Source organism: Phaseolus vulgaris, chromosome 6 (assembly GCF_051622355.1).
Source record: "Phaseolus vulgaris cultivar YP4 chromosome 6, ASM5162235v1, whole genome shotgun sequence".
Taxonomy (NCBI): Eukaryota; Viridiplantae; Streptophyta; class Magnoliopsida; order Fabales; family Fabaceae; genus Phaseolus; species Phaseolus vulgaris.
This window is the reverse complement of record NC_143503.1, coordinates 37,835,643-37,978,966: the sequence shown is the minus strand read 5'-3', so window position 1 is coordinate 37,978,966 and position 143,324 is coordinate 37,835,643.

The following is a 143,324-nucleotide window of genomic DNA, read 5'->3' as shown; positions in this document are numbered from 1 at the left end:
GTGGGTGATTTTATCGTGGGTGAGGATATCGTGGGTGATTTTATCGTGGGTGAGGTAATCGTGGGTGACTTTATCATGGGTGACTTTAAAGTGGGTCAGGTTATCGTGGGTGAGCTTATCGTGGGTGATTTTATCGTGGGTGAGTTTATCATTGGTAAGGTTATCGTGGGTGAGGTTATCGTTGGTGAGGTTATCGTGGGTGTATTGTTGGTGATTTTATCGTGGGTGAGGTTATCGTGGATGACTTTATCGTGGGTGAGGTTATCGTGGGTAAGTTTATCGTGGGTGAGGTTATCGTGGGTGAGTTTATCGTGGGTGAGGTTTTCGTGGATGATTTTGTCGTGGGTTAGGTAATCGTGGGTGAGGTTATCGTGGGTGATTTTATCGTGGGTGAGGTAATCGTGGGTGAGGTTATCGTGGGTGATTTTATCGTAGGTGAGGTTATCGTGGGTGACTTTATCGTGGGTGGGGTTATCGTCGGTGATTTTATCGTGGGTGAGGTAATCGCGGGTGACTTTATCGTGGGTGAGGTTATCGTGGGTGATTTTATCGTGGGTGAGGTTATCATGGCTGAGGTTATCGTCGGTGATTTTATCGTGGGTGAGGTTATCGTGGGTGATTTTATCGTGGGTGATTTTAGTGTGGGTAACTTTATCGTGGGTGAGGTTATCGTGGGTGACTTTATCGTGGGTGAGGTTATCGTGGGTGATTTTATCGTGGGTGAGGTTATCGTGGGTGAGGTAATCGTGGTTGACTTTATCGTAGGTGACTTTATCATGGGTGAGTTTATCGTGGGTGAGGGTATCGTGGGTGAGGTTATCGTGGGTGATTTTATCGTAGGTGAGGTTATCGTGGGTGACTTTATCGTGGGTGGGGTTATCGTAGGTGATTTTATCGTGGGTGAGGTAATCGCGGGTGACTTTATCGTGGGTGAGGTTATCGTGGGTGATTTTATCGTGGGTGAGGTTATCATGGCTGAGGTTATCGTCGGTGATTTTATCGTGGGTGAGGTTATCGTGGGTGATTTTCTCGTGGGTGAGGTAATCGTGGGTGACTTTATCGTGGGTGACTGTATCGTGGGTGAGGTTATCGTGGGTGAGGTAATCTTGGGTGACTTTATCGTGGGTGAGGTTATCGTGGGTGAGGTTATCGTGGGTAAGGTTATCGTGGGTGAGGATATCGTGGGTGATTTTATCGTGGGTGAGGTAATCGTGGGTGACTTTATCATGGGTGACTTTAAAGTGGGTCAGGTTATCGTGGGTGAGCTTATCGTGGGTGATTTTATCGTGGGTGAGTTTATCGTTGGTAAGGTTATCGTGGGTGAGGTTATCGTTGGTGGGTCAGGTTATCGTGGGTGAGGTAATCTTGGGTGACTTTATCGTGGGTGACTTTATCATGGGTGAGGTTATCGTGGGTGAGGTTATCGTGGGTGATTTTATCGTGGGTGAGGATATCGTGGGTGATTTTATCGTGGGTGAGGTAATCGTGGGTGACTTTATCATGGGTGACTTTAAAGTGGGTCAGGTTATCGTGGGTGAGCTTATCGTGGGTGATTTTATCGTGGGTGAGTTTATCGTTGGTAAGGTTATCGTGGGTGAGGTTATCGTTGGTGAGGTTATCGTGGGTGTATTGTTGGTGATTTTATCGTGGGTGAGGTTATCGTGGATGACTTTATCGTGGGTGAGGTTATCGTGGGTAAGTTTATCGTGGGTGAGGTTATCGTGGGTGAGTTTATCGTGGGTGAGGTTTTCGTGGATGATTTTGTCGTGGGTTAGGTAATCGTGGGTGAGGTTATCGTGGGTGATTTTATCGTGGGTGAGGTAATCGTGGGTGACTTTATCGTGGGTGAGGTTATCGTGGGTGATTTTATCGTAGGTGAGGTTATCGTCGGTGATTTTATCGTGGGTGAGGTAATCGCGGGTGACTTTATCGTGGGTGAGGTTATCGTGGGTGATTTTATCGTGGGTGAGGTTATCATGGCTGAGGTTATCGTCGGTGATTTTATCGTGGGTGAGGTTATCGTGGGTGATTTTATCGTGGGTGATTTTAGTGTGGGTAACTTTATCGTGGGTGAGGTTATCGTGGGTGACTTTATCGTGGGTGAGGTTATCGTGGGTGATTTTATCGTGGGTGAGGTTATCGTGGGTGAGGTAATCGTGGTTGACTTTATCGTGGGTGACTTTATCATGGGTGAGTTTATCGTGGGTGAGGGTATCGTGGGTGAGGTTATCGTGGGTGATTTTATCGTAGGTGAGGTTATCGTGGGTGACTTTATCGTGGGTGGGGTTATCGTAGGTGATTTTATCGTGGGTGAGGTAATCGCGGGTGACTTTATCGTGGGTGAGGTTATCGTGGGTGATTTTATCGTGGGTGAGGTTATCATGGCTGAGGTTATCGTCGGTGATTTTATCGTGGGTGAGGTTATCGTGGGTGATTTTCTCGTGGGTGAGGTAATCGTGGGTGACTTTATCGTGGGTGACTGTATCGTGGGTGAGGTTATCGTGGGTGAGGTAATCTTGGGTGACTTTATCGTGGGTGAGGTTATCGTGGGTGAGGTTATCGTGGGTAAGGTTATCGTGGGTGAGGATATCGTGGGTGATTTTATCGTGGGTGAGGTAATCGTGGGTGACTTTATCATGGGTGACTTTAAAGTGGGTCAGGTTATCGTGGGTGAGCTTATCGTGGGTGATTTTATCGTGGGTGAGTTTATCGTTGGTAAGGTTATCGTGGGTGAGGTTATCGTTGGTGGGTGAGGTTATCGTGGGTGAGGTAATCTTGGGTGACTTTATTGTGGGTGAGGTTATCGTGGGTGAGGTTATCGTGGGTGAGGTTATCGTGGGTGATTTTATCGTGGGTGAGGATATCGTGGGTGACTTTATCATGGGTGACTTTAAAGTGGGTCAGGTTATCGTGGGTGAGCTTATCGTGGGTGATTTTATCGTGGGTGAGTTTATCGTTGGTAAGGTTATCGTGGGTGGGATATCGTTGGTGAGGTTATCGTGGGTGTATTGTTGGTGATTTTATCGTGGGTGAGGTTATCGTGGATGACTTTATCGTGGGTGAGGTTATCGTGGGTAAGGTTATCGTGGGTGAGGTTATCGTGGGTAAGGTTTTCGTGGATGATTTTGTCGTGGGTTAGGTAATCGTGGGTGAGGTTATCGTGGGTGATTTTATCGTGGGTGAGGTAATCGTGGGTGACTTTATCGTGGGTGAGGTTATCGTGGGTGAGGTTATCGTGGGTGACGTTATCGTAGGTGATATTATCGTGGGTGAGTTTATCGTTGGTGAGGTTATCGTGGGTGAGTTTACCGTTGGTGAGGTTATCGTGGGTGAGGTTATCGTGGGTGAGGTTATCGTGGGTGATTTTATCGTGTGTGAGGTTATCGTGGGTGATTTTATCGTGGGTGAGGTAATCGTGGATGACTTTATCGTGGGTGAGTTATCGTGGGTGACGTTATCGTGGATGAGGTTATCGTGGGTGAGGTTATCGTGGGTGATTTTATCGTGGGTGAGGTAATCATGGGTGACTGTATCGTGGGTGAGGTTATCGTGGGTGTATTGTGGGTGATCTTATCGTGGGTGAGGTTATCGTGGGTGACTTTATCGTGGCTGAGGTTATCGTGGCTGAGGTTATCGTCGGTGATTTTATCGTGGGTGAGGTTATCGTGGGTGATTTTATCGTGGGTGATTTTATCGTGGGTGAGGTAATCGTGGGTGACTTTATCGTGGGTGACTGTATCGTGGGTGAGGTTATCGTGGGTGAGGTAATCTTGGGTGACTTTATCGTGGGTAAGGTTATCGTGGGTGAGGTTATCGTGGGTGAGGTTATCGTGGGTGACGTTATCGTAGGTGATTTTATCGTGGGTGAGTTTATCGTTGGTGAGGTTATCGTGGGTGAGTTTACCGTTGGTGAGGTTATCGTGGGTGAGGTTATCGTGGGTGAATTTATCGTGTGTGAGGTTATCGTGGGTGATTTTATCGTGGGTGAGGTAATCGTGGATGACTTTATCGTGGGTGAGGTTATCGTGGGTGAGCTTATCGTGGGTGATTTTATCGTGGGTGAGTTTATCGTTGGTAAGGTTATCGTGGGTGAGGTTATCGTTGGTGGGTGAGGTTATCGTGGGTGAGGTAATCTTGGGTGACTTTATTGTGGGTGAGGTTATCGTGGGTGAGGTTATCGTGGGTGAGGTTATCGTGGGTGATTTTATCGTGGGTGAGGATATCGTGGGTGACTTTATCATGGGTGACTTTAAAGTGGGTCAGGTTATCGTGGGTGAGCTTATCGTGGGTGATTTTATCGTGGGTGAGTTTATCGTTGGTAAGGTTATCGTGGGTGGGATATCGTTGGTGAGGTTATCGTGGGTGTATTGTTGGTGATTTTATCGTGGGTGAGGTTATCGTGGATGACTTTATCGTGGGTGAGGTTATCGTGGGTAAGGTTATCGTGGGTGAGGTTATCGTGGGTGAGTTTATCGTGGGAGAGGTTTTCGTGGATGATTTTGTCGTGGGTTAGGTAATCGTGGGTGAGGTTATCGTGGGTGATTTTATCGTGGGTGAGGTAATCGTGGGTGACTTTATCGTGGGTGAGGTTATCGTGGGTGAGGTTATCGTGGGTGACGTTATCGTAGGTGATATTATCGTGGGTGAGTTTATCGTTGGTGAGGTTATCGTGGGTGAGTTTACCGTTGGTGAGGTTATCGTGGGTGAGGTTATCGTGGGTGAGGTTATCGTGGGTGATTTTATCGTGTGTGAGGTTATCGTGGGTGATTTTATCGTGGGTGAGGTAATCGTGGATGACTTTATCGTGGGTGAGTTATCGTGGGTGACGTTATCGTGGATGAGGTTATCGTGGGTGAGGTTATCGTGGGTGATTTTATCGTGGGTGAGGTTATCGTGGGTGACTTTATTGTGGGTGACTTTATAGTGGGTGAGGTTATCGTGGGTGATTTTATCGTGGGTGAGGTTATCGTGGGTGATTTTATCGTGGGTGATTTTATTGTGGGTGAGGTAATCGTGGGTGACTTTATCGTGGGTGACTTTATCATGGGTGAGGTTATCGTGGGTGAGGTTATCGTGGGTGATTTTATCGTGGGTGAGGTTATCGTGGCTGACTTTATCGTGGGTGAGGTTATCGTGGGCGATTTTATCGTGGGTGAGGTTATCGTGGGTGACTTTATCGTGGGTGAGCTTATCGTGGGTGATTTTATTGTGGGTGAGGTAATCGTGGGTGACTTTATCGTGGGTGACTTTATCATGGGTGAGGTTATCGTGGGTGAGGTTATCGTGGGTAAGCTTATCGTGGGTGATTTTATCGTGGGTGATTTTATTGTGGGTGAGGTAATCGTGGGTGACTTTATCGTGGGCGACTTTATCATGGGTGAGGTTGTCGTGGGTGAGGTTATCGTGGGTGAGGTTATCGTGGGTGATTTTATCGTGGGTGAGGTTATCGTGGGTGACTTTATCGTGGGTGAGGTTATCGTGGGTGATTTTATCGTGGGTGAGGTTATAGTGGGTGACGTTATCGTGGGTGATTTTATCGTGGGTGAGGTAATCATGGGTGACTGTATCGTGGGTGAGGTTATCGTGGGTGAGGTTATCGTGGGTGTATTGTGGGTGATCTTATCGTTGGTGAGGTTATCGTGGGTGAGGTTATCGTGGGTGACTTTATTGTCGCTGAGGTTATCGTGGGAGAGGTTATCGTGGGTGAGGTTATCGTGGGTGATTTTAGTGTGGGTGACTTTCTCGTGGCTGAGGTTATCGTGGGTGACTTTATCGTGGGTGAGGTTATCGTGGGTGATTTTATCGTGGATGAGGTTATCGTGGGTGACGTTATCGTGGGTGACGTTATCGTGGGTGATTTTATCGTGGGTGAGGTAATCGTGGGTCACTTTATCGTGGGTGACTGTATTGTGGGTGAGGTTATCGTGGGTGTATTGTGGGTGATCTTATCGTGGGTGAGGTTATCGTGGGTGACTTTATCGTGGCTGAGGTTATCGTCGGTGATTTTATCGTGGGTGAGGTTATCGTGGGTGATTTTATCGTGGGTGATTTTATCGTGGGTGAGGTAATCGTGGGTGACTTTATCGTGGGTGACTGTATCGTGGGTGAGGTTATCGTGTGTGAGGTAATCTTGGGTGACTTTATCGTGGGTGAGGTTATCGTGGGCGAGGTTATCGTGGGTGAGGTTATCGTGGGTGAGGTTATCGTGGGTGATTTTATCGTGGGTGAGGTAATCGTGGGTGACTTTATCGTGGGTGAGGTTATCGTGGGTGAGGTTATCGTGGGTGACGTTATCGTAGGTGATATTATCGTGGGTGCGTTTATCGTTGGTGAGGTTATCGTGGGTGAGTTTACCGTTGGTGAGGTTATCGTGGGTGAGGTTATCGTGGGTGAGGTTATCGTGGGTGATTTTATCGTGTGTGAGGTTATCGTGGGTGAGGTAATATTGGATGACTTTATCGTGGGTGAGTTATCGTGGGTGACGTTATCGTGGATGAGGTTATCGTGGGTGAGGTTATCGTGGGTGATTTTATCGTGGGTGAGGTTATCGTGGGTGACTTTATCGTGGGTGACTTTATAGTGGGTGAGGTTATCGTGGGTGAGGTTATCGTGGGTGATTTTATCGTGGGTGAGGTTATCGTGGGTGATTTTATCGTGGGTGAGGTAATCGTGGGTGACTTTATCGTGGGTGACTTTATCCTGGGTGAGGTTATCGTGGGTGAGGTTATCGTGGGTGATTTTATCGTGGGTGAGGTTATCGTGGCTGACTTTATCGTGGGTGAGGTTATCGTGGGTGATTTTATCGTGGGTGAGGTTATCGTGGGTGACTTTATCGTGGGTGACTGTATCGTGGGTGAGCTTATCGTGGGTGATTTTATCGTGGGTGATTTTATTGTGGGTGAGGTAATCGTGGGTGACTTTATCGTGGGTGACTTTATCATGGGTGAGGTTATCGTGGGTGAGGTTATCGTGGGTGAGCTTATCGTGGGTGATTTTATCGTGGGTGATTTTATTGTGGGTGAGGTAATCGTGGGTGACTTTATCGTGGGTGACTTTATCATGGGTGAGGTTGTCGTGGGTGAGGTTATCGTGGGTGAGCTTATCGTGGGTGATTTTATCGTGGGTGAGGTTATCGTGGGTGACTTTATCGTGGGTGAGGTTATCGTGGGTGATTTTATCGTGGGTGAGGTTATAATGGGTGACGTTATCGTGGGTGATTTTATCGAGGGTGAGGTAATCATGGGTGACTGTATCGTAGGTGAGGTTATCGTGGGTGAGGTTATATTGGGTGTATTGTGGGTGATCTTATCGTTGGTGAGGTTATCGTGGGTGACTTTATCGTCGCTGAGGTTATCGTGGGAGAGGTTATCGTGGGTGAGGTTATCGTGGGTGATTTTAGTGTGGGTGACTTTCTCGTCGGTGAGGTTATCGTGGGTGACTTTATCGTGGGTGAGGTTATCGTGGGTGATTTTATCGTGGGTGAGGTTATCGTGGGTGACGTTATCGTGGGTGACGTTATCGTGGGTGATTTTATCGTGGGTGAGGTAATCGTGGGTGACTTTATCGTGGGTGACTGTATTGTGGGTGAGGTTATCGTGGGTGTATTGTGGGTGATCTTATCGTGGGTGAGGTTATCGTGGGTGACTTTATCGTGGCTGAGGTTATCGTGGCTGAGGTTATCGTCGGTGATTTTATCGTGGGTGAGGTTATCGTGGGTGATTTTATCGTGGGTGAGGTAATCCTGGGTGACTTTATCGTGGGTGACTGTATCGTGGGTGAGGTTATCGTGGGTGAGGTAATCTTGGGTGACTTTATCGTGGGTTAGGTTATCGTGGGTGAGGTTATCGTGGGTGAGGTTATCGTGGGTGACGTTATCGTAGGTGATTTTATCGTGGGTGAGTTTATCGTTGGTGAGGTTATCGTGGGTGAGTTTACCGTTGGTGAGGTTATCGTGGGTGAGGTTATCGTGGGTGATTTTATCGTGTGTGAGGTTATCGTGGGCGATTTTATCGTGGGTGAGGTAATCGTGGATGACTTTATCGTGGGTGAGGTTATCGTGGGTGAGGTTATTGTGGGTGACGTTATCGTAGGTGATATTATCGTGGGTGAGTTTATCGTTGGTGAGGTTATCGTGGGTGAGTTTACCGTTGGTGAGGTTATCGTGGGTGAGGTTATCGTGGGTGAGGTTATCGTGGGTGATTTTATCGTGTGTGAGGTTATCGTGGGTGATTTTATCGTGGGTGAGGTAATCGTGGATGACTTTATCGTGGGTGAGTTATCGTGGGTGACGTTATCGTGGATGAGGTTATCGTGGGTGAGGTTATCGTGGGTGATTTTATCGTGGGTGAGGTTATCGTGGGTGACTTTATAGTGGGTGAGGTTATCGTGGGTGATTTTATCGTGGGTAAGTTTATCGTGGGTGAGGTTATCGTGGGTGAGTTTATCGTGGGTGAGGTTTTCGTGGATGATTTTGTCGTGGGTTAGGTAATCGTGGGTGAGGTTATCGTGGGTGAGGTTATCGTGGGTGAGGTAATCATGGGTGACTGTATCGTGGGTGAGGTTATCGTGGGTGAGGTTATCGTGGGTGTATTGTGGGTGATCTTATCGTTGGTGAGGTTATCGTGGGTGAGGTTATCGTGGGTGACTTTATTGTCGCTGAGGTTATCGTGGGAGAGGTTATCGTGGGTGAGGTTATCGTGGGTGATTTTAGTGTGGGTGACTTTCTCGTGGCTGAGGTTATCGTGGGTGACTTTATCGTGGGTGAGGTTATCGTGGGTGATTTTATCGTGGATGAGGTTATCGTGGGTGACGTTATCGTGGGTGACGTTATCGTGGGTGATTTTATCGTGGGTGAGGTAATCGTGGGTCACTTTATCGTGGGTGACTGTATTGTGGGTGAGGTTATCGTGGGTGTATTGTGGGTGATCTTATCGTGGGTGAGGTTATCGTGGGTGACTTTATCGTGGCTGAGGTTATCGTCGGTGATTTTATCGTGGGTGAGGTTATCGTGGGTGATTTTATCGTGGGTGATTTTATCGTGGGTGAGGTAATCGTGGGTGACTTTATCGTGGGTGACTGTATCGTGGGTGAGGTTATCGTGGGTGAGGTAATCTTGGGTGACTTTATCGTGGGTGAGGTTATCGTGGGCGAGGTTATCGTGGGTGAGGTTATCGTGGGTGAGGTTATCGTGGGTGATTTTATCGTGGGTGAGGTAATCGTGGGTGACTTTATCGTGGGTGAGGTTATCGTGGGTGAGGTTATCGTGGGTGACGTTATCGTAGGTGATATTATCGTGGGTGCGTTTATCGTTGGTGAGGTTATCGTGGGTGAGTTTACCGTTGGTGAGGTTATCGTGGGTGAGGTTATCGTGGGTGATTTTATCGTGGGTGAGGTAATATTGGATGACTTTATCGTGGGTGAGTTATCGTGGGTGACGTTATCGTGGATGAGGTTATCGTGGGTGAGGTTATCGTGGGTGATTTTATCGTGGGTGAGGTTATCGTGGGTGACTTTATCGTGGGTGACTTTATAGTGGGTGAGGTTATCGTGGGTGAGGTTATCGTGGGTGATTTTATCGTGGGTGAGGTTATCGTGGGTGATTTTATCGTGGGTGAGGTAATCGTGGGTGACTTTATCGTGGGTGACTTTATCCTGGGTGAGGTTATCGTGGGTGAGGTTATCGTGGGTGATTTTATCGTGGGTGAGGTTATCGTGGCTGACTTTATCGTGGGTGAGGTTATCGTGGGTGATTTTATCGTGGGTGAGGTTATCGTGGGTGACTTTATCGTGGGTGACTGTATCGTGGGTGAGCTTATCGTGGGTGATTTTATCGTGGGTGATTTTATTGTGGGTGAGGTAATCGTGGGTGACTTTATCGTGGGTGACTTTATCATGGGTGAGGTTATCGTGGGTGAGGTTATCGTGGGTGAGCTTATCGTGGGTGATTTTATCGTGGGTGATTTTATTGTGGGTGAGGTAATCGTGGGTGACTTTATCGTGGGTGACTTTATCATGGGTGAGGTTGTCGTGGGTGAGGTTATCGTGGGTGAGCTTATCGTGGGTGATTTTATCGTGGGTGAGGTTATCGTGGGTGACTTTATCGTGGGTGAGGTTATCGTGGGTGATTTTATCGTGGGTGAGGTTATAATGGGTGACGTTATCGTGGGTGATTTTATCGTGGGTGAGGTAATCATGGGTGACTGTATCGTAGGTGAGGTTATCGTGGGTGAGGTTATATTGGGTGTATTGTGGGTGATCTTATCGTTGGTGAGGTTATCGTGGGTGACTTTATCGTCGCTGAGGTTATCGTGGGAGAGGTTATCGTGGGTGAGGTTATCGTCGGTGATTTTAGTGTGGGTGACTTTTTCGTCGGTGAGGTTATCGTGGGTGACTTTATCGTGGGTGAGGTTATCGTGGGTGATTTTATCGTGGGTGAGGTTATCGTGGGTGACGTTATCGTGGGTGACGTTATCGTGGGTGATTTTATCGTGGGTGAGGTAATCGTGGGTGACTTTATCGTGGGTGACTGTATTGTGGGTGAGGTTATCGTGGGTGTATTGTGGGTGATCTTATCGTGGGTGAGGTTATCGTGGGTGACTTTATCGTGGCTGAGGTTATCGTGGCTGAGGTTATCGTCGGTGATTTTATCGTGGGTGAGGTTATCGTGGGTGATTTTATCGTGGGTGAGGTAATCCTGGGTGACTTTATCGTGGGTGACTGTATCGTGGGTGAGGTTATCGTGGGTGAGGTAATCTTGGGTGACTTTATCGTGGGTTAGGTTATCGTGGGTGAGGTTATCGTGGGTGAGGTTATCGTGGGTGACGTTATCGTAGGTGATTTTATCGTGGGTGAGTTTATCGTTGGTGAGGTTATCGTGGGTGAGTTTACCGTTGGTGAGGTTATCGTGGGTGAGGTTATCGTGGGTGATTTTATCGTGTGTGAGGTTATCGTGGGCGATTTTATCGTGGGTGAGGTAATCGTGGATGACTTTATCGTGGGTGAGGTTATCGTGGGTGAGGTTATTGTGGGTGACGTTATCGTAGGTGATATTATCGTGGGTGAGTTTATCGTTGGTGAGGTTATCGTGGGTGAGTTTACCGTTGGTGAGGTTATCGTGGGTGAGGTTATCGTGGGTGAGGTTATCGTGGGTGATTTTATCGTGTGTGAGGTTATCGTGGGTGATTTTATCGTGGGTGAGGTAATCGTGGATGACTTTATCGTGGGTGAGTTATCGTGGGTGACGTTATCGTGGATGAGGTTATCGTGGGTGAGGTTATCGTGGGTGATTTTATCGTGGGTGAGGTTATCGTGGGTGACTTTATAGTGGGTGAGGTTATCGTGGGTGAGGTTATCGTGGGTGATTTTATCGTGGGTGAGGTTATCGTGGGTGATTTTATCGTGGGTGATTTTATTGTGGGTGAGGTAATCGTGGGTCACTTTATCGTGGGTGACTTTATCTTGGGTGAGGTTATCGTGGGTGAGGTTATCGTGGGTGATTTTATCGTTGGTGAGGTTATCGTGGCTGACTTTATCGTGGGTTAGGTTATCGTGGGTGATTTTATCGTGGGTGAGGTTATCGTGATTGACTTTATCGTGGGTGACTGTATCGTGGGTGAGCTTATCGTGGGTGATTTTATCGTGGGTGATTTTATTGTGGGTGAGGTAATCGTGGGTGACTTTATCGTGGGTGACTTTATCATGGGTGAGGTTATCGTGGGTGATGTTATCGTGGGTGAGCTTATCGTGGGTGATTTTATCGTGGGTGATTTTATTGTGGGTGAGGTAATCGTGGGTGACTTTATCGTGGGTGACTTTATCATGGGTGAGGTTGTCGTGGGTGAGGTTATCGTGGGTGAGCTTATCGTGGGTGATTTTATCGTGGGTGAGGTTATCGTGGGTGACTTTATCGTGGGTGAGGTTATCGTGGGTGATTTTATCGTGGGTGAGGTTATAGTGGGTGACGTTATCGTGGGTGATTTTATCGTGGGTGAGGTAATCATGGGTGACTGTATCGTGGGTGAGGTTATCGTGGGTGAGGTTATCGTGGGTGTATTGTGGGTGATCTTATCGTTGGTGAGGTTATCGTGGGTGAGGTTATCGTGGGTGACTTTATCGTCGCTGAGGTTATCGTGGGAGAGGTTATCGTGGGTGAGGTTATCGTGGGTGATTTTAGTGTGGGTGACTTTCTCGTGGGTGAGGTTATCGTGGGTGACTTTATCGTGGGTGAGGTTATCGTGGGTGATTTTATCGTGGATGAGGTTATCGTGGGTGACGTTATCGTGGGTGACGTTATCGTGGGTGATTTTATCGTGGGTGAGGTAATCGTGGGTGACTTTATCGTGGGTGACTGTATTGTGGGTGAGGTTATCGTGGGTGTATTGTGGGTGATCTTATCGTGGGTGAGGTTATCGTGGGTGACTTTATCGTGGCTGAGGTTATCGTCGGTGATTTTATCGTGGGTGAGGTTATCGTGGGTGATTTTATCGTGGGTGATTTTATCGTGGGTGAGGTAATCGTGGGTGACTTTATCGTGGGTGACTGTATCGTGGGTGAGGTTATCGTGGGTAGGTTATCGTGGGTGATTTTATCGTGGGTGATTTTATTGTGGGTGAGGTAATCGTGGGTGACTTTATCGTGGGTGACTTTATCCTGGGTGAGGTTATCGTGGGTGAGGTTATCGTGGGTGAGGTTATCGTGGGTGATTTTATCGTGGGTGAGGTTATCGTGGCTGACTTTATCGTGGGTGAGGTTATCGTGGGTGATTTTATCGTGGGTGAGGTTATCGTTGGTGACTTTATCGTGGGTGACTGTATCGTGGGTGAGCTTATCGTGGGTGATTTTATCGTGGGTGATTTTATTGTGGGTGAGGTAATCGTGGGTGACTTTATCGTGGGTGACTTTATCATGGGTGAGGTTATCGTGGGTGAGGTTATCGTGGGTGAGCTTATCGTGGGTGATTTTATCGTGGGTGTTTTTATTTTGGGTGAGGTAATCGTGGGTGACTTTATCGTGGGTGACTTTATCATGGGTGAGGTTGTCGTGGGTGAGGTTATCGTGGGTGAGCTTATCGTGGGTGATTTTATCGTGGGTGAGGTTATCGTGGGTGACTTTATCGTGGGTGAGGTTATCGTCGGTGATTTTATCGTGGGTGAGGTTATAGTGGGTGACGTTATCGTGGGTGATTTTATCGTGGGTGAGGTAATCATGGGTGACTGTATCGTGGGTGAGGTTATCGTGGGTGTATTGTGGGTGATCTTATCGTGGGTGAGGTTATCGTGGGTGACTTTATCGTGGCTGAGGTTATCGTGGCTGAGGTTATCGTCGGTGATTTTATCGTGGGTGAGGTTATCGTGGGTGATTTTATCGTGGGTGATTTTATCGTGGGTGAGGTAATCGTGGGTGACTTTATCGTGGGTGACTGTATCGTGGGTGAGGTTATCGTGGGTGAGGTAATCTTGGGTGACTTTATCGTGGGTAAGGTTATCGTGGGTGAGGTTATCGTGGGTGAGGTTATCGTGGGTGACGTTATCGTAGGTGATTTTATCGTGGGTGTGTTTATCGTTGGTGAGGTTATCGTGGGTGAGTTTACCGTTGGTGAGGTTATCGTGGGTGAGGTTATCGTGGGTGAATTTATCGTGTGTGAGGTTATCGTGGGTGATTTTATCGTGGGTGAGGTATTCGTGGATGACTTTATCGTGGGTGAGGTTATCGGGGGTGAGGTTATCGTGGATGAGGTTATCGTGGGTGAGGTTATCGTGGGTGATTTTATCGTGGGTGAGGTTATCGTGGGTGACTTTATCCAGGGTGACTTTATAGAGGGTGAGGTTATCGTGGGTGAGTTTATCGTGGGTGATTTTATCGTGGGTGAGGTTATCGTGTGTGATTTTATCGTGGGTGAGGTAATCGCGGGTGACTTTATCGTGGGTGACTTTATCGTGGGTGAGGTTATCGTGGGTGAGGTTATCGTGGGTGATTTTAGTGTGGGTGACTTTATCGTGGGTGAGGATATCGTGGGTGAGGTTATCGTGGGTGACTTTATCGTGGGTGAGGTTATCGTGGGTGAGGTTTTCGTGGGTGAGGTTATCGCGGCTGATTTTATCGTGGGTGACTTTATCGTGGGTGAGGTTATCGTGGGTGAGGTTATCGTGGGTGATTTTATCGTGGGTGACTTTATCGTGGGTGATTTTAGTGTGGGTAACTTTATCGTGGGTGAGGTTATCGTGGGTGACTTTATCGTGGGTGAGGTTATCGTGGGTGATTTTATCGTGGGTGAGGTTATCGTGGGTGAGGTAATCGTGGGTGACTTTATCGTGGGTGACTTTATCATGGGTGAGTTTATCGTGGGTGAGGTTATCGTGGGTGAGGTTATCGTGGGTGATTTTATCGTAGGTGAGGTTATCGTGGGTGACTTTATCGTGGGTGGGGTTATCGTAGGTGATTTTATCGTGGGTGAGGTAATCGCGGGTGACTTTATCGTGGGTGAGGTTATCGTGGGTGATTTTATCGTGGGTGAGGTTATCATGGCTGAGGTTATCGTCGGTGATTTTATCGTGGGTGAGGTTATCGTGGGTGATTTTATCGTGGGTGATTTTATCGTGGGTGAGGTAATCGTGGGTGACTTTATCGTGGGTGACTGTATCGTGGGTGAGGTTATCGTGGGTGAGGTAATCTTGGGTGACTTTATCGTGGGTGAGGTTATCGTGGGTGAGGTTATCGTGGGTGATTTTATCGTGGGTGAGGATATCGTGGGTGATTTTATCGTGGGTGAGGTAATCGTGGGTGACTTTATCCTGGGTGACTTTAAAGTGGGCAGGTTATCGTGGGTGAGCTTATCGTGGGTGATTTTATCGTGGGTGAGTTTATCGTTTGTAAGGTTATCGTGGGTGAGGTTATCGTTGGTGAGGTTATCGTGGGTGTATTGTTGGTGATTTTATTGTGGGTGAGGTTATCGTGGGTGACTTTATCGTGGGTGACTTTATCGTGGGTGAGGGTATCGTGGGTGAGGTTATCGTGGGTGATTTTAGTGTGGGTGACTTTATCGTGGGTGAGGATATCGTGGGTGAGGTTATCGTGGGTGACTTTATCGTGGGTGAGGTTATCGTGGGTGAGGTTTTCGTGGGTGAGGTTATCGCGGCTGATTTTATCGTGGGTGACTTTATCGTGGGTGAGGTTATCGTGGGTGAGGTTATCGTGGGTGATTTTATCGTGGGTGACTTTATCGTGGGTGATTTTAGTGTGGGTAACTTTATCGTGGGTGAGGTTATCGTGGGTGACTTTATCGTGGGTGAGGTTATCGTGGGTGATTTTATCGTGGGTGAGGTTATCGTGGGTGAGGTAATCGTGGGTGACTTTATCGTGGGTGACTTTATCATGGGTGAGTTTATCGTGGGTGAGGTTATCGTGGGTGAGGTTATCGTGGGTGATTTTATCGTAGGTGAGGTTATCGTGGGTGACTTTATCGTGGGTGGGGTTATCGTAGGTGATTTTATCGTGGGTGAGGTAATCGCGGGTGACTTTATCGTGGGTGAGGTTATCGTGGGTGATTTTATCGTGGGTGAGGTTATCATGGCTGAGGTTATCGTCGGTGATTTTATCGTGGGTGAGGTTATCGTGGGTGATTTTATCGTGGGTGATTTTATCGTGGGTGAGGTAATCGTGGGTGACTTTATCGTGGGTGACTGTATCGTGGGTGAGGTTATCGTGGGTGAGGTAATCTTGGGTGACTTTATCGTGGGTGAGGTTATCGTGGGTGAGGTTATCGTGGGTGATTTTATCGTGGGTGAGGATATCGTGGGTGATTTTATCGTGGGTGAGGTAATCGTGGGTGACTTTATCCTGGGTGACTTTAAAGTGGGCAGGTTATCGTGGGTGAGCTTATCGTGGGTGATTTTATCGTGGGTGAGTTTATCGTTTGTAAGGTTATCGTGGGTGAGGTTATCGTTGGTGAGGTTATCGTGGGTGTATTGTTGGTGATTTTATTGTGGGTGAGGTTATCGTGGGTGACTTTATCGTGGGTGAGGGTATCGTGGGTGAGGTTATCGTGGGTGATTTTAGTGTGGGTGACTTTATCGTGGGTGAGGATATCGTGGGTGAGGTTATCGTGGGTGACTTTATCGTGGGTGAGGTTATCGTGGGTGAGGTTTTCGTGGGTGAGGTTATCGCGGCTGATTTTATCGTGGGTGACTTTATCGTGGGTGAGGTTATCGTGGGTGAGGTTATCGTGGGTGATTTTATCGTGGGTGACTTTATCGTGGGTGATTTTAGTGTGGGTAACTTTATCGTGGGTGAGGTTATCGTGGGTGACTTTATCGTGGGTGAGGTTATCGTGGGTGATTTTATCGTGGGTGAGGTTATCGTGGGTGAGGTAATCGTGGGTGACTTTATCGTGGGTGACTTTATCATGGGTGAGTTTATCGTGGGTGAGGTTATCGTGGGTGAGGTTATCGTGGGTGATTTTATCGTAGGTGAGGTTATCGTGGGTGACTTTATCGTGGGTGGGGTTATCGTAGGTGATTTTATCGTGGGTGAGGTAATCGCGGGTGACTTTATCGTGGGTGAGGTTATCGTGGGTGATTTTATCGTGGGTGAGGTTATCATGGCTGAGGTTATCGTCGGTGATTTTATCGTGGGTGAGGTTATCGTGGGTGATTTTATCGTGGGTGATTTTATCGTGGGTGAGGTAATCGTGGGTGACTTTATCGTGGGTGACTGTATCGTGGGTGAGGTTATCGTGGGTGAGGTAATCTTGGGTGACTTTATCGTGGGTGAGGTTATCGTGGGTGAGGTTATCGTGCGTGATTTTATCGTGGGTGAGGATATCGTGGGTGATTTTATCGTGGGTGAGGTAATCGTGGGTGACTTTATCCTGGGTGACTTTAAAGTGGGCAGGTTATCGTGGGTGAGCTTATCGTGGGTGATTTTATCGTGGGTGAGTTTATCGTTTGTAAGGTTATCGTGGGTGAGGTTATCGTTGGTGAGGTTATCGTGGGTGTATTGTTGGTGATTTTATTGTGGGTGAGGTTATCGTGGATGACTTTATCGTGGGTGAGGTTATCGTGGGTAAGGTTATCGTGGGTGAGGTTATCGTGGGTGAGTTTATCGTGGGTGAGGTTTTCGTGGATGATTTTGTCGTGGGTGAGGTAATCGTGGGTGAGGTTATCATGGGTGATTTTATCGTGGGTGAGGTAATCGTGGGTGACTTTATCGTGGGTGAGGTTATCGTGGGTGACGTTATCGTAGGTGATATTATCGTGGGTGAGTTTATCGTTGGTGAGGTTATCGTGGGTGAGTTTACCGTTGGCGAGGTTATCGTGGGTGAGGTTATCGTGGGTGAGGTTATCGTGTTTGAGGTTATCGTGGGTGATTTTATCGTGGGTGAGGTAATCGTGGATGACTTTATCGTGGGTGAGTTATCGTGGGTGACGTTATCGTGGATGGGGTTATCGTGGGTGAGGTTATCGTGGGTGAGGTTATCGTGGGTGATTTTATCGTGGGTGAGGTTATCGTGGGTGACTTTATAGTGGGTGACTTTATAGTAGGTGACTTTATAGTGGGTGACTTTATAGTGGGTGACTTTATCGTTGGTGACTTTATAGTGGGTGAGGTTATCGTGGGTGAGGTTATCGTGGGTGATTTTATCGTGGGTGAGGTTATCGTGGGTGATTTTATCGTGGGTGATTTTATTGTGGGTGAGGTAATCGTGGGTGAGGTTATCGTGGGTGTATTGTGGGTGATCTTATCGTTGGTGAGGTTATCGTGGGTGAGGTTATCGTGGGTGACTTTATCGTCGCTGAGGTTATCGTGGGAGAGGTTATTGTCGGTGAGGTTATCGTGGGTGATTTTAGTGTGGGTGACTTTCTCGTGGGTGAGGTTATCGTGGGTGACTTTATCGTGGGTGAGGTTATCGTGGGTGAGGTTATCGTGGGTGACGTTATCGTGGGTGACGTTATCGTGGGTGAGGTTATCGTGGGTGACGTTATCGTAGGTGATATTATCGTGGGTGACTCTATTGTGGGTGAGGTTATCGTGGGTGTCTTGTGGGTGATCTTATCGTGGGTGAGGTTATCGTGGGTGACTTTATCGTGGCTGAGGTTATCGTGGCTGAGGTTATCGTCGGTGATTTTATCGTAGGTGAGGTTATCGTGGGTGATTTTATCGTGGGTGATTTTATCGTGGGTGAGGTAATCGTGGGTGACTTTATCGTGGGTGAGGTTATCGTGGGTGAGGTAATCTTGGGTGACTTTATCGTGGGTGAGGTTATCGTGGGTGAGGTTATCGTGGGTGACGTTATCGTAGGTGATTTTATCGTGGGTGAGTTTATCGTTGGTGAGGTTATCGTGGGTGAGTTTACCGTTGGTGAGGTTATCGTGGGTGAGGTTATCGTGGGTGATTTTATCGTGTGTAAGGTTATCGTGGGTGATTTTATCGTGGGTGAGGTAATCGTGGATGACTTTATCGTGGGTGAGGTTATCGTGGATGAGTTATCGTGGGTGAGGTTATCGTGGGTGATTTTATCGTGGGTGAGGTTATAGTGGGTGACTTTATCGTGGGTGACTTTATAGTGGGTGAGGTTATCGTGGGTGAGGTTATCGTGGGTGATTTTATCGTGGGTGAGGTTATCGTGAGTGATTTTATCGTGGGTGATTTTATTGTGGGTGAGGTAATCGTGGGTGACTTTATCGTGGGTGACTTTATCATGGGTGAGGTTATCGTGGGTGAGGTTATCGTGGGTGATTTTATCGTGGGTGAGGTTATCGTGGCTGACTTTATCGTGGGTGAGGTTATCGTGGGTGATTTTATCGTGGGTGAGGTTATCGTGGGTGAGGTTATCGTGGGTGAGGTTATCGTGGGTGACTGTATCGTGGGTGAGCTTATCGTGGGTGAGGTTATCGTGGGTGACTTTATCGTGGGTGAGGTTATCGTGGGTGATTTTATCGTGGGTGAGGTAATCAGGGGTGACTTTCTCGTGGGTGAGGTTATCGTGGGTGATTTTATCGTGGGTGAGGTAATCGCGGGTGACTTTATCGTGGGTGACTTTATCGTGGGTGAGGTTATCGTGGGTGATTTTAGTGTGGGTGACTTTATCGTGGGTGAGGTTATCGTGGGTGAGGTTATCGTGGGTGACTTTATCGTGGGTGAGGTTATCGTGGGTGAGGTTATCGTGGGTGATTTTATCGTGGGTGAGGTAATCGTGGGTGACTTTATCGTGGGTGACTGTATCGTGGGTGAGCTTATCGTGGGTGAGGTTATCGTGGGTGACTTTATCGTGGGTGAGGTTATCGTGGGTGATTTTATCGTGGGTGAGGTAATCGTGGGTGACTTTCTCGTGGGTGAGGTTATCGTGGGTGATTTTATCGTGGGTGAGGTAATCGCGGGTGACTTTATCGTGGGTGACTTTATCGTGGGTGAGGTTATTGTGGGTGATTTTAGTGTGGGTGACTTTATCGTGGGTGAGGATATCGTGGGTGAGGTTATCGTGGGTGACTTTATCGTGGGTAAGGTTATCGTGGGTGAGGTTTTCGTGGGTGAGGTTATCGCGGGTGATTTTATCGTGGGTGACTTTATCGTGGGTGAGGTTATCGTGGGTGAGGTTATCGTGGGTGATTTTATCGTGGGTGATTTAATTGTGGGTGAGGTAATCGTGGGTGACTTTATCGTGGGTGACTTTATCATGGGTGAGGTTATCGTGGGTGAGGTTATCGTGGGTGAGCTTATCGTGGGTGATTTTATCGTGGGTGATTTTATTTTGGGTGAGGTAATCGTGGGTGACTTTATCGTGGGTGACTTTATCATGGGTGAGGTTGTCGTGGGTGAGGTTATCGTGGGTGAGCTTATCGTGGGTGATTTTATCGTGGGTGAGGTTATCGTGGGTGACTTTATCGTGGGTGAGGTTATCGTGGGTGATTTTATCGTGGGTGAGGTTATAGTGGGTGACGTTATCGTGGGTGATTTTATCGTGGGTGAGGTAATCATGGGTGACTGTATCGTGGGTGAGGTTATCGTGGGTGTATTGTGGGTGATCTTATCGTGGGTGAGGTTATCGTGGGTGACTTTATCGTGGCTGAGGTTATCGTGGCTGAGGTTATCGTCGGTGATTTTATCGTGGGTGAGGTTATCGTGGGTGATTTTATCGTGGGTGATTTTATCGTGGGTGAGGTAATCGTGGGTGACTTTATCGTGGGTGACTGTATCGTGGGTGAGGTTATCGTGGGTGAGGTAATCTTGGGTGACTTTATCGTGGGTAAGGTTATCGTGGGTGAGGTTATCGTGGGTGAGGTTATCGTGGGTGACGTTATCGTAGGTGATTTTATCGTGGGTGAGTTTATCGTTGGTGAGGTTATCGTGGGTGAGTTTACCGTTGGTGAGGTTATCGTGGGTGAGGTTATCGTGGGTGAATTTATCGTGTGTGAGGTTATCGTGGGTGATTTTATCGTGGGTGAGGTAATCGTGGATGACTTTATCGTGGGTGAGGTTATCGGGGGTGAGGTTATCGTGGATGAGGTTATCGTGGGTGAGGTTATCGTGGGTGATTTTATCGTGGGTGAGGTTATCGTGGGTGACTTTATCCAGGGTGACTTTATAGTGGGTGAGGTTATCGTGGGTGAGTTTATCGTGGGTGATTTTATCGTGGGTGAGGTTATCGTGTGTGATTTTATCGTGGGTGAGGTAATCGCGGGTGACTTTATCGTGGGTGACTTTATCGTGGGTGAGGTTATCGTGGGTGAGGTTATCGTGGGTGATTTTAGTGTGGGTGACTTTATCGTGGGTGAAGATATCGTGGGTGAGGTTATCGTGGGTGACTTTATCGTGGGTGAGGTTATCGTGGGTGAGGTTTTCGTGGGTGAGGTTATCGCAGCTGATTTTATCGTGGGTGACTTTATCGTGGGTGAGGTTATCGTGGGTGAGGTTATCGTGGGTGATTTTATCGTGGGTGACTTTATCGTGGGTGATTTTAGTGTGGGTAACTTTATCGTGGGTGAGGTTATCGTGGGTGACTTTATCGTGGGTGAGGTTATCGTGGGTGATTTTATCGTGGGTGAGGTTATCGTGGGTGAGGTAATCGTGGGTGACTTTATCGTGGGTGACTTTATCATGGGTGAGTTTATCGTGGGTGAGGTTATCGTGGGTGAGGTTATCGTGGGTGATTTTATCGTAGGTGAGGTTATCGTGGGTGACTTTATCGTGGGTGGGGTTATCGTAGGTGATTTTATTGTGGGTGAGGTAATCGCGGGTGACTTTATCGTGGGTGAGGTTATCGTGGGTGATTTTATCGTGGGTGAGGTTATCATGGCTGAGGTTATCGTCGGTGATTTTATCGTGGGTGAGGTTATCGTGGGTGATTTTATCGTGGGTGATTTTATCGTGGGTGAGGTAATCGTGGGTGACTTTATCGTGGGTGACTGTATCGTGGGTGAGGTTATCGTGGGTGAGGTAATCTTGGGTGACTTTATCGTGGGTGAGGTTATCGTGGGTGAGGTTATCGTGGGTGATTTTATCGTGGGTGAGGATATCGTGGGTGATTTTATCGTGGGTGAGGTAATCGTGGGTGACTTTATCCTGGGTGACTTTAAAGTGGGTCAGGTTATCGTGGGTGAGCTTATCGTGGGTGATTTTATCGTGGGTGAGTTTATCGTTTGTAAGGTTATCGTGGGTGAGGTTATCGTTGGTGAGGTTATCGTGGGTGTATTGTTGGTGATTTTATTGTGGGTGAGGTTATCGTGGATGACTTTATCGTGGGTGAGGTTATCGTGGGTAAGGTTATCGTGGGTGAGGTTATCGTGGGTGAGTTTATCGTGGGTGAGGTTTTCGTGGATGATTTTGTCGTGGGTGAGGTAATCGTGGGTGACTTTATCGTGGGTGAGGTTATCGTGGGTGACGTTATCGTAGGTGATATTATCGTGGGTGAGTTTATCGTTGGTGAGGTTATCGTGGGTGAGTTTACCGTTGGCGAGGTTATCGTGGGTGAGGTTATCGTGGGTGAGGTTATCGTGGGTGATTTTATCGTGGGTGAGGTTATCGTGGGTGAGGTAATCGTGGGTGACTTTATCGTGGGTGACTTTATCATGGGTGAGTTTATCGTGGGTGAGGTTATCGTGGGTGAGGTTATCGTGGGTGATTTTATCGTAGGTGAGGTTATCGTGGGTGACTTTATCGTGGGTGGGGTTATCGTAGGTGATTTTATTGTGGGTGAGGTAATCGCGGGTGACTTTATCGTGGGTGAGGTTATCGTGGGTGATTTTATCGTGGGTGAGGTTATCATGGCTGAGGTTATCGTCGGTGATTTTATCGTGGGTGAGGTTATCGTGGGTGATTTTATCGTGGGTGATTTTATCGTGGGTGAGGTAATCGTGGGTGACTTTATCGTGGGTGACTGTATCGTGGGTGAGGTTATCGTGGGTGAGGTAATCTTGGGTGACTTTATCGTGGGTGAGGTTATCGTGGGTGAGGTTATCGTGGGTGATTTTATCGTGGGTGAGGATATCGTGGGTGATTTTATCGTGGGTGAGGTAATCGTGGGTGACTTTATCCTGGGTGACTTTAAAGTGGGTCAGGTTATCGTGGGTGAGCTTATCGTGGGTGATTTTATCGTGGGTGAGTTTATCGTTTGTAAGGTTATCGTGGGTGAGGTTATCGTTGGTGAGGTTATCGTGGGTGTATTGTTGGTGATTTTATTGTGGGTGAGGTTATCGTGGATGACTTTATCGTGGGTGAGGTTATCGTGGGTAAGGTTATCGTGGGTGAGGTTATCGTGGGTGAGTTTATCGTGGGTGAGGTTTTCGTGGATGATTTTGTCGTGGGTGAGGTAATCGTGGGTGACTTTATCGTGGGTGAGGTTATCGTGGGTGACGTTATCGTAGGTGATATTATCGTGGGTGAGTTTATCGTTGGTGAGGTTATCGTGGGTGAGTTTACCGTTGGCGAGGTTATCGTGGGTGAGGTTATCGTGGGTGAGGTTATCGTGGGTGATTTTATCGTGGGTGAGGTTATCGTGGGTGAGGTAATCGTGGGTGACTTTATCGTGGGTGACTTTATCATGGGTGAGTTTATCGTGGGTGAGGTTATCGTGGGTGAGGTTATCGTGGGTGATTTTATCGTAGGTGAGGTTATCGTGGGTGACTTTATCGTGGGTGGGGTTATCGTAGGTGATTTTATCGTGGGTGAGGTAATCGCGGGTGACTTTATCGTGGGTGAGGTTATCGTGGGTGATTTTATCGTGGGTGAGGTTATCATGGCTGAGGTTATCGTCGGTGATTTTATCGTGGGTGAGGTTATCGTGGGTGATTTTATCGTGGGTGATTTTATCGTGGGTGAGGTAATCGTGGGTGACTTTATCGTGGGTGACTGTATCGTGGGTGAGGTTATCGTGGGTGAGGTAATCTTGGGTGACTTTATCGTGGGTGAGGTTATCGTGGGTGAGGTTATCGTGGGTGATTTTATCGTGGGTGAGGATATCGTGGGTGATTTTATCGTGGGTGAGGTAATCGTGGGTGACTTTATCCTGGGTGACTTTAAAGTGGGTCAGGTTATCGTGGGTGAGCTTATCGTGGGTGATTTTATCGTGGGTGAGTTTATCGTTTGTAAGGTTATCGTGGGTGAGGTTATCGTTGGTGAGGTTATCGTGGGTGTATTGTTGGTGATTTTATTGTGGGTGAGGTTATCGTGGATGACTTTATCGTGGGTGAGGTTATCGTGGGTAAGGTTATCGTGGGTGAGGTTATCGTGGGTGAGTTTATCGTGGGTGAGGTTTTCGTGGATGATTTTGTCGTGGGTGAGGTAATCGTGGGTGAGGTTATCATGGGTGATTTTATCGTGGGTGAGGTAATCGTGGGTGACTTTATCGTGGGTGAGGTTATCGTGGGTGACGTTATCGTAGGTGATATTATCGTGGGTGAGTTTATCGTTGGTGAGGTTATCGTGGGTGAGTTTACCGTTGGCGAGGTTATCGTGGGTGAGGTTATCGTGGGTGAGGTTATCGTGGGTGAGGTTATCGTGTTTGAGGTTATCGTGGGTGATTTTATCGTGGGTGAGGTAATCGTGGATGACTTTATCGTGGGTGAGTTATCGCGGGTGACGTTATCGTGGATGGGGTTATCGTGGGTGAGGTTATCGTGGGTGAGGTTATCGTGGGTGATTTTATCGTGGGTGAGGTTATCGTGGGTGACTTTATAGTGGGTGACTTTATAGTAGGTGACTTTATAGTGGGTGACTTTATAGTGGGTGACTTTATCGTTGGTGACTTTATAGTGGGTGAGGTTATCGTGGGTGAGGTTATCGTGGGTGATTTTATCGTGGGTGAGGTTATCGTGGGTGATTTTATCGTGGGTGATTTTATTGTGGGTGAGGTAATCGTGGGTGAGGTTATCGTGGGTGTATTGTGGGTGATCTTATCGTTGGTGAGGTTATCGTGGGTGAGGTTATCGTGGGTGACTTTATCGTCGCTGAGGTTATCGTGGGAGAGGTTATTGTCGGTGAGGTTATCGTGGGTGATTTTAGTGTGGGTGACTTTCTCGTGGGTGAGGTTATCGTGGGTGACTTTATCGTGGGTGAGGTTATCGTGGGTGAGGTTATCGTGGGTGACGTTATCGTGGGTGACGTTATCGTGGGTGAGGTTATCGTGGGTGACGTTATCGTAGGTGATATTATCGTGGGTGACTGTATTGTGGGTGAGGTTATCGTGGGTGTATTGTGGGTGATCTTATCGTGGGTGAGGTTATCGTGGGTGACTTTATCGTGGCTGAGGTTATCGTGGCTGAGGTTATCGTCGGTGATTTTATCGTAGGTGAGGTTATCGTGGGTGATTTTATCGTGGGTGATTTTATCGTGGGTGAGGTAATCGTGGGTGACTTTATCGTGGGTGAGGTTATCGTGGGTGAGGTAATCTTGGGTGACTTTATCGTGGGTGAGGTTATCGTGGGTGAGGTTATCGTGGGTGACGTTATCGTAGGTGATTTTATCGTGGGTGAGTTTATCGTTGGTGAGGTTATCGTGGGTGAGTTTACCGTTGGTGAGGTTATCGTGGGTGAGGTTATCGTGGGTGATTTTATCGTGTGTAAGGTTATCGTGGGTGATTTTATCGTGGGTGAGGTAATCGTGGATGACTTTATCGTGGGTGAGGTTATCGTGGATGAGGTTATCGTGGGTGAGGTTATCGTGGGTGATTTTATCGTGGGTGAGGTTATAGTGGGTGACTTTATCGTGGGTGACTTTATAGTGGGTGAGGTTATCGTGGGTGAGGTTATCGTGGGTGATTTTATCGTGGGTGAGGTTATCGTGAGTGATTTTATCGTGGGTGATTTTATTGTGGGTGAGGTAATCGTGGGTGACTTTATCGTGGGTGACTTTATCATGGGTGAGGTTATCGTGGGTGAGGTTATCGTGGGTGATTTTATCGTGGGTGAGGTTATCGTGGCTGACTTTATCGTGGGTGAGGTTATCGTGGGTGATTTTATCGTGGGTGAGGTTATCGTGGGTGAGGTTATCGTGGGTGAGGTTATCGTGGGTGACTGTATCGTGGGTGAGCTTATCGTGGGTGAGGTTATCGTGGGTGACTTTATCGTGGGTGAGGTTATCGTGGGTGATTTTATCGTGGGTGAGGTAATCAGGGGTGACTTTCTCGTGGGTGAGGTTATCGTGGGTGATTTTATCGTGGGTGAGGTAATCGCGGGTGACTTTATCGTGGGTGACTTTATCGTGGGTGAGGTTATCGTGGGTGATTTTAGTGTGGGTGACTTTATCGTGGGTGAGGTTATCGTGGGTGAGGTTATCGTGGGTGACTTTATCGTGGGTGAGGTTATCGTGGGTGAGGTTATCGTGGGTGATTTTATCGTGGGTGAGGTAATCGTGGGTGACTTTATCGTGGGTGACTGTATCGTGGGTGAGCTTATCGTGGGTGAGGTTATCGTGGGTGACTTTATCGTGGGTGAGGTTATCGTGGGTGATTTTATCGTGGGTGAGGTAATCGTGGGTGACTTTCTCGTGGGTGAGGTTATCGTGGGTGATTTTATCGTGGGTGAGGTAATCGCGGGTGACTTTATCGTGGGTGACTTTATCGTGGGTGAGGTTATTGTGGGTGATTTTAGTGTGGGTGACTTTATCGTGGGTGAGGATATCGTGGGTGAGGTTATCGTGGGTGACTTTATCGTGGGTAAGGTTATCGTGGGTGAGGTTTTCGTGGGTGAGGTTATCGCGGGTGATTTTATCGTGGGTGACTTTATCGTGGGTGAGGTTATCGTGGGTGAGGTTATCGTGGGTGATTTTATCGTGGGTGATTTTATTGTGGGTGAGGTAATCGTGGGTGACTTTATCGTGGGTGACTTTATCATGGGTGAGGTTATCGTGGGTGAGGTTATCGTGGGTGAGCTTATCGTGGGTGATTTTATCGTGGGTGATTTTATTTTGGGTGAGGTAATCGTGGGTGACTTTATCGTGGGTGACTTTATCATGGGTGAGGTTGTCGTGGGTGAGGTTATCGTGGGTGAGCTTATCGTGGGTGATTTTATCGTGGGTGAGGTTATCGTGGGTGACTTTATCGTGGGTGAGGTTATCGTGGGTGATTTTATCGTGGGTGAGGTTATAGTGGGTGACGTTATCGTGGGTGATTTTATCGTGGGTGAGGTAATCATGGGTGACTGTATCGTGGGTGAGGTTATCGTGGGTGTATTGTGGGTGATCTTATCGTGGGTGAGGTTATCGTGGGTGACTTTATCGTGGCTGAGGTTATCGTGGCTGAGGTTATCGTCGGTGATTTTATCGTGGGTGAGGTTATCGTGGGTGATTTTATCGTGGGTGATTTTATCGTGGGTGAGGTAATCGTGGGTGACTTTATCGTGGGTGACTGTATCGTGGGTGAGGTTATCGTGGGTGAGGTAATCTTGGGTGACTTTATCGTGGGTAAGGTTATCGTGGGTGAGGTTATCGTGGGTGAGGTTATCGTGGGTGACGTTATCGTAGGTGATTTTATCGTGGGTGAGTTTATCGTTGGTGAGGTTATCGTGGGTGAGTTTACCGTTGGTGAGGTTATCGTGGGTGAGGTTATCGTGGGTGAATTTATCGTGTGTGAGGTTATCGTGGGTGATTTTATCGTGGGTGAGGTAATCGTGGATGACTTTATCGTGGGTGAGGTTATCGGGGGTGAGGTTATCGTGGATGAGGTTATCGTGGGTGAGGTTATCGTGGGTGATTTTATCGTGGGTGAGGTTATCGTGGGTGACTTTATCCAGGGTGACTTTATAGTGGGTGAGGTTATCGTGGGTGAGTTTATCGTGGGTGATTTTATCGTGGGTGAGGTTATCGTGTGTGATTTTATCGTGGGTGAGGTAATCGCGGGTGACTTTATCGTGGGTGACTTTATCGTGGGTGAGGTTATCGTGGGTGAGGTTATCGTGGGTGATTTTAGTGTGGGTGACTTTATCGTGGGTGAGGATATCGTGGGTGAGGTTATCGTGGGTGACTTTATCGTGGGTGAGGTTATCGTGGGTGAGGTTTTCGTGGGTGAGGTTATCGCGGCTGATTTTATCGTGGGTGACTTTATCGTGGGTGAGGTTATCGTGGGTGAGGTTATCGTGGGTGATTTTATCGTGGGTGACTTTATCGTGGGTGATTTTAGTGTGGGTAACTTTATCGTGGGTGAGGTTATCGTGGGTGACTTTATCGTGGGTGAGGTTATCGTGGGTGATTTTATCGTGGGTGAGGTTATCGTGGGTGAGGTAATCGTGGGTGACTTTATCGTGGGTGACTTTATCATGGGTGAGTTTATCGTGGGTGAGGTTATCGTGGGTGAGGTTATCGTGGGTGATTTTATCGTAGGTGAGGTTATCGTGGGTGACTTTATCGTGGGTGGGGTTATCGTAGGTGATTTTATCGTGGGTGAGGTAATCGCGGGTGACTTTATCGTGGGTGAGGTTATCGTGGGTGATTTTATCGTGGGTGAGGTTATCATGGCTGAGGTTATCGTCGGTGATTTTATCGTGGGTGAGGTTATCGTGGGTGATTTTATCGTGGGTGATTTTATCGTGGGTGAGGTAATCGTGGGTGACTTTATCGTGGGTGACTGTATCGTGGGTGAGGTTATCGTGGGTGAGGTAATCTTGGGTGACTTTATCGTGGGTGAGGTTATCGTGGGTGAGGTTATCGTGGGTGATTTTATCGTGGGTGAGGATATCGTGGGTGATTTTATCGTGGGTGAGGTAATCGTGGGTGACTTTATCCTGGGTGACTTTAAAGTGGGTCAGGTTATCGTGGGTGAGCTTATCGTGGGTGATTTTATCGTGGGTGAGTTTATCGTTTGTAAGGTTATCGTGGGTGAGGTTATCGTTGGTGAGGTTATCGTGGGTGTATTGTTGGTGATTTTATTGTGGGTGAGGTTATCGTGGATGACTTTATCGTGGGTGAGGTTATCGTGGGTAAGGTTATCGTGGGTGAGGTTATCGTGGGTGAGTTTATCGTGGGTGAGGTTTTCGTGGATGATTTTGTCGTGGGTGAGGTAATCGTGGGTGAGGTTATCATGGGTGATTTTATCGTGGGTGAGGTAATCGTGGGTGACTTTATCGTGGGTGAGGTTATCGTGGGTGACGTTATCGTAGGTGATATTATCGTGGGTGAGTTTATCGTTGGTGAGGTTATCGTGGGTGAGTTTACCGTTGGCGAGGTTATCGTGGGTGAGGTTATCGTGGGTGAGGTTATCGTGTTTGAGGTTATCGTGGGTGATTTTATCGTGGGTGAGGTAATCGTGGATGACTTTATCGTGGGTGAGTTATCGTGGGTGACGTTATCGTGGATGGGGTTATCGTGGGTGAGGTTATCGTGGGTGAGGTTATCGTGGGTGATTTTATCGTGGGTGAGGTTATCGTGGGTGACTTTATAGTGGGTGACTTTATAGTAGGTGACTTTATAGTGGGTGACTTTATAGTGGGTGACTTTATCGTTGGTGACTTTATAGTGGGTGAGGTTATCGTGGGTGAGGTTATCGTGGGTGATTTTATCGTGGGTGAGGTTATCGTGGGTGATTTTATCGTGGGTGATTTTATTGTGGGTGAGGTAATCGTGGGTGAGGTTATCGTGGGTGTATTGTGGGTGATCTTATCGTTGGTGAGGTTATCGTGGGTGAGGTTATCGTGGTTGACTTTATCGTCGCTGAGGTTATCGTGGGAGAGGTTATTGTCGGTGAGGTTATCGTGGGTGATTTTAGTGTGGGTGACTTTCTCGTGGGTGAGGTTATCGTGGGTGACTTTATCGTGGGTGAGGTTATCGTGGGTGAGGTTATCGTGGGTGACGTTATCGTGGGTGACGTTATCGTGGGTGAGGTTATCGTGGGTGACGTTATCGTAGGTGATATTATCGTGGGTGACTGTATTGTGGGTGAGGTTATCGTGGGTGTATTGTGGGTGATCTTATCGTGGGTGAGGTTATCGTGGGTGACTTTATCGTGGAGAGGTTATCGTGGGTGAGGTAATCTTGGGTGACTTTATCGTGGGTGAGGTTATCGTGGGTGAGGTTATCGTGGGTGACGTTATCGTAGGTGATTTTATCGTGGGTGATTTTATTGTGGGTGATTTTATCGTGGGTGATTTTATTGTGGGTGAGGTAATCGTGGGTGAGGTTATCGTGGGTGTATTGTGGGTGATCTTATCGTTGGTGAGGTTATCGTGGGTGAGGTTATCGTGGGTGACTTTATCGTCGCTGAGGTTATCGTGGGAGAGGTTATTGTCGGTGAGGTTATCGTGGGTGATTTTAGTGTGGGTGACTTTCTCGTGGGTGAGGTTATCGTGGGTGACTTTATCGTGGGTGAGGTTATCGTGGGTGAGGTTATCGTGGGTGACGTTATCGTGGGTGACGTTATCGTGGGTGACGTTATCGTGGGTGAGGTTATCGTGGGTGACGTTATCGTAGGTGATATTATCGTGGGTGACTGTATTGTGGGTGAGGTTATCGTGGGTGTATTGTGGGTGATCTTATCGTGGGTGAGGTTATCGTGGGTGACTTTATCGTGGCTGAGGTTATCGTGGCTGAGGTTATCGTCGGTGATTTTATCGTAGGTGAGGTTATCGTGGGTGATTTTATCGTGGGTGATTTTATCGTGGGTGAGGTAATCGTGGGTGACTTTATCGTGGGTGAGGTTATCGTGGGTGAGGTAATCTTGGGTGACTTTATCGTGGGTGAGGTTATCGTGGGTGAGGTTATCGTGGGTGACGTTATCGTAGGTGATTTTATCGTGGGTGAGTTTATCGTTGGTGAGGTTATCGTGGGTGAGTTTACCGTTGGTGAGGTTATCGTGGGTGAGGTTATCGTGGGTGATTTTATCGTGTGTAAGGTTATCGTGGGTGATTTTATCGTGGGTGAGGTAATCGTGGATGACTTTATCGTGGGTGAGGTTATCGTGGATGAGGTTATCGTGGGTGAGGTTATCGTGGGTGATTTTATCGTGGGTGAGGTTATAGTGGGTGACTTTATCGTGGGTGACTTTATAGTGGGTGAGGTTATCGTGGGTGAGGTTATCGTGGGTGATTTTATCGTGGGTGAGGTTATCGTGAGTGATTTTATCGTGGGTGATTTTATTGTGGGTGAGGTAATCGTGGGTGACTTTATCATGGGTGAGGTTATCGTGGGTGAGGTTATCGTGGGTGATTTTATCGTGGGTGAGGTTATCGTGGCTGACTTTATCGTGGGTGAGGTTATCGTGGGTGATTTTATCGTGGGTGAGGTTATCGTGGGTGAGGTTATCGTGGGTGACTGTATCGTGGGTGAGCTTATCGTGGGTGAGGTTATCGTGGGTGACTTTATCGTGGGTGAGGTTATCGTGGGTGATTTTATCGTGGGTGAGGTAATCAGGGGTGACTTTCTCGTGGGTGAGGTTATCGTGGGTGATTTTATCGTGGGTGAGGTAATCGCGGGTGACTTTATCGTGGGTGACTTTATCGTGGGTGAGGTTATCGTGGGTGATTTTAGTGTGGGTGAGGTAATCTTGGGTGACTTTATCGTGGGTGAGGTTATCGTGGGTGAGGTTATCGTGGGTGACGTTATCGTAGGTGATTTTATCGTGGGTGATTTTATTGTGGGTGATTTTATCGTGGGTGATTTTATTGTGGGTGAGGTAATCGTGGGTGAGGTTATCGTGGGTGTATTGTGGGTGATCTTATCGTTGGTGAGGTTATCGTGGGTGAGGTTATCGTGGGTGACTTTATCGTCGCTGAGGTTATCGTGGGAGAGGTTATTGTCGGTGAGGTTATCGTGGGTGATTTTAGTGTGGGTGACTTTCTCGTGGGTGAGGTTATCGTGGGTGACTTTATCGTGGGTGAGGTTATCGTGGGTGAGGTTATCGTGGGTGACGTTATCGTGGGTGACGTTATCGTGGGTGACGTTATCGTGGGTGAGGTTATCGTGGGTGACGTTATCGTAGGTGATATTATCGTGGGTGACTGTATTGTGGGTGAGGTTATCGTGGGTGTATTGTGGGTGATCTTATCGTGGGTGAGGTTATCGTGGGTGACTTTATCGTGGCTGAGGTTATCGTGGCTGAGGTTATCGTCGGTGATTTTATCGTAGGTGAGGTTATCGTGGGTGATTTTATCGTGGGTGATTTTATCGTGGGTGAGGTAATCGTGGGTGACTTTATCGTGGGTGAGGTTATCGTGGGTGAGGTAATCTTGGGTGACTTTATCGTGGGTGAGGTTATCGTGGGTGAGGTTATCGTGGGTGACGTTATCGTAGGTGATTTTATCGTGGGTGAGTTTATCGTTGGTGAGGTTATCGTGGGTGAGTTTACCGTTGGTGAGGTTATCGTGGGTGAGGTTATCGTGGGTGATTTTATCGTGTGTAAGGTTATCGTGGGTGATTTTATCGTGGGTGAGGTAATCGTGGATGACTTTATCGTGGGTGAGGTTATCGTGGATGAGGTTATCGTGGGTGAGGTTATCGTGGGTGATTTTATCGTGGGTGAGGTTATAGTGGGTGACTTTATCGTGGGTGACTTTATAGTGGGTGAGGTTATCGTGGGTGAGGTTATCGTGGGTGATTTTATCGTGGGTGAGGTTATCGTGAGTGATTTTATCGTGGGTGATTTTATTGTGGGTGAGGTAATCGTGGGTGACTTTATCGTGGGTGACTTTATCATGGGTGAGGTTATCGTGGGTGAGGTTATCGTGGGTGATTTTATCGTGGGTGAGGTTATCGTGGCTGACTTTATCGTGGGTGAGGTTATCGTGGGTGATTTTATCGTGGGTGAGGTTATCGTGGGTGAGGTTATCGTGGGTGACTGTATCGTGGGTGAGCTTATCGTGGGTGAGGTTATCGTGGGTGACTTTATCGTGGGTGAGGTTATCGTGGGTGATTTTATCGTGGGTGAGGTAATCAGGGGTGACTTTCTCGTGGGTGAGGTTATCGTGGGTGATTTTATCGTGGGTGAGGTAATCGCGGGTGACTTTATCGTGGGTGACTTTATCGTGGGTGAGGTTATCGTGGGTGATTTTAGTGTGGGTGAGGTAATCTTGGGTGACTTTATCGTGGGTGAGGTTATCGTGGGTGAGGTTATCGTGGGTGACGTTATCGTAGGTGATTTTATCGTGGGTGATTTTATTGTGGGTGATTTTATCGTGGGTGATTTTATTGTGGGTGAGGTAATCGTGGGTGAGGTTATCGTGGGTGTATTGTGGGTGATCTTATCGTTGGTGAGGTTATCGTGGGTGAGGTTATCGTGGGTGACTTTATCGTCGCTGAGGTTATCGTGGGAGAGGTTATTGTCGGTGAGGTTATCGTGGGTGATTTTAGTGTGGGTGACTTTCTCGTGGGTGAGGTTATCGTGGGTGACTTTATCGTGGGTGAGGTTATCGTGGGTGAGGTTATCGTGGGTGACGTTATCGTGGGTGACGTTATCGTGGGTGACGTTATCGTGGGTGAGGTTATCGTGGGTGACGTTATCGTAGGTGATATTATCGTGGGTGACTGTATTGTGGGTGAGGTTATCGTGGGTGTATTGTGGGTGATCTTATCGTGGGTGAGGTTATCGTGGGTGACTTTATCGTGGCTGAGGTTATCGTGGCTGAGGTTATCGTCGGTGATTTTATCGTAGGTGAGGTTATCGTGGGTGATTTTATCGTGGGTGATTTTATCGTGGGTGAGGTAATCGTGGGTGACTTTATCGTGGGTGAGGTTATCGTGGGTGAGGTAATCTTGGGTGACTTTATCGTGGGTGAGGTTATCGTGGGTGAGGTTATCGTGGGTGACGTTATCGTAGGTGATTTTATCGTGGGTGAGTTTATCGTTGGTGAGGTTATCGTGGGTGAGTTTACCGTTGGTGAGGTTATCGTGGGTGAGGTTATCGTGGGTGATTTTATCGTGTGTAAGGTTATCGTGGGTGATTTTATCGTGGGTGAGGTAATCGTGGATGACTTTATCGTGGGTGAGGTTATCGTGGATGAGGTTATCGTGGGTGAGGTTATCGTGGGTGATTTTATCGTGGGTGAGGTTATAGTGGGTGACTTTATCGTGGGTGACTTTATAGTGGGTGAGGTTATCGTGGGTGAGGTTATCGTGGGTGATTTTATCGTGGGTGAGGTTATCGTGAGTGATTTTATCGTGGGTGATTTTATTGTGGGTGAGGTAATCGTGGGTGACTTTATCGTGGGTGACTTTATCATGGGTGAGGTTATCGTGGGTGAGGTTATCGTGGGTGATTTTATCGTGGGTGAGGTTATCGTGGCTGACTTTATCGTGGGTGAGGTTATCGTGGGTGATTTTATCGTGGGTGAGGTTATCGTGGGTGAGGTTATCGTGGGTGACTGTATCGTGGGTGAGCTTATCGTGGGTGAGGTTATCGTGGGTGACTTTATCGTGGGTGAGGTTATCGTGGGTGATTTTATCGTGGGTGAGGTAATCAGGGGTGACTTTCTCGTGGGTGAGGTTATCGTGGGTGATTTTATCGTGGGTGAGGTAATCGCGGGTGACTTTATCGTGGGTGACTTTATCGTGGGTGAGGTTATCGTGGGTGATTTTAGTGTGGGTGACTTTATCGTGGGTGAGGTTATCGTGGGTGAGGTTATCGTGGGTGACTTTATCGTGGGTGAGGTTATCGTGGGTGAGGTTATCGTGGGTGATTTTATCGTGGGTGAGGTAATCGTGGGTGACTTTATCGTGGGTGACTGTATCGTGGGTGAGCTTATCGTGGGTGAGGTTATCGTGGGTGACTTTATCGTGGGTGAGGTTATCGTGGGTGATTTTATCGTGGGTGAGGTAATCGTGGGTGACTTTCTCGTGGGTGAGGTTATCGCGGGTGATTTTATCGTGGGTGAGGTAATCGCGGGTGACTTTATCGTGGGTGACTTTATCGTGGGTGAGGTTATTGTGGGTGATTTTAGTGTGGGTGACTTTATCGTGGGTGAGGATATCGTGGGTGAGGTTATCGTGGGTGACTTTATCGTGGGTAAGGTTATCGTGGGTGAGGTTTTCGTGGGTGAGGTTATCGCGGGTGATTTTATCGTGGGTGACTTTATCGTGGGTGAGGTTATCGTGGGTGAGGTTATCTTGGGTGACTTTATCGTCGGTGAGGTTATCGTGGGTGAGGTTATCGTGGGTGAGGTTATCGTGGGTGATTTTATCGTGGGTGAGGATATCGTGGGTGATTTTATCGTGGGTGAGGTAATCGTGGGTGACTTTATCGTGGGTGATTTTAGTGTGGGTAACTTTATCGTGGGTGAGGTTATCGTGGGTGAATTTATCGTGGGTGAGGTTATCGTGGGTGATTTTATCGTGGGTGAGGTTATCGTGGGTGAGGTAATCGTGGGTGACTTTATGGTGGGTGACTTTATCATGGGTGAGTTTATCGTGGGTGAGGTTATCGTGGGTGATTTTATCGTGGGTGAGGTTATCGTGGGTGATTTTATCGTGGGTGATTTTAATGTGGGTGAGGTAATCGTGGGTGACTTTATCGTGGGTGACTTTATCCTGGGTGAGGTTATCGTGGGTGAGGTTATCGTGGGTGATTTTATCGTGGGTGAGGTTATCGTGGCTGACTTTATCGTGGGTGAGGTTATCGTGGGTGATTTTATCGTGGGTGAGGTTATCGTGGGTGACTTTATCGTGGGTGACTGTATTGTGGGTGAGGTTATCGTGGGTGTATCGTGGGTGATCTTATCGTGGGTAAGGTTATCGTGGGTGACTCTATCGTGGCTGAGGTTATCGTGGCTGAGGTTATCGTCGGTGATTTTATCGTGGGTGAGGTTATCGTGGGTGATTTTATCGTGGGTGATTTTATCGTGGGTGAGGTAATCGTGGGTGACTTTATCGTGGGTGACTTTATCATGGGTGAGGTTGTCGTGGGTGAGGTTATCGTGGGTGAGCTTATCGTGGGTGATTTTATCGTGGGTGAGGTTATCGTGGGTGACTTTATCGTGGGTGAGGTTATCGTGGGTGATTTTATCGTGGGTGAGGTTATAGTGGGTGACGTTATCGTGGGTAATTTTATCGTGGGTGAGGTTATCGTGGGTGAGGTTATCGTGGGTGATCTTATCGTTGGTGAGGTTATCGTGGGTGACTTTATCGTCGCTGAGGATAGTGTGGGTGAGGTTATCGTGGGTGAGGTTATCGTGGGTGAGCTTATCCTGGGTGATTTTATCGTGGGTGATTTTATTGTGGGTGAGGTAATCGTGGGTGACTTTATCGTGGGTGACTTTATCATGGGTGAGGTTGTCGTGGGTGAGGTTATCGTGGGTGAGGTTATCGTGGGTGATTTTATCGTGGGTGAGGTTATCGTGGGTGACTTTATCGTGGGTGAGGTTATCGTGGGTGATTTTATCGTGGGTGAGGTTATAGTGGGTGACGTTATCGTGGGTGATTTTATCGTGGGTGAGGTAATCATGGGTGACTGTATCGTGGGTGAGGTTATCGTGGGTGAGGTTATCGTGGGTGTATTGTGGGTGATCTTATCGTTGGTGAGGTTATCGTGGGTGACTTTATCGTCGCTGAGGTTATCGTGGGAGAGGTTATCGTGGGTGAGGTTATCGTGGGTGATTTTAGTGTGGTTGACTTTCTCGTCGGTGAGGTTATCGTGGGTGACTTTATCGTGGGTGAGGTTATCGTGGGTGATTTTATCGTGGGTGAGGTTATCGTGGGTGACGTTATCGTGGGTGACGTTATCTTGGGTGATTTTATCGTGGGTGAGGTAATCGTGGGTGACTTTATCGTGGGTGACTGTATTGTGGGTGAGGTTATCGTGGGTGTATTGTGGGTGATCTTATCGTGGGTGAGGTTATCGTGGGTGACTTTATCGTGGCTGAGGTTATCGTGGCTGAGGTTATCGTCGGTGATTTTATCGTGGGTGAGGTTATCGTGGGTGATTTTATCGTGGGTGATTTTATCGTGGGTGAGGTAATCGTGGGTGACTTTATCGTGGGTGACTGTATCGTGGGTGAGGTTATCGTGGGTGAGGTAATCTTGGGTGACTTTATCGTGGGTAAGGTTATCGTGGGTGAGGTTATCGTGGGTGAGGTTATCGTGGGTGACGTTATCGTAGGTGATTTTATCGTGGGTGAGTTTACCGTTGGTGAGGTTATCGTGGGTGAGTTTACCGTTGGTGAGGTTATCGTGGGTGAGGTTATCGTGGGTGATTTTATCGTGTGTGAGGTTATCGTGGGTGATTTTATTGTGGGTGAGGTAATCGTGGATGACTTTATCGTGGGTGAGGTTATCGGGGGTGAGGTTATCGTGGATGAGGTTATCGTGGGTGAGGTTATCGTGGGTGATTTTATCGTGGGTGAGGTTATCGTGGGTGACTTTATCCAGGGTGACTTTATAGTGGGTGAGGTTATCGTGGGTGATTTTAATGTGGCTGAGGTTATCGTGTGTGATTTTATCGTGGGTGAGGTAATCGCGGGTGACTTTATCGTGGGTGACTTTATCGTGGGTGAGGTTATCGTGGGTGAGGTTATCGTGGGTGATTTTAGTGTGGGTGACTTTATCGTGGGTGAGGATATCGTGGGTGAGGTTATCGTGGGTGACTTTATCGTGGGTGAGGTTATCGTGGGTGAGGTTTTCGTGGGTGAGGTTATCGCGGGTGATTTTATCGTGGGTGACTTTATCGTGGGTGAGGTTATCGTGGGTGAGGTTATCGTGGGTGATTTTATCGTGGGTGACTTTATCGTGGGTGATTTTAGTGTGGGTAACTTTATCGTGGGTGAGGTTATCGTGGGTGACTTTATCGTGGGTGAGGTTATCGTGGGTGATTTTATCGTGGGTGAGGTTATCGTGGGTGAGGTAATCGTGGGTGACTTTATCGTGGGTGACTTTATCATGGGTGAGTTTATCGTGGGTGAGGTTATCGTGGGTGAGGTTATCGTGGGTGATTTTAGTGTGGGTGACTTTATCGTGGGTGAGGATATCGTGGGTGAGGTTATCGTGGGTGACTTTATCGTGGGTGAGGTTATCGTGGGTAAGGTTTTCGTGGGTGAGGTTATCGCGGGTGATTTTATCGTGGGTGACTTTATCGTGGGTGAGGTTATCGTGGGTGAGGTTATCGTGGGTGATTTTATCGTGGGTGACTTTATCGTGGGTGATTTTAGTGTGGGTAACTTTATCGTGGGTGAGGTTATCGTGGGTGACTTTATCGTGGGTGAGGTTATCGTGGGTGATTTTATCGTGGGTGAGGTTATCGTGTGTGAGGTAATCGTGGGTGATTTTATCGTGGGTGAGGTTATCGTGGGTGATTTTATCGTGGGTGACTTTATATTGGGTGAGGTTATCGTGGGTGAGGTTATCGTGGGTGATTTTATCGTGGGTGAGGTTATCGTGGGTGATTTTATCGTGGGTGATTTTATTGTGGGTGAGGTAATCGTGGGTGACTTTATCGTGGGTGACTTTATCCTGGGTGAGGTTATCGTGGGTGAGGTTATCGTGGGTGATTTTATCGTGGGTGAGGTTATCGTGGCTGACTTTATCGTGGGTGAGGTTATCGTGGGTGATTTTATCGTGGGTGAGGTTATCGTTGGTGACTTTATCGTGGGTGACTGTATCGTGGGTGAGCTTATCGTGGGTGATTTTATCGTGGGTGATTTTATTGTGGGTGAGGTAATTCTGGGTGACTTTATCGTGGGTGACTTTATCATGGGTGAGGTTATCGTGGGTGAGGTTATCGTGGGTGAGCTTATCGTGGGTGATTTTATCGTGGGTGATTTTATTGTGGGTGAGGTAATCGTGGGTGACTTTATCGTGGGTGACTTTATCATGGGTGAGGTTGTCGTGGGTGAGGTTATCGTGGGTGAGCTTATCGTGGGTGATTTTATCGTGGGTGAGGTTATCGTGGGTGACTTTATCGTGGGTGAGGTTATCGTGGGTGATTTTATCGTGGGTGAGGTTATAGTGGGTGACGTTATCGTGGGTGATTTTATCGTGGGTGAGGTAATCATGGGTGACTGTATCGTGGGTGAGGTTATCGTGGGTGAGGTTATCGTGGGTGTATTGTGGGTGATCTTATCGTTGGTGAGGTTATCGTGGGTGACTTTATCGTCGCTGAGGTTATCGTGGGAGAGGTTATCGTGGGTGATTTTAGTGTGGTTGACTTTCTCGTCGGTGAGGTTATCGTGGGTGACTTTATCGTGGGTGAGGTTATCGTGGGTGATTTTATCGTGGGTGAGGTTATCGGGGGTGACGTTATCGTGGGTGACGTTATCGTGGGTGATTTTATCGTGGGTGAGGTAATCGTGGGTGACTTTATCGTGGGTGACTGTATTGTGGGTGAGGTTATCGTGGGTGTATTGTGGGTGATCTTATCGTGGGTGAGGTTATCGTGGGTGACTTTATCGTGGCTGAGGTTATCGTGGCTGAGGTTATCGTCTGTGATTTTATCGTGGGTGAGGTTATCGTGGGTGATTTTATCGTGGGTGATTTTATCGTGGGTGAGGTAATCGTGGGTGACTGTATCGTGGGTGAGGTTATCGTGGGTGAGGTAATCTTGGGTGACTTTATCGTGGGTAAGGTTATCGTGGGTGAGGTTATCGTGGGTGACGTTATCGTAGGTGATTTTATCGTGGGTGAGTTTACCGTTGGTGAGGTTATCGTGGGTGAGTTTACCGTTGGTGAGGTTATCGTGGGTGAGGTTATCGTGGGTGATTTTATCGTGTGTGAGGTTATCGTGGGTGATTTTATCGTGGGTGAGGTAATCGTGGATGACTTTATCGTGGGTGAGGTTATCGGGGGTGAGGTTATCGTGGATGAGGTTATCGTGGGTGAGGTTATCGTGGGTGATTTTATCGTGGGTGAGGTTATCGTGGGTGACTTTATCCAGGGTGACTTTATAGTGGGTGAGGTTATCGTGGGTGATTTTATCGTGGGTGAGGTTATCGTGTGTGATTTTATCGTGGGTGAGGTAATCGCGGGTGACTTTATCGTGGGTGACTTTATCGTGGGTGAGGTTATCGTGGGTGAGGTTATCGTGGCTGATTTTAGTGTGGGTGACTTTATCGTGGGTGAGGATATCGTGGGTGAGGTTATCGTGGGTGACTTTATCGTGGGTGAGGTTATCGTGGGTGAGGTTTTCGTGGGTGAGGTTATCGCGGGTGATTTTATCGTGGGTGACTTTATCGTGGGTGAGGTTATCGTGGGTGAGGTTATCGTGGGTGATTTTATCGTGGGTGACTTTATCGTGGGTGATTTTAGTGTGGGTAACTTTATCGTGGGTGAGGTTATCGTGGGTGACTTTATCGTGGGTGAGGTTATCGTGGGTGATTTTATCGTGGGTGAGGTTATCGTGGGTGAGGTAATCGTGGGTGACTTTATCGTGGGTGACTTTATCATGGGTGAGTTTATCGTGGGTGAGGTTATCGTGGGTGAGGTTATCGTGGGTGATTTTATCGTAGGTGAGGTTATCGTGGGTGACTTTATCGTGGGTGGGGTTATCGTAGGTGATTTTATCGTGGGTGAGGTAATCGCGGGTGACTTTATCGTGGGTGAGGTTATCGTGGGTGATTTTATCGTGGGTGAGGTTATCCTGGCTGAGGTTATCGTCGGTGATTTTATCGTGGGTGAGGTTATCGTGGGTGATTTTATCTTGGGTGATTTTATCGTGGGTGAGGTAATCGTGGGTGACTTTATCGTGGGTGACTGTATCGTGGGTGAGGTTATCGTGGGTGAGGTAATCTTGGGTGACTTTATCGTGGGTGATTTTATCGTGGGTGAGGTAATCGTGGGTGACTTTATCCTGGGTGACTTTAAAGTGGGTCAGGTTATCGTGGGTGAGCTTATCGTGGGTGATTTTATCGTGGGTGAGTTTATCGTTTGTAAGGTTATCGTGGGTGAGGTTATCGTTGGTGAGGTTATCGTGGGTGTATTGTTGGTGATTTTATTGTGGGTGAGGTTATCGTGGATGACTTTATCGTGGGTGAGGTTATCGTGGGTAAGGTTATCGTGGGTGAGGTTATCGTGGGTGAGTTTATCGTGGGTGAGGTTTTCGTGGATGATTTTGTCGTGGGTGAGGTAATCGTGGGTGAGGTTATCGTGGGTGATTTTATCGTGGGTGAGGTAATCGTGGGTGACTTTATCGTGGGTGAGGTTATCGTGGGTGACGTTATCGTAGGTGATATTATCGTGGGTGAGTTTATCGTTGGTGAGGTTATCGTGGGTGAGTTTACCGTTGGTGAGGTTATCGTGGGTGAGGTTATCGTGGGTGAGGTTATCGTGTGTGAGGTTATCGTGGGTGATTTTATCGTGGGTGAGGTAATCGTGGATGACTTTATCGTGGGTGAGTTATCGTGGGTGACGTTATCGTGGATGGGGTTATCGTGGGTGAGGTTATCGTGGGTGAGGTTATCGTGGGTGATTTTATCGTGGGTGAGGTTATCGTGGGTGACTTTATAGTGGGTGACTTTATAGTGGGTGACTTTATAGTGGGTGACTTTATAGTGGGTGACTTTATCGTTGGTGACTTTATAGTGGGTGATGTTATCGTGGGTGAGGTTATCGTGGGTGATTTTATCGTGGGTGAGGTTATCGTGGGTGATTTTATCGTGGGTGATTTTATTGTGGGTGAGGTAATCGTGGGTGACTTTATCGTGGCTGACTTTATCATGGGTGAGGTTATCGTGGGTGAGGTTATCGTGGGTGAGGTTATCGTGGGTGATTTTATCGTAGGTGAGGTTATCGTGGGTGACTTTATCGTGGGTGGGGTTATCGTAGGTGATTTTATCGTGGGTGAGGTAATCGCGGGTGACTTTATCGTGGGTGAGGTTATCGTGGGTGATTTTATCGTGGGTGATTTTATTGTGGGTGAGGTAATCGTGGCTGACTTTATCGTGGCTGACTTTATCATGGGTGAGGTTATCGTGGGTGAGGTTATCGTGGGTGATTTTATCGTGGGTGAGGTTATCGTGGCTGAATTTATCATGGGTGAGGTTATCGTGGGTGATTTTATCGTGGGTGAGGTTATCGTGGGTGACGTTATCGTGGGTGACTGTATCGTGGGTGAGCTTATCGTGGGTGATTTTATCGTGGGTGATTTTATTGTGGGTGACGTAATCGTGGGTGACTTTATCGTGGGTGACTTTATCGTGGGTGTCTTTATCATGGGTGAGGTTATCGTGGGTGAGGTTATCGTGGGTGAGGTTATCGTGGGTGATTTTATCGTGGGTGAGGTAATCGTGGGTGACTTTATCGTGGGTGACTGTATCGTGGGTGAGGTTATCGTGGGTGAGGTTATCGTGGGTGATTTTATCTTGGGTGAGGTTATCGTGGGTGATTTTATAGTGGGTGACTTTATCGTGGGTGAGGTTATCGTGGGTGATTTTAGTGTGGGTGACTTTATTGTGGGTGAGGTTATCGTGGGTGACTTTATTGTGGGTGAGTTTATCGTGGGTGAGGTTATCGTGGGTGAGGTTATCGTGGGTGATTTTATCGTAGGTGAGGTTATCGTGGGTGACTTTATCGTGGGTGGGGTTATCGTAGGTGATTTTATCGTGGGTGAGGTAATCGCGGGTGACTTTATCGTGGGTGAGGTTATCGTGGGTGATTTTATCGTGGGTGAGGTTATCCTGGCTGAGGTTATCGTCGGTGATTTTATCGTGGGTGAGGTTATCGTGGGTGATTTTATCTTGGGTGATTTTATCGTGGGTGAGGTAATCGTGGGTGACTTTATCGTGGGTGACTGTATCGTGGGTGAGGTTATCGTGGGTGAGGTAATCTTGGGTGACTTTATCGTGGGTGATTTTATCGTGGGTGAGGTAATCGTGGGTGACTTTATCCTGGGTGACTTTAAAGTGGGTCAGGTTATCGTGGGTGAGCTTATCGTGGGTGATTTTATCGTGGGTGAGGTTATCGTGGGTGAGGTTATCGTGGGTGATTTTATCGTGGGTGACTTTATCGTGGGTGAGGTTATCGTGGGTAATTTTAGTGTGGGTGACTTTATCGTGGGTGAGGTTATAGTGGGTGACGTTATCGTGGGTGATTTTATCGTGGGTGAGGTAATCGTGGGTGACTGTATCGTGGGTGAGGTTATCGTGGGTGTATTGTGGGTGATCTTATCGTTGGTGAGGTTATCGTGGGTGATTTTATTGTGGGTGAGGTAATCGTGGGTGACTTTATCGTGGGTGACTTTATCATGGGTGAGGTTATCGTGGGTGAGGTTATCGTGGGTGAGCTTATCGTGGGTGATTTTATCGTGGGTGATTTTATTGTGGGTGAGGTAATCGTGGGTGACTTTATCGTGGGTGACTTTATCATGGGTGAGGTTGTCGTGGGTGAGGTTATCGTGGGTGAGCTTATCGTGGGTGATTTTATCGTGGGTGAGGTTATCGTGGGTGACTTTATTGTCGCTGAGGTTATCGTGGGTGAGGTTATCGTGGGTGATTTTAGTGTGGGTGACTTTCTCGTGGGTGGCGTTATCGTGGGTGACTTTATCGTGGGTGAGGTTATCGTGGGTGATTTTATCGTGGGTGAGGTTATCGTGGGTGACGTTATCGTGGGTGACGTTATCGTGGGTGATTTTATCGTGGGTGAGGTAATCGTGGGTGACTTTATCGTGGGTGACTGTATTGTGGGTGAGGTTATCGTGGGTGTATTGTGGGTGATCTTATCGTGGGTGAGGTTATCGTGGGTGACTTTATCGTGGCTGAGGTTATCATGGCTGAGGTTATCGTGGGTGATTATCATGGGTGAGGTTATCGTGGGTGATTTTATCGTGGGTGAGGTTATCGTGGGTGAGGTAATCGTGGGTGACTTTATCGTGGGTGACTTTATCATGGGTGAGTTTATCGTGGGTGAGGTTATCGTGGGTGAGGTTATCGTGGGTGATTTTATCGTAGGTGAGGTTATCGTGGGTGACTTTATCGTGGGTGGGGTTATCGTAGGTGATTTTATCGTGGGTGAGGTAATCGCGGGTGACTTTATCGTGGGTGAGGTTATCGTGGGTGATTTTATCGTGGGTGAGGTTATCATGGCTGAGGTTATCGTCGGTGATTTTATCGTGGGTGAGGTTATCGTGGGTGATTTTATCGTGGGTGAGGTAATCGTGGGTGACTTTATCGTGGGTGACTGTATCGTGGGTGAGGTTATCGTGGGTGAGGTAATCTTGGGTGACTTTATCGTGGGTGAGGTTATCGTGGGTGAGGTTATCGTGGGTGATTTTATCGTGGGTGAGGATATCGTGGGTGATTTTATCGTGGGTGAGGTAATCGTGGGTGAATTTATCATGGGTGAGTTTATCGTGGGTGATTTTATCGTGGGTGAGTTTATCGTTTGTAAGGTTATCGTGGGTGAGGTTATCGTTGGTGAGGTTATCGTGGGTGTATTGTTGGTGATTTTATCGTGGGTGAGGTTATCGTGGATGACTTTATCGTGGGTGAGGTTATCGTGGGTAAGGGTATCGTGGGTGAGGTTATCGTGGGTGAGTTTATCGTGGGTAAGGTTTTCGTGGATGATTTTGTCGTGGGTAAGGTTTTCGTGGATGATTTTATCGTGGGTAAGGTTATCGTGGGTGATTTTATCGTGGGTGATTTTATTGTGGGTGAGGTAATCGTGGGTGACTTTATCGTGGGTGACTTTAGCATGGGTGAGGTTATCGTGGGTGAGGTTATCGTGGGTGATTTTATCGTGGGTGAGGTTATCATGGGTGACTGTATCGTGGGTGAGGTTATCGTGGGTGTATTGTGGGTGATCTTATCGTTGGTGAGGTTATCGTGGGTGAGGTTATCGTGGGTGACTTTATCGTCGCTGAGGTTATCGTGGGTGAGGTTATCCTGGGTGATTTTAGTGTGGGTGACTTTCTCGTGGGTGAGGTTATCGTGGGTGAGGTTATCGTGGGTGACGTTATCGTAGGTGATTTTATCGTGGGTGAGTTTATCGTTGGTGAGGTTATCGTGGGTGAGGTTATCGTGGGTGAGGTTATCGTGGGTGAGGTTATCGTGGGTGACGTTATCGTCGGTGATTTTATCGTGGGTGAGGTTATCGTGGGTGAGGTTATCGTGGGTGATTTTATCGTGTGTGAGGTTATCGTGGGTGATTTTATCGTGGGTGAGGTAATCGTGGATGACTTTATCGTGGGTGAGGTTATCGTGGGTGAGGTTATCGTGGATGAGGTTATCGTGGGTGAGGTTATCGTGGGTGATTTTATCGTGGGTGAGGTTATCGTGGGTGACTTTATCAAGGGTGACTTTATAGTGGGTGAGGTTATCGTGGGTGAGGTTATCGTGGGTGAGGTTATCGTGTGTGATTTTATCGTGGGTGAGGTAATCGCGGGTGACTTTATCGTGGGTGACTTTATCGTGGGTGAGGTTATCGTGGGTGAGGTTATCGTGGGTGAGGTTATCGTGGGTGATTTTAGTGTGGATGACTTTATCGTGGGTGAGGATATCGTGGGTGAGGTTATCGTGGGTGACTTTATCGTGGGTGAGGTTTTCGTGGGTGAGGTTATCGCGGGTGATTTTATCGTGGGTGACTTTATCGTGGGTGAGGTTATCGTGGGTGAGGTTATCGTGGGTGATTTTATCGTGGGTGACTTTATCGTGGGTGATTTTAGTGTGGGTAACTTTATCGCGGGTGAGGTTATCGTGGGTGACTTTATCATGGGTGAGGTTATCGTGGGTGATTTTATCGTGGGTGAGGTTATCGTGGGTGAGGTAATCGTGGGTGACTTTATCGTGGGTGACTTTATCATGGGTGAGTTTATCGTGGGTGAGGTTATCGTGGGTGAGGTTATCGTGGGTGATTTTATCGTAGGTGAGGTTATCGTGGGTGACTTTATCGTGGGTGGGGTTATCGTAGGTGATTTTATCGTGGGTGAGGTAATCGCGGGTGACTTTATCGTGGCTGAGGTTATCGTGGGTGTTTTTATCGTGGGTGAGGTTATCATGGCTGAGGTTATCGTCGGTGATTTTATCGTGGGTGAGGTTATCGTGGGTGATTTTATCGTGGGTGATTTTATCGTGGGTGAGGTAATCGTGGGTGACTTTATCGTGCCTGAGGTTATCGTGGCTGAGGTTATCGTCGGTGATTTTATCGTGGGTGAGGTTATCGTGGGTGATTTTATCGTGGGTGATTTTATCGTGGGTGAGGTAATCGTGGGTGACTTTATCGTGGGTGACTGTATCGTGGGTGAGGTAATCTTGGGTGACTTTATCGTGGGTGAGGTTATCGTGGGTGAGGTTATCGTGGGTGACGTTATCGTAGGTGATTTTATCGTGGGTGAGTTTATCGTTGGTGAGGTTATCGTGGGTGAGGTTATCGTGGGTGAGGTTATCGTGGGTGAGGTTATCGTGGGTGACGTTATCGTCGGTGATTTTATCGTGGGTGAGGTTATCGTGGGTGAGGTTATCGTGGGTGATTTTATCGTGTGTGAGGTTATCGTGGGTGATTTTATCGTGGGTGAGGTAATCGTGGATGACTTTATCGTGGGTGAGGTTATCGTGGGTGAGGTTATCGTGGATGAGGTTATCGTGGGTGAGGTTATCGTGGGTGATTTTATCGTGGGTGAGGTTATCGTGGGTGACTTTATCAAGGGTGACTTTATAGTGGGTGAGGTTATCGTGGGTGAGGTTATCGTGGGTGAGGTTATCGTGTGTGATTTTATCGTGGGTGAGGTAATCGCGGGTGACTTTATCGTGGGTGACTTTATCGTGGGTGAGGTTATCGTGGGTGAGGTTATCGTGGGTGATTTTAGTGTGGGTGACTTTATCGTGGGTGAGGATATCGTGGGTGAGGTTATCGTGGGTGACTTTATCGTGGGTGAGGTTTTCGTGGGCGAGGTTATCGCGGGTGATTTTATCGTGGGTGACTTTATCGTGGGTGAGGTTATCGTGGGTGAGGTTATCGTGGGTGATTTTATCGTGGGTGACTTTATCGTGGGTGATTTTAGTGTGGGTAACTTTATCGCGGGTGAGGTTATCGTGGGTGACTTTATCATGGGTGAGGTTATCGTGGGTGATTTTATCGTGGGTGAGGTTATCGTGGGTGAGGTAATCGTGGGTGACTTTATCGTGGGTGACTTTATCATGGGTGAGTTTATCGTGGGTGAGGTTATCGTGGGTGAGGTTATCGTGGGTGATTTTATCGTAGGTGAGGTTATCGTGGGTGACTTTATCGTGGGTGGGGTTATCGTAGGTGATTTTATCGTGGGTGAGGTAATCGCGGGTGACTTTATCGTGGGTGAGGTTATCGTGGGTGATTTTATCGTGGGTGAGGTTATCATGGCTGAGGTTATCGTCGGTGATTTTATCGTGGGTGAGGTTATCGTGGGTGATTTTATCGTGGGTGAGGTAATCGTGGGTGACTTTATCGTGGGTGACTGTATCGTGGGTGAGGTTATCGTGGGTGAGGTAATCTTGGGTGACTTTATCGTGGGTGAGGTTATCGTGGGTGAGGTTATCGTGGGTGATTTTATCGTGGGTGAGGATATCGTGGGTGATTTTATCGTGGGTGAGGTAATCGTGGGTGAATTTATCATGGGTGAGTTTATCGTGGGTGATTTTATCGTGGGTGAGTTTATCGTTTGTAAGGTTATCGTGGGTGAGGTTATCGTTGGTGAGGTTATCGTGGGTGTATTGTTGGTGATTTTATCGTGGGTGAGGTTATCGTGGATGACTTTATCGTGGGTGAGGTTATCGTGGGTAAGGGTATCGTGGGTGAGGTTATCGTGGGTGAGTTTATCGTGGGTAAGGTTTTCGTGGATGATTTTGTCGTGGGTAAGGTTTTCGTGGATGATTTTATCGTGGGTAAGGTTATCGTGGGTGATTTTATCGTGGGTGATTTTATTGTGGGTGAGGTAATCGTGGGTGACTTTATCGTGGGTGACTTTAGCATGGGTGAGGTTATCGTGGGTGAGGTTATCGTGGGTGATTTTATCGTGGGTGAGGTTATCATGGGTGACTGTATCGTGGGTGAGGTTATCGTGGGTGTATTGTGGGTGATCTTATCGTTGGTGAGGTTATCGTGGGTGAGGTTATCGTGGGTGACTTTATCGTCGCTGAGGTTATCGTGGGTGAGGTTATCCTGGGTGATTTTAGTGTGGGTGACTTTCTCGTGGGTGAGGTTATCGTGGGTGAGGTTATCGTGGGTGACGTTATCGTAGGTGATTTTATCGTGGGTGAGTTTATCGTTGGTGAGGTTATCGTGGGTGAGGTTATCGTGGGTGAGGTTATCGTGGGTGAGGTTATCGTGGGTGACGTTATCGTCGGTGATTTTATCGTGGGTGAGGTTATCGTGGGTGAGGTTATCGTGGGTGATTTTATCGTGTGTGAGGTTATCGTGGGTGATTTTATCGTGGGTGAGGTAATCGTGGATGACTTTATCGTGGGTGAGGTTATCGTGGGTGAGGTTATCGTGGATGAGGTTATCGTGGGTGAGGTTATCGTGGGTGATTTTATCGTGGGTGAGGTTATCGTGGGTGACTTTATCAAGGGTGACTTTATAGTGGGTGAGGTTATCGTGGGTGAGGTTATCGTGGGTGAGGTTATCGTGTGTGATTTTATCGTGGGTGAGGTAATCGCGGGTGACTTTATCGTGGGTGACTTTATCGTGGGTGAGGTTATCGTGGGTGAGGTTATCGTGGGTGATTTTAGTGTGGGTGACTTTATCGTGGGTGAGGATATCGTGGGTGACTTTATCGTGGGTGAGGTTTTCGTGGGTGAGGTTATCGCGGGTGATTTTATCGTGGGTGACTTTATCGTGGGTGAGGTTATCGTGGGTGAGGTTATCGTGGGTGATTTTATCGTGGGTGACTTTATCGTGGGTGATTTTAGTGTGGGTAACTTTATCGCGGGTGAGGTTATCGTGGGTGACTTTATCATGGGTGAGGTTATCGTGGGTGATTTTATCGTGGGTGAGGTTATCGTGGGTGAGGTAATCGTGGGTGACTTTATCGTGGGTGACTTTATCATGGGTGAGTTTATCGTGGGTGAGGTTATCGTGGGTGAGGTTATCGTGGGTGATTTTATCGTAGGTGAGGTTATCGTGGGTGACTTTATCGTGGGTGGGGTTATCGTAGGTGATTTTATCGTGGGTGAGGTAATCGCGGGTGACTTTATCGTGGGTGAGGTTATCGTGGGTGATTTTATCGTGGGTGAGGTTATCATGGCTGAGGTTATCGTCGGTGATTTTATCGTGGGTGAGGTTATCGTGGGTGATTTTATCGTGGGTGAGGTAATCGTGGGTGACTTTATCGTGGGTGACTGTATCGTGGGTGAGGTTATCGTGGGTGAGGTAATCTTGGGTGACTTTATCGTGGGTGAGGTTATCGTGGGTGAGGTTATCGTGGGTGATTTTATCGTGGGTGAGGTAATCGTGGGTGACTTTATCGTGGGCGAGGTTATCGTGGGTGACGTTATCGTGGGTGATTTTATCGTGGGTGAGGTTATCGTGGGTGATTTTATCGTGGGTGATTTTATTGTGGGTGAGGTAATCGTGGGTGACTTTATCGTGGGTGACTTTAGCATGGGTGAGGTTATCGTGGGTGAGGTTATCGTGGGTGATTTTATCGTGGGTGAGGTTATCATGGGTGACTGTATCGTGGGTGAGGTTATCGTGGGTGATTTTATCGTGGGTGAGGTTATCATGGGTGACTGTATCGTGGGTGAGGTTATCGTGGGTGTATTGTTGGTGATTTTATCGTGGGTGAGGTTATCGTGGATGACTTTATCGTGGGTGAGGTTTTCGTGGATGATTTTGTCGTGGGTGAGGTTATCGTGGGTGATTTTATCGTGGGTGAGGTAATCGTGGGTGACTTTATCGTGGGCGAGGTTATCGTGGGTGACGTTATCGTGGGTGATTTTATCGTGGGTGAGGTTATCGTGGGTGATTTTATCGTGGGTGATTTTATTGTGGGTGAGGTAATCGTGGGTGACTTTATCGTGGGTGACTTTAGCATGGGTGAGGTTATCGTGGGTGAGGTTATCGTGGGTGATTTTATCGTGGGTGAGGTTATCATGGGTGACTGTATCGTGGGTGAGGTTATCGTGGGTGAGGTTATCGTGGGTGTATTGTGGGTGATCTTATCGTTGGTGAGGTTATCGTGGGTGAGGTTATCGTGGGTGACTTTATCGTCGCTGAGGTTATCGTGGGAGAGGTTATCGTGGGTGAGGTTATCCTGGGTGATTTTAGTGTGGGTGACTTTCTCGTGGGTGAGGTTATCGTGGGTGATTTTATCGTGGGTGAGGATATCGTGGGTGATTTTATCGTGGGTGAGGTTATCGTGGGTGACGTTATCGTGGGTGACGTTATCGTGGGTGATTTTATCGTGGGTGAGGTAATCGTGGGTGACTTTATCGTGGGTGACTGTATTGTGGGTGAGGTTATCGTGGGTGTATTGTGGGTGATCTTATCGTGGGTGAGGTTATCGTGGCTGAGGTTATCGTGGCTGAGGTTATCGTCGGTGATTTTATCGTGGGTGAGGTTATCGTGGGTGATTTTATCGTGGGTGATTTTATCGTGGGTGAGGTAATCGTGGGTGACTTTATCGTGGGTGACTGTATCGTGGGTGAGGTAATCTTGGGTGACTTTATCGTGGGTGAGGTTATCGTGGGTGAGGTTATCGTGGGTGAGGTTATCGTGGGTGAGGTTATCGTGGGTGACGTTATCGTAGGTGATTTTATCGTGGGTGAGTTTATCGTTGGTGAGGTTATCGTGGGTGAGGTTATCGTGGGTGAGGTTATCGTGGGTGAGGTTATCGTGGGTGACGTTATCGTCGGTGATTTTATCGTGGGTGAGGTTATCGTGGGTGAGGTTATCGTGGGTGATTTTATCGTGTGTGAGGTTATCGTGGGTGATTTTATCGTGGGTGAGGTAATCGTGGATGACTTTATCGTGGGTGAGGTTATCGTGGGTGAGGTTATCGTGGATGAGGTTATCGTGGGTGAGGTTATCGTGGGTGATTTTATCGTGGGTGAGGTTATCGTGGGTGACTTTATCAAGGGTGACTTTATAGTGGGTGAGGTTATCGTGGGTGAGGTTATCGTGTGTGATTTTATCGTGGGTGAGGTAATCGCGGGTGACTTTATCGTGGGTGACTTTATCGTGGGTGAGGTTATCGTGGGTGAGGTTATCGTGGGTGAGGTTATCGTGGGTGATTTTAGTGTGGATGACTTTATCGTGGGTGAGGATATCGTGGGTGAGGTTATCGTGGGTGACTTTATCGTGGGTGAGGTTTTCGTGGGTGAGGTTATCGCGGGTGATTTTATCGTGGGTGACTTTATCGTGGGTGAGGTTATCGTGGGTGAGGTTATCGTGGGTGATTTTATCGTGGGTGACTTTATCGTGGGTGATTTTAGTGTGGGTAACTTTATCGCGGGTGAGGTTATCGTGGGTGACTTTATCATGGGTGAGGTTATCGTGGGTGATTTTATCGTGGGTGAGGTTATCGTGGGTGAGGTAATCGTGGGTGACTTTATCATGGGTGAGTTTATCGTGGGTGAGGTTATCGTGGGTGAGGTTATCGTGGGTGATTTTATCGTAGGTGAGGTTATCGTGGGTGACTTTATCGTGGGTGGGGTTATCGTAGGTGATTTTATCGTGGGTGAGGTAATCGCGGGTGACTTTATCGTGGGTGAGGTTATCGTGGGTGTTTTTATCGTGGGTGAGGTTATCATGGCTGAGGTTATCGTCGGTGATTTTATCGTGGGTGAGGTTATCGTGGGTGATTTTATCGTGGGTGATTTTATCGTGGGTGAGGTAATCGTGGGTGACTTTATCGTGGCTGAGGTTATCGTGGCTGAGGTTATCGTCGGTGATTTTATCGTGGGTGAGGTTATCGTGGGTGATTTTATCGTGGGTGATTTTATCGTGGGTGAGGTAATCGTGGGTGACTTTATCGTGGGTGACTGTATCGTGGGTGAGGTAATCTTGGGTGACTTTATCGTGGGTGAGGTTATCGTGGGTGAGGTTATCGTGGGTGAGGTTATCGTGGGTGACGTTATCGTAGGTGATTTTATCGTGGGTGAGTTTATCGTTGGTGAGGTTATCGTGGGTGAGGTTATCGTGGGTGAGGTTATCGTGGGTGAGGTTATCGTGGGTGACGTTATCGTCGGTGATTTTATCGTGGGTGAGGTTATCGTGGGTGAGGTTATCGTGGGTGATTTTATCGTGTGTGAGGTTATCGTGGGTGATTTTATCGTGGGTGAGGTAATCGTGGATGACTTTATCGTGGGTGAGGTTATCGTGGGTGAGGTTATCGTGGATGAGGTTATCGTGGGTGAGGTTATCGTGGGTGATTTTATCGTGGGTGAGGTTATCGTGGGTGACTTTATCAAGGGTGACTTTATAGTGGGTGAGGTTATCGTGGGTGAGGTTATCGTGGGTGACTTTATCGTGGGTGACTTTAGCATGGGTGAGGTTATCGTGGGTGAGGTTATCGTGGGTGATTTTATCGTGGGTGAGGTTATCATGGGTGACTGTATCGTGGGTGAGGTTATCGTGGGTGTATTGTGGGTGATCTTATCGTTGGTGAGGTTATCGTGGGTGAGGTTATCGTGGGTGACTTTATCGTCGCTGAGGTTATCGTGGGTGAGGTTATCCTGGGTGATTTTAGTGTGGGTGACTTTCTCGTGGGTGAGGTTATCGTGGGTGAGGTTATCGTGGGTGACGTTATCGTAGGTGATTTTATCGTGGGTGAGTTTATCGTTGGTGAGGTTATCGTGGGTGAGGTTATCGTGGGTGAGGTTATCGTGGGTGAGGTTATCGTGGGTGACGTTATCGTCGGTGATTTTATCGTGGGTGAGGTTATCGTGGGTGAGGTTATCGTGGGTGATTTTATCGTGTGTGAGGTTATCGTGGGTGATTTTATCGTGGGTGAGGTAATCGTGGATGACTTTATCGTGGGTGAGGTTATCGTGGGTGAGGTTATCGTGGATGAGGTTATCGTGGGTGAGGTTATCGTGGGTGATTTTATCGTGGGTGAGGTTATCGTGGGTGACTTTATCAAGGGTGACTTTATAGTGGGTGAGGTTATCGTGGGTGAGGTTATCGTGGGTGAGGTTATCGTGTGTGATTTTATCGTGGGTGAGGTAATCGCGGGTGACTTTATCGTGGGTGACTTTATCGTGGGTGAGGTTATCGTGGGTGAGGTTATCGTGGGTGATTTTAGTGTGGGTGACTTTATCGTGGGTGAGGATATCGTGGGTGAGGTTATCGTGGGTGACTTTATCGTGGGTGAGGTTTTCGTGGGTGAGGTTATCGCGGGTGATTTTATCGTGGGTGACTTTATCGTGGGTGAGGTTATCGTGGGTGAGGTTATCGTGGGTGATTTTATCGTGGGTGACTTTATCGTGGGTGATTTTAGTGTGGGTAACTTTATCGCGGGTGAGGTTATCGTGGGTGACTTTATCATGGGTGAGGTTATCGTGGGTGATTTTATCGTGGGTGAGGTTATCGTGGGTGAGGTAATCGTGGGTGACTTTATCGTAGGTGACTTTATCATGGGTGAGTTTATCGTGGGTGAGGTTATCGTGGGTGAGGTTATCGTGGGTGATTTTATCGTAGGTGAGGTTATCGTGGGTGACTTTATCGTGGGTGGGGTTATCGTAGGTGATTTTATCGTGGGTGAGGTAATCGCGGGTGACTTTATCGTGGGTGAGGTTATCGTGGGTGATTTTATCGTGGGTGAGGTTATCATGGCTGAGGTTATCGTCGGTGATTTTATCGTGGGTGAGGTTATCGTGGGTGATTTTATCGTGGGTGAGGTAATCGTGGGTGACTTTATCGTGGGTGACTGTATCGTGGGTGAGGTTATCGTGGGTGAGGTAATCTTGGGTGACTTTATCGTGGGTGAGGTTATCGTGGGTGAGGTTATCGTGGGTGATTTTATCGTGGGTGAGGATATCGTGGGTGATTTTATCGTGGGTGAGGTAATCGTGGGTGACTTTATCATGGGTGAGTTTATCGTGGGTGATTTTATCGTGGGTGAGTTTATCGTTTGTAAGGTTATCGTGGGTGAGGTTATCGTTGGTGAGGTTATCGTGGGTGTATTGTTGGTGATTTTATCGTGGGTGAGGTTATCGTGGATGACTTTATCGTGGGTGAGGTTATCGTGGGTAAGGGTATCGTGGGTGAGGTTATCGTGGGTGAGTTTATCGTGGGTAAGGTTTTCGTGGATGATTTTGTCGTGGGTAAGGTTTTCGTGGATGATTTTATCGTGGGTAAGGTTATCGTGGGTGATTTTATCGTGGGTGATTTTATTGTGGGTGAGGTAATCGTGGGTGACTTTATCGTGGGTGACTTTAACATGGGTGAGGTTATCGTGGGTGAGGTTATCGTGGGTGATTTTATCGTGGGTGAGGTTATCATGGGTGACTGTATCGTGGGTGAGGTTATCGTGGGTGAGGTTATCGTGGGTGACTTTATCGTCGCTGAGGTTATCGTGGGAGAGGTTATCGTGGGTGAGGTTATCCTGGGTGATTTTAGTGTGGGTGACTTTCTCGTGGGTGAGGTTATCGTGGGTGACTTTATCGTGGGTGAGGATATCGTGGGTGATTTTATCGTGGGTGAGGTTATCGTGGGTGACGTTATCGTGGGTGACGTTATCGTGGGTGATTTTATCGTGGGTGAGGTAATCGTGGGTGACTTTATCGTGGGTGACTGTATTGTGGGTGAGGTTATCGTGGGTGTATTGTGGGTGATCTTATCGTGGGTGAGGTTATCGTGGGTGACTTTATCGTGGCTGAGGTTATCGTGGGTGAGGTAATCTTGGGTGACTTTATCGTGGGTGAGGTTATCGTGGGTGAGGTTATCGTGGGTGAGGTTATCGTGGGTGACGTTATCGTAGGTGATTTTATCGTGGGTGAGTTTATCGTTGGTGAGGTTATCGTGGGTGAGTTTACCGTTGGTGAGGTTATCGTGGGTGAGGTTATCGTGGGTGATTTTATCGTGTGTGAGGTTATCGTGGGTGATTTTATCGTGGGTGAGGTAATCGTGGATGACTTTATCGTGGGTGAGGTTATCATGGGTGAGGTTATCGTGGATGAGGTTATCGTGGGTGAGGTTATCGTGGGTGATTTTATCGTGGGTGAGGTTATCGTGGGTGAGGTTATCGTGGGTGACTCTATCAAGGGTGACTTTATAGTGGGTGAGGTTATCGTGGGTGAGGTTATCGTGGGTGAGGTTATCGTGTGTGATTTTATCGTGGGTGAGGTAATCGCGGGTGACTTTATAGTGGGTGACTTTATCGTGGGTGAGGTTATCGTGGGTGAGGTTATCGTGGGTGATTTTAGTGTGGGTGACTTTATCGTGGGTGAGGATATCGTGGGTGAGGTTATCGTGGGTGACTTTATCGTGGGTGAGGTTTTCGTGGGTGAGGTTATCGCGGGTGATTTTATCGTGGGTGACTTTATCGTGAGTGAGGTTATCGTGGGTGAGGTTATCGTGGGTGATTTTATCGTGGGTGACTTTATCGTGGGTGATTTTAGTGTGGGTAACTTTATCGCGGGTGAGGTTATCGTGGGTGACTTTATCATGGGTGATTTTATTGTGGGTGAGGTTATCGTGGGTGAGGTAATCGTGGGTGACTTTATCGTGGGTGACTTTATCATGGGTGAGTTTATCGTGGGTGAGGTTATCGTGGGTGAGGTTATCGTGGGTGATTTTATCGTAGGTGAGGTTATCGTGGGTGACTTTATCGTGGGTGGGGTTATCGTAGATGATTTTATCGTGGGTGAGGTAATCGCGGGTCACTTTATCGTGGGTGAGGTTATCGTGGGTGATTTTATCGTGGGTGAGGTTATCATGGCTGAGGTTATCGTCGGTGATTTTATCGTGGGTGAGGTTATCGTGGGTGATTTTATCGTGGGTGATTTTATCGTGGGTGAGGTAATCGTGGGTGACTTTATCGTGGGTGACTGTATCGTGGGTGAGGTTATCGTGGGTGAGGTAATCTTGGGTGACTTTATCGTGGGTGAGGTTATCGTGGGTGACGTTATCATAGGTGATTTTATCGTGGGTGAGTTTATCATGGGTGACTTTATCGTGGGTGACTTTATCGTGGGTGAGGTTATCGTGGGTGAGGTAATCGTGGGTGACTTTATCGTGGGTGACTTTATCATGGGTGAGTTTATCGTGGGTGAGGTTATCGTGGGTGAGGTTATCGTGGGTGATTTTATCGTAGGTGAGGTTATCGTGGGTGACTTTATCGTGGGTGGGGTTATCGTAGGTGATTTTATCGTGGGTGAGGTAATCGCGGGTGACTTTATCGTGGGTGAGGTTATCGTGGGTGATTTTATCGTGGGTGAGGTTATCATGGCTGAGGTTATCGTCGGTGATTTTATCGTGGGTGAGGTTATCGCGGGTGATTTTATCGTGGGTGACTTTATCGTGGGTGAGGTTATCGTGGGTGAGGTTATCGTGGGTGATTTTATCGTGGGTGACTTTATCGTGGGTGATTTTAGTGTGGGTAACTTTATCGCGGGTGAGGTTATCGTGGGTGACTTTATCATGGGTGAGGTTATCGTGGGTGATTTTATCGTGGGTGAGGTTATCGTGGGTGAGGTAATCGTGGGTGACTTTATCGTGGGTGACTTTATCATGGGTGAGTTTATCGTGGGTGAGGTTATCGTGGGTGAGGTTATCGTGGGTGATTTTATCGTAGGTGAGGTTATCGTGGGTGACTTTATCGTGGGTGGGGTTATCGTAGGTGATTTTATCGTGGGTGAGGTAATCGCGGGTGACTTTATCGTGGGTGAGGTTATCGTGGGTGATTTTATCGTGGGTGAGGTTATCATGGCTGAGGTTATCGTCGGTGATTTTATCGTGGGTGAGGTTATCGTGGTTGATTTTATCGTGGGTGATTTTATCGTGGGTGAGGTAATCGTGGGTGACTTTATCGTGGGTGACTGTATCGTGGGTGAGGTAGTCGTGGGTGAGGTAATCTTGGGTGACTTTATCGTGGGTGAGGTTATCGTGGGTGACGTTATCGTAGGTGATTTTATCGTGGGTGAGTTTATCATGGGTGACTTTATCGTGGGTGACTTTATCGTGGGTGAGGTTATCGTGGGTGAGGTTATCGTGGGTGACTTTATCGTGGGTGACTTTATCATGGGTGAGTTTATCGTGGGTGAGGTTATCGTGGGTGAGGTTATCGTGGGTGATTTTATCGTAGGTGAGGTTATCGTGGGTGACTTTATCGTGGGTGGGGTTATCGTAGGTGATTTTATCGTGGGTGAGGTAATCGCGGGTGACTTTATCGTGGGTGAGGTTATCGTGGGTGATTTTATCGTGGGTGAGGTTATCCTGGCTGAGGTTATCGTCGGTGATTTTATCGTGGGTGAGGTTATCGCGGGTGATTTTATCGTGGGTGACTTTATCGTGGGTGAGGTTATCGTGGGTGAGGTTATCGTGGGTGATTTTATCGTGGGTGACTTTATCGTGGGTGATTTTAGTGTGGGTAACTTTATCGCGGGTGAGGTTATCGTGGGTGACTTTATCATGGGTGAGGTTATCGTGGGTGATTTTATCGTGGGTGAGGTTATCGTGGGTGAGGTAATCGTGGGTGACTTTATCGTGGGTGACTTTATCATGGGTGAGTTTATCGTGGGTGAGGTTATCGTGGGTGAGGTTATCTTGGGTGATTTTATCGTAGGTGAGGTTATCGTGGGTGACTTTATCGTGGGTGGGGTTATCGTAGGTGATTTTATCGTGGGTGAGGTAATCGCGGGTGACTTTATCGTGGGTGAGGTTATCGTGGGTGATTTTATCGTGGGTGAGGTTATCATGGCTGAGGTTATCGTCGGTGATTTTATCGTGGGTGAGGTTATCGCGGGTGATTTTATCGTGGGTGACTTTATCGTGGGTGAGGTTATCGTGGGTGAGGTTATCGTGGGTGATTTTATCGTGGGTGACTTTATCGTGGGTGATTTTAGTGTGGGTAACTTTATCGCGGGTGAGGTTATCGTGGGTGACTTTATCATGGGTGAGGTTATCGTGGGTGATTTTATCGTGGGTGAGGTTATCGTGGGTGAGGTAATCGTGGGTGACTTTATCGTGGGTGACTTTATCATGGGTGAGTTTATCGTGGGTGAGGTTATCGTGGGTGAGGTTATCGTGGGTGACTTTATCGTGGGTGGGGTTATCGTGGGTGATTTTATCGTGGGTGAGGTAATCGCGGGTGACTTTATCGTGGGTGAGGTTATCGTGGGTGATTTTATCGTGGGTGAGGTTATCATGGCTGAGGTTATCGTCGGTGATTTTATCGTGGGTGAGGTTATCGTGGGTGATTTTATCGTGGGTGAGGTAATCGTGGGTGACTTTATCGTGGGTGACTGTATCGTGGGTGAGGTTATCGTGGGTGAGGTAATCTTGGGTGACTTTATCGTGGGTGAGGTTATCGTGGGTGAGGTTATCGTGGGTGATTTTATCGTGGGTGAGGATATCGTGGGTGATTTTATCGTGGGTGAGGTAATCGTGGGTGACTTTATCATGGGTGACTTTAAAGTGGGTCAGGTTATCGTGGGTGAGCTTATCGTGGGTGATTTTATCGTGGGTGAGTTTATCGTTTGTAAGGTTATCGTGGGTGAGGTTATCGTTGGTGAGGTTATCGTGGGTGTATTGTTGGTGATTTTATCGTGGGTGAGGTTATCGTGGATGACTTTATCGTGGGTGAGGTTATCGTGGGTAAGGGTATCGTGGGTGAGGTTATCGTGGGTGAATTTATCGTGGGTGAGGTTTTCGTGGATGATTTTGTCGTGGGTGAGGTAATCGTGGGTGAGGTTATCGTGGGTGATTTTATCGTGGGTGAGGTAATCGTGGGTGACTTTATCGTGGGTGAGGTTATCGTGGGTGACGTTATCGTAGGTGATATTATCGTGGGTGAGTTTATCGTTGGTGAGGTTATCGTGGGTGAGTTTACCGTTGGTGAGGTTATCGTGGGTGAGGTTATCGTGGGTGAGGTTATCGTGGGTGAGGTTATCGTGTGTAAGGTTATCGTGGGTGAGGTAATCGTGGGTGTATTGTGGGTGATCTTATCGTGGGTGAGGTAATCGTGGATGACTTTATCGTGGGTGAGTTATCGTGGGTGACGTTATCGTGGATGAGGTTATCGTGGGTGAGGTTATCGTGGGTGATTTTATCGTGGGTGAGGTTATCGTGGGTGACTTTATCGTGGGTGACTTTATAGTGGGTGAGGTTATCGTGGGTGAGGTTATCGTGGGTGATTTTATCGTGGGTGAGGTTATCGTGGGTGATTTTATCGTGGGTTATTTTATTGTGGGTGAGGTAATCGTGGGTGACTTTATCGTGGGTGACTTTATCATGGGTGAGGTGAGGTTATCGTGGGTGACTTTATCATGGGTGAGGTTATCGTGGGTGATTTTATCGTGGGTGAGGTTATCGTGGCTGACTTTATCGTGGGTGAGGTTATCGTGGGTGATGTTATTGTGGGTGAGGTTATCGTGGGTGACGTTATCGTGGGTGACTGTATCGTGGGTGAGCTTATCGTGGGTGATTTTATCGTGGGTGATTTTATTGTGGGTGAGGTAATCGTGGGTGAGGTTATCGTGGGTGTATTGTGGGTGATCTTATCGTTGGTGAGGTTATTGTGGGTGAGGTTATCGTGGGTGACTTTATCGTCGCTGAGGTTATCGTGGGAGAGGTTATCGTGGGTGAGGTTATCGTGGGTGATTTTAGTGTGAGTGACTTTCTCGTGGGTGAGGTTATCGTGGGTGACTTTATCGTGGGTGAGGTTATCGTGGGTGATTTTATCGTGGGTGAGGTTATCGTGGGTGACGTTATCGTGGGTGACGTTATCGTGGGTGATTTTATCGTGGGTGAGGTAATCGTGGGTGACTTTATCGTGGGTGACTGTATCGTGGGTGAGGTTATCGTGGGTGACGTTATCGTAGGTGATTTTATCGTGGGTGAGTTTATCGTTGGTGATTTTATCGTGTGTGAGGTTATCGTGGGTGATTTTATCGTGGGTGAGGTAATCGTGGATGACTTTATCGTGGGTGAGGTTATCGTGGGTGAGGTTATCGTGGATGAGGTTATCGTGGGTGAGGTTATCGTGGGTGATTTTATCGTGGGTGAGGTTATCGTGGGTGACTTTATCAAGGGTGACTTTATAGTGGGTGAGGTTATCGTGGGTGAGGTTATCGTGGATGATTTTATCGTGGGTGAGGTTATCGTGTGTGATTTTATCGTGGGTGAGGTAATCGCGGGTGACTTTATCGTGGGTGACTTTATCGTGGGTGAGGTTATCGTGGGTGATTTTAGTGTGGGTGACTTTATCGTGGGTGAGGATATCGTGGGTGAGGTTATCGTGGGTGACTTTATCGTGGGTGAGGTTTTCGTGGGTGAGGTTATCGCGGGTGATTTTATCGTGGGTGACTTTATCGTGGGTGAGGTTATCGTGGGTGAGGTTATCGTGGGTGATTTTATCGTGGGTGACTTTATCGTGGGTGATTTTAGTGTGGGTAACTTTATCGTGGGTGAGGTTATCGTGGGTGACTTTATCATGGGTGAGGTTATCGTGGGTGATTTTATCGTGGGTGAGGTTATCGTGGGTGAGGTAATCGTGGGTGACTTTATCGTGGGTGACTTTATCCTGGGTGAGTTTATCGTGGGTGAGGTTATCGTGGGTGAGGTTATCGTGGGTGATTTTATCGTAGGTGAGGTTATCGTGGATGACTTTATCGTGGGTGGGGTTATCGTAGGTGATTTTATCGTGGGTGAGGTAATCGCGGGTGACTTTATCGTGGGTGAGGTTATCGTGGGTGATTTTATCGTGGGTGAGGTTATCATGGCTGAGGTTATCGTCGGTGATTTTATCGTGGGTGAGGTTATCGTGGGTGATTTTATCGTGGGTGATTTTATCGTGGGTGAGGTAATCGTGGGTGACTTTATCGTGGGTGACTGTATCGTGGGTGAGGTTATCGTGGGTGAGGTAATCTTGGGTGACTTTATCGTGGGTGAGGTTATCGTGGGTGAGGTTATCGTGGGTGATTTTATCGTGGGTGAGGATATCGTGGGTGATTTTATCGTGGGTGAGGTAATCGTGGGTGACTTTATCATGGGTGACTTTAAAGTGGGTCAGGTTATCGTGGGTGAGCTTATCGTGGGTGACTTTAGTGTGGGTGATTTTATCGTGGGTGAGGTTATCGTGGGTGACTTTATCGTGGGTGAGGTTATCGTGGGTGAGGTTATCGTGGGTGACTTTATCGTCGCTGAGGTTATCGTGGGTGAGGTTATCCTGGGTGATTTTAGTGTGGGTGACTTTCTCGTGGGTGAGGTTATCGTGGGTGAGGTTATCGTGGGTGACGTTATCGTAGGTGATTTTATCGTGGGTGAGTTTATCGTTGGTGAGGTTATCGTGGGTGAGGTTATCGTGGGTGAGGTTATCGTGGGTGAGGTTATCGTGGGTGACGTTATCGTCGGTGATTTTATCGTGGGTGAGGTTATCGTGGGTGAGGTTATCGTGGGTGATTTTATCGTGTGTGAGGTTATCGTGGGTGATTTTATCGTGGGTGAGGTAATCGTGGATGACTTTATCGTGGGTGAGGTTATCGTGGGTGAGGTTATCGTGGATGAGGTTATCGTGGGTGAGGTTATCGTGGGTGATTTTATCGTGGGTGAGGTTATCGTGGGTGACTTTATCAAGGGTGACTTTATAGTGGGTGAGGTTATCGTGGGTGAGGTTATCGTGGGTGAGGTTATCGTGTGTGATTTTATCGTGGGTGAGGTAATCGCGGGTGACTTTATCGTGGGTGACTTTATCGTGGGTGAGGTTATCGTGGGTGAGGTTATCGTGGGTGATTTTAGTGTGGGTGACTTTATCGTGGGTGAGGATATCGTGGGTGAGGTTATCGTGGGTGACTTTATCGTGGGTGAGGTTTTCGTGGGTGAGGTTATCGCGGGTGATTTTATCGTGGGTGACTTTATCGTGGGTGAGGTTATCGTGGGTGAGGTTATCGTGGGTGATTTTATCGTGGGTGACTTTATCGTGGGTGATTTTAGTGTGGGTAACTTTATCGCGGGTGAGGTTATCGTGGGTGACTTTATCATGGGTGAGGTTATCGTGGGTGATTTTATCGTGGGTGAGGTTATCGTGGGTGAGGTAATCGTGGGTGACTTTATCGTAGGTGACTTTATCATGGGTGAGTTTATCGTGGGTGAGGTTATCGTGGGTGAGGTTATCGTGGGTGATTTTATCGTAGGTGAGGTTATCGTGGGTGACTTTATCGTGGGTGGGGTTATCGTAGGTGATTTTATCGTGGGTGAGGTAATCGCGGGTGACTTTATCGTGGGTGAGGTTATCGTGGGTGATTTTATCGTGGGTGAGGTTATCATGGCTGAGGTTATCGTCGGTGATTTTATCGTGGGTGAGGTTATCGTGGGTGATTTTATCGTGGGTGAGGTAATCGTGGGTGACTTTATCGTGGGTGACTGTATCGTGGGTGAGGTTATCGTGGGTGAGGTAATCTTGGGTGACTTTATCGTGGGTGAGGTTATCGTGGGTGAGGTTATCGTGGGTGATTTTATCGTGGGTGAGGATATCGTGGGTGATTTTATCGTGGGTGAGGTAATCGTGGGTGACTTTATCATGGGTGAGTTTATCGTGGGTGATTTTATCGTGGGTGAGTTTATCGTTTGTAAGGTTATCGTGGGTGAGGTTATCGTTGGTGAGGTTATCGTGGGTGTATTGTTGGTGATTTTATCGTGGGTGAGGTTATCGTGGATGACTTTATCGTGGGTGAGGTTATCGTGGGTAAGGGTATCGTGGGTGAGGTTATCGTGGGTGAGTTTATCGTGGGTAAGGTTTTCGTGGATGATTTTGTCGTGGGTAAGGTTTTCGTGGATGATTTTATCGTGGGTAAGGTTATCGTGGGTGATTTTATCGTGGGTGATTTTATTGTGGGTGAGGTAATCGTGGGTGACTTTATCGTGGGTGACTTTAACATGGGTGAGGTTATCGTGGGTGAGGTTATCGTGGGTGATTTTATCGTGGGTGAGGTTATCATGGGTGACTGTATCGTGGGTGAGGTTATCGTGGGTGAGGTTATCGTGGGTGACTTTATCGTCGCTGAGGTTATCGTGGGAGAGGTTATCGTGGGTGAGGTTATCCTGGGTGATTTTAGTGTGGGTGACTTTCTCGTGGGTGAGGTTATCGTGGGTGACTTTATCGTGGGTGAGGATATCGTGGGTGATTTTATCGTGGGTGAGGTTATCGTGGGTGACGTTATCGTGGGTGACGTTATCGTGGGTGATTTTATCGTGGGTGAGGTAATCGTGGGTGACTTTATCGTGGGTGACTGTATTGTGGGTGAGGTTATCGTGGGTGTATTGTGGGTGATCTTATCGTGGGTGAGGTTATCGTGGGTGACTTTATCGTGGCTGAGGTTATCGTGGGTGAGGTAATCTTGGGTGACTTTATCGTGGGTGAGGTTATCGTGGGTGAGGTTATCGTGGGTGAGGTTATCGTGGGTGACGTTATCGTAGGTGATTTTATCGTGGGTGAGTTTATCGTTGGTGAGGTTATCGTGGGTGAGTTTACCGTTGGTGAGGTTATCGTGGGTGAGGTTATCGTGGGTGATTTTATCGTGTGTGAGGTTATCGTGGGTGATTTTATCGTGGGTGAGGTAATCGTGGATGACTTTATCGTGGGTGAGGTTATCATGGGTGAGGTTATCGTGGATGAGGTTATCGTGGGTGAGGTTATCGTGGGTGATTTTATCGTGGGTGAGGTTATCGTGGGTGAGGTTATCGTGGGTGACTCTATCAAGGGTGACTTTATAGTGGGTGAGGTTATCGTGGGTGAGGTTATCGTGGGTGAGGTTATCGTGTGTGATTTTATCGTGGGTGAGGTAATCGCGGGTGACTTTATAGTGGGTGACTTTATCGTGGGTGAGGTTATCGTGGGTGAGGTTATCGTGGGTGATTTTAGTGTGGGTGACTTTATCGTGGGTGAGGATATCGTGGGTGAGGTTATCGTGGGTGACTTTATCGTGGGTGAGGTTTTCGTGGGTGAGGTTATCGCGGGTGATTTTATCGTGGGTGACTTTATCGTGAGTGAGGTTATCGTGGGTGAGGTTATCGTGGGTGATTTTATCGTGGGTGACTTTATCGTGGGTGATTTTAGTGTGGGTAACTTTATCGCGGGTGAGGTTATCGTGGGTGACTTTATCATGGGTGATTTTATTGTGGGTGAGGTTATCGTGGGTGAGGTAATCGTGGGTGACTTTATCGTGGGTGACTTTATAATGGGTGAGTTTATCGTGGGTGAGGTTATCGTGGGTGAGGTTATCGTGGGTGATTTTATCGTAGGTGAGGTTATCGTGGGTGACTTTATCGTGGGTGGGGTTATCGTAGATGATTTTATCGTGGGTGAGGTAATCGCGGGTCACTTTATCGTGGGTGAGGTTATCGTGGGTGATTTTATCGTGGGTGAGGTTATCATGGCTGAGGTTATCGTCGGTGATTTTATCGTGGGTGAGGTTATCGTGGGTGATTTTATCGTGGGTGATTTTATCGTGGGTGAGGTAATCGTGGGTGACTTTATCGTGGGTGACTGTATCGTGGGTGAGGTTATCGTGGGTGAGGTAATCTTGGGTGACTTTATCGTGGGTGAGGTTATCGTGGGTGACGTTATCATAGGTGATTTTATCGTGGGTGAGTTTATCATGGGTGACTTTATCGTGGGTGACTTTATCGTGGGTGAGGTTATCGTGGGTGAGGTAATCGTGGGTGACTTTATCGTGGGTGACTTTATCATGGGTGAGTTTATCGTGGGTGAGGTTATCGTGGGTGAGGTTATCGTGGGTGATTTTATCGTAGGTGAGGTTATCGTGGGTGACTTTATCGTGGGTGGGGTTATCGTAGGTGATTTTATCGTGGGTGAGGTAATCGCGGGTGACTTTATCGTGGGTGAGGTTATCGTGGGTGATTTTATCGTGGGTGAGGTTATCATGGCTGAGGTTATCGTCGGTGATTTTATCGTGGGTGAGGTTATCGCGGGTGATTTTATCGTGGGTGACTTTATCGTGGGTGAGGTTATCGTGGGTGAGGTTATCGTGGGTGATTTTATCGTGGGTGACTTTATCGTGGGTGATTTTAGTGTGGGTAACTTTATCGCGGGTGAGGTTATCGTGGGTGACTTTATCATGGGTGAGGTTATCGTGGGTGATTTTATCGTGGGTGAGGTTATCGTGGGTGAGGTAATCGTGGGTGACTTTATCGTGGGTGACTTTATCATGGGTGAGTTTATCGTGGGTGAGGTTATCGTGGGTGAGGTTATCGTGGGTGATTTTATCGTAGGTGAGGTTATCGTGGGTGACTTTATCGTGGGTGGGGTTATCGTAGGTGATTTTATCGTGGGTGAGGTAATCGCGGGTGACTTTATCGTGGGTGAGGTTATCGTGGGTGATTTTATCGTGGGTGAGGTTATCATGGCTGAGGTTATCGTCGGTGATTTTATCGTGGGTGAGGTTATCGTGGGTGATTTTATCGTGGGTGATTTTATCGTGGGTGAGGTAATCGTGGGTGACTTTATCGTGGGTGACTGTATCGTGGGTGAGGTAGTCGTGGGTGAGGTAATCTTGGGTGACTTTATCGTGGGTGAGGTTATCGTGGGTGACGTTATCGTAGGTGATTTTATCGTGGGTGAGTTTATCATGGGTGACTTTATCGTGGGTGACTTTATCGTGGGTGAGGTTATCGTGGGTGAGGTTATCGTGGGTGACTTTATCGTGGGTGACTTTATCATGGGTGAGTTTATCGTGGGTGAGGTTATCGTGGGTGAGGTTATCGTGGGTGATTTTATCGTAGGTGAGGTTATCGTGGGTGACTTTATCGTGGGTGGGGTTATCGTAGGTGATTTTATCGTGGGTGAGGTAATCGCGGGTGACTTTATCGTGGGTGAGGTTATCGTGGGTGATTTTATCGTGGGTGAGGTTATCCTGGCTGAGGTTATCGTCGGTGATTTTATCGTGGGTGAGGTTATCGCGGGTGATTTTATCGTGGGTGACTTTATCGTGGGTGAGGTTATCGTGGGTGAGGTTATCGTGGGTGATTTTATCGTGGGTGACTTTATCGTGGGTGATTTTAGTGTGGGTAACTTTATCGCGGGTGAGGTTATCGTGGGTGACTTTATCATGGGTGAGGTTATCGTGGGTGATTTTATCGTGGGTGAGGTTATCGTGGGTGAGGTAATCGTGGGTGACTTTATCGTGGGTGACTTTATCATGGGTGAGTTTATCGTGGGTGAGGTTATCGTGGGTGAGGTTATCTTGGGTGATTTTATCGTAGGTGAGGTTATCGTGGGTGACTTTATCGTGGGTGGGGTTATCGTAGGTGATTTTATCGTGGGTGAGGTAATCGCGGGTGACTTTATCGTGGGTGAGGTTATCGTGGGTGATTTTATCGTGGGTGAGGTTATCATGGCTGAGGTTATCGTCGGTGATTTTATCGTGGGTGAGGTTATCGCGGGTGATTTTATCGTGGGTGACTTTATCGTGGGTGAGGTTATCGTGGGTGAGGTTATCGTGGGTGATTTTATCGTGGGTGACTTTATCGTGGGTGATTTTAGTGTGGGTAACTTTATCGCGGGTGAGGTTATCGTGGGTGACTTTATCATGGGTGAGGTTATCGTGGGTGATTTTATCGTGGGTGAGGTTATCGTGGGTGAGGTAATCGTGGGTGACTTTATCGTGGGTGACTTTATCATGGGTGAGTTTATCGTGGGTGAGGTTATCGTGGGTGAGGTTATCGTGGGTGACTTTATCGTGGGTGGGGTTATCGTGGGTGATTTTATCGTGGGTGAGGTAATCGCGGGTGACTTTATCGTGGGTGAGGTTATCGTGGGTGATTTTATCGTGGGTGAGGTTATCATGGCTGAGGTTATCGTCGGTGATTTTATCGTGGGTGAGGTTATCGTGGGTGATTTTATCGTGGGTGAGGTAATCGTGGGTGACTTTATCGTGGGTGACTGTATCGTGGGTGAGGTTATCGTGGGTGAGGTAATCTTGGGTGACTTTATCGTGGGTGAGGTTATCGTGGGTGAGGTTATCGTGGGTGATTTTATCGTGGGTGAGGATATCGTGGGTGATTTTATCGTGGGTGAGGTAATCGTGGGTGACTTTATCATGGGTGACTTTAAAGTGGGTCAGGTTATCGTGGGTGAGCTTATCGTGGGTGATTTTATCGTGGGTGAGTTTATCGTTTGTAAGGTTATCGTGGGTGAGGTTATCGTTGGTGAGGTTATCGTGGGTGTATTGTTGGTGATTTTATCGTGGGTGAGGTTATCGTGGATGACTTTATCGTGGGTGAGGTTATCGTGGGTAAGGGTATCGTGGGTGAGGTTATCGTGGGTGAATTTATCGTGGGTGAGGTTTTCGTGGATGATTTTGTCGTGGGTGAGGTAATCGTGGGTGAGGTTATCGTGGGTGATTTTATCGTGGGTGAGGTAATCGTGGGTGACTTTATCGTGGGTGAGGTTATCGTGGGTGACGTTATCGTAGGTGATATTATCGTGGGTGAGTTTATCGTTGGTGAGGTTATCGTGGGTGAGTTTACCGTTGGTGAGGTTATCGTGGGTGAGGTTATCGTGGGTGAGGTTATCGTGGGTGAGGTTATCGTGTGTAAGGTTATCGTGGGTGAGGTAATCGTGGGTGTATTGTGGGTGATCTTATCGTGGGTGAGGTAATCGTGGATGACTTTATCGTGGGTGAGTTATCGTGGGTGACGTTATCGTGGATGAGGTTATCGTGGGTGAGGTTATCGTGGGTGATTTTATCGTGGGTGAGGTTATCGTGGGTGACTTTATCGTGGGTGACTTTATAGTGGGTGAGGTTATCGTGGGTGAGGTTATCGTGGGTGATTTTATCGTGGGTGAGGTTATCGTGGGTGATTTTATCGTGGGTTATTTTATTGTGGGTGAGGTAATCGTGGGTGACTTTATCGTGGGTGACTTTATCATGGGTGAGGTGAGGTTATCGTGGGTGACTTTATCATGGGTGAGGTTATCGTGGGTGATTTTATCGTGGGTGAGGTTATCGTGGCTGACTTTATCGTGGGTGAGGTTATCGTGGGTGATGTTATTGTGGGTGAGGTTATCGTGGGTGACGTTATCGTGGGTGACTGTATCGTGGGTGAGCTTATCGTGGGTGATTTTATCGTGGGTGATTTTATTGTGGGTGAGGTAATCGTGGGTGAGGTTATCGTGGGTGTATTGTGGGTGATCTTATCGTTGGTGAGGTTATTGTGGGTGAGGTTATCGTGGGTGACTTTATCGTCGCTGAGGTTATCGTGGGAGAGGTTATCGTGGGTGAGGTTATCGTGGGTGATTTTAGTGTGGGTGACTTTCTCGTGGGTGAGGTTATCGTGGGTGACTTTATCGTGGGTGAGGTTATCGTGGGTGATTTTATCGTGGGTGAGGTTATCGTGGGTGACGTTATCGTGGGTGACGTTATCGTGGGTGATTTTATCGTGGGTGAGGTAATCGTGGGTGACTTTATCGTGGGTGACTGTATCGTGGGTGAGGTTATCGTGGGTGACGTTATCGTAGGTGATTTTATCGTGGGTGAGTTTATCGTTGGTGATTTTATCGTGTGTGAGGTTATCGTGGGTGATTTTATCGTGGGTGAGGTAATCGTGGATGACTTTATCGTGGGTGAGGTTATCGTGGGTGAGGTTATCGTGGATGAGGTTATCGTGGGTGAGGTTATCGTGGGTGATTTTATCGTGGGTGAGGTTATCGTGGGTGACTTTATCAAGGGTGACTTTATAGTGGGTGAGGTTATCGTGGGTGAGGTTATCGTGGATGATTTTATCGTGGGTGAGGTTATCGTGTGTGATTTTATCGTGGGTGAGGTAATCGCGGGTGACTTTATCGTGGGTGACTTTATCGTGGGTGAGGTTATCGTGGGTGATTTTAGTGTGGGTGACTTTATCGTGGGTGAGGATATCGTGGGTGAGGTTATCGTGGGTGACTTTATCGTGGGTGAGGTTTTCGTGGGTGAGGTTATCGCGGGTGATTTTATCGTGGGTGACTTTATCGTGGGTGAGGTTATCGTGGGTGAGGTTATCGTGGGTGATTTTATCGTGGGTGACTTTATCGTGGGTGATTTTAGTGTGGGTAACTTTATCGTGGGTGAGGTTATCGTGGGTGACTTTATCATGGGTGAGGTTATCGTGGGTGATTTTATCGTGGGTGAGGTTATCGTGGGTGAGGTAATCGTGGGTGACTTTATCGTGGGTGACTTTATCCTGGGTGAGTTTATCGTGGGTGAGGTTATCGTGGGTGAGGTTATCGTGGGTGATTTTATCGTAGGTGAGGTTATCGTGGATGACTTTATCGTGGGTGGGGTTATCGTAGGTGATTTTATCGTGGGTGAGGTAATCGCGGGTGACTTTATCGTGGGTGAGGTTATCGTGGGTGATTTTATCGTGGGTGAGGTTATCATGGCTGAGGTTATCGTCGGTGATTTTATCGTGGGTGAGGTTATCGTGGGTGATTTTATCGTGGGTGATTTTATCGTGGGTGAGGTAATCGTGGGTGACTTTATCGTGGGTGACTGTATCGTGGGTGAGGTTATCGTGGGTGAGGTAATCTTGGGTGACTTTATCGTGGGTGAGGTTATCGTGGGTGAGGTTATCGTGGGTGATTTTATCGTGGGTGAGGATATCGTGGGTGATTTTATCGTGGGTGAGGTAATCGTGGGTGACTTTATCATGGGTGACTTTAAAGTGGGTCAGGTTATCGTGGGTGAGCTTATCGTGGGTGATTTTATCGTGGGTGAGTTTATCGTTTGTAAGGTTATCGTGGGTGAGGTTATCGTTGGTGAGGTTATCGTGGGTGTATTGTTGGTGATTTTATCGTGGGTGAGGTTATCGTGGATGACTTTATCGTGGGTGAGGTTATCGTGGGTAAGGGTATCGTGGGTGAGGTTATCGTGGGTGAATTTATCGTGGGTGAGGTTTTCGTGGATGATTTTGTCGTGGGTGAGGTAATCGTGGGTGAGGTTATCGTGGGTGATTTTATCGTGGGTGAGGTAATCATGGGTGACTTTATCGTGGGTGAGGTTATCGTGGGTGACGTTATCGTAGGTGATATTATCGTGGGTGAGTTTATCGTTGGTGAGGTTATCGTGGGTGAGTTTACCGTTGGTGAGGTTATCGTGGGTGAGGTTATCGTGGGTGAGGTTATCGTGTGTGAGGTTATCGTCGGTGATTTTATCGTGGGTGAGGTAATCGTGGATGACTTTATCGTGGGTGAGTTATCGTGGGTGACGTTATCGTGGATGAGGTTATCGTGGGTGAGGTTATCGTGGGTGATTTTATCGTGGGTGAGGTTATCGTGGGTGACTTTATCGTGGGTGACTTTATAGTGGGTGAGGTTATCGTGGGTGAGGTTATCGTGGGTGATTTTATCGTGGGTGAGGTTATCGTGGGTGATTTTATCGTGGGTGATTTTATTGTGGGTGAGGTAATCGTGGGTGACTTTATCGTGGGTGACTTTATCATGGGTGAGGTTATCGTGGGTGAGGTTATCGTGGGTGATTTTATCGTGGGTGAGGTTATCGTGGCTGACTTTATCGTGGGTGAGGTTATCGTGGGTGATTTTATCGTGGGTGAGGTTATCGTGGCTGACGTTATCGTGGGTGACTGTATCGTGGGTGAGCTTATCGTGGGTGATTTTATCGTGGGTGATTTTATTGTGGGTGAGGTAATCGTGGGTGAGGTTATCGTGGGTGTATTGTGGGTGATCTTATCGTTGGTGAGGTTATCGTGGGTGAGGTTATCGTGGGTGACTTTATCGTCGCTGAGGTTATCGTGGGAGAGGTTATCGTGGGTGAGGTTATCGTGGGTGATTTTAGTGTGGGTGACTTTCTCGTGGGTGAGGTTATCGTGGGTGACTTTATCGTGGGTGAGGTTATCGCGGGTGATTTTATCGTGGGTGAGGTTATCGTGGGTGAGGTTATCGTGGGTGACGTTATCGTGGGTGATTTTATCGTGGGTGAGGTAATCGTGGGTGACTTTATCGTGGGTGACTGTATTGTGGGTGAGGTTATCGTGGGTGTATTGTGGGTGATCTTATCGTGGGTGAGGTTATCGTGGGTGACTTTATCGTGGCTGAGGTTATCGTGGCTGAGGTTATCGTGGCTGAGGTTATCGTCGGTGATTTTATCGTGGGTGAGGTTATCGTGGGTGATTTTATCGTGGGTGATTTTATCGTGGGTGAGGTAATCGTGGGTGACTTTATCGTGGGTGACTGTATCGTGGGTGAGGTTATCGTGGGTGAGGTAATCTTGGGTGACTTTATCGTGGGTGAGGTTATCGTGGGTGAGGTTATCGTGGGTGACGTTATCGTAGGTGATTTTATCGTGGGTGAGTTTATCGTTGGTGAGGTTATCGTGGGTGAGTTTACCGTTGGTGAGGTTATCGTGGGTGAGGTTATCGTGGGTGATTTTATCGTGGGTGATTTTATCGTGGGTGAGGTAATCGTGGATGACTTTATCGTGGGTGAGGTTATCGTGGGTGAGGTTATCGTGGATGAGGTTATCGTGGGTGAGGTTATCGTGGGTGATTTTATCGTGGGTGAGGTTATCGTGGGTGACTTTATCAAGGGTGACTTTATAGTGGGTGAGGTTATCGTCGGTGAGGTTATCGTGGGTGATTTTATCGTGGGTGAGGTTATCGTGGGTGATTTTATCGTGGGTGAGGTAATCGTGGGTGACTTTATCGTGGGTGACTGTATCGTGGGTGAGGTTATCGTGGGTGAGGTAATCTTGGGTGACTTTATCGTGGGTGAGGTTATCGTGGGTGAGGTTATCGTGGGTGAGGTTATCGTGGGTGATTTTATCGTGGGTGAGGATATCGTGGGTGATTTTATCGTGGGTGAGGTAATCGTGGGTGACTTTATCATGGGTGACTTTAAAGTGGGTCAGGTTATCGTGGGTGAGCTTATCGTGGGTGATTTTATCGTGGGTGAGTTTATCGTTGGTAAGGTTATCGTGGGTGAGGTTATCGTTGGTGAGGTTATCGTGGGTGTATTGTTGGCGATTTTATCGTGGGTGAGGTTATCGTGGATGACTTTATCGTGGGTGAGGTTATCGTGTGTAAGGTTATCGTGGGTGAGGTTATCGTGGGTGAGTTTATCGTGGGTGAGGTTTTCGTGGATGATTTTATCGTGGGTGAGGTAATCGTGGGTGAGGTTATCGTGGGTGATTTTATCGTGGGTGAGGTAATCGTGGGTGATTTTATCGTGAGTGAGGTAATCGTGGATGACTTTATCGTGGGTGAGGTTATCGTGGGTGAGGTTATTGTGGATGAGGTTATCGTGGGTGAGGTTATCGTGGGTGATTTTATCGTGGGTGAGGTTATCGTGGGTGACTTTATCGTGGGTGACTTTATAGTGGGTGAGGTTATCGTGGGTGAGGTTATCGTGGGTGATTTTATCGTGGGTGAGGTTATCGTGGGTGATTTTATCGTGGGTGATTTTATTGTGGGTGAGGTAATCGTTGGTGACTTTATCGTGGGTGACTTTATCATGGGTGAGGTTATCGTGGGTGAGGTTATCGTGGGTGATTTTATCGTGGGTGAGGTTATCGTGGCTGACTTTATCGTGGGTGAGGTTATTGTGGGTGATTTTATCGTGGGTGAGGTTATCGTGGGTGACTTTATCCTGGGTGAGGTTATCGTGGGTGATTTTATCGTGGGTGAGGTAATCGTGGGTGACTTTATAGTGGGTCAGGTTATAGTGGGTCAGGTTATCGTGGTTGAGGTTATCGTGGTTGAGGTTATCGTGGGTGAGGTTATCGTGAGTGATTTTATCGTGGGTGAGTTTATCGTTGGTGAGGTTATCGTGGGTGAGGTTATCGTGGGTGAGGTTATCGTGGGTGATTTTATCGTGGGTGAGTTTATCGTGGGTGATTTTATCGTAGGTGATTTTATTGTGGGTGAGGTAATCGTGGGTGACTTTATCGTGGGTGAGTTTATCGTTGGTGAGGTTATCGTGGGTGAGTTTACCGTTGGTGAGGTTATCGTGGGTGAGGTTATCGTGGGTGATTTTATCGTGTGTGAGGTTATCGTGGGTGACTTTATCGTGCCTGAGGTTATCGTGCCTGAGGTTATCGTGGGTGATTTTATCGTGGGTGAGGTAATCGTGGGTGACTTTATCGTGGGTGACTGTATCGTGGGTGAGGTTATCGTGGGTGAGGTAATCTTGGGTGACTTTATCGTGGGTGAGGTTATCGTGGGTGAGGTTATCGTGGGTGAGGTTATCGTGGGTGATTTTATCGTGGGTGAGGATATTGTGGGTGATTTTATCGTGGGTGAGTTAATCGTGGGTGACTTTATCATGGTTGACTTTAAAGTGGGTCAGGTTATCGTGGGTGAGCTTATCGTGGGTGATTTTATCGTGGGTGAGTTTATCGTTCGTAAGGTTATCGTGGGTGAGGTTATCGTTGGTTAGGTTATCGTGGGTGTATTGTTGGTGATTTTATCGTGGGTGAGGTTATCGTGGATGACTTTATCGTGGGTGAGGTTATCGTGGGTAAGGTTATCGTGGGTGAGGTTATCGTGGGTGAGTTTATCGTGGGTGAGGTTTTCGTGGATGATTTTATCGTGGGTGAGGTAATCGTGGGTGAGGTTATCGTGGGTGATTTTATCGTGGGTGAGGTAATCGTGGGTGACTTTATCGTGGGTGAGGTTATCGTGGGAGAGGTTATCGTGGGTGACGTTATCGTAGGTGATTTTATCGTGGGTGAGTTTATCGTTGGTGAGGTTATCGTGGGTGAGTTTACCGTTGGTGAGGTTATCGTGGGTGAGGTTATCGTGGGTGATTTTATCGTGTGTGATTTTATCGTGAGTGAGGTAATCGTGGATGACTTTATCGTGGGTGAGGTTATCGTGGGTGAGGTTATAGTGGATGAGGTTATCGTGGGTGAGGTTATCGTGGGTGATTTTATCGTGGGTGAGGTTATCGTGGGTGACTTTATCGTGGGTGACTTTATAGTGGGTGAGGTTATCGTGGGTGAGGTTATCGTGGGTGATTTTATCGTGGGTGAGGTTATCGTGGGTCATTTTATCGTGGGTGATTTTATTGTGGGTGAGGTAATCGTGGGTGACTTTATCGTGGGTGACTTTATCATGGGTGAGGTTATCGTGGGTGAGGTTATCGTGGGTGATTTTATCGTGGGTGAGGTTATCGTGGGTGACTTTATCCTGGGTGAGGTTATCGTGGGTGATTTTATCGTGGGTGAGGTAATCGTGGGTGACTTTATCGTGGGTGACTGTATCGTGGGTGAGGTTATCGTGGGTGATTTTATCGTGGGTGAGGTAATCGTGAATGACTTTATCGTGGGTGAGGTTATCGTTGGTGAAGTTATCGTGGGTGTATTGTTGGTGATTTTATCGTGGGTGAGGTTATCGTGGATGACTTTATCGTGGGTGATTTTATCGTGGGTGAGGTTATCGTGGGTGACGTTATCGTGGGTGACGTTATCGTGGGCGATTTTATCGTGGGTGAGGTAATCGTGGGTGACTTTATCGTGGGTGACTGTATAGTGGGTGAGGTTATCGTGGGTGAGGTTATCGTGGGTGTATTGTGGGTGATCTTATCGTTGGTGAGGTTATCGTGGGTGAGGTTATCGTGGGTGACTTTATCGTGCCTGAGGTTATCGTGGCTGAGGTTATCTTGGGTGATTTTATCGTGGGTGAGGTAATCGTGGGTGACTTTATCGTGGGTGACTGTATCGTGGGTGAGGTTATCGTGGGTGATTTTATCGTGGGTGAGGTAATCGTGAATGACTTTATCGTGGGTGAGGTTATCGTGGGTGAGGTTAACGTGGGTGATTTTAGTGTGGGTGATTATATCATGGGTGAGGTTATCCTGGGAGACCTTCTCGTGGGTGACTTTATCGTGGGTGACTTTATTGTGGGTGAGGTTATCGTGGGTGAGGTTATCGTGGGTGAGGTTATCGTGGGTGAGTTTATCGCAGGTGATTTTATCGTGGGTGAGGATATCGTGGGTGATTTTATCGTGGGTGAGGTAATCGTGGGTGACTTTATAGTGGGTCAGGTTATAGTGGGTGAGGTTATCGTGGTTGAGGCTATCGTGGTTGAGGTTATTTTATTGTGGGTGAGGTTATCGTGAGTGATTTTATCGTGGGTGAGTTTATCGTTGGTGAGGTTATCGTGGCTGAGGTTATCGTGGCTGAGGTTATCGTGGGTGAGGTTATCGTGGGTGAGGTTATCGTGGGTGATTTTATCGTGGGTGAGTTTATCGTGGGTGATTTTATCGTAGGTGATTTTATTGTGGGTGAGGTAATCGTGGGTGACTTTATCGTGGGTGGTTATCGTGGGTGAGGTTATCGTGGGTGAGGTTATCGTGGGTGATTTTATCGTGGGTGAGGATATCGTGGGTGATTTTATCGTGGGTGAGGTAATCGTGGGTGACTTTATCATGGGTGACTTTAAAGTGGGTCAGGTTATCGTGGGTGAGCTTATCGTGGGTGATTTTATCGTGGGTGAGTTTATCGTTGGTAAGGTTATCGTGGGTGAGGTTATCGTTGGTGAGGTTATCGTGGGTGTATTGTTGGTGATTTTATCGTGGGTGAGGTTATCGTGGATGACTTTATCGTGGGTGAGGTTATCGTGTGTAAGGTTATCGTGGGTGAGGTTATCGTGGGTGAGTTTATCGTGGGTGAGGTTTTCGTGGATGATTTTATCGTGGGTGAGGTAATCGTGGGTGAGGTTATCGTGGGTGATTTTATCGTGGGTGAGGTAATCGTGGGTGATTTTATCGTGAGTGAGGTAATCGTGGATGACTTTATCGTGGGTGAGGTTATCGTGGGTAAGGTTATCGTGGGTGAGGTTATCGTGGGTGAGTTTATCGTGGGTGAGGTTTTCGTGCATGATTTTGTCGTGGGTGAGGTAATCGTGGGTGAGGTTATCGTGGGTGATTTTATCGTGGGTGAGGTAATCGTGGGTGACTTTATCGTGGGTGAGGTTAACGTGGGTGAGGTTATCGTGGGTGACGTTATCGTAGGTGATATTATCGTGGGTGAGTTTATCGTTGGTGAGGTTATCGTGGGTGAGTTTACCGTTTGTGAGGTTATCGTGGGTGAGGTTATCGTGGGTGAGGTTATCGTGGGTGATTTTATCGTGTGTGAGGTTATCGTGGGTGATTTTATCGTGGGTGAGGTAATCGTGGATGACTTTATCGTGGGTGAGTTATCGTGGGTGAGGTTAACGTGGATGAGTTTATCGTGGGTGAGGTTATCGTGGGTGATTTTATCGTGGGTGAGGTTATCGTGGGTGACTTTATCGTGGGTGACTTTATAGTGGGTGAGGTTATCGTGGGTGAGGTTATCGTGGGTGATTTTATCGTGGGTGAGGTTATCGTGGGTGATTTTATCGTGGGTGATTTTATTGTGGGTGAGGTAATCGTGGGTGACTTTATCGTGGGTGACTTTATCATGGGTGAGGTTATCGTGGGTGATTTTATCTTGGGTGAGGTTATCGTGGCTGACTTTATCGTGGGTGAGGTTATCGTGGGTGATTTTATCGTGGGTGAGGTTATCGTGGGTGAGGTTATCATGGGTGACTGTATCGTGGGTGAGCTTATCGTGGGTGAGGTTATCGTGGGTGACTTTATCGTGGGTAAGGTTATCGTGGGTGATTTTATCGTGGGTGAGGTAATCGTGGGTGACTTTATCGTGGGTGAGGTTATCGTGGGTGAGGTTATCGTGGGTGATTTTAGTGTGGGTGACTTTATCGTGGGTGAGGTTATCGTGGGTGAGGTTATCGTGGGTGACTTTATCGTGGGTGAAGTTATCGTGGGTGAGGTTATCGTGGGTGATTTTATCGTGGGTGAGGTTATCGTGGGTGATTTTATCGTGGGTGAGGTAATCGTGGGTGACTTTATCGTGGGTGACTGTATCGTGGGTGAGCTTATCGTGGGTGAGGTTATCGTGGGTGACTTTATCGTGGGTGAGGTTATCGTGGGTGAGGTTATCGTGGGTGAGGTTATCGTGGGTGATTTTATCGTGGGTGAGGATATCGTGGGTGATTTTATCGTGGGTGAGGTTATCGTGGGTGACGTTATCGTAGGTGATATTATCGTGGGTGAGTTTATCGTTGGTGAGGTTATCGTGGGTGAGTTTACTGTTTGTGAGGTTATCGTGGGTGAGGTTATCGTGGGTGAGGTTATCGTGGGTGATTTTATCGTGTGTGAGGTTATCGTGGGTGATTTTATCGTGGGTGAGGTAATCGTGGATGACTTTATCGTGGGTGAGTTATCGTGGGTGAGGTTAACGTGGATGAGTTTATCGTGGGTGAGGTTATCGTGGGTGATTTTATCGTGGGTGAGGTTATCGTGGGTGACTTTATCGTGGGTGACTTTATAGTGGGTGAGGTTATCGTGGGTGAGGTTATCGTGGGTGATTTTATCGTGGGTGAGGTTATCGTGGGTGATTTTATCGTGGGTGATTTTATTGTGGGTGAGGTAATCGTGGGTGACTTTATCGTGGGTGACTTTATCATGGGTGAGGTTATCGTGGGTGATTTTATCGTGGGTGAGGTTATCGTGGCTGACTTTATCGTGGGTGAGGTTATCGTGGGTGATTTTATCGTGGGTGAGGTTATCGTGGGTGAGGTTATCATGGGTGACTGTATCGTGGGTGAGCTTATCGTGGGTGAGGTTATCGTGGGTGACTTTATCGTGGGTAAGGTTATCGTGGGTGATTTTATCGTGGGTGAGGTAATCGTGGGTGACTTTATCGTGGGTGAGGTTATCGTGGGTGAGGTTATCGTGGGTGATTTTAGTGTGGGTGACTTTATCGTGGGTGAGGTTATCGTGGGTGAGGTTATCGTGGGTGACTTTATCGTGGGTGAAGTTATCGTGGGTGAGGTTATCGTGGGTGATTTTATCGTGGGTGAGGTTATCGTGGGTGATTTTATCGTGGGTGAGGTAATCGTGGGTGACTTTATCGTGGGTGACTGTATCGTGGGTGAGCTTATCGTGGGTGAGGTTATCGTGGGTGACTTTATCGTGGGTGAGGTTATCGTCGGTGATTTTATCGTGGGTGAGGTAATCGCGGGTGACTTTATCGTGGGTGAGGTTATCGTGGGTGAGGTTATCGTGGGTGAGGTTATCGTGGGTGATTTTATCGTGGGTGAGGATATCGTGGGTGATTTTATCGTGGGTGAGGTAATCGTGGGTGACTTTATCATGGGTGACTTTAAAGTGGGTCAGGTTATTGTAGGTGAGCTTATCGTGGGTGATTTTATCGTGGGTGAGTTTATCGTTGGTAAGGTTATCGTGGGTGAGGTTATCGTTGGTGAGGTTATCGTGGGTGTATTGTTGGTGATTTTATCGTGGGTGAGGTTATCGTGGATGACTTTATCGTGGGTGAGGTTATCGTGGGTAAGGTTATCGTGGGTGAGGTTATCGTGGGTGAGTTTATCGTGGGTGAGGTTTTCGTGCATGATTTTGTCATGGGTGAGGTAATCGTGGGTGAGGTTATCGTGGGTGATTTTATCGTGGGTGAGGTAATCGTGGGTGACTTTATCGTGGGTGAGGTTAACGTGGGTGAGGTTATCGTGGGTGACGTTATCGTAGGTGATATTATCGTGGGTGAGTTTATCGTTGGTGAGGTTATCGTGGGTGAGTTTACCGTTTGTGAGGTTATCGTGGGTGAGGTTATCGTGGGTGAGGTTATCGTGGGTGATTTTATCGTGTGTGAGGTTATCGTGGGTGATTTTATCGTGGGTGAGGTAATCGTGGGTGACTTTATCGTGGGTGACTGTATCGTGGGTGAGCTTATCGTGGGTGAGGTTATCGTGGGTGACTTTATCGTGGGTGAGGTTATCGTCGGTGATTTTATCGTGGGTGAGGTAATCGCGGGTGACTTTATCGTGGGTGAGGTTATCGTGGGTGAGGTTATCGTGGGTGAGGTTATCGTGGGTGATTTTATCGTGGGTTAGGATATCGTGGGTGATTTTATCGTGGGTGAGGTAATCGTGGGTGACTTTATCATGGGTGACTTTAAAGTGGGTCAGGTTATTGTAGGTGAGCTTATCGTGGGTGATTTTATCGTGGGTGAGTTTATCGTTGGTAAGGTTATCGTGGGTGAGGTTATCGTTGGTGAGGTTATCGTGGGTGTATTGTTGGTGATTTTATCGTGGGTGAGGTTATCGTGGATGACTTTATCGTGGGTGAGGTTATCGTGGGTAAGGTTATCGTGGGTGAGGTTATCGTGGGTGAGTTTATCGTGGGTGAGGTTTTCGTGCATGATTTTGTCGTGGGTGAGGTAATCGTGGGTGAGGTTATCGTGGGTGATTTTATCGTGGGTGAGGTAATCGTGGGTGACTTTATCGTGGGTGAGGTTAACGTGGGTGAGGTTATCGTGGGTGACGTTATCGTAGGTGATATTATCGTGGGTGAGTTTATCGTTGGTGAGGTTATCGTGGGTGAGTTTACCGTTTGTGAGGTTATCGTGGGTGAGGTTATCGTGGGTGATTTTATCGTGGGTGAGGTAATCGTGGATGACTTTATCGTGGGTGAGTTATCGTGGGTGAGGTTAACGTGGATGAGTTTATCGTGGGTGAGGTTATCGTGGGTGATTTTATCGTGGGTGAGGTTATCGTGGGTGACTTTATCGTGGGTGACTTTATAGTGGGTGAGGTTATCGTGGGTGAGGTTATCGTGGGTGATTTTATCGTGGGTGAGGTTATCGTGGGTGATTTTATCGTGGGTGATTTTATTGTGGGTGAGGTAATCGTGGGTGACTTTATCGTGGGTGACTTTATCATGGGTGAGGTTATCGTGGGTGATTTTATCGTGGGTGAGGTTATCGTGGCTGACTTTATCGTGGGTGAGGTTATCGTGGGTGATTTTATCGTGGGTGAGGTTATCGTGGGTGAGGTTATCATGGGTGACTGTATCGTGGGTGAGCTTATCGTGGGTGAGGTTATCGTGGGTGACTTTATCGTGGGTAAGGTTATCGTGGGTGATTTTATCGTGGGTGAGGTAATCGTGGGTGACTTTATCGTGGGTGAGGTTATCGTGGGTGAGGTTATCGTGGGTGATTTTAGTGTGGGTGAGGTTATCGTGGGTGAGGTTATCGTGGGTGACTTTATCGTGGGTGAAGTTATCGTGGGTGAGGTTATCGTGGGTGATTTTATCGTGGGTGAGGTTATCGTGGGTGATTTTATCGTGGGTGAGGTAATCGTGGGTGACTTTATCGTGGGTGACTGTATCGTGGGTGAGCTTATCGTGGGTGAGGTTATCGTGGGTGACTTTATCGTGGGTGAGGTTATCGTCGGTGATTTTATCGTGGGTGAGGTAATCGCGGGTGACTTTATCGTGGGTGAGGTTATCGTGGGTGAGGTTATCGTGGGTGAGGTTATCGTGGGTGATTTTATCGTGGGTGAGGATATCGTGGGTGATTTTATCGTGGGTGAGGTAATCGTGGGTGACTTTATCATGGGTGACTTTAAAGTGGGTCAGGTTATTGTAGGTGAGCTTATCGTGGGTGATTTTATCGTGGGTGAGTTTATCGTTGGTAAGGTTATCGTGGGTGAGGTTATCGTTGGTGAGGTTATCGTGGGTGTATTGTTGGTGATTTTATCGTGGGTGAGGTTATCGTGGATGACTTTATCGTGGGTGAGGTTATCGTGGGTAAGGTTATCGTGGGTGAGGTTATCGTGGGTGAGTTTATCGTGGGTGAGGTTTTCGTGCATGATTTTGTCATGGGTGAGGTAATCGTGGGTGAGGTTATCGTGGGTGATTTTATCGTGGGTGAGGTAATCGTGGGTGACTTTATCGTGGGTGAGGTTAACGTGGGTGAGGTTATCGTGGGTGACGTTATCGTAGGTGATATTATCGTGGGTGAGTTTATCGTTGGTGAGGTTATCGTGGGTGAGTTTACCGTTTGTGAGGTTATCGTGGGTGAGGTTATCGTTGGTGAGGTTATCGTGGGTGATTTTATCGTGTGTGAGGTTATCGTGGGTGATTTTATCGTGGGTGAGGTAATCGTGGATGACTTTATCGTGGGTGAGTTATCGTGGGTGAGGTTAACGTGGATGAGTTTATCGTGGGTGAGGTTATCGTGGGTGATTTTATCGTGGGTGAGGTTATCGTGGGTGACTTTATCGTGGGTGACTTTATAGTGGGTGAGGTTATCGTGGGTGAGGTTATCGTGGGTGATTTTATCGTGGGTGAGGTTATCGTGGGTGATTTTATCGTGGGTGATTTTATTGTGGGTGAGGTAATCGTGGATGACTTTATCGTGGGTGACTTTATCATGGGTGAGGTTATCGTGGGTGATTTTATCGTGGGTGAGGTTATCGTGGCTGACTTTATCGTGGGTGAGGTTATCGTGGGTGATTTTATCGTGGGTGAGGTTATCGTGGGTGATTTTATCGTGGGTGAGGTAATCGTGGGTGACTTTCTCGTGGGTGAGGTTATCGTGGGTGATTTTATCGTGGGTGATTTTATCGTGGGTGAGGTAATCGTGGGTGACTTTATCGTGGGTGACTGTATCGTGGGTGAGGTTATCGTGGGTGAGGTAATCTTGGGTGACTTTATCGTGGGTGAGGTTATCGTGGGTGAGGTAATCTTGGGTGACTTTATCGTGGGTGAGGTTATCGTGGGTGAGGTTATCGTGGGTGAGGTTATCGTGGGTGAGGTTATCGCGGGTGTTTTTATCGTGGGTGACTTTATCATGGGTGAGTTTATCATGGGTGAGGTTATCGTGGGTGAGGTTATCGTGGATGATTTTATCGTAGGTGAGGTTATCGTGGGTGATTTTATCGTGGGTGAGTTTATCGTTGGTAAGGTTATCGTGGGTGAGGTTATCGTTGGTGGGTCAGGTTATCGTGGGTGAGGTAATCTTGGGTGACTTTATCGTGGGTGAGGTTATCGTGGGTGAGGTTATCGTGGGTGAGGTTATCGTGGGTGATTTTATCGTGGGTGAGGATATCGTGGGTGATTTTATCGTGGGTGAGGTAATCGTGGGTGACTTTATCATGGGTGACTTTAAAGTGGGTCAGGTTATCGTGGGTGAGCTTATCGTGGGTGATTTTATCGTGGGTGAGTTTATCGTTGGTAAGGTTATCGTGGGTGAGGTTATCGTTGGTGAGGTTATCGTGGGTGTATTGTTGGTGATTTTATCGTGGGTGAGGTTATCGTGGATGACTTTATCGTGGGTGAGGTTATCGTGGTTAAGGTTATCGTGGGTGAGGTTATCGTGGGTGAGTTTATCGTGGGTGAGGTTTTCGTGGATGATTTTGTCGTGGGTGAGGTAATCGTGGGTGAGGTTATCGTGGGTGATTTTATCGTGGGTGAGGTAATCGTGGGTGACTTTATCGTAGGTGAGGTTATCGTGGGTGAGGTTATCGTGGGTGACGTTATCGTAGGTGATATTATCGTGGGTGAGTTTATCGTTGGTGAGGTTATCGTGGGTGAGTTTACCGTTGGTGAGGTTATCGTGGGTGAGGTTATCGTGGGTGAGGTTATCGTGGGTGAATTTATCGTGTGTGGGGTTATCGTGGGTGATTTTATCGTGGGTGAGGTAATCGTGGATGACATTATCGTGGGTGAGTTATCGTGGGTGAGGTTATCGTGGATGAGGTTATTGTGGGTGAGGTTATCGTGGGTGATTTTATCGTGGGTGAGGTTATCGTGGGTGACTTTATCGTGGGTGACTTTATAGTGGGTGAGGTTATCGTGGGTGAGGTTATCGTGGGTGATTTTATCGTGGGTGATTTTATTGTGGGTGAGGTAATCGTGGGTGACTTTATCGTGGGTGACTTTATCATGGGTGAGGTTATCGTGGGTGAGGTTATCGTGGGTGACTTTATCGTGGGTGAGGTTATCGTGGGTGATTTTATCGTGGGTGAGGTAATCGTGGGTGACTTTATCGTGGGTGAATGTATCGTGGTTGAGCTTATCGTGGGTGAGGTTATCGTGGGTGACTTTATCGTGGGTGAGGTTATCGTGGGTGAGGTTATCGTGGGTGACGTTATCGTAGGTGATATTATCGTGGGTGAGTTTATCGTTGGTGAGGTTATCGTGGGTGAGTTTACCGTTGGTGAGGTTATCGTGGCTGAGGTTATCGTGGGTGAGGTTATCGTGGGTGATTTTATCGTGTGTGAGGTTATCGTGGGTGATTTTATCGTGGGTGAGGTAATCGTGGATGACTTTATCGTGGGTGAGTTATCGTGGGTGAGGTTAACGTGGATGAGGTTATCGTGGGTGAGGTTATCGTGGGTGATTTTATCGTGGGTGAGGTTATCGTGGGTGACTTTATCGTGGGTGACTTTATAGTGGGTGAGGTTATCGTGGGTGAGGTTATCGTGGGTGATTTTATTGTGGGTGAGGTAATCGTGGGTGACTTTATCATGGGTGAGGTTATCGTGGGTGATTTTATCGTGGGTGAGGTTATCGTGGCTGACTTTATCGTGGGTGAGGTTATCGTGGTTGATTTTATCGTGGGTGAGGTTATCGTGGGTGAGGTTATCATGGGTGACTGTATCGTGGGTGAGCTTATCGTGGGTGAGATTATCGTGGGTGACTTTATCGTGGGTAAGGTTATCGTGGGTGATTTTATCGTGGGTGAGGTAATCGTGGGTGACTTTCTCGTGGGTGAGGTTATCGTGGGTGATTTTATCGTGGGTGATTTTATCGTGGGTGAGGTAATCGTGGGTGACTTTATCGTGGGTGACTGTATCGTGGGTGAGGTTATCGTGGGTGAGGTAATCTTGGGTGACTTTATCGTGGGTGAGGTTATCGTGGGTGAGGTTATCGTGGGTGAGGTTATCGTGGGTGACGTTATCGTGGGTGACTTTATCGTGGGTGAGGTTATCATGGGTGAGGTAATCGCGGGTGACTTTATCGTGGGTGACTTTATCGTGGGTGAGGTTATCGTGGGTGAGGTTATCGTGGGTGATTTTAGTGTGGGTGACTTTATCGTGGGTGAGGTTATCGTGGGTGAGGTTATCGTGGGTGACTTTATCGTGGGTGAGGTTATCGTGGGTGAGGTTATCGTGGGTGATTTTATCGTGGGTGAGGTTATCGTGGGTGACTTTATCGTGGGTGACTTTATAGTGGGTGAGGTTATCGTGGGTGAGGTTATCGTGGGTGATTTTATTGTGGGTGAGGTAATCGTGGGTGACTTTATCGTGGGTGACTTTATCATGGGTGAGGTTATCGTGGGTGATTTTATCGTGGGTGAGGTTATCGTGGCTGACTTTATCGTGGGTGAGGTTATCGTGGTTGATTTTATCGTGGGTGAGGTTATCGTGGGTGAGGTTATCATGGGTGACTGTATCGTGGGTGAGCTTATCGTGGGTGAGATTATCGTGGGTGACTTTATCGTGGGTAAGGTTATCGTGGGTGATTTTATCGTGGGTGAGGTAATCGTGGGTGACTTTCTCGTGGGTGAGGTTATCGTGGGTGATTTTATCGTGGGTGATTTTATCGTGGGTGAGGTAATCGTGGGTGACTTTATCGTGGGTGACTGTATCGTGGGTGAGGTTATCGTGGGTGAGGTAATCTTGGGTGACTTTATCGTGGGTGAGGTTATCGTGGGTGAGGTTATCGTGGGTGAGGTTATCGTGGGTGACTTTATCGTGGGTGAGGTTATCATGGGTGAGGTAATCGCGGGTGACTTTATCGTGGGTGACTTTATCGTGGGTGAGGTTATCGTGGGTGAGGTTATCGTGGGTGATTTTAGTGTGGGTGACTTTATCGTGGGTGAGGTTATCGTGGGTGAGGTTATCGTGGGTGACTTTATCGTGGGTGAGGTTATCGTGGGTGAGGTTATCGTGGGTGATTTTATCGTGGGTGAGGTTATCGTGGGTGATTTTATCGTGGGTGAGGTAATCGTGGGTGACTTTATCGTGGGTGACTGTATCGTGGGTGAGCTTATCGTGGGTGAGGTTATCGTGGGTGACTTTATCGTGGGTGAGGTTATCGTCGGTGATTTTATCGTGGGTGAGGTAATCGCGGGTGACTTTATCGTGGGTGAGGTTATCGTGGGTGAGGTTATCATGGGTGATTTTATCGTGGGTGAGGATATCGTGGGTGATTTTATCGTGGGTGAGGTAATCGTGGGTGACTTTATCATGGGTGACTTTAAAGTGGGTCAGGTTATTGTAGGTGAGCTTATCGTGGGTGATTTTATCGTGGGTGAGTTTATCGTTGGTAAGGTTATCGTGGGTGAGGTTATCGTTGGTGAGGTTATCGTGGGTGTATTGTTGGTGATTTTATCGTGGGTGAGGTTATCGTGGATGACTTTATCGTGGGTGAGGTTATCGTGGGTAAGGTTATCGTGGGTGAGGTTATCGTGGGTGAGTTTATCGTGGGTGAGGTTTTCGTGCATGATTTTGTCGTGGGTGAGGTAATCGTGGGTGAGGTTATCGTGGGTGATTTTATCGTGGGTGAGGTAATCGTGGGTGACTTTATCGTGGGTGAGGTTAACGTGGGTGAGGTTATCGTGGGTGACGTTATCGTAGGTGATATTATCGTGGGTGAGTTTATCGTTGGTGAGGTTATCGTGGGTGAGTTTACCGTTTGTGAGGTTATCGTGGGTGAGGTTATCGTGGGTGAGGTTATCGTGGGTGAGGTTATCGTGGGTGATTTTATCGTGTGTGAGGTTATCGTGGGTGATTTTATCGTGGGTGAGGTAATCGTGGATGACTTTATCGTGGGTGAGTTATCGTGGGTGAGGTTAACGTGGATGAGTTTATCGTGGGTGAGGTTATCGTGGGTGATTTTATCGTGGGTGAGGTTATCGTGGGTGATTTTATCGTGGGTGAGGTTATCGTGGGTGATTTTATCGTGGGTGATTTTATTGTGGGTGAGGTAATCGTGGGTGACTTTATCGTGGGTGAGGTTATCGTGGGTGATTTTATCGTGGGTGAGGTTATCGTGGCTGACTTTATCGTGGGTGAGGTTATCGTGGGTGATTTTATCGTGGGTGAGGTTATCGTGGGTGAGGTTATCATGGGTGACTGTATCGTGGGTGAGCTTATCGTGGGTGAGGTTATCGTGGGTGACTTTATCGTGGGTAAGGTTATCGTGGGTGATTTTATCGTGGGTGAGGTAATCGTGGGTGACTTTCTCGTGGGTGAGGTTATCGTGGGTGATTTTATCGTGGGTGATTTTATCGTGGGTGAGGTAATCGTGGGTGACTTTATCGTGGGTGAGGTTAACGTATGTGAGGTTATCGTGGGTGACGTTATCGTAGGTGATATTATCGTGGGTAACTGTATTGTGGGTGAGGTTATCGTGGGTGTATTGTGGGTGATCTTATCGTGGGTGAGGTTATCGTGGGTGACTTTATCGTGGCTGAGGTTATCGTGGCTGAGGTTATCGTGGCTGAGGTTATCGTGGGTGATTTTATCGTGGGTGAGGTTATCGTGGGTGATTTTATCGTGGGTGATTTTATCGTGGGTGAGGTAATCGTGGGTGACTTTATCGTGGGTGACTGTATCGTGGGTGAGGTTATCGTGGGTGAGGTAATCTTGGGTGACTTTATCGTGGGTGAGGTTATCGTGGGTGAGGTTATCGTGGGTGAGGTTGTCGTGGGTGACGTTATCGTAGGTGATTTTATCGTGGGTGAGTTTATCGTTGGTGAGGTTATCGTGGGTGAGTTTACCGTTGGTGAGGTTATCGTGGGTGAGGTTATCGTGGGTGATTTTATCGTGGGTGATTTTATCGTGGGTGAGGTAATCGTGGATGACTTTATCGTGGGTGAGGTTATCGTGGGTGAGGTTATCGTGGATGAGGTTATCGTGGGTGAGGTTATCGTGGGTGATTTTATCGTGGGTGAGGTTATCGTGGGTGACTTTATCAAGGGTGACTTTATAGTGGGTGAGGTTATCGTCGGTGAGGTTATCGTGGGTGATTTTATCGTGGGTGAGGTTATCGTGGGTGATTTTATCGTGGGTGAGGTAATCGTGGGTGACTTTATCGTGGGTGACTGTATCGTGGGTGAGGTTATCGTGGGTGAGGTAATCTTGGGTGACTTTATCGTGGGTGAGGTTATCGTGGGTGAGGTTATCGTGGGTGAGGTTATCGTGGGTGATTTTATCGTGGGTGAGGATATCGTGGGTGATTTTATCGTGGGTGAGGTAATCGTGGGTGACTTTATCATGGGTGACTTTAAAGTGGGTCAGGTTATCGTGGGTGAGCTTATCGTGGGTGATTTTATCGTGGGTGAGTTTATCGTTGGTAAGGTTATCGTGGGTGAGGTTATCGTTGGTGAGGTTATCGTGGGTGTATTGTTGGTGATTTTATCGTGGGTGAGGTTATCGTGGATGACTTTATCGTGGGTGAGGTTATCGTGTGTAAGGTTATCGTGGGTGAGGTTATCGTGGGTGAGTTTATCGTGGGTGAGGTTTTCGTGGATGATTTTATCGTGGGTGAGGTAATCGTGGGTGAGGTTATCGTGGGTGATTTTATCGTGGGTGAGGTAATCGTGGGTGATTTTATCGTGAGTGAGGTAATCGTGGATGACTTTATCGTGGGTGAGGTTATCGTGGGTGAGGTTATTGTGGATGAGGTTATCGTGGGTGAGGTTATCGTGGGTGATTTTATCGTGGGTGAGGTTATCGTGGGTGACTTTATCGTGGGTGACTTTATAGTGGGTGAGGTTATCGTGGGTGAGGTTATCGTGGGTGATTTTATCGTGGGTGAGGTTATCGTGGGTGATTTTATCGTGGGTGATTTTATTGTGGGTGAGGTAATCGTTGGTGACTTTATCGTGGGTGACTTTATCATGGGTGAGGTTATCGTGGGTGAGGTTATCGTGGGTGATTTTATCGTGGGTGAGGTTATCGTGGCTGAATTTATCGTGGGTGAGGTTATTGTGGGTGATTTTATCGTGGGTGAGGTTATCGTGGGTGACTTTATCCTGGGTGAGGTTATCGTGGGTGATTTTATCGTGGGTGAGGTAATCGTGGGTGACTTTATAGTGGGTCAGGTTATAGTGGGTCAGGTTATCGTGGTTGAGGTTATCGTGGTTGAGGTTATCGTGGGTGAGGTTATCGTGAGTGATTTTATCGTGGGTGAGTTTATCGTTGGTGAGGTTATCGTGGGTGAGGTTATCGTGGGTGAGGTTATCGTGGGTGATTTTATCGTGGGTGAGTTTATCGTGGGTGATTTTATCATAGGTGATTTTATTGTGGGTGAGGTAATCGTGGGTGACTTTATCGTGGGTGAGTTTATCGTTGGTGAGGTTATCGTGGGTGAGTTTACCGTTGGTGAGGTTATCGTGGGTGAGGTTATCGTGGGTGATTTTATCGTGTGTGAGGTTATCGTGGGTGACTTTATCGTGCCTGAGGTTATCGTGCCTGAGGTTATCGTGGGTGATTTTATCGTGGGTGAGGTAATCGTGGGTGACTTTATCGTGGGTGACTGTATCGTGGGTGAGGTTATCGTGGGTGAGGTAATCTTGGGTGACTTTATCGTGGGTGAGGTTATCGTGGGTGAGGTTATCGTGGGTGAGGTTATCGTGGGTGTTTTATCGTGGGTGAGGATATTGTGGGTGATTTTATCGTGGGTGAGGTAATCGTGGGTGACTTTATCATGGTTGACTTTAAAGTGGGTCAGGTTATCGTGGGTGAGCTTATCGTGGGTGATTTTATCGTGGGTGAGTTTATCGTTCGTAAGGTTATCGTGGGTGAGGTTATCGTTGGTTAGGTTATCGTGGGTGTATTGTTGGTGATTTTATCGTGGGTGAGGTTATCGTGGATGACTTTATCGTGGGTGAGGTTATCGTGGGTAAGGTTATCGTGGGTGAGGTTATCGTGGGTGAGTTTATCGTGGGTGAGGTTTTCGTGGATGATTTTATCGTGGGTGAGGTAATCGTGGGTGAGGTTATCGTGGGTGATTTTATCGTGGGTGAGGTAATCGTGGGTGACTTTATCGTGGGTGAGGTTATCGTGGGAGAGGTTATCGTGGGTGACGTTATCGTAGGTGATTTTATCGTGGGTGAGTTTATCGTTGGTGAGGTTATCGTGGGTGAGTTTACCGTTGGTGAGGTTATCGTGGGTGAGGTTATCGTGGGTGATTTTATCGTGTGTGATTTTATCGTGAGTGAGGTAATCGTGGATGACTTTATCGTGGGTGAGGTTATCGTGGGTGAGGTTATAGTGGATGAGGTTATCGTGGGTGAGGTTATCGTGGGTGATTTTATCGTGGGTGAGGTTATCGTGGGTGACTTTATCGTGGGTGACTTTATAGTGGGTGAGGTTATCGTGGGTGAGGTTATCGTGGGTGATTTTATCGTGGGTGAGGTTATCGTGGGTCATTTTATCGTGGGTGATTTTATTGTGGGTGAGGTAATCGTGGGTGACTTTATCGTGGGTGACTTTATCATGGGTGAGGTTATCGTGGGTGAGGTTATCGTGGGTGATTTTATCGTGGGTGAGGTTATCGTGGGTGACTTTATCCTGGGTGAGGTTATCGTGGGTGATTTTATCGTGGGTGAGGTAATCGTGGGTGACTTTATCGTGGGTGACTTTATTGTTGGTAAGGTTATCGTGGGTGAGGTTATCGTTGGTGAAGGTATCGTGGGTGTATTGTTGGTGATTTTATCGTGGGTGAGGTTATCGTGGATGACTTTATCGTGGGTGATTTTATCGTGGGTGAGGTTATCGTGGGTGACGTTATCGTGGGTGACGTTATCGTGGGCGATTTTATCGTGGGTGAGGTAATCGTGGGTGACTTTATCGTGGGTGACTGTATAGTGGGTGAGGTTATCGTGGGTGTATTGTGGGTGATCTTATCGTTGGTGAGGTTATCGTGGGTGAGGTTATCGTGGGTGACTTTATCGTGCCTGAGGTTATCGTGGCTGAGGTTATCTTGGGTGATTTTATCGTGGGTGAGGTAATCGTGGGTGACTTTATCGTGGGTGACTGTATCGTGGGTGAGGTTATCGTGGGTGATTTTATCGTGGGTGAGGTAATCGTGAATGACTTTATCGTGGGTGAGGTTAACGTGGGTGATTTTAGTGTGGGTGATTATATCATGGGTGAGGTTATCCTGGGAGACCTTCTCGTGGGTGACTTTATCGTGGGTGACTTTATTGTGGGTGAGGTTATCGTGGGTGAGGTTATCGTGGGTGAGGTTATCGTGGGTGAGTTTATCGTAGGTGATTTTATCGTGGGTGAGGATATCGTGGGTGATTTTATCGTGGGTGAGGTAATCGTGGGTGACTTTATAGTGGGTCAGGTTATAGTGGGTGAGGTTATCGTGGTTGAGGCTATCGTGGTTGAGGTTATTTTATTGTGGGTGAGGTTATCGTGAGTGATTTTATCGTGGGTGAGTTTATCGTTGGTGAGGTTATCGTGGCTGAGGTTATCGTGGCTGAGGTTATCGTGGGTGAGGTTATCGTGGGTGAGGTTATCGTGGGTGATTTTATCGTGGGTGAGTTTATCGTGGGTGATTTTATCGTAGGTGATTTTATTGTGGGTGAGGTAATCGTGGGTGACTTTATCGTGGGTGAGTTTATCGTTGGTGAGGTTATCGTGGGTGAGTTTACCGTTGGTGAGGTTATCGTCGGTGAGGTTATCGTGGGTGATTTTATCGTGTGTGAGGTTATCGTGGGTGACTTTATCGTGCCTGAGGTTATCGTGCCTGAGGTTATCGTGGGTGATTTTATCGTGGGTGAGGTAATCGTGGGTGACTTTATCGTGGGTGACTGTATCGTGGGTGAGGTTATCGTGGGTGAGGTAATCTTGGGTGAATTTATCGTGGGTGAGGTTATCGTGGGTGAGGTTATCGTGGGTGATTTTATCGTGGGTGAGGATATTGTGGGTGATTTTATCGTGGGTCAGGTAATCGTGGGTGACTTTATCATGGTTGACTTTAAAGTGGGTCAGGTTATCGTGGGTGAGCTTATCGTGGGTGATTTTATCGTGGGTGAGTTTATCGTTCGTAAGGTTATCGTGGGTGAGGTTATCGTTGGTTAGGTTATCGTGGGTGTATTGTTGGTGATTTTATCGTGGGTGAGGTTATCGTGGATGACTTTATCGTGGGTGAGGTTATCGTGGGTAAGGTTATCGTGGGTGAGGTTATCGTGGGTGAGTTTATCGTGGGTGAGGTTTTCGTGGATGATTTTATCGTGGGTGAGGTAATCGTGGGTGAGGTTATCGTGGGTGATTTTATCGTGGGTGAGGTAATCGTGGGTGACTTTATCGTGGGTGAGGTTATCGTGGGAGAGGTTATCGTGGGTGACGTTATCGTAGGTGATTTTATCGTGGGTGAGTTTATCGTTGGTGAGGTTATCGTGGGTGAGTTTACCGTTGGTGAGGTTATCGTGGGTGAGGTTATCGTGGGTGATTTTATCGTGTGTGATTTTATCGTGAGTGAGGTAATCGTGGATGACTTTATCGTGGGTGAGGTTATCGTGGGTGAGGTTATAGTGGATGAGGTTATCGTGGGTGAGGTTATCGTGGGTGATTTTATCGTGGGTGAGGTTATCGTGGGTGACTTTATCGTGGGTGGCTTTATAGTGGGTGAGGTTATCGTGGGTGAGGTTATCGTGGGTGATTTTATCGTGGGTGAGGTTATCGTGGGTCATTTTATCGTGGGTGATTTTATTGTGGGTGAGGTAATCGTGGGTGACTTTATCGTGGGTGACTTTATCATGGGTGAGGTTATCGTGGGTGAGGTTATCGTGGGTGATTTTATCGTGGGTGAGGTTATCGTGGGTGACTTTATCCTGGGTGAGGTTATCGTGGGTGATTTTATCGTGGGTGAGGTAATCGTGGGTGACTTTATCGTGGGTGACTTTATTGTTGGTAAGGTTATCGTGGGTGAGGTTATCGTTGGTGAAGTTATCGTGGGTGTATTGTTGGTGATTTTATCGTGGGTGAGGTTATCGTGGATGACTTTATCGTGGGTGATTTTATCGTGGGTGAGGTTATCGTGGGTGACGTTATCGTGGGTGACGTTATCGTGGGCGATTTTATCGTGGGTGAGGTAATCGTGGGTGACTTTATCGTGGGTGACTGTATAGTGGGTGAGGTTATCGTGGGTGAGGTTATCGTGGGTGTATTGTGGGTGATCTTATCGTTGGTGAGGTTATCGTGGGTGAGGTTATCGTGGGTGACTTTATCGTGCCTGAGGTTATCGTGGCTGAGGTTATCTTGGGTGATTTTATCGTGGGTGAGGTAATCGTGGGTGACTTTATCGTGGGTGACTGTATCGTGGGTGAGGTTATCGTGGGTGATTTTATCGTGGGTGAGGTAATCGTGAATGACTTTATCGTGGGTGAGGTTATCGTGGGTGAGGTTAACGTGGGTGATTTTAGTGTGGGTGATTATATCATGGGTGAGGTTATCCTGGGAGACCTTCTCGTGGGTGACTTTATCGTGGGTGACTTTATTGTGGGTGAGGTTATCGTGGGTGAGGTTATCGTGGGTGAGGTTATCGTGGGTGAGTTTATCGTAGGTGATTTTATCGTGGGTGAGGATATCGTGGGTGATTTTATCGTGGGTGAGGTAATCGTGGGTGACTTTATAGTGGGTCAGGTTATAGTGGGTGAGGTTATCGTGGTTGAGGCTATCGTGGTTGAGGTTATTTTATTGTGGGTGAGGTTATCGTGAGTGATTTTATCGTGGGTGAGTTTATCGTTGGTGAGGTTATCGTGGCTGAGGTTATCGTGGCTAAGGTTATCGTGGGTGAGGTTATCGTGGGTGAGGTTATCGTGGGTGATTTTATCGTGGGTGAGTTTATCGTGGGTGATTTTATCGTGGGTGATTTTATTTTGGGTGAGGTAATCGTGGGTGACTTTATCGTGGGTGAGTTTATCGTTGGTGAGTTTATCGTGGGTGAGTTTAGCGTTGGTGAGGTTATCGTGGGTGAGGTTATCATGGGTGATTTTATCGTGGGTGAGGTAATCGTGGGTGACTTTATCGTGGGTGACGTTATCGTAGGTGATTTTATCGTGGGTTAGTTTATCGTTGGTGAGGTTATCGTGCGTGAGTTTACCGTTGGTGAGATTATCGTCGATGAGGTTATCGTGGGTGACGTTATCGTGGGTGACGTTATCGTGGGTGATTTTATCGTGGGTGAGGTAATCGTGGGTAACTTTATCGTGGGTGACTGTATAGTGGGTGAGGTTATCGTGGGTGTATTGTGGGTGATTTTATCGTGGGTGAGGTAATCGTGGGTGACTTTATAGTGGGTCAGGTTATAGTGGGTCAGGTTATCGTGGTTGAGGTTATCGTGGTTGAGGTTATCGTGGGTGAGGTTATCGTGAGTGATTTTATCGTGGGTGAGTTTATCGTTGGTGAGATTATCGTGGGTGAGGTTATCAAGGGTGAGGTTATCGTGGGTGATTTTATCGTGGGTGAGTTTATCGTGGGTGATTTTATCGTAGGTGATTTTATTGTGGGTGAGGTAATCGTGGGTGACTTTATCGTGGGTGAGTTTATCGTTGGTGAGGTTATCGTGGGTGAGTTTACCGTTGGCGAGGTTATCGTGGGTGAGGTTATCGTGGGTGATTTTATCGTGTGTGAGGTTATCGTGGGTGACTTTATCGTGCCTGAGGTTATCGTGGGTGATTTTATCGTGGGTGAGGTAATCGTGGGTGACTTTATCGTGGGTGACTGTATCGTGGGTGAGGTTATCGTGGGTGAGGTAATCTTGGGTGACTTTATCGTGGGTGAGGTTATCGTGGGTGAGGTTATCGTGGGTGAGGTTATCGTGGGTGATTTTATCGTGGGTGAGGATATCGTGGGTGATTTTATCGTGGGTCAGGTTATCGTGGGTGAGCTTATCGTGGGTGATTTTATCGTGGGTGAGTTTATCGTTTGTAAGGTTATCGTGGGTGAGGTTATCGTTGGTGACGTTATCGTGGGTGTATTGTTGGTGATTTTATCGTGGGTGAGGTTATCGTGGGTGAGGTTATCGTGGGTAAGGTTATCGTGGGTGAGGTTATCGTGGGTGAGTTTATCGTGGGTGAGGTTTTCGTGGATGATTTTGTCGTGGGTGAGGTAATCGTGGGTGAGGTTATCGTGGGTGATTTTATCGTGGGTGAGGTAATCGTGGGTGACTTTATCGTGGGTGAGGTTATCGTGGGTGACGTTATCGTAGGTGATATTATCGTGGGTGAGTTTATCGTTGGTGAGGTTATCGTGGGTGAGTTTACCGTTGGTGAGGTTATCGTGGGTGAGGTTATCGTGGGTGAGGTTATCGTGGGTGAGGTTATCGTGTGTGAGGTTATCGAGGGTGATTTTATCGTGGGTGAGGTAATCGTGGATGACTTTATCGTGGGTGAGTTATCGTGGGTGACGTTATCGTGGATGAGGTTATCGTGGGTGAGGTTATCGTGGGTGATTTTATCGTGGGTGAGGTTATCGTGGGTGACTTTATCGTGGGTGACTTTATAGAGGGTGAGGTTATCGTGGGTGAGGTTATCGTGGGTGATTTTATCGTGGGTGAGGTTATCGTGGGTGATTTTATCGTGGCTGATTTTATTGTGGGTGAGGTAATCGTGGGTGACTTTATCGTGGGTGACTTTATCATGGGTGAGGTTATCGTGGGTGAGGTTATCGTGGGTGATTTTATCGTGGGTGAGGTTATCGTGGCTGACTTTATCGTGGGTGAGGTTATCGTGGGTGATTTTATCGTGGGTGAGGTTATCGTGGCTGACGTTATCGTGGGTGACTGTATCGTGGATGAGCTTATCGTAGGTGATTTTATCGTGGGTGATTTTATTGTGGGTGAGGTAATCGTGGGTGAGGTTATCGTGGGTGTATTGTGGGTGATCTTATCGTTGGTGAGGTTATCGTGGGTGAGGTTATCGTGGGTGACTTTATCGTCGCTGAGGTTATCGTGGGAGAGGTTATCGTGGGTGAGGTTATCGTGGGTGATTTTAGTGTGGGTGACTTTCTCGTGGGTGAGGTTATCGTGGGTGACTTTATCGTGGGTGAGGTTATCGTGGGTGATTTTATCGTGGGTGAGGTTATCGTGGGTGACGTTATCGTGGGTGACGTTATCGTGGGTGATTTTATCGTGGGTGAGGTAATCGTGGGTGACTTTATCGTGGGTGACTGTATTGTGGGTGAGGTTATCGTGGGTGTATTGTGGGTGATCTTATCGTGGGTGAGGTTATCGTGGGTGACTTTATCGTGGCTGAGGTTATCGTGGCTGAGGTTATCGTCGGTGATTTTATCGTGGGTGAGGTTATCGTGGGTGATTTTATCGTGGGTGATTTTATCGTGGGTGAGGTAATCGTGGGTGACTTTATCGTGGGTGACTGTATCGTGGGTGAGGTTATCGTGGGTGACTTTATCGTGGGTGAGGTTATCGTGGGTGAGGTTATCGTGGGTGACGTTATCGTGGGTGACGTTATCGTAGGTGATTTTATCGTGGGTGAGTTTATCGTTGGTGAGGCTATCGTGGGTGAGTTTACCGTTGGTGAGGTTATCATGGGTGAGGTTATCGTGGGTGATTTTATCGTGTGTGAGGTTATCGTGGGTGATTTTATCGTGGGTGAGGTAATCGTGGATGACTTTATCGTGGGTGAGGTTATCGTGGGTGAGGTTATCGTGGATGAGGTTATCGTGGGTGAGGTTATCGTGGGTGATTTTATCGTGGGTGAGGTTATCGTGGGTGACTTTATCAAGGGTGACTTTATAGTGGGTGAGGTTATCGTCGGTGAGGTTATCGTGGGTGATTTTATCGTGGGTGAGGTTATCGTGGGTGATTTTATCGTGGGTGAGGTAATCGTGGGTGACTTTATCGTGGGTGACTGTATCGTGGGTGAGGTTATCGTGGGTGAGGTAATCTTGGGTGACTTTATCGTGGGTGAGGTTATCGTGGGTGAGGTTATCGTGGGTGATTTTATCGTGGGTGACGATATCGTGGGTGATTTTATCGTGGGTGAGGTAATCGTGGGTGACTTTATCATGGGTGACTTTAAAGTGGGTCAGGTTATCGTGGGTGAGCTTATCGTGGGTGATTTTATCGTGGGTGAGTTTATCGTTTGTAAGGTTATCGTGGGTGAGGTTATCGTTGGTGAGGTTATCGTGGGTGTATTGTTGGTGATTTTATCGTGGGTGAGGTTATCGTGGGTGAGGTTATCGTGGGTGATTTTATCGTGGGTGAGGTTATCGTGGGTGACTTTATCCTAGGTGATGTTATCGTGGGTGATTTTATCGTGGGTGAGGTAATCGTGGGTGACTTTATCGTGGGTGACTTTATCGTGGGTGAGGTTATCGTGGGTGATTTTATCGTGGGTGAGGTAATCGTGGGTGACTTTATCGTGGGTGACTTTATCGTTGGTAAGGTTATCGTGGGTGAGGTTATCGTTGGTGAGGTTATCGTGGGTGTATTGTTGGTGATTTTATCGTGGGTGAGGTTATCGTAGGTGATTTTATCGTGGGTGAGGATATCGTGGGTGATTTTATCGTGGGTGAGGTAATCGTGGGTGACGTTATCGTGGGTGACGTTATCGTGGGCGATTTTATCGTGGGTGAGGTAATCGTGGGTGACTTTATCGTGGGTGACTGTATAGTGGGTGAGGTTATCGTGGGTGAGGTTATCGTGGGTGTATTGTGGGTGATCTTATCGTTGGTGAGGTTATCGTGGGTGAGGTTATCGTGGGTGACTTTATCGTGCCTGAGGTTATCGTGGCTGAGGTTATCTTGGGTGATTTTATCGTGGGTGAGGTAATCGTGGGTGACTTTATCGTGGGTGACTGTATCGTGGGTGAGGTTATCGTGGGTGATTTTATCGTGGGTGAGGTAATCGTGAATGACTTTATCGTGGGTGAGGTTATCGTGGGTGAGGTTAACGTGGGTGATTTTAGTGTGGGTGATTATATCATGGGTGAGGTTATCCTGGGAGACCTTCTCGTGGGTGACTTTATCGTGGGTGACTTTATTGTGGGTGAGGTTATCGTGGGTGAGGTTATCGTGGGTGAGGTTATCGTAGGTGATTTTATCGTGGGTGAGGATATCGTGGGTGATTTTATCGTGGGTGAGGTAATCGTGGGTGACTTTATAGTGGGTCAGGTTATAGTGGGTGAGGTTATCGTGGTTGAGGCTGTCGTGGTTGAGGTTATTTTATTGTGGGTGATTTTATTGTGGGTGAGGTAATCGTGCGTGACTTTATCGTGGGTGAGTTTATCGTTGGTGAGGTTATCGTGGGTGAGTTTAGCGTTGGTGAGGTTATCGTGGGTGAGGTTATCATGGGTGATTTTATCGTGGGTGAGGTAATCGTGGGTGACTTTATCGTGGGTGAGGTTATCGTAGGTGATTTTATCGTGGGTGAGTTTATCGTTGGTGAGGTTATCGTGCGTGAGTTTACCGTTGGTGAGATTATCGTGGGTGAGGTTATAGTGGGTGAGGTTATCGTGGTTGAGGTTATCGTGGTTGAGGTTATCGTGGGTGAGGTTATCGTGAGTGATTTTATCGTGGGTGAGTTTATCGTTGGTGAGGTTATCGTGGGTGAGGTTATCGTGGGTGAGGTTATCGTGGGTGATTTTATCGTGGGTGAGTTTATCGTGGGTGATTTTATCGTAGGTGATTTTATTGTGGGTGAGGTAATCGTGGGTGACTTTATCGTGGGTGAGTTTATCATTGGTGAGGTTATCGTGGGTGAGTTTACCGTTGGTGAGGTTATCGTGGGTGAGGTTATCGTGGGTGATTTTATCGTGTGTGAGGTTATCGTGGGTGATTTTATGGTGGGTGAGGTAATCGTGGATGACTTTATCGTGGGTGAGGTTATCGTGGGTGAGGTTATCGTGGATGAGGTTATCGTGGGTGAGGTTATCGTTGGTGAAATTATGGTGGGTGAGGTAATCGTGTATGACTTTATCGTGGGTGAGGTTTTCGTGGATGATTTTATCGTGGGTGAGGTAATCGTGGGTGAGGTTATCGTGGGTGATTTTATCGTGGGTGAGGTAATCGTGGGTGACTTTATCGTGGATGAGGTTATCGTGGGTGAGGTTATCGTGGGTGATTTTATCGTGTTGGAGGTTATCGTGGGTCATTTTATCGTGGGTGAGGTAATCGTGGATGACTTTATCGTGGGTGAGGTTATCGTGGGTAAGGTTATCGTGGATCAGGTTATCGTGGGTGAGGTTCTCGTGGGTGAATTTATCGTGGCTGAGGTTATCGTCGGTGATTTTATCGTGGGTGAGGTTATCGTGGCTGATTTTATCGTGGGTGATTTTATCGTGGGTGAGGTAATCGTGGGTGACTTTATCGTGGGTGATTGTATCGTGGGTGAGGTTATCGTGGGTGAGGTAATCTTGGGTGACTTTATCGTGGGTGAGGTTATCGTGGGTGAGGTTATCGTGGGTGAGGTTATCGTGGGTGAGGTAATCGTGGATGACTTTATCGTGGGTGAGGTTATCGTGGGTCAGGTTATCGTGGATCAGGTTATCGTGGGTGAGGTTATCGTGGGTGATTTTATCGTGGGTGAGGTTATCGTGGGTGACTTTATCGTGGGTGACTTTATAGTGGGTGAGGTTATCGTGGGTGAGGTTATCGTGGGTGATTTTATCGTGGGTAAGGTTATCGTGGGTGATTTTATCGTGGGTGATTTTATTTTGGGTGAGGTAATCGTGGGTGACTTTATCGTGGGTGTCTTTATCATGGGTGAGGTTATCGTGGGTGAGGTTATAGTGGGTGATTTTGTCGTGCGTGAGGTAATCGTGGGTGACTTTATCGTGGGTGAGGTTATCGTGGGTGAGGTTATAGTGGATGAGGTTATCGTGGGTGAGGTTATCGTGGGTGATTTTATCGTCGGTGAGGTTATCGTGGGTGACTTTATCGTGGGTGACTTTATAGTGGGTGAGGTTATCGTGGGTGAGGTTATCGTGGGTGATTTTATCGTGGGTGAGGTTAACGTGGGTGATTTTATCGTGGGTGATTTTATTGTGGGTGAGGTAATCGTGGGTGACTTTATCGTGGGTGACTTTATCATGGGTGAGGTTATCGTGGGTGAGGTTATCGTGGGTGATTTTATCGTGGGTGAGGTTATCGTGGCTGACTTTATCGTGGGTGAGGTTATCGTGGGTGATTTTATCGTGGGTGAGGTTATCGTGGGTGACTTTATCGTGGGTGAGGTTATCGTGGGTGATTTTATCGTGGGTGAGGTAATCGTGGCTGACTTTATCGTGGGTGACTTTATCGTTGGTAAGGTTATCGTGGGTGAGGTTATCGTTGGTGAGGTTATCGTGGGTGTATTGTTGGTGATTTTATCGTGGGTGAGGTTATCGTGGATGACTTTATCGTGGGTGATTTTATCGTGGGTGAGGTTATCGTGGGTGACGTTATCGTGGGTGACGTTATCGTGGGCGATTTTATCGTGGGTGAGGTAATCGTGGGTGACTTTATCGTGGGTGACTGTATAGTGGGTGAGGTTATCGTGGGTGAGGTTATCGTGGGTGTATTGTGGGTGATCTTATCGTTGGTGACGTTATCGTGGGTGACTTTATCGTGCCTGAGGTTATCGTGGCTGAGGTTATCGTGGGTGATTTTATCGTGGGTGAGGTAATCGTGGGTGACTTTATCGTGGGTGACTGTATCGTGGGTGAGGTTATCGTGGGTGATTTTATCGTGGGTGAGGTAATCGTGAATGACTTTATCGTGGGTGAGGTTATCGTGGGTGAGGTTAACGTGGGTGATTTTAGTGTGGGTGATTATATCATGGGTGAGGTTATCCTGGGAGACCTTCTCGTGGGTGACTTTATCGTGGGTGACTTTATTGTGGGTGAGGTTATCGTGGGTGAGGTTATCGTGGGTGAGGTTATCGTGGGTGAGGTTATCGTGGGTGATTTTATCGTGGGTGAGGATATCGTGGGTGATTTTATCGTGGGTGAGGTAATCGTGGGTGACTTTATAGTGGGTCAGGTTATAGTGGGTGAGGTTATCGTGGTTGAGGTTATCGTGGTTGAGGTTATCGTGGGTGAGGTTATCGTGAGTGATTTTATCGTGGGTGAGTTTATCGTTGGTGAGGTTATCGTGGCTGAGGTTATCGTGGCTGAGGTTATCGTGGGTGAGGTTATCGTGGGTGAGGTTATCGTGGGTGATTTTATCGTGGGTGAGTTTATCGTGGGTGATTTTATCGTGGGTGAGGTAATCGTGGGTGACTTTATCGTGGGTGATTGTATCGTGGGTGAGGTTATCGTGGGTGAGGTTATCGTGGGTGAGGTTATCGTGGGTGATTTTATCTTGGGTGAGGTTATCGTGGGTGATTTTATAGTGGGTGACTTTATCGTGGGTGAGGTTATCGTGGGTGATTTTAGTGTGGGAGACTTTATTGTGGGTGAGGTTATCGTGGGTGACTTTATCGTGGGTGAGCTTATCGTGGGTGATTTTATCGTGGGTGAGGTTATCGTGGGTGAGGTTATCGTGGGTGATTTTATCGTGGGTGACTTTATCGTGGGTAATTTTAGTGTGGGTGACTTTATCGTGGGTGAGGTTATAGTGGGTGACGTTATCGTGGGTGATTTTATCGTGGGTGAGGTAATCGTGGGTGACTGTATCGTGGGTGAGGTTATCGTGGGTGAGGTTATCTTGGGTGTATATTGGGTGATCTTATCGTTGGTGAGGTTATCGTGGGTGAGGTTATCGTGGGTGACTTTATCGTCGCTGAGCTAATAGTGGGTGAGGTTATCGTGGGTGATTTTAGTGTGGGTGACTTTCTCGTGGGTGAGGTTATCGTGGGTGTATTGTGGGTGATCTTATCGTGGGTGTGGTTATCGTGGGTGACTTTTTCGTGGCTGAGGTTATCATGGCTGAGGTTATCGTCGGTGATTTTATCGTGGGTGAGGTTATCGTGGGTGATTTTATCGTGGGTGAGGTAATCGTGGGTGACTTTATCGTGGGTGACTGTATCGTGGGTGAGGTTATCGTGGGTGAGGTAATCTTGGGTGACTTTATCGTGGGTGAGGTTATCGTGGGTGAGGTTATCGTGGGTGAGGATATCGTGGGTGATTTTATCGTGGGTGAGGTAATCGTGGGTGACTTTATCATGGGTGACTTTAAAGTGGGTCAGGTTATCGTAGGTGAGCTTATCGTGGGTGATTTTATCGTGGGTGAGTTTATCGTTGGTAAGGTTATCGTGGGTGAGGTTATCGTTGGTGAGGTTATCGTGGGTGTATTGTTGGTGATTTTATTGTGGGTGAGGTTATCGTAGATGACTTTATCGTGGGTGAGGTTATCGTGGGTAAGGTTATCGTGGGTGAGGTTATCGTGGGTGAGTTTATCGTGGGTGAGGTTTTCGTGGATGATTTTGTCGTGGGTGAGGTAATCGTGGGTGAGGTTATTGTGGGTGATTTTATCGTGGGTGAGGTAATCGTGGGTGACTTTATCGTGGGTGAGGTTAACGTGGGTGAGGTTATCGTGGGTGACGTTATCGTAGGTGATATTATCGTGGGTGAGTTTATCTTTGGTGAGGTTATCGTGGGTGAGTTTACCGTTGGTGAGGTTATCGTGGCTGAGGTTATCGTGGGTGAGGTTATCGTGGGTGATTTTATCGTGTGTGAGGTTATCGTGGGTGATTTTATCGTGGGTGATTTTATCGTGTGTGAGGTTATCGTGGGTGATTTTATCGTGGGTGAGGTAATCGTGGATGACTTTATCGTGGGTGAGTTATCGTGGGTGAGGTTAACGTGGATGAGGTTATCGTGGGTGAGGTTATCGTGGGTGATTTTATCGTGGGTGAGGTTATCGTGGGTGACTTTATCGTGGGTGACTTTATAGTGGGTGAGGTTATCGTGGGTGAGGTTATCGTGGGTGATTTTATTGTGGGTGAGGTAATCGTGGGTGACTTTATCGTGGGTGACTTTATCATGGGTGAGGTTATCGTGGGTGAGGTTATCGTGGGTGATTTTATCGTGGGTGAGGTTAACGTGGGTGATTTTATCGTGGGTGATTTTATTGTGGGTGAGGTAATCGTCGGTGACTTTATCGTGGGTGACTTTATCATGGGTGAGGTTATCGTGGGTGAGGTTATCGTGGGTGATTTTATCGTGGGTGAGGTTATCGTGGCTGACTTTATCGTGGGTGAGGTTATCGTGGGTGATTTTATCGTGGGTGAGGTTATCGTGGGTGACTTTATCGTGGGTGAGGTTATCGTGGGTGATTTTATCGTGGGTGAGGTAATCGTGGCTGACTTTATCGTGGGTGACTTTATCGTTGGTAAGGTTATCGTGGGTGAGGTTATCGTTGGTGAGGTTATCGTGGGTGTATTGTTGGTGATTTTATCGTGGGTGAGGTTATCGTGGATGACTTTATCGTGGGTGATTTTATCGTGGGTGAGGTTATCGTGGGTGACGTTATCGTGGGTGACGTTATCGTGGGCGATTTTATCGTGGGTGAGGTAATCGTGGGTGACTTTATCGTGGGTGACTGTATAGTGGGTGAGGTTATCGTGGGTGAGGTTATCGTGGGTGTATTGTGGGTGATCTTATCGTTGGTGACGTTATCGTGGGTGACTTTATCGTGCCTGAGGTTATCGTGGCTGAGGTTATCGTGGGTGATTTTATCGTGGGTGAGGTAATCGTGGGTGACTTTATCGTGGGTGACTGTATCGTGGGTGAGGTTATCGTGGGTGATTTTATCGTGGGTGAGGTAATCGTGAATGACTTTATCGTGGGTGAGGTTATCGTGGGTGAGGTTAACGTGGGTGATTTTAGTGTGGGTGATTATATCATGGGTGAGGTTATCCTGGGAGACCTTCTCGTGGGTGACTTTATCGTGGGTGACTTTATTGTGGGTGAGGTTATCGTGGGTGAGGTTATCGTGGGTGAGGTTATCGTGGGTGAGGTTATCGTGGGTGATTTTATCGTGGGTGAGGATATCGTGGGTGATTTTATCGTGGGTGAGGTAATCGTGGGTGACTTTATAGTGGGTCAGGTTATAGTGGGTGAGGTTATCGTGGTTGAGGTTATCGTGGTTGAGGTTATCGTGGGTGAGGTTATCGTGAGTGATTTTATCGTGGGTGAGTTTATCGTTGGTGAGGTTATCGTGGCTGAGGTTATCGTGGCTGAGGTTATCGTGGGTGAGGTTATCGTGGGTGAGGTTATCGTGGGTGATTTTATCGTGGGTGAGTTTATCGTGGGTGATTTTATCGTGGGTGAGGTAATCGTGGGTGACTTTATCGTGGGAGATTGTATCGTGGGTGAGGTTATCGTGGGTGAGGTTATCGTGGGTGAGGTTATCGTGGGTGATTTTATCTTGGGTGAGGTTATCGTGGGTGATTTTATAGTGGGTGACTTTATCGTGGGTGAGGTTATCGTGGGTGATTTTAGTGTGGGAGACTTTATTGTGGGTGAGGTTATCGTGGGTGACTTTATCGTGGGTGAGCTTATCGTGGGTGATTTTATCGTGGGTGAGGTTATCGTGGGTGAGGTTATCGTGGGTGATTTTATCGTGGGTGACTTTATCGTGGGTAAGGTTATCGTGGGTAATTTTAGTGTGGGTGACTTTATCGTGGGTGAGGTTATAGTGGGTGACGTTATCGTGGGTGATTTTATCGTGGGTGAGGTAATCGTGGGTGACTGTATCGTGGGTGAGGTTATCGTGGGTGAGGTTATCTTGGGTGTATATTGGGTGATCTTATCGTTGGTGAGGTTATCGTGGGTGAGGTTATCGTGGGTGACTTTATCGTCGCTGAGCTAATAGTGGGTGAGGTTATCGTGGGTGATTTTAGTGTGGGTGACTTTCTCGTGGGTGAGGTTATCGTGGGTGTATTGTGGGTGATCTTATCGTGGGTGTGGTTATCGTGGGTGACTTTTTCGTGGCTGAGGTTATCATGGCTGAGGTTATCGTCGGTGATTTTATCGTGGGTGAGGTTATCGTGGGTGATTTTATCGTGGGTGAGGTAATCGTGGGTGACTTTATCGTGGGTGACTGTATCGTGGGTGAGGTTATCGTGGGTGAGGTAATCTTGGGTGACTTTATCGTGGGTGAGGTTATCGTGGGTGAGGTTATCGTGGGTGAGGTTATCGTGGGTGAGGATATCGTGGGTGATTTTATCGTGGGTGAGGTAATCGTGGGTGACTTTATCATGGGTGACTTTAAAGTGGGTCAGGTTATCGTAGGTGAGCTTATCGTGGGTGATTTTATCGTGGGTGAGTTTATCGTTGGTAAGGTTATCGTGGGTGAGGTTATCGTTGGTGAGGTTATCGTGGGTGTATTGTTGGTGATTTTATTGTGGGTGAGGTTATCGTAGATGACTTTATCGTGGGTGAGGTTATCGTGGGTAAGGTTATCGTGGGTGAGGTTATCGTGGGTGAGTTTATCGTGGGTGAGGTTTTCGTGGATGATTTTGTCGTGGGTGAGGTAATCGTGGGTGAGGTTATTGTGGGTGAGGTAATCGTGGGTGACTTTATCGTGGGTGAGGTTAACGTGGGTGAGGTTATCGTGGGTGACGTTATCGTAGGTGATATTATCGTGGGTGAGTTTATCGTTGGTGAGGTTATCGTGGGTGAGTTTACCGTTGGTGAGGTTATCGTGGCTGAGGTTATCGTGGGTGAGGTTATCGTGGGTGATTTTATCGTGTGTGAGGTTATCGTGGGTGATTTTATCGTGGGTGATTTTATCGTGTGTGAGGTTATCGTGGGTGATTTTATCGTGGGTGAGGTAATCGTGGATGACTTTATCGTGGGTGAGTTATCGTGGGTGAGGTTAACGTGGATGAGGTTATCGTGGGTGAGGTTATCGTGGGTGATTTTATCGTGGGTGAGGTTATCGTGGGTGACTTTATCGTGGGTGACTTTATAGTGGGTGAGGTTATCGTGGGTGAGGTTATCGTGGGTGATTTTATTGTGGGTGAGGTAATCGTGGGTGACTTTATCGTGGGTGACTTTATCATGGGTGAGGTTATCGTGGGTGATTTTATCGTGGGTGAGGTTATCGTGGCTGACTTTATCGTGGGTGAGGTTATCGTGGTTGATTTTATCGTGGGTGAGGTTATCGTGGGTGAGGTTATCAAGGGTGACTGTATCGTGGGTGAGCTTATCGTGGGTGAGATTATCGTGGGTGACTTTATCGTGGGTAAGGTTATCGTGGGTGATTTTATCGTGGGTGAGGTAATCGTGGGTGACTTTCTCGTGGGTGAGGTTATCGTGGGTGATTTTATCGTGGGTGATTTTATCGTGGGTGAGGTAATCGTGGGTGACTTTATCGTGGGTGACTGTATCGTGGGTGAGGTTATCGTGGGTGAGGTAATCTTGGGTGACTTTATCGTGGGTGAGGTTATCGTGGGTGAGGTTATCGTGGGTGAGGTTATCGTGGGTGACGTTATCGTGGGTGACTTTATCGTGGGTGAGGTTATCGTGGGTGAGGTAATCGCGGGTGACTTTATCGTGGGTGACTTTATCGTGGGTGAGGTTATCGTGGGTGTGGTTATCGTGGGTGATTTTAGTGTGGGTGACTTTATCGTGGGTGAGGTTATCGTGGGTGAGGTTATCGTGGGTGACTTTATCGTGGGTGATTTTATCGTGGGTGAGTTTATCGTTGGTAAGGTTATCGTGGGTGAGGTTATCGTTGGTGAGGTTATCGTGGGTGTATTGTTGGTGATTTTATTGTGGGTGAGGTTATCGTAGATGACTTTATCGTGGGTGAGGTTATCGTGGGTAAGGTTATCGTGGGTGAGGTTATCGTGGGTGAGTTTATCGTGGGTGAGGTTTTCGTGGATGATTTTGTCGTGGGTGAGGTAATCGTGGGTGAGGTTATTGTGGGTGAGGTAATCGTGGGTGACTTTATCGTGGGTGAGGTTAACGTGGGTGAGGTTATCGTGGGTGACGTTATCGTAGGTGATATTATCGTGGGTGAGTTTATCGTTGGTGAGGTTATCGTGGGTGAGTTTACCGTTGGTGAGGTTATCGTGGCTGAGGTTATCGTGGGTGAGGTTATCGTGGGTGATTTTATCGTGTGTGAGGTTATCGTGGGTGATTTTATCGTGGGTGATTTTATCGTGTGTGAGGTTATCGTGGGTGATTTTATCGTGGGTGAGGTAATCGTGGATGACTTTATCGTGGGTGAGTTATCGTGGGTGAGGTTAACGTGGATGAGGTTATCGTGGGTGAGGTTATCGTGGGTGATTTTATCGTGGGTGAGGTTATCGTGGGTGACTTTATCGTGGGTGACTTTATAGTGGGTGAGGTTATCGTGGGTGAGGTTATCGTGGGTGATTTTATTGTGGGTGAGGTAATCGTGGGTGACTTTATCGTGGGTGACTTTATCATGGGTGAGGTTATCGTGGGTGATTTTATCGTGGGTGAGGTTATCGTGGCTGACTTTATCGTGGGTGAGGTTATCGTGGTTGATTTTATCGTGGGTGAGGTTATCGTGGGTGAGGTTATCAAGGGTGACTGTATCGTGGGTGAGCTTATCGTGGGTGAGATTATCGTGGGTGACTTTATCGTGGGTAAGGTTATCGTGGGTGATTTTATCGTGGGTGAGGTAATCGTGGGTGACTTTCTCGTGGGTGAGGTTATCGTGGGTGATTTTATCGTGGGTGATTTTATCGTGGGTGAGGTAATCGTGGGTGACTTTATCGTGGGTGACTGTATCGTGGGTGAGGTTATCGTGGGTGAGGTAATCTTGGGTGACTTTATCGTGGGTGAGGTTATCGTGGGTGAGGTTATCGTGGGTGAGGTTATCGTGGGTGACGTTATCGTGGGTGACTTTATCGTGGGTGAGGTTATCGTGGGTGAGGTAATCGCGGGTGACTTTATCGTGGGTGACTTTATCGTGGGTGAGGTTATCGTGGGTGAGGTTATCGTGGGTGATTTTAGTGTGGGTGACTTTATCGTGGGTGAGGTTATCGTGGGTGAGGTTATCGTGGGTGACTTTATCGTGGGTGAAGTTATCGTGGGTGAGGTTATCGTGGGTGATTTTATCGTGGGTGAGGTTATCGTGGGTGATTTTATCGTGGGTGAGGTAATCGTGGGTGACTTTATCGTGGGTGACTGTATCGTGGGTGAGCTTATCGTGGGTGAGGTTATCGTGGGTGACTTTATCGTGGGTGAGGTTATCGTCGGTGATTTTATCGTGGGTGAGGTTATCGTGGGTGATTTTATCGTGGGTGATTTTATTGTGGGTGAGGTAATCGTGGGTGACTTTATCGTGGGTGACTTTATCATGGGTGAGGTTATCGTGGGTGAGGTTATCGTGGGTGATTTTATCGTGGGTGAGGTTATCGTGGCTGACTTTATCGTGGGTGAGGTTATCGTGGGTGATTTTATCGTGGGTGAGGTTATCGTGGGTGACTTTATCGTGGGTGAGGTTATCGTGGGTGATTTTATCGTGGGTGAGGTAATCGTGGCTGACTTTATCGTGGGTGACTTTATCGTTGGTAAGGTTATCGTGGGTGAGGTTATCGTTGGTGAGGTTATCGTGGGTGTATTGTTGGTGATTTTATCGTGGGTGAGGTTATCGTGGATGACTTTATCGTGGGTGATTTTATCGTGGGTGAGGTTATCGTGGGTGACGTTATCGTGGGTGACGTTATCGTGGGCGATTTTATCGTGGGTGAGGTAATCGTGGGTGACTTTATCGTGGGTGACTGTATAGTGGGTGAGGTTATCGTGGGTGAGGTTATCGTGGGTGTATTGTGGGTGATCTTATCGTTGGTGACGTTATCGTGGGTGACTTTATCGTGCCTGAGGTTATCGTGGCTGAGGTTATCGTGGGTTATTTTATCGTGGGTGAGGTAATCGTGGGTGACTTTATCGTGGGTGACTGTATCGTGGGTGAGGTTATCGTGGGTGATTTTATCGTGGGTGAGGTAATCGTGAATGACTTTATCGTGGGTGAGGTTATCGTGGGTGAGGTTAACGTGGGTGATTTTAGTGTGGGTGATTATATCATGGGTGAGGTTATCCTGGGAGACCTTCTCGTGGGTGACTTTATCGTGGGTGACTTTATTGTGGGTGAGGTTATCGTGGGTGAGGTTATCGTGGGTGAGGTTATCGTGGGTGAGGTTATCGTGGGTGATTTTATCGTGGGTGAGGATATCGTGGGTGATTTTATCGTGGGTGAGGTAATCGTGGGTGACTTTATAGTGGGTCAGGTTATAGTGGGTGAGGTTATCGTGGTTGAGGTTATCGTGGTTGAGGTTATCGTGGGTGAGGTTATCGTGAGTGATTTTATCGTGGGTGAGTTTATCGTTGGTGAGGTTATCGTGGCTGAGGTTATCGTGGCTGAGGTTATCGTGGGTGAGGTTATCGTGGGTGAGGTTATCGTGGGTGATTTTATCGTGGGTGAGTTTATCGTGGGTGATTTTATCGTGGGTGAGGTAATCGTGGGTGACTTTATCGTGGGTGATTGTATCGTGGGTGAGGTTATCGTGGGTGAGGTTATCGTGGGTGAGGTTATCGTGGGTGATTTTATCTTGGGTGAGGTTATCGTGGGTGATTTTATAGTGGGTGACTTTATCGTGGGTGAGCTTAGTGTGGGAGACTTTATTGTGGGTGAGGTTATCGTGGGTGACTTTATCGTGGGTGAGCTTATCGTGGGTGATTTTATCGTGGGTGAGGTTATCGTGGGTGAGGTTATCGTGGGTGATTTTATCGTGGGTGACTTTATCGTGGGTAAGGTTATCGTGGGTAATTTTAGTGTGGGTGACTTTATCGTGGGTGAGGTTATAGTGGGTGACGTTATCGTGGGTGATTTTATCGTGGGTGAGGTAATCGTGGGTGACTGTATCGTGGGTGAGGTTATCGTGGGTGAGGTTATCTTGGGTGTATATTGGGTGATCTTATCGTTGGTGAGGTTATCGTGGGTGAGGTTATCGTGGGTGACTTTATCGTCGCTGAGCTAATAGTGGGTGAGGTTATCGTGGGTGATTTTGGTGTGGGTGACTTTCTCGTGGGTGAGGTTATCGTGGGTGTATTGTGGGTGATCTTATCGTGGGTGTGGTTATCGTGGGTGACTTTTTCGTGGCTGAGGTTATCATGGCTGAGGTTATCGTCGGTGATTTTATCGTGGGTGAGGTTATCGTGGGTGATTTTATCGTGGGTGATTTTATCGTGGGTGAGGTAATCGTGGGTGACTTTATCGTGGGTGACTGTATCGTGGGTGAGGTTATCGTGGGTGAGGTAATCTTGGGTGACTTTATCGTGGGTGAGGTTATCGTGGGTGAGGTTATCGTGGGTGAGGTTATCGTGGGTGAGGATATCGTGGGTGATTTTATCGTGGGTGAGGTAATCGTGGGTGACTTTATCATGGGTGACTTTAAAGTGGGTCAGGTTATCGTGGGTGATTTTATCGTGGGTGAGTTTATCGTTGGTAAGGTTATCGTGGGTGAGGTTATCGTTGGTGAGGTTATCGTGGGTGTATTGTTGGTGATTTTATTGTGGGTGAGGTTATCGTAGATGACTTTATCGTGGGTGAGGTTATCGTGGGTAAGGTTATCGTGGGTGAGGTTATCGTGGGTGAGTTTATCGTGGGTGAGGTTTTCGTGGATGATTTTGTCGTGGGTGAGGTAATCGTGGGTGAGGTTATTGTGGGTGATTTTATCGTGGGTGAGGTAATCGTGGGTGACTTTATCGTGGGTGAGGTTAACGTGGGTGAGGTTATCGTGGGTGACGTTATCGTAGGTGATATTATCGTGGGTGAGTTTATCGTTGGTGAGGTTATCGTGGGTGAGTTTACCGTTGGTGAGGTTATCGTGGCTGAGGTTATCGTGGGTGAGGTTATCGTGGGTGATTTTATCGTGTGTGAGGTTATCGTGGGTGATTTTATCGTGGGTGAGGTAATCGTGGATGACTTTATCGTGGGTGAGGTTAACGTGGATGAGGTTATCGTGGGTGAGGTTATCGTGGGTGATTTTATCGTGGGTGAGGTTATCGTGGGTGACTTTATCGTGGGTGACTTTATAGTGGGTGAGGTTATCGTGGGTGAGGTTATCGTGGGTGATTTTATTGTGGGTGAGGTAATCGTGGGTGACTTTATCGTGGGTGACTTTATCATGGGTGAGGTTATCGTGGGTGATTTTATCGTGGGTGAGGTTATCGTGGCTGACTTTATCGTGGTTGATTTTATCGTGGGTGAGGTTATCGTGGGTGAGGTTATCATGGGTGACTGTATCGTGGGTGAGCTTATCGTGGGTGAGATTATCGTGGGTGACTTTATCGTGGGTAAGGTTATCGTGGGTGATTTTATCGTGGGTGAGGTAATCGTGGGTGACTTTCTCGTGGGTGAGGTTATCGTGGGTGATTTTATCGTGGGTGATTTTATCGTGGGTGAGGTAATCGTGGGTGACTTTATCGTGGGTGACTGTATCGTGGGTGAGGTTATCGTGGGTGAGGTAATCTTGGGTGACTTTATCGTTGGTGAGGTTATCGTGGGTGAGGTTATCGTGGGTGAGGTTATCGTGGGTGACGTTATCGTGGGTGACTTTATCGTGGGTGAGGTTATCGTGGGTGAGGTAATCGCGGGTGACTTTATCGTGGGTGACTTTATCGTGGGTGAGGTTATCGTGGGTGAGGTTATCGTGGGTGATTTTAGTGTGGGTGACTTTATCGTGGGTGAGGTTATCGTGGGTGAGGTTATCGTGGGTGACTTTATCGTGGGTGAAGTTATCGTGGGTGAGGTTATCGTGGGTGATTTTATCGTGGGTGAGGTTATCGTGGGTGATTTTATCGTGGGTGAGGTAATCGTGGGTGACTTTATCGTGGGTGACTGTATCGTGGGTGAGCTTATCGTGGGTGAGGTTATCGTGGGTGACTTTATCGTGGGTGAGGTTATCGTCGGTGATTTTATCGTGGGTGAGGTAATCGCGGGTGACTTTATCGTGGGTGAGGTTATCGTGGGTGAGGTTATCGTGGGTGATTTTATCGTGGGTGAGGATATCGTGGGTGATTTTATCGTGGGTGAGGTAATCGTGGGTGACTTTATCATGGGTGACTTTAAAGTGGGTCAGGTTATTGTAGGTGAGCTTATCGTGGGTGATTTTATCGTGGGTGAGTTTATCGTTGGTAAGGTTATCGTGGGTGAGGTTATCGTTGGTGAGGTTATCGTGGGTGTATTGTTGGTGATTTTATCGTGGGTGAGGTTATCGTGGATGACTTTATCGTGGGTGAGGTTATCGTGGGTAAGGTTATCGTGGGTGAGGTTATCGTGGGTGAGTTTATCGTGGGTGAGGTTTTCGTGCATGATTTTGTCGTGGGTGAGGTAATCGTGGGTGAGGTTATCGTGGGTGATTTTATCGTGGGTGAGGTAATCGTGGGTGACTTTATCGTGGGTGAGGTTAACGTGGGTGAGGTTATCGTGGGTGACGTTATCGTAGGTGATATTATCGTGGGTGAGTTTATCGTTGGTGAGGTTATCGTGGGTGAGTTTACCGTTTGTGAGGTTATCGTGGGTGAGGTTATCGTGGGTGAGGTTATCGTGGGTGATTTTATCGTGTGTGAGGTTATCGTGGGTGATTTTATCGTGGGTGAGGTAATCGTGGATGACTTTATCGTGGGTGAGTTATCGTGGGTGAGGTTAACGTGGATGAGTTTATCGTGGGTGAGGTTATCGTGGGTGATTTTATCGTGGGTGAGGTTATTGTGGGTGACTTTATCGTGGGTGACTTTATAGTGGGTGAGGTTATCGTGGGTGAGGTTATCGTGGGTGATTTTATCGTGGGTGAGGTTATCGTGGGTGATTTTATCGTGGGTGATTTTATTGTGGGTGAGGTAATCGTGGGTGACTTTATCGTGGGTGACTTTATCATGGGTGAGGTTATCGTGGGTGATTTTATCGTGGGTGAGGTTATCGTGGCTGACTTTATCGTGGGTGAGGTTATCGTGGGTGATTTTATCGTGGGTGAGGTTATCGTGGGTGAGGTTATCATGGGTGACTGTATCGTGGGTGAGCTTATCGTGGGTGAGGTTATCGTGGGTGACTTTATCGTGGGTAAGGTTATCGTGGGTGATTTTATCGTGGGTGAGGTAATCGTGGGTGACTTTATCGTGGGTGAGGTTATCGTGGGTGAGGTTATCGTGGGTGATTTTAGTGTGGGTGACTTTATCGTGGGTGAGGTTATCGTGGGTGAGGTTATCGTGGGTGACTTTATCGTGGGTGAAGTTATCGTGGGTGAGGTTATCGTGGGTGATTTTATCGTGGGTGAGGTTATCGTGGGTGATTTTATCGTGGGTGAGGTAATCGTGGGTGACTTTATCGTGGGTGACTGTATTGTGGGTGAGCTTATCGTGGGTGACTTTATCGTGGGTGAGGTTATCGTCGGTGATTTTATCGTGGGTGAGGTAATCGCGGGTGACTTTATCGTGGGTGAGGTTATCGTGGGTGAGGTTATCGTGGGTGAGGTTATCGTGGGTGATTTTATCGTGGGTGAGGATATCGTGGGTGATTTTATCGTGGGTGAGGTAATCGTGGGTGACTTTATCATGGGTGACTTTAAAGTTGGTCAGGTTATTGTAGGTGAGCTTATCGTGGGTGATTTTATCGTGGGTGAGTTTATCGTTGGTAAGGTTATCGTGGGTGAGGTTATCGTTGGTGAGGTTATCGTGGGTGTATTGTTGGTGATTTTATCGTGGGTGAGGTTATCGTGGATGACTTTATCGTGGGTGAGGTTATCGTGGGTAAGGTTATCGTGGGTGAGGTTATCGTGGGTGAGTTTATCGTGGGTGAGGTTTTCGTGCATGATTTTGTCGTGGGTGAGGTAATCGTGGGTGAGGTTATCGTGGGTGATTTTATCGTGGGTGAGGTAATCGTGGGTGACTTTATCGTGGGTGAGGTTAACGTGGGTGAGGTTATCGTGGGTGACGTTATCGTCGGTGATATTATCGTGGGTGAGTTTATCGTTGGTGAGGTTATCGTGGGTGAGTTTACCGTTTGTGAGGTTATCGTGGGTGAGGTTATCGTGGGTGAGGTTATCGTGGGTGATTTTATCGTGTGTGAGGTTATCGTGGGTGATTTTATCGTGGGTGAGGTAATCGTGGATGACTTTATCGTGGGTGAGTTATCGTGGGTGAGGTTAACGTGGATGAGTTTATCGTGGGTGAGGTTATCGTGGGTGATTTTATCGTGGGTGAGGTTATCGTGGGTGACTTTATCGTGGGTGACTTTATAGTGGGTGAGGTTATCGTGGGTGAGGTTATCGTGGGTGATTTTATCGTGGGTGAGGTTATCGTGGGTGATTTTATCGTGGGTGATTTTATTGTGGGTGAGGTAATCGTGGGTGACTTTATCGTGGGTGACTTTATCATGGGTGAGGTTATCGTGGGTGATTTTATCGTGGGTGAGGTTATCGTGGCTGACTTTATCGTGGGTGAGGTTATCGTGGGTGATTTTATCGTGGGTGAGGTTATCGTGGGTGATTTTATCGTGGGTGAGGTAATCGTGGGTGACTTTCTCGTGGGTGAGGTTATCGTGGGTGATTTTATCGTGGGTGATTTTATCGTGGGTGAGGTAATCGTGGGTGACTTTATCGTGGGTGACTGTATCGTGGGTGAGGTTATCGTGGGTGAGGTAATCTTGGGTGACTTTATCGTGGGTGAGGTTATCGTGGGTGAGGTAATCTTGGGTGACTTTATCGTGGGTGAGGTTATCGTGGGTGAGGTTATCGTGGGTGAGGTTATCGTGGGTGAGGTTATCGCGGGTGTTTTTATCGTGGGTGACTTTATCGTGGGTGATTTTATCGTGGGTGAGGTTATCGTGGGTGAGGTTATCATGGGTGACTGTATCGTGGGTGAGCTTATCGTGGGTGAGGTTATCGTGGGTGACTTTATCGTGGGTAAGGTTATCGTGGGTGATTTTATCGTGGGTGAGGTAATCGTGGGTGACTTTATCGTGGGTGAGGTTATCGTGGGTGAGGTTATCGTGGGTGATTTTAGTGTGGGTGACTTTATCGTGGGTGAGGTTATCGTGGGTGAGGTTATCGTGGGTGACTTTATCGTGGGTGAAGTTATCGTGGGTGAGGTTATCGTGGGTGATTTTATCGTGGGTGAGGTTATCGTGGGTGATTTTATCGTGGGTGAGGTAATCGTGGGTGACTTTATCGTGGGTGACTGTATTGTGGGTGAGCTTATCGTGGGTGACTTTATCGTGGGTGAGGTTATCGTCGGTGATTTTATCGTGGGTGAGGTAATCGCGGGTGACTTTATCGTGGGTGAGGTTATCGTGGGTGAGGTTATCGTGGGTGAGGTTATCGTGGGTGATTTTATCGTGGGTGAGGATATCGTGGGTGATTTTATCGTGGGTGAGGTAATCGTGGGTGACTTTATCATGGGTGACTTTAAAGTTGGTCAGGTTATTGTAGGTGAGCTTATCGTGGGTGATTTTATCGTGGGTGAGTTTATCGTTGGTAAGGTTATCGTGGGTGAGGTTATCGTTGGTGAGGTTATCGTGGGTGTATTGTTGGTGATTTTATCGTGGGTGAGGTTATCGTGGATGACTTTATCGTGGGTGAGGTTATCGTGGGTAAGGTTATCGTGGGTGAGGTTATCGTGGGTGAGTTTATCGTGGGTGAGGTTTTCGTGCATGATTTTGTCGTGGGTGAGGTAATCGTGGGTGAGGTTATCGTGGGTGATTTTATCGTGGGTGAGGTAATCGTGGGTGACTTTATCGTGGGTGAGGTTAACGTGGGTGAGGTTATCGTGGGTGACGTTATCGTCGGTGATATTATCGTGGGTGAGTTTATCGTTGGTGAGGTTATCGTGGGTGAGTTTACCGTTTGTGAGGTTATCGTGGGTGAGGTTATCGTGGGTGAGGTTATCGTGGGTGATTTTATCGTGTGTGAGGTTATCGTGGGTGATTTTATCGTGGGTGAGGTAATCGTGGATGACTTTATCGTGGGTGAGTTATCGTGGGTGAGGTTAACGTGGATGAGTTTATCGTGGGTGAGGTTATCGTGGGTGATTTTATCGTGGGTGAGGTTATCGTGGGTGACTTTATCGTGGGTGACTTTATAGTGGGTGAGGTTATCGTGGGTGAGGTTATCGTGGGTGATTTTATCGTGGGTGAGGTTATCGTGGGTGATTTTATCGTGGGTGATTTTATTGTGGGTGAGGTAATCGTGGGTGACTTTATCGTGGGTGACTTTATCATGGGTGAGGTTATCGTGGGTGATTTTATCGTGGGTGAGGTTATCGTGGCTGACTTTATCGTGGGTGAGGTTATCGTGGGTGATTTTATCGTGGGTGAGGTTATCGTGGGTGAGGTAATCGTGGGTGACTTTCTCGTGGGTGAGGTTATCGTGGGTGATTTTATCGTGGGTGATTTTATCGTGGGTGAGGTAATCGTGGGTGACTTTATCGTGGGTGACTGTATCGTGGGTGAGGTTATCGTGGGTGAGGTAATCTTGGGTGACTTTATCGTGGGTGAGGTTATCGTGGGTGAGGTAATCTTGGGTGACTTTATCGTGGGTGAGGTTATCGTGGGTGAGGTTATCGTGGGTGAGGTTATCGTGGGTGAGGTTATCGCGGGTGTTTTTATCGTGGGTGACTTTATCATGGGTGAGTTTATCGTGGGTGAGGTTATCGTGGGTGAGGTTATCGTGGATGATTTTATCGTAGGTGAGGTTATCGTGGGTGATTTTATCGTGGGTGAGTTTATCGTTGGTAAGGTTATCGTGGGTGAGGTTATCGTTGGTGGGTCAGGTTATCGTGGGTGAGGTAATCTTGGGTGACTTTATCGTGGGTGAGGTTATCGTGGGTGAGGTTATCGTGGGTGAGGTTATCGTGGGTGATTTTATCGTGGGTGAGGATATCGTGGGTGATTTTATCGTGGGTGAGGTAATCGTGGGTGACTTTATCATGGGTGACTTTAAAGTGGGTCAGGTTATCGTGGGTGAGCTTATCGTGGGTGATTTTATCGTGGGTGAGTTTATCGTTGGTAAGGTTATCGTGGGTGAGGTTATCGTTGGTGAGGTTATCGTGGGTGTATTGTTGGTGATTTTATCGTGGGTGAGGTTATCGTGGATGACTTTATCGTGGGTGAGGTTATCGTGGTTAAGGTTATCGTGGGTGAGGTTATCGTGGGTGAGTTTATCGTGGGTGAGTTTTTCGTGGATGATTTTGTCGTGGGTGAGGTAATCGTGGGTGAGGTTATCGTGGGTGATTTTATCGTGGGTGAGGTAATCGTGGGTGACTTTATCGTGGGTGAGGTTATCGTGGGTGAGGTTATCGTGGGTGAGGTTATCGTGGGTGACGTTATCGTGGGTGACTTTATCGTGGGTGAGGTAATCGCGGGTGACTTTATCGTGGGTGACTTTATCGTGGGTGGGGTTATCGTGGGTGAGGTTATCGTGGGTGATTTTAGTGTGGGTGACTTTATCGTGGGTGAGGTTATTGTGGGTGAGGTTATCGTGGGTGACTTTATCGTGGGTGAAGTTATCGTGGGTGAGGTTATCGTGGGTGATTTTATCGTGGGTGAGGTTATCGTGGGTGATTTTATCGTGGGTGAGGTAATCGTGGGTGACTTTATCGTGGGTGACTGTATCGTGGGTGAGCTTATCGTGGGTGAGGTTATCGTGGGTGACTTTATCGTGGGTGAGGTTATCGTCGGTGATTTTATCGTGGGTGAGGTAATCGCGGGTGACTTTATCGTGGGTGAGGTTATCGTGGGTGAGGTTATCGTGGGTGAGGTTATCGTGGGTGATTTTATCGTGGGTGAGGATATCGTGGGTGATTTTATCGTGGGTGAGGTAATCGTGGGTGACTTTATCATGGGTGACTTTAAAGTGGGTCAGGTTATTGTAGGTGAGCTTATCGTGGGTGATTTTATCGTGGGTGAGTTTATCGTTGGTAAGGTTATCGTGGGTGAGGTTATCGTTGGTGAGGTTATCGTGGGTGTATTGTTGGTGATTTTATCGTGGGTGAGGTTATCGTGGATGACTTTATCGTGGGTGAGGTTATCGTGGGTAAGGTTATCGTGGGTGAGGTTATCGTGGGTGAGTTTATCGTGGGTGAGGTTTTCGTGCATGATTTTGTCGTGGGTGAGGTAATCGTGGGTGAGGTTATCGTGGGTGATTTTATCGTGGGTGAGGTAATCGTGGGTGACTTTATCGTGGGTGAGGTTAACGTGGGTGAGGTTATCGTGGGTGACGTTATCGTAGGTGATATTATCGTGGGTGAGTTTATCGTTGGTGAGGTTATCGTGGGTGAGTTTACCGTTTGTGAGGTTATCGTGGGTGAGGTTATCGTGGGTGAGGTTATCGTGGGTGATTTTATCGTGTGTGAGGTTATCGTGGGTGATTTTATCGTGGGTGAGGTAATCGTGGATGACTTTATCGTGGGTGAGTTATCGTGGGTGAGGTTATCGTGGGTGATTTTAGTGTGGGTGACTTTATCGTGGGTGAGGTTATCGTGGGTGAGGTTATCGTGGGTGACTTTATCGTGGGTGAAGTTATCGTGGGTGAGGTTATCGTGGGTGAGGTTATCGTGGGTGACTTTATCGTGGGTAAGGTTATCGTGGGTGATTTTATCGTGGGTGAGGTAATCGTGGGTGACTTTATCGTGGGTGAGGTTATCGTGGGTGAGGTTATCGTGGGTGATTTTAGTGTGGGTGACTTTATCGTGGGTGAGGTTATCGTGGGTGAGGTTATCGTGGGTGACTTTATCGTGGGTGAAGTTATCGTGGGTGAGGTTATCGTGGGTGATTTTATCGTGGGTGAGGTTATCGTGGGTGATTTTATCGTGGGTGAGGTAATCGTGGGTGACTTTATCGTGGGTGACTGTATCGTGGGTGAGCTTATCGTGGGTGAGGTTATCGTGGGTGACTTTATCGTGGGTGAGGTTATCGTCGGTGATTTTATCGTGGGTGAGGTAATCGCGGGTGACTTTATCGTGGGTGAGGTTATCGTGGGTGAGGTTATCGTGGGTGATTTTATCGTGGGTGAGGATATCGTGGGTGATTTTATCGTGGGTGAGGTAATCGTGGGTGACTTTATCATGGGTGACTTTAAAGTGGGTCAGGTTATTGTAGGTGAGCTTATCGTGGGTGATTTTATCGTGGGTGAGTTTATCGTTGGTAAGGTTATCGTGGGTGAGGTTATCGTTGGTGAGGTTATCGTGGGTGTATTGTTGGTGATTTTATCGTGGGTGAGGTTATCGTGGCTGACTTTATCGTGGGTGAGGTTATCGTGGGTAAGGTTATCGTGGGTGAGGTTATCGTGGGTGAGTTTATCGTGGGTGAGGTTTTCGTGCATGATTTTGTCGTGGGTGAGGTAATCGTGGGTGAGGTTATCGTGGGTGATTTTATCGTGGGTGAGGTAATCGTGGGTGACTTTATCGTGGGTGAGGTTAACGTGGGTGAGGTTATCGTGGGTGACGTTATCGTAGGTGATATTATCGTGGGTGAGTTTATCGTTGGTGAGGTTATCGTGGGTGAGTTTACCGTTTGTGAGGTTATCGTGGGTGAGGTTATCGTGGGTGAGGTTATCGTGGGTGATTTTATCGTGTGTGAGGTTATCGTGGTTGATTTTATCGTGGGTGAGGTAATCGTGGATGACTTTATCGTGGGTGAGTTATCGTGGGTGAGGTTAACGTGGATGAGTTTATCGTGGGTGAGGTTATCGTGGGTGATTTTATCGTGGGTGAGGTTATCGTGGGTGACTTTATCGTGGGTGACTTTATAGTGGGTGAGGTTATCGTGGGTGAGGTTATCGTGGGTGATTTTATCGTGGGTGAGGTTATCGTGGGTGATTTTATCGTGGGTGATTTTATTGTGGGTGAGGTAATCGTGGGTGACTTTATCGTGGGTGACTTTATCATGGGTGAGGTTATCGTGGGTGATTTTATCGTGGGTGAGGTTATCGTGGCTGACTTTATCGTGGGTGAGGTTATCGTGGGTGATTTTATCGTGGGTGAGGTTATCGTGGGTGATTTTATCGTGGGTGAGGTAATCGTGGGTGACTTTCTCGTGGGTGAGGTTATCGTGGGTGATTTTATCGTGGGTGATTTTATCGTGGGTGAGGTAATCGTGGGTGACTTTATCGTGGGTGACTGTATCGTGGGTGAGGTAATCTTGGGTGACTTTATCGTGGGTGAGGTTATCGTGGGTGAGGTTATCGTGGGTGAGGTTATCGTGGGTGAGGTTATCGTGGGTGAGGTTATCGTGGGTGAGGTTATTGTGGGTGAGGTTATCGTGGGTAAGGTTATCGTGGGTGAGGTTATCGTTGGTGGGTCAGGTTATCGTGGGTGAGGTAATCTTGGGTGACTTTATCGTGGGTGAGGTTATCGTGGGTGAGGTTATCGTGGGTGAGGTTATCGTGGGTGATTTTATCGTGGGTGAGGATATCGTGGGTGATTTTATCGTGGGTGAGGTAATCGTGGGTGACTTTATCATGGGTGACTTTAAAGTGGGTCAGGTTATCGTGGGTGAGCTTATCTTGGGTGATTTTATCGTGGGTGAGTTTATCGTTGGTAAGGTTATCGTGGGTGAGGTTATCGTTGGTGAGGTTATCGTGGGTGTATTGTTGGTGATTTTATCGTGGGTGAGGTTATCGTGGATGACTTTATCGTGGGTGAGGTTATCGTGGTTAAGGTTATCGTGGGTGAGGTTATCGTGGGTGAGTTTATCGTGGGTGAGGTTTTCGTGGATGATTTTGTCGTGGGTGAGGTAATCGTGGGTGAGGTTATCGTGGGTGATTTTATCGTGGGTGAGGTAATCGTGGGTGACTTTATCGTAGGTGAGGTTATCGTGGGTGAGGTTATCGTGGGTGACGTTATCGTAGGTGATATTATCGTGGGTGAGTTTATCGTTGGTGAGGTTATCGTGGGTGAGTTTACCGTTGGTGAGGTTATCGTGGGTGAGGTTATCGTGGGTGAGGTTATCGTGGGTGAATTTATCGTGTGTGAGGTTATCGTGGGTGATTTTATCGTGGGTGAGGTAATCGTGGATGACATTATCGTGGGTGAGTTATCGTGGGTGAGGTTATCGTGGATGAGGTTATCGTGGGTGAGGTTATCGTGGGTGATTTTATCGTGGGTGAGGTTATCGTGGGTGACTTTATCGTGGGTGACTTTATAGTGGGTGAGGTTATCGTGGGTGAGGTTATCGTGGGTGATTTTATCGTGGGTGATTTTATTGTGGGTGAGGTAATCGTGGGTGACTTTATCGTGGGTGACTTTATCATGGGTGAGGTTATCGTGGGTGAGGTTATCGTGGGTGACTTTATCGTGGGTGAGGTTATCGTGGGTGATTTTATCGTGGGTGAGGTAATCGTGGGTGACTTTATCGTGGGTGAATGTATCGTGGTTGAGCTTATCGTGGGTGAGGTTATCGTGGGTGACTTTATCGTGGGTGAGGTTATCGTGGGTGAGGTTATCGTGGGTGACGTTATCGTAGGTGATATTATCGTGGGTGAGTTTATCGTTGGTGAGGTTATCGTGGGTGAGTTTACCGTTGGTGAGGTTATCGTGGCTGAGGTTATCGTGGGTGAGGTTATCGTGGGTGATTTTATCGTGTGTGAGGTTATCGTGGGTGATTTTATCGTGGGTGAGGTAATCGTGGATGACTTTATCGTGGGTGAGTTATCGTGGGTGAGGTTAACGTGGATGAGGTTATCGTGGGTGAGCTTATCGTGGGTGATTTTATCGTGGGTGAGGTTATCGTGGGTGACTTTATCGTGGGTGACTTTATAGTGGGTGAGGTTATCGTGGGTGAGGTTATCGTGGGTGATTTTATTGTGGGTGAGGTAATCGTGGGTGACTTTATCGTGGGTGACTTTATCATGGGTGAGGTTATCGTGGGTGATTTTATCGTGGGTGAGGTTATCGTGGCTGACTTTATCGTGGGTGAGGTTATCGTGGTTGATTTTATCGTGGGTGAGGTTATCGTGGGTGAGGTTATCATGGGTGACTGTATCGTGGGTGAGCTTATCGTGGGTGAGATTATCGTGGGTGACTTTATCGTGGGTAAGGTTATCGTGGGTGATTTTATCGTGGGTGAGGTAATCGTGGGTGACTTTCTCGTGGGTGAGGTTATCGTGGGTGATTTTATCGTGGGTGATTTTATCGTGGGTGAGGTAATCGTGGGTGACTTTATCGTGGGTGAGGTTATCGTGGGTGACTGTATCGTGGGTGAGGTTATCGTGGGTGAGGTAATCTTGGGTGACTTTATCGTGGGTGAGGTTATCGTGGGTGAGGTTATCGTGGGTGAGGTTATCGTGGGTGACGTTATCGTGGGTGACTTTATCGTGGGTGAGGTTATCATGGCTGAGGTTATCGTGGGTGAGGTAATCGTGGGTGACTTTATCGTGGGTGACTGTATCGTGGGTGAGCTTATCGTGGGTGAGGTTATCGTGGGTGACTTTATCGTGGGTGAGGTTATCGTCGGTGATTTTATCGTGGGTGAGGTAATCGCGGGTGACTTTATCGTGGGTGAGGTTATCGTGGGTGAGGTTATCATGGGTGATTTTATCGTGGGTGAGGATATCGTGGGTGATTTTATCGTGGGTGAGGTAATCGTGGGTGACTTTATCATGGGTGACTTTAAAGTGGGTCAGGTTATTGTAGGTGAGCTTATCGTGGGTGATTTTATCGTGGGTGAGTTTATCGTTGGTAAGGTTATCGTGGGTGAGGTTATCGTTGGTGAGGTTATCGTGGGTGTATTGTTGGTGATTTTATCGTGGGTGAGGTTATCGTGGATGACTTTATCGTGGGTGAGGTTATCGTGGGTAAGGTTATCGTGGGTGAGGTTATCGTGGGTGAGTTTATCGTAGGTGAGGTTTTCGTGCATGATTTTGTCGTGGGTGAGGTAATCGTGGGTGAGGTTATCGTGGGTGATTTTATCGTGGGTGAGGTAATCGTGGGTGACTTTATCGTGGGTGAGGTTAACGTGGGTGAGGTTATCGTGGGTGACGTTATCGTAGGTGATATTATCGTGGGTGAGTTTATCGTTGGTGAGGTTATCGTGGGTGAGTTTACCGTTTGTGAGGTTATCGTGGGTGAGGTTATCGTGGGTGAGGTTATCGTGGGTGATTTTATCGTGTGTGAGGTTATCGTGGGTGATTTTATCGTGGGTGAGGTAATCGTGGATGACTTTATCGTGGGTGAGTTATCGTGGGTGAGGTTAACGTGGATGAGTTTATCGTGGGTGAGGTTATCGTGGGTGATTTTATCGTGGGTGAGGTTATCGTGGGTGATTTTATCGTGGGTGAGGTTATCGTGGGTGATTTTATCGTGGGTGATTTTATTGTGGGTGAGGTAATCGTGGGTGACTTTATCGTGGGTGAGGTTATCGTGGGTGATTTTATCGTGGGTGAGGTTATCGTGGCTGACTTTATCGTGGGTGAGGTTATCGTGGGTGATTTTATCGTGGGTGAGGTTATCGTGGGTGAGGTTATCATGGGTGACTGTATCGTGGGTGAGCTTATCGTGGGTGAGGTTATCGTGGGTGACTTTATCGTGGGTAAGGTTATCGTGGGTGATTTTATCGTGGGTGAGGTAATCGTGGGTGACTTTCTCGTGGGTGAGGTTATCGTGGGTGATTTTATCGTGGGTGATTTTATCGTGGGTGAGGTAATCGTGGGTGACTTTATCGTGGGTGAGGTTAACGTGGGTGAGGTTATCGTGGGTGACGTTATCGTAGGTGATATTATCGTGGGTGAGTTTATCGTTGGTGAGGTTATCGTGGGTGAGTTTACCGTTTGTGAGGTTATCGTGGGTGAAGTTATCGTGGGTGAGGTTATCGTGGGTGATTTTATCGTGTGTGAGGTTATCGTGGGTGATTTTATCGTGGGTGAGGTAATCGTGGATGACTTTATCGTGGGTGAGTTATCGTGGGTGAGGTTAACGTGGATGAGTTTATCGTGGGTGAGGTTATCGTGGGTGATTTTATCGTGGGTGAGGTTATCGTGGGTGACTTTATCGTGGGTGACTTTATAGTGGGTGAGGTTATCGTGGGTGAGGTTATCGTGGGTGATTTTATCGTGGGTGAGGTTATCGTGGGTGATTTTATCGTGGGTGATTTTATTGTGGGTGATTTTATCGTGGGTGATTTTATCGTGGGTGATTTTATCGTGGGTGATTTTATCGTGGGTGATTTTATTGTGGGTGATTTTATCGTGAGTGATGTTATCGTGGGTGATTTTATCGTGGGTGATTTTATCGTGGGTGAGGTTATCGTGGGTGAGGTTATCATGGGTGACTGTATCGTGGGTGAGCTTATCGTGGGTGAGGTTATCGTGGGTGACTTTATCGTGGGTAAGGTTATCGTGGGTGATTTTATCGTGGGTGAGGTAATCGTGGGTGACTTTCTCGTGGGTGAGGTTATCGTGGGTGATTTTATCGTGGGTAATTTTATCGTGGGTGAGGTAATCGTGGGTGACTTTATCGTGGGTGACTGTATCGTGGGTGAGGTTATCGTGGGTGAGGTAATCTTGGGTGACTTTATCGTGGGTGAGGTTATCGTGGGTGAGGTAATCTTGGGTGACTTTATCGTGGGTGAGGTTATCGTGGGTGAGGTTATCGTGGGTGAGGTTATCGCGGGTGTTTTTATCGTGGGTGACTTTATCATGGGTGAGTTTATCGTGGGTGAGGTTATCGTGGGTGAGGTTATCGTGGATGATTTTATCGTAGGTGAGGTTATCGTGGGTGATTTTATCGTGGGTGAGTTTATCGTTGCTAAGGTTATCGTGGGTGAGGTTATCGTTGGTGGGTCAGGTTATCGTGGGTGAGGTAATCTTGGGTGACTTTATCGTGGGTGAGGTTATCGTGGGTGAGGTTATCGTGGGTGAGGTTATCGTGGGTGATTTTATCGTGGGTGAGGATATCGTGGGTGATTTTATCGTGGGTGACTTTATCATGGGTGACTTTAAAGTGGGTCAGGTTATCGTGGGTGAGCTTATCGTGGGTGATTTTATCGTGGGTGAGTTTATCGTTCGTAAGGTTATCGTGGGTGAGGTTATCGTGGGTGAGGTTATCGTGGGTGATTTTATCGTGGGTGAGGTTATCGTGGGTGATTTTATCGTGGGTGAGGTAATCGTGGGTGACTTTATCGTGGGTGACTGTATCGTGGGTGAGCTTATCGTGGGTGAGGTTATCGTGGGTGACTTTATCGTGGGTGAGGTTATCGTCGGTGATTTTATCGTGGGTGAGGTAATCGCGGGTGACTTTATCGTGGGTGAGGTTATCGTGGGTGAGGTTATCGTGGGTGAGGTTATCGTGGGTGATTTTATCGTGGGTGAGGATATCGTGGGTGATTTTATCGTGGGTGAGGTAATCGCGGGTGACTTTATCATGGGTGACTTTAAAGTGGGTCAGGTTATTGTAGGTGAGCTTATCGTGGGTGATTTTATCGTGGGTGAGTTTATCGTTGGTAAGGTTATCGTGGGTGAGGTTATCGTTGGTGAGGTTATCGTGGGTGTATTGTTGGTGATTTTATCGTGGGTGAGGTTATCGTGGATAACTTTATCGTGGGTGAGGTTATCGTGGGTAAGGTTATCGTGGGTGAGGTTATCGTGGGTGAGTTTATCGTGGGTGAGGTTTTCGTGCATGATTTTGTCGTGGGTGAGGTAATCGTGGGTGAGGTTATCGTGGGTGATTTTATCGTGGGTGAGGTAATCGTGGGTGACTTTATCGTGGGTGAGGTTAACGTGGGTGAGGTTATCGTGGGTGACGTTATCGTAGGTGATATTATTGTGGGTGAGTTTATCGTTGGTGAGGTTATCGTGGGTGAGTTTACCGTTTGTGAGGTTATCGTGGGTGAGGTTATCGTGGGTGAGGTTATCGTGGGTGATTTTATCGTGTGTGAGGTTATCGTGGGTGATTTTATCGTGGGTGAGGTAATCGTGGATGACTTTATCGTGGGTGAGTTATCGTGGGTGAGGTTAACGTGGATGAGTTTATCGTGGGTGAGGTTATCGTGGGTGATTTTATCGTGGGTGAGGTTATCGTGGGTGACTTTATCGTGGGTGACTTTATAGTGGGTGAGGTTATCGTGGGTGAGGTTATCGTGGGTGATTTTATCGTGGGTGAGGTTATCGTGGGTGATTTTATCGTGGGTGATTTTATTGTGGGTGAGGTAATCGTGGGTGACTTTATCGTGGGTGACTTTATCATGGGTGAGGTTATCGTGGGTGATTTTATCGTGGGTGAGGTTATCGTGGCTGACTTTATCGTGGGTGATTTTATCGTGGGTGAGGTTATCATGGGTGACTGTATCGTGGGTGAGCTTATCGTGGGTGAGGTTATCGTGGGTGACTTTATCGTGGGTAAGGTTATCGTGGGTGATTTTATCGTGGGTGAGGTAATCGTGGGTGACTTTCTCGTGGGTGAGGTTATCGTGGGTGATTTTATCGTGGGTGATTTTATCGTGGGTGAGGTAATCGTGGGTGACTTTATCGTGGGTGACTGTATCGTGGGTGAGGTTATCGTGGGTGAGGTAATCTTGGGTGACTTTATCGTGGGTGAGGTAATCTTGGGTGACTTTATCGTGGGTGAGGTTATCGTGGGTGAGGTTATCGTGGGTGAGGTTATCGCGGGTGTTTTTATCATGGGTGACTTTATCATGGGTGAGTTTATCGTGGGTGAGGTTATCGTGGGTGAGGTTATCGTGGATGATTTTATCGTAGGTGAGGTTATCGTGGGTGATTTTATCGTGGGTGAGTTTATCGTTGGTAAGGTTATCATGGGTGAGGTTATCGTGGGTGATTTTATCGTGGGTGAGGTTATCGTGGCTGACTTTATCGTGGGTGAGGTTATCGTGGGTGATTTTATCGTGGGTGAGGTTATCATGGGTGACTGTATCGTGGGTGAGCTTATCGTGGGTGAGGTTATCGTGGGTGACTTTATCGTGGGTAAGGTTATCGTGGGTGATTTTATCGTGGGTGAGGTAATCGTGGGTGACTTTCTCGTGGGTGAGGTTATCGTGGGTGATTTTATCGTGGGTGATTTTATCGTGGGTGAGGTAATCGTGGGTGACTTTATCGTGGGTGAGGTTAACGTGGGTGAGGTTATCGTGGGTGACGTTATCGTAGGTGATATTATCGTGGGTGAGTTTATCGTTGGTGAGGTTATCGTGGGTGAGTTTACCGTTTGTGAGGTTATCGTGGGTGAGGTTATCGTGGGTGAGGTTATCGTGGGTGATTTTATCGTGTGTGAGGTTATCGTGGGTGATTTTATCGTGGGTGAGGTAATCGTGGATGACTTTATCGTGGGTGAGTTATCGTGGGTGAGGTTAACGTGGATGAGTTTATCGTGGGTGAGGTTATCGTGGGTGATTTTATCGTGGGTGAGGTTATCGTGGGTGACTTTATCGTGGGTGACTTTATAGTGGGTGAGGTTATCGTGGGTGAGGTTATCGTGGGTGATTTTATCGTGGGTGAGGTTATCGTGGGTGATTTTATCGTGGGTGATTTTATTGTGGGTGAGGTAATCGTGGGTGACTTTATCGTGGGTGACTTTCTCATGGGTGAGGTTATCGTGGGTGATTTTATCGTGGGTGAGGTTATCGTGGCTGACTTTATCGTGGGTGAGGTTATCGTGGGTGATTTTATCGTGGGTGAGGTTATCGTGGGTGAGGTTATCATGGGTGACTGTATCGTGGGTAAGGTTATCGTGGGTGATTTTATCGTGGGTGAGGTAATCGTGGGTGACTTTCTCGTGGGTGAGGTTATCGTGGGTGATTTTATCGTGGGTGAGGTAATCGTGGGTGACTTTATCGTGGGTGACTGTATCGTGGGTGAGGTTATCGTGGGTGAGGTAATCTTGGGTGACTTTATCGTGGGTGAGGTTATCGTGGGTGAGGTAATCTTGGGTGACTTTATCGTGGGTGAGGTTATCGTGGGTGAGGTTATCGTGGGTGAGGTTATCGCGGGTGTTTTTATCGTGGGTGACTTTATCATGGGTGAGTTTATCGTGGGTGAGGTTATCGTGGGTGAGGTTATCGTGGATGATTTTATCGTAGGTGAGGTTATCGTGGGTGATTTTATCGTGGGTGAGTTTATCGTTGCTAAGGTTATCGTGGGTGAGGTTATCGTTGGTGGGTCAGGTTATCGTGGGTGAGGTAATCTTGGGTGACTTTATCGTGGGTGAGGTTATCGTGGGTGAGGTTATCGTGGGTGAGGTTATCGTGGGTGATTTTATCGTGGGTGAGGATATCGTGGGTGATTTTATCGTGGGTGAGGTAATCGTGGGTGACTTTATCATGGGTGACTTTAAAGTGGGTCAGGTTATCGTGGGTGAGCTTATCGTGGGTGATTTTATCGTGGGTGAGTTTATCGTTGGTAAGGTTATCGTGGGTGAGGTTATCGTGGGTGAGGTTATCGTGGGTGATTTTATCGTGGGTGAGGTTATCGTGGGTGATTTTATCGTGGGTGACTTTATCGTGGGTGACTGTATCGTGGGTGAGGTTATCGTGGGTGAGGTTATCGTGGGTGACTTTATCGTGGGTGAGGTTATCGTCGGTGATTTTATCGTGGGTGAGGTAATCGCGGGTGACTTTATCGTGGGTGAGGTTATCATGGGTGAGGTTATCGTGGGTGAGGTTATCGTGGGTGATTTTATCGTGGGTGAGGATATCGTGGGTGATTTTATCGTGGGTGAGGTAATCGTGGGTGACTTTATCATGGGTGACTTTAAAGTGGGTCAGGTTATTGTAGGTGAGCTTATCGTGGGTGATTTTATCGTGGGTGAGTTTATCGTTGGTAAGGTTATCGTGGGTGAGGTTATCGTTGGTGAGGTTATCGTGGGTGTATTGTTGGTGATTTTATCGTGGGTGAGGTTATCCTGGATGACTTTATCGTGGGTGAGGTTATCGTGGGTAAGGTTATCGTGGGTGAGGTTATCGTGGGTGAGTTTATCGTGGGTGAGGTTTTCGTGCATGATTTTGTCGTGGGTGAGGTAATCGTGGGTGAGGTTATCGTGGGTGATTTTATCGTGGGTGAGGTAATCGTGGGTGACTTTATCGTGGGTGAGGTTAACGTGGGTGAGGTTATCGTGGGTGACGTTATCGTAGGTGATATTATCGTGGGTGAGTTTATCGTTGGTGAGGTTATCGTGGGTGAGTTTACCGTTTGTGAGGTTATCGTGGGTGAGGTTATCGTGGGTGAGGTTATCGTGGGTGATTTTATCGTGTGTGAGGTTATCGTGGGTGATTTTATCGTGGGTGAGGTAATCGTGGATGACTTTATCGTGGGTGAGTTATCGTGGGTGAGGTTAACGTGGATGAGTTTATCGTGGGTGAGGTTATCGTGGGTGATTTTATCGTGGGTGAGGTTATCGTGGGTGACTTTATCGTGGGTGACTTTATAGTGGGTGAGGTTATCGTGGGTGAGGTTATCGTGGGTGATTTTATCGTGGGTGAGGTTATCGTGGGTGATTTTATCGTGGGTGATTTTATTGTGGGTGAGGTAATCGTGGGTGACTTTATCGTGGGTGACTTTATCATGGGTGAGGTTATCGTGGGTGATTTTATCGTGGGTGAGGTTATCGTGGCTGACTTTATCGTGGGTGAGGTTATCGTGGGTGATTTTATCGTGGGTGAGGTTATCGTGGGTGAGGTTATCATGGGTGACTGTATCGTGGGTGAGCTTATCGTGGGTGAGGTTATCGTGGGTGACTTTATCGTGGGTAAGGTTATCGTGGGTGATTTTATCGTGGGTGAGGTAATCGTGGGTGACTTTCTCGTGGGTGAGGTTATCGTGGGTGATTTTATCGTGGGTGATTTTATCGTGGGTGAGGTAATCGTGGGTGACTTTATCGTGGGTGACTGTATCGTGGGTGAGGTTATCGTGGGTGAGGTAATCTTGGGTGACTTTATCGTGGGTGAGGTAATCTTGGGTGACTTTATCGTGGGTGAGGTTATCGTGGGTGACGTTATCGTGGGTGAGGTTATCGCGGGTGTTTTTATCATGGGTGACTTTATCATGGGTGAGTTTATCGTGGGTGAGGTTATCGTGGGTGAGGTTATCGTGGATGATTTTATCGTAGGTGAGGTTATCGTGGGTGATTTTATCGTGGGTGAGTTTATCGTTGGTAAGGTTATCGTGGGTGAGGTTATCGTTGGTGGGTCAGGTTATCGTGGGTGAGGTAATCTTGGGTGACTTTATCGTGGGTGAGGTTATCGTGGGTGAGGTTATCGTGGGTGAGGTTATCGTGGGTGATTTTATCGTGGGTGAGGATATCGTGGGTGATTTTATCGTGGGTGAGGTAATCGTGGGTGACTTTATCATGGGTGACTTTAAAGTGGGTCAGGTTATCGTGGGTGAGCTTATCGTGGGTGATTTTATCGTGGGTGAGTTTATCGTTGGTAAGGTTATCGTGGGTGAGGTTATCGTTGGTGAGGTTATCGTGGGTGTATTGTTGGTGATTTTATCGTGGGTGAGGTTATCGTGGATGACTTTATCGTGGGTGAGGTTATCGTGGTTAAGGTTATCGTGGGTGAGGTTATCGTGGGTGAGTTTATCGTGGGAGAGGTTTTCGTGGATGATTTTGTCGTGGGTGAGGTAATCGTGGGTGAGGTTATCGTGGGTGATTTTATCGTGGGTGAGGTAATCGTGGGTGACTTTATCGTAGGTGAGGTTATCGTGGGTGAGGTTATCGTGGGTGACGTTATCGTAGGTGATATTATCGTGGGTGAGTTTATCGTTGGTGAGGTTATCGTGGGTGAGTTTACCGTTGGTGAGGTTATCGTGGGTGAGGTTATCGTGGTTGAGGTTATCGTGGGTGATTTTATCGTGTGTGAGGTTATCGTGGGTGATTTTATCGTGGGTGAGGTAATCGTGGATGACTTTATCGTGGGTGAGTTAACGTGGGTGAGGTTAACGTGGATGAGTTTATCGTGGGTGAGGTTATCGTGGGTGATTTTATCGTGGGTGAGGTTATCGTGGGTGACTTTATCGTGGGTGACTTTATAGTGGGTGAGGTTATCGTGGGTGAGGTTATCGTGGGTGATTTTATCGTGGGTGAGGTTATCGTGGGTGATTTTATCGTGGGTGAGGTAATCGTGGATGACTTTATCGTGGGTGAGTTATCGTGGGTGAGGTTATCGTGGATGAGGTTATCGTGGGTGAGGTTATCGTGGGTGATTTTATCGTGGGTGAGGTTATCGTGGGTGACTTTATCGTGGGTGACTTTATAGTGGGTGAGGTTATCGTGGGTGAGGTTATCGTGGGTGATTTTATCGTGGGTGATTTTATTGTGGGTGAGGTAATCGTGGGTGACTTTATCGTGGGTGACTTTATCATGGGTGAGGTTATCGTGGGTGAGGTTATCGTGGGTGACTTTATCGTGGGTGAGGTTATCGTGGGTGACTTTATCGTGGGTGAGGTTATCGTGGGTGATTTTATCGTGGGTGAGGTAATCGTGGGTGACTTTATCGTGGGTGAATGTATCGTGGGTGAGCTTATCGTGGGTGAGGTTATCGTGGGTGACTTTATCGTGGGTGAGGTTATCGTGGGTGATTTTATCGTGGGTGAGGTAATCGTGGGTGACTTTCTCGTGGGTGAGGTTATCGTGGGTGATTTTATCGTGGGTGAGGTAATCGCGGGTGAATTTATCGTGGGTGACTTTATCGTGGGTGAGGTTATCGTGGGTGAGGTTATCGTGGGTGATTTTAGTGTGGGTGACTTTATCGTGGGTGAGGTTATCGTGGGTGAGGTTATCGTGGGTGATTTTATCGTGGGTGAGGTTATCGTGGGTGATTTTATCGTGGGTAAGGTAATCGTGGGTGACTTTATCGTGGGTGACTGTATCGTGGGTGAGCTTATCGTGGGTGAGGTTATCGTGGGTGTATTGTTGGTGATTTTATCGTGGGTGAGGTTATCGTGGATGACTTTATCGTGGGTGAGGTTATCGTGGTTAAGGTTATCGTGGGTGAGGTTATCGTGGGTGAGTTTATCGTGGGAGAGGTTTTCGTGGATGATTTTGTCGTGGGTGAGGTAATCGTGGGTGAGGTTATCGTGGGTGATTTTATCGTGGGTGAGGTAATCGTGGGTGACTTTATCGTAGGTGAGGTTATCGTGGGTGAGGTTATCGTGGGTGACGTTATCGTAGGTGATATTATCGTGGGTGAGTTTATCGTTGGTGAGGTTATCGTGGGTGAGTTTACCGTTGGTGAGGTTATCGTGGGTGAGGTTATCGTGGGTGAGGTTATCGTGGGTGATTTTATCGTGTGTGAGGTTATCGTGGGTGATTTTATCGTGGGTGAGGTAATCGTGGATGACTTTATCGTGGGTGAGTTATCGTGGGTGAGGTTATCGTGGATGAGGTTATCGTGGGTGAGGTTATCGTGGGTGATTTTATCGTGGGTGAGGTTATCGTGGGTGACTTTATCGTGGGTGACTTTATAGTGGGTGAGGTTATCGTGGGTGAGGTTATCGTGGGTGATTTTATCGTGGGTGATTTTATTGTGGGTGAGGTAATCGTGGGTGACTTTATCGTGGGTGACTTTATCATGGGTGAGGTTATCGTGGGTGAGGTTATCGTGGGTGACTTTATCGTGGGTGAGGTTATCGTGGGTGATTTTATCGTGGGTGAGGTAATCGTGCGTGACTTTATCGTGGGTGAATGTATCGTGGGTGAGCTTATCGTGGGTGAGGTTATCGTGGGTGACTTTATCGTGGGTGAGGTTATCGTGGGTGATTTTATCGTGGGTGAGGTAATCGTGGGTGACTTTCTCGTGGGTGAGGTTATCGTGGGTGATTTTATCGTGGGTGAGGTAATCGCGGGTGAATTTATCGTGGGTGACTTTATCGTGGGTGAGGTTATCGTGGGTGAGGTTATCGTGGGTGATTTTAGTGTGGGTGACTTTATCGTGGGTGAGGTTATCGTGGGTGAGGTTATCGTGGGTGATTTTATCGTGGGTGAGGTTATCGTGGGTGATTTTATCGTGGGTAAGGTAATCGTGGGTGACTTTATCGTGGGTGACTGTATCGTGGGTGAGCTTATCGTGGGTGAGGTTATCGTGGGTGTATTGTTGGTGATTTTATCGTGGGTGAGGTTATCGTGGGTGAGTTATCGTGGGTGAGGTTATCGTGGATGAGGTTATCGTGGGTGAGGTTATCGTGGGTGATTTTATCGTGGGTGAGGTTATCGTGGGTGACTTTATCGTGGGTGACTTTATAGTGGGTGAGGTTATCGTGGGTGAGGTTATCGTGGGTGATTTTATCGTGGGTGATTTTATTGTGGGTGAGGTAATCGTGGGTGACTTTATCGTGGGTGACTTTATCATGGGTGAGGTTATCGTGGGTGAGGTTATCGTGGGTGACTTTATCGTGGGTGAGGTTATCGTGGGTGATTTTATCGTGGGTGAGGTAATCGTGCGTGACTTTATCGTGGGTGAATGTATCGTGGGTGAGCTTATCGTGGGTGAGGTTATCGTGGGTGACTTTATCGTGGGTGAGGTTATCGTGGGTGATTTTATCGTGGGTGAGGTAATCGTGGGTGACTTTCTCGTGGGTGAGGTTATCGTGGGTGATTTTATCGTGGGTGAGGTAATCGCGGGTGAATTTATCGTGGGTGACTTTATCGTGGGTGAGGTTATCGTGGGTGAGGTTATCGTGGGTGATTTTAGTGTGGGTGACTTTATCGTGGGTGAGGTTATCGTGGGTGAGGTTATCGTGGGTGATTTTATCGTGGGTGAGGTTATCGTGGGTGATTTTATCGTGGGTAAGGTAATCGTGGGTGACTTTATCGTGGGTGACTGTATCGTGGGTGAGCTTATCGTGGGTGAGGTTATCGTGGGTGTATTGTTGGTGATTTTATCGTGGGTGAGGTTATCGTGGATGACTTTATCGTGGGTGAGGTTATCGTGGTTAAGGTTATCGTGGGTGAGGTTATCGTGGGTGAGTTTATCGTGGGAGAGGTTTTCGTGGATGATTTTGTCGTGGGTGAGGTAATCGTGGGTGAGGTTATCGTGGGTGATTTTATCGTGGGTGAGGTAATCGTGGGTGACTTTATCGTAGGTGAGGTTATCGTGGGTGAGGTTATCGTGGGTGACGTTATCGTAGGTGATATTATCGTGGGTGAGTTTATCGTTGGTGAGGTTATCGTGGGTGAGTTTACCGTTGGTGAGGTTATCGTGGGTGAGGTTATCGTGGGTGAGGTTATCGTGGGTGATTTTATCGTGTGTGAGGTTATCGTGGGTGATTTTATCGTGGGTGAGGTAATCGTGGATGACTTTATCGTGGGTGAGTTATCGTGGGTGAGGTTATCGTGGATGAGGTTATCGTGGGTGAGGTTATCGTGGGTGATTTTATCGTGGGTGAGGTTATCGTGGGTGACTTTATCGTGGGTGACTTTATAGTGGGTGAGGTTATCGTGGGTGAGGTTATCGTGGGTGATTTTATCGTGGGTGATTTTATTGTGGGTGAGGTAATCGTGGGTGACTTTATCGTGGGTGACTTTATCATGGGTGAGGTTATCGTGGGTGAGGTTATCGTGGGTGACTTTATCGTGGGTGAGGTTATCGTGGGTGATTTTATCGTGGGTGAGGTTATCGTGGGTGATTTTATCGTGGGTGAGGTAATCGTGGGTGACTTTATCGTGGGTGAATGTATCGTGGGTGAGCTTATCGTGGGTGAGGTTATCGTGGGTGACTTTATCGTGGGTGAGGTTATCGTGGGTGATTTTATCGTGGGTGAGGTAATCGTAGGTGACTTTCTCGTGGGTGAGGTTATCGTGGGTGATTTTATCGTGGGTGAGGTAATCGCGGGTGAATTTATCGTGGGTGACTTTATCGTGGGTGAGGTTATCGTGGGTGAGGTTATCGTGGGTGATTTTAGTGTGGGTGACTTTATCGTGGGTGAGGTTATCGTGGGTGAGGTTATCGTGGGTGAGGTTATCGTGGATGAGGTTATCGTGGGTGAGGTTATCGTGGGTGATTTTATCGTGGGTGAGGTTATCGTGGGTGACTTTATCGTGGGTGACTTTATAGTGGGTGAGGTTATCGTGGGTGAGGTTATCGTGGGTGATTTTATCGTGGGTGAGGTTATCGTGGGTGACTTTATCGTGGGTGACTTTATAGTGGGTGAGGTTATCGTGGGTGAGGTTATCGTGGGTGATTTTATCGTGGGTGATTTTATTGTGGGTGAGGTAATCGTGGGTGACTTTATCGTGGGTGACTTTATCATGGGTGAGGTTATCGTGGGTGAGGTTATCGTGGGTGACTTTATCGTGGGTGAGGTTATCGTGGGTGATTTTATCGTGGGTGAGGTAATCGTGGGTGACTTTATCGTGGGTGAATGTATCGTGGGTGAGCTTATCGTGGGTGAGGTTATCGTGGGTGACTTTATCGTGGGTGAGGTTATCGTGGGTGATTTTATCGTGGGTGAGGTAATCGTGGGTGACTTTCTCGTGGGTGAGGTTATCGTGGGTGATTTTATCGTGGGTGAGGTAATCGCGGGTGAATTTATCGTGGGTGACTTTATCGTGGGTGAGGTTATCGTGGGTGAGGTTATCGTGGGTGATTTTAGTGTGGGTGACTTTATGGTGGGTGAGGTTATCGTGGGTGAGGTTATCGTGGGTGATTTTATCGTGGGTGAGGTTATCGTGGGTGATTTTATCGTGGGTAAGGTAATCGTGGGTGACTTTATCGTGGGTGACTGTATCGTGGGTGAGCTTATCGTGGGTGAGGTTATCGTGGGTGTATTGTTGGTGATTTTATCGTGGGTGAGGTTATCGTGGATGACTTTATCGTGGGTGAGGTTATCGTGGTTAAGGTTATCGTGGGTGAGGTTATCGTGGGTGAGTTTATCGTGGGAGAGGTTTTCGTGGATGATTTTGTCGTGGGTGAGGTAATCGTGGGTGAGGTTATCGTGGGTGATTTTATCGTGGGTGAGGTAATCGTGGGTGACTTTATCGTAGGTGAGGTTATCGTGGGTGAGGTTATCGTGGGTGACGTTATCGTAGGTGATATTATCGTGGGTGAGTTTATCGTTGGTGAGGTTATCGTGGGTGAGTTTACCGTTGGTGAGGTTATCGTGGGTGAGGTTATCGTGGGTGAGGTTATCGTGGGTGATTTTATCGTGTGTGAGGTTATCGTGGGTGATTTTATCGTGGGTGAGGTAATCGTGGATGACTTTATCGTGGGTGAGTTATCGTGGGTGAGGTTATCGTGGATGAGGTTATCGTGGGTGAGGTTATCGTGGGTGATTTTATCGTGGGTGAGGTTATCGTGGGTGACTTTATCGTGGGTGACTTTATAGTGGGTGAGGTTATCGTGGGTGAGGTTATCGTGGGTGATTTTATCGTGGGTGATTTTATTGTGGGTGAGGTAATCGTGGGTGACTTTATCGTGGGTGACTTTATCATGGGTGAGGTTATCGTGGGTGAGGTTATCGTGGGTGACTTTATCGTGGGTGAGGTTATCGTGGGTGATTTTATCGTGGGTGAGGTAATCGTGCGTGACTTTATCGTGGGTGAATGTATCGTGGGTGAGCTTATCGTGGGTGAGGTTATCGTGGGTGACTTTATCGTGGGTGAGGTTATCGTGGGTGATTTTATCGTGGGTGAGGTAATCGTGGGTGACTTTCTCGTGGGTGAGGTTATCGTGGGTGATTTTATCGTGGGTGAGGTAATCGCGGGTGAATTTATCGTGGGTGACTTTATCGTGGGTGAGGTTATCGTGGGTGAGGTTATCGTGGGTGATTTTAGTGTGGGTGACTTTATCGTGGGTGAGGTTATCGTGGGTGAGGTTATCGTGGGTGATTTTATCGTGGGTGAGGTTATCGTGGGTGATTTTATCGTGGGTAAGGTAATCGTGGGTGACTTTATCGTGGGTGACTGTATCGTGGGTGAGCTTATCGTGGGTGAGGTTATCGTGGGTGTATTGTTGGTGATTTTATCGTGGGTGAGGTTATCGTGGGTGAGTTATCGTGGGTGAGGTTATCGTGGATGAGGTTATCGTGGGTGAGGTTATCGTGGGTGATTTTATCGTGGGTGAGGTTATCGTGGGTGACTTTATCGTGGGTGACTTTATAGTGGGTGAGGTTATCGTGGGTGAGGTTATCGTGGGTGATTTTATCGTGGGTGATTTTATTGTGGGTGAGGTAATCGTGGGTGACTTTATCGTGGGTGACTTTATCATGGGTGAGGTTATCGTGGGTGAGGTTATCGTGGGTGACTTTATCGTGGGTGAGGTTATCGTGGGTGATTTTATCGTGGGTGAGGTAATCGTGCGTGACTTTATCGTGGGTGAATGTATCGTGGGTGAGCTTATCGTGGGTGAGGTTATCGTGGGTGACTTTATCGTGGGTGAGGTTATCGTGGGTGATTTTATCGTGGGTGAGGTAATCGTGGGTGACTTTCTCGTGGGTGAGGTTATCGTGGGTGATTTTATCGTGGGTGAGGTAATCGCGGGTGAATTTATCGTGGGTGACTTTATCGTGGGTGAGGTTATCGTGGGTGAGGTTATCGTGGGTGATTTTAGTGTGGGTGACTTTATCGTGGGTGATTTTATCGTGGGTAAGGTAATCGTGGGTGACTTTATCGTGGGTGACTGTATCGTGGGTGAGCTTATCGTGGGTGAGGTTATCGTGGGTGTATTGTTGGTGATTTTATCGTGGGTGAGGTTATCGTGGATGACTTTATCGTGGGTGAGGTTATCGTGGTTAAGGTTATCGTGGGTGAGGTTATCGTGGGTGAGTTTATCGTGGGAGAGGTTTTCGTGGATGATTTTGTCGTGGGTGAGGTAATCGTGGGTGAGGTTATCGTGGGTGATTTTATCGTGGGTGAGGTAATCGTGGGTGACTTTATCGTAGGTGAGGTTATCGTGGGTGAGGTTATCGTGGGTGACGTTATCGTAGGTGATATTATCGTGGGTGAGTTTATCGTTGGTGAGGTTATCGTGGGTGAGTTTACCGTTGGTGAGGTTATCGTGGGTGAGGTTATCGTGGGTGAGGTTATCGTGGGTGATTTTATCGTGTGTGAGGTTATCGTGGGTGATTTTATCGTGGGTGAGGTAATCGTGGATGACTTTATCGTGGGTGAGTTATCGTGGGTGAGGTTATCGTGGATGAGGTTATCGTGGGTGAGGTTATCGTGGGTGATTTTATCGTGGGTGAGGTTATCGTGGGTGACTTTATCGTGGGTGACTTTATAGTGGGTGAGGTTATCGTGGGTGAGGTTATCGTGGGTGATTTTATCGTGGGTGATTTTATTGTGGGTGAGGTAATCGTGGGTGACTTTATCGTGGGTGACTTTATCATGGGTGAGGTTATCGTGGGTGAGGTTATCGTGGGTGACTTTATCGTGGGTGAGGTTATCGTGGGTGATTTTATCGTGGGTGAGGTAATCGTGGGTGACTTTATCGTGGGTGAATGTATCGTGGGTGAGCTTATCGTGGGTGAGGTTATCGTGGGTGACTTTATCGTGGGTGAGGTTATCGTGGGTGATTTTATCGTGGGTGAGGTAATCGTGGGTGACTTTCTCGTGGGTGAGGTTATCGTGGGTGAGGTAATCGCGGGTGAATTTATCGTGGGTGACTTTATCGTGGGTGAGGTTATCGTGGGTGAGGTTATCGTGGGTGATTTTAGTGTGGGTGACTTTATCGTGGGTGAGGTTATCGTGGGTGAGGTTATCGTGGGTGATTTTATCGTGGGTGAGGTTATCGTGGGTGATTTTATCGTGGGTAAGGTTATCGTGGGTGACTTTATCGTGGGTGACTGTATCGTGGGTGAGCTTATCGTGGGTGAGGTTATCGTGGGTGTATTGTTGGTGATTTTATCGTGGGTGAGGTTATCGTGGATGACTTTATCGTGGGTGAGGTTATCGTGGTTAAGGTTATCGTGGGTGAGGTTATCGTGGGTGAGTTTATCGTGGGAGAGGTTTTCGTGGATGATTTTGTCGTGGGTGAGGTAATCGTGGGTGAGGTTATCGTGGGTGATTTTATCGTGGGTGAGGTAATCGTGGGTGACTTTATCGTAGGTGAGGTTATCGTGGGTGAGGTTATCGTGGGTGACGTTATCGTAGGTGATATTATCGTGGGTGAGTTTATCGTTGGTGAGGTTATCGTGGGTGAGTTTACCGTTGGTGAGGTTATCGTGGGTGAGGTTATCGTGGGTGAGGTTATCGTGGGTGATTTTATCGTGTGTGAGGTTATCGTGGGTGATTTTATCGTGGGTGAGGTAATCGTGGATGACTTTATCGTGGGTGAGTTATCGTGGGTGAGGTTATCGTGGATGAGGTTATCGTGGGTGAGGTTATCGTGGGTGATTTTATCGTGGGTGAGGTTATCGTGGGTGACTTTATCGTGGGTGACTTTATAGTGGGTGAGGTTATCGTGGGTGAGGTTATCGTGGGTGATTTTATCGTGGGTGATTTTATTGTGGGTGAGGTAATCGTGGGTGACTTTATCGTGGGTGACTTTATCATGGGTGAGGTTATCGGGGGTGAGGTTATCGTGGGTGACTTTATCGTGGGTGAGGTTATCGTGGGTGATTTTATCGTGGGTGAGGTAATCGTGGGTGACTTTATCGTGGGTGAATGTATCGTGGGTGAGCTTATCGTGGGTGAGGTTATCGTGGGTGACTTTATCGTGGGTGAGATTATCGTGGGTGATTTTATCGTGGGTGAGGTAATCGCGGGTGAATTTATCGTGGGTGACTTTATCGTGGGTGAGGTTATCGTGGGTGAGGTTATCGTGGGTGATTTTAGTGTGGGTGACTTTATCGTGGGTGAGGTTATCGTGGGTGAGGTTATCGTGGGTGATTTTATCGTGGGTGAGGTTATCGTGGGTGATTTTATCGTGGGTAAGGTAATCGTGGGTGACTTTATCGTGGGTGACTGTATCGTGGGTGAGCTTATCGTGGGTGAGGTTATCGTGGGTGACTTTATCGTGGGTGAGGTTATCGTGGGTGATTTTATCGTGGGTGAGGTAATCGTGGGTGACTTTCTCGTGGGTGAGGTTATCGTGGGTGATTTTATCGTGGGTGAGGTAATCGCGGGTGACTTTATCGTGGGTGACTTTATCGTGGGTGAGGTTATCGTGGGTGAGGTTATCGTGGGTGATTTTAGTGTGGGTGACTTTATCGTGGGTGAGGTTATCGTGGGTGAGGTTATCGTGGGTGACTTTATCGTGGGTGAGGTTATCGTGGGTGAGATTTTCGTGGGTGAGGTTATCGCGGGTGACTTTATCGTGGGTGACTCTATCGTGGGTGAGGTTATCGTGGGTGAGGTTATCGTGGGTGATTTTATCGTGGGTGACTTTATCGTGGGTGATTTTAGTGTGGGTAACTTTATCGTGGGTGAGGTTATCGTGGGTGACTTTATCGTGGGTGAGGTTATCGTGGGTGATTTTATCGTGGGTGAGGTTATCGTGGGTGAGGTAATCGTGGGTGACTTTATCGTGGGTGACTTTATCATGGGTGAGTTTATCGTGGGTGAGGTTATCGTGGGTGACGTTATCGTGGGTGATTTTATCGTAGGTGAGGTTATCGTGGGTGACTTTATCGTGGGTGAGGTTATCGTAGGTGATTTTATCGTGGGTGAGGTAATCGCGGGTGACTTTATCGTGGGTGAGGTTATCGTGGGTGATTTTAGTGTGGGTGACTTTATCGTGGGTGAGGTTATCGTGGGTGAGGTTATCGTGGGTGACTTTATCGTGGGTGAGGTTATCGTGGGTGAATTTATCGTGGGTGAGGTTATCGTGGGTGACTTTATCGTGGGTGACTTTATCGTGAGTGAGGTTATCGTGGGTGATTTTAGTGTGGGTGATTTTATCGTGGGTGAGGTTATCGTGGGTGATTTTATCGTAGGTGAGGTTATCGTGGGTGACTTTATCGTGGGTGAGGTTATCGTAGGTGATTTTATCGTGGGTGAGGTTATCGTGGGTGATTTTATCGTGCGTGAGGTAATCGTGGGTGACTTTATCGTGGGTGAGGTTATCGTGGGTGAGGTTATCGTGGGTGACGTTATCGTAGGTGATTTTATCGTGGGTGAGTTTATCGTTGGTGAGTTTATCGTGGGTGAGTTTACCGTTGGTGAGGTTATCGTGGGTGAGGTTATCGTGGGTGAGGTTATCGTGGGTGATTTTATCAAGTGTGAGGTTATCGTGGGTGAGGTAATCGTGGATGACTTTATCGTGGGTGAGGTTATCGTGGGTGAGGTTATCGTCGATGAGGTTATCGTGGCTGAGGTTATCGTGGGTGATTTTATCGTGAGTGAGGTTATCGTGGGTGACTTTATCGTGGGTGATTTTATAGTGGGTGAGGTTATCGTGGGTGAGGTTATCGTGGGTGATTTTATCGTGGGTGAGGTTATCGTGGGTGATTTTATCGTGGGTGATTTTATTGTGGGTGAGGTAATCGTGGGTGACTTTATCATGGGTGAGGTTATCGTGGGTATTTTATCGTGGGTGAGGTTATCGTGGCTGACTTTATCGTGGGTGAGGTTATCGTGGGTGATTTTATCGTGGGTGACTTTCTCGTGGGTGAGGTTATCGTGGGTGAGGTTATCGTGGGTGACTTTATCGTGGGTGAGGTTATCGTGGGTGAGGTTATCGTGGGTGATTTTATCGTGGGTGAGGTTATCGTGGGTGATTTTATCGTGGGTAAGGTAATCGTGGGTGACTTTATCGTGGGTGACTGTATCGTGGGTGAGGTTATCCTGGGTGACTTTATCGTGGGTGAGGTTATAGTGGGTGATTTTATCGTGGGTGAGGTAATCGTGGGTGACTTTCTCGTGGGTGAGGTTATCGTGGGTGATTTTATCGTGGGTGAGGTAATCGCGGGTGACTTTATCGTGGGTGACTTTATCGTGGGTGAGGTTATCGTGGGTGAGGTTATCGTGGGGGATTTTAGTGTGGGTGACTTTATCGTGGGTGAGGTTATCGTGGGTGAGGTTATCGTGGGTGACTTTATCGTGGGTGAGGTTATCGTGGGTGAGGTTTTCGTGGGTGAGGTTATCGCGGGTGACTTTATCGTGGGTGACTTTATCGTGGGTGAGGTTATCGTGGGTGAGGTTATCGTGGGTGATTTTATCGTGGGTGACTTTATCGTGGGTGATTTTAGTATGGGTAACTTTATCGTGGGTGAGGTTATCGTGGGTGACTTTATCGTGGGTGAGGTTATCGTGGGTGATTTTATCGTGGGTGAGGTTATCGTGGGTGAGGTAATCGTGGGTGACTTTATCGTGGATGACTTTATCATGGGTGAGTTTATCGTGGGTGAGGTTATCGTGGGTGAGGTTATCGTGGGTGATTTTATCGTAGGTGAGGTTATCGTGGGTGACTTTATCGTGGGTGACTTTATCGTGGGTGAGGTTATCGTAGGTGATTTTATCGTGGGTGAGGTAATCGCGGGTGACTTTATCGTGGGTGAGGTTATCGTGGGTGATTTTAGTGTGGGTGACTTTATCGTCGGTGAGGTTATCGTGGGTGAGGTTATCGTGGGTGACTTTATCGTGGGTGAGGTTATCGTGGGTGATTTTATCGTGGGTGAGGTTATCGTGGGTGACTTTATCGTGCGTGACTTTATCGTGAGTGAGGTTATCGTGGGTGATTTTAGTGTGGGTGATTTTATCGTGGGTGAGGTTATCGTGGGTGATTTTATCGTAGGTGAGGTTATCGTGGGTGACTTTATCGTGGGTGAGGTTATCGTAGGTGATTTTATCGTGGGTGAGGTTATCGTGGGTGATTTTATCGTGCGTGAGGTAATCGTGGGTGACTTTATCGTAGGTGATTTTATCGTGGGTGAGTTTATCGTTGGTGAGGTTATCGTGGGTGAGTTTACCGTTGGTGAGGTTATCGTGGGTGAGGTTATCGTGGGTGAGGTTATCGTGGGTGATTTTATCGTGTGTGAGGTTATCGTGGGTGATTTTATCGTGGGTGAGGTAATCGTGGATGACTTTATCGTGGGTGAGGTTATCGTGGGTGAGGTTATCGTCGATGAGGTTATCGTGGGTGAGGTTCTCGTGGGTGATTTTATCGTGGGTGAGGTTATCGTGGGTGACTTTATCGTGGGTGACTTTATAGTGGGTGAGGTTATCGTGGGTGAGGTTATCGTGGGTGATTTTATCGTGGGTGATTTTATTGTGGGTGAGGTAATCGTGGGTGACTTTATCGTGGGTGACTTTATCATGGGTGAGGTTATCGTGGGTGAGGTTATCGTGGGTGACTTTATCGTGGGTGAGGTTATCGTGGGTGATTTTATCGTGGGTGAGGTAATCGTGGGTGACTTTATCGTGGGTGAATGTATCGTGGGTGAGCTTATCGTGGGTGAGGTTATCGTGGGTGACTTTATCGTGGGTGAGGTTATCGTGGGTGATTTTATCGTGGGTGAGGTAATCGTGGGTGACTTTCTCGTGGGTGAGGTTATCGTGGGTGAGGTAATCGCGGGTGAATTTATCGTGGGTGACTTTATCGTGGGTGAGGTTATCGTGGGTGAGGTTATCGTGGGTGATTTTAGTGTGGGTGACTTTATCGTGGGTGAGGTTATCGTGGGTGAGGTTATCGTGGGTGATTTTATCGTGGGTGAGGTTATCGTGGGTGATTTTATCGTGGGTAAGGTTATCGTGGGTGACTTTATCGTGGGTGACTGTATCGTGGGTGAGCTTATCGTGGGTGAGGTTATCGTGGGTGTATTGTTGGTGATTTTATCGTGGGTGAGGTTATCGTGGATGACTTTATCGTGGGTGAGGTTATCGTGGTTAAGGTTATCGTGGGTGAGGTTATCGTGGGTGAGTTTATCGTGGGAGAGGTTTTCGTGGATGATTTTGTCGTGGGTGAGGTAATCGTGGGTGAGGTTATCGTGGGTGATTTTATCGTGGGTGAGGTAATCGTGGGTGACTTTATCGTAGGTGAGGTTATCGTGGGTGAGGTTATCGTGGGTGACGTTATCGTAGGTGATATTATCGTGGGTGAGTTTATCGTTGGTGAGGTTATCGTGGGTGAGTTTACCGTTGGTGAGGTTATCGTGGGTGAGGTTATCGTGGGTGAGGTTATCGTGGGTGATTTTATCGTGTGTGAGGTTATCGTGGGTGATTTTATCGTGGGTGAGGTAATCGTGGATGACTTTATCGTGGGTGAGTTATCGTGGGTGAGGTTATCGTGGATGAGGTTATCGTGGGTGAGGTTATCGTGGGTGATTTTATCGTGGGTGAGGTTATCGTGGGTGACTTTATCGTGGGTGACTTTATAGTGGGTGAGGTTATCGTGGGTGAGGTTATCGTGGGTGATTTTATCGTGGGTGATTTTATTGTGGGTGAGGTAATCGTGGGTGACTTTATCGTGGGTGACTTTATCATGGGTGAGGTTATCGGGGGTGAGGTTATCGTGGGTGACTTTATCGTGGGTGAGGTTATCGTGGGTGATTTTATCGTGGGTGAGGTAATCGTGGGTGACTTTATCGTGGGTGAATGTATCGTGGGTGAGCTTATCGTGGGTGAGGTTATCGTGGGTGACTTTATCGTGGGTGAGATTATCGTGGGTGATTTTATCGTGGGTGAGGTAATCGCGGGTGAATTTATCGTGGGTGACTTTATCGTGGGTGAGGTTATCGTGGGTGAGGTTATCGTGGGTGATTTTAGTGTGGGTGACTTTATCGTGGGTGAGGTTATCGTGGGTGAGGTTATCGTGGGTGATTTTATCGTGGGTGAGGTTATCGTGGGTGATTTTATCGTGGGTAAGGTAATCGTGGGTGACTTTATCGTGGGTGACTGTATCGTGGGTGAGCTTATCGTGGGTGAGGTTATCGTGGGTGACTTTATCGTGGGTGAGGTTATCGTGGGTGATTTTATCGTGGGTGAGGTAATCGTGGGTGACTTTCTCGTGGGTGAGGTTATCGTGGGTGATTTTATCGTGGGTGAGGTAATCGCGGGTGACTTTATCGTGGGTGACTTTATCGTGGGTGAGGTTATCGTGGGTGAGGTTATCGTGGGTGATTTTAGTGTGGGTGACTTTATCGTGGGTGAGGTTATCGTGGGTGAGGTTATCGTGGGTGACTTTATCGTGGGTGAGGTTATCGTGGGTGAGATTTTCGTGGGTGAGGTTATCGCGGGTGACTTTATCGTGGGTGACTCTATCGTGGGTGAGGTTATCGTGGGTGAGGTTATCGTGGGTGATTTTATCGTGGGTGACTTTATCGT